This window comes from Hemiscyllium ocellatum, chromosome 31 (genome assembly GCF_020745735.1).
Source record: "Hemiscyllium ocellatum isolate sHemOce1 chromosome 31, sHemOce1.pat.X.cur, whole genome shotgun sequence".
NCBI classification, from domain to species: Eukaryota; Metazoa; Chordata; class Chondrichthyes; order Orectolobiformes; family Hemiscylliidae; genus Hemiscyllium; species Hemiscyllium ocellatum.
In genome coordinates this window covers 47,340,082-47,484,260 of record NC_083431.1, presented here as the reverse complement: position 1 = coordinate 47,484,260, position 144,179 = coordinate 47,340,082, and the positions used below count along the sequence as shown (strand labels likewise).

The 144,179-nt window shown below is 44.1% G+C and overlaps 1 protein-coding gene across 1 annotated transcript; it reads right to left on the bottom strand.

Moving 5' to 3' along the window:
* Positions 1 to 41,368: 41,368 nt before the first annotated feature.
* On the bottom strand, positions 41,369 to 120,786 carry LOC132830603 (14-3-3 protein gamma-B). The gene is made up of 2 exons (XM_060848465.1): positions 120,453 to 120,786; positions 41,369 to 43,483 (listed from the first exon to the last, which is right to left on the bottom strand). The coding sequence occupies exons 1-2, from the start codon at positions 120,537 to 120,539 to the stop codon at positions 42,827 to 42,829; spliced, it is 744 nt and encodes a 247-aa protein (XP_060704448.1). The 5' UTR covers positions 120,540 to 120,786; the 3' UTR covers positions 41,369 to 42,826.
* Between the last annotated feature and the right edge of the window lie 23,393 nt (positions 120,787 to 144,179).

The window sequence follows — 144,179 nt, the reverse complement described above, 5'->3', positions numbered from 1 at the left end:
TACATTTACTATATTTTACATTAGGATTGAGTCTCAGCACAACATCATGGGCCAAAGGGCCTGTTCTGTGCTGCACTTTTCTATGTTCTATGTTCTATGATATTCCACGTGTTTATTGATCTGTAACTTCACTCCATCCTTGGCCATTCTGCTGATCTAATGGACAAAGTGTCAGAGAGTGATAGGGCTGTACAGCACAGAAACAGAAACAGACTCTTTGGTCCAACTCATCCATGCCAACCAGATATCCACACTGACAACACTTGAACACGCACATGCAACACTCACATCCACTATCGCACTTACACTTACACTCGTACCCATTCACACTTACACCCACATTCTCACTCACTCACACCCATACACACACTTACACTCATATCCATTCACAATTACTCCCACACTCAAACACACACACACACACACACACACACACACACACACACACACACACACACACACACACACACCCAACCACCCACCGTGGGGTGGCATGGTGGTTAGCACTGCTGTCTCACAGCGCCAGAGACCTGGGTTCAATTCCCGCCTCAGGCGACTGACTGTGTGGAGTTTGCACATTCTGCGTGGGTTTCCTCTGGTTTCCTCCCACAGTCCAAAAATGTGCAGCTTCGGTGAATTGGCCATGCTAAATTGCCCGTAGTGTTAGGTGTAGGGGAATGGGTCTGGGTGGGTCGCGCTTCGGTGGGTCAGTGTGAACTTGTTGGGCCGAAGGGTCTGTTCCCACACTGCAAGTAATCTAATCACTTACACTTGGACCCATCCACACTCACACCCATACCCATGCACACTTACACCCACACTCAAACCCAGACACACCTGAACTCACACTTACGTGTACTTTTACACTCATGTCCACACCCACACACTCATACCCATGATCACACACACACACACACTTACTGAAACTCCCATCACAAGCATTCAAACACTTAGCCTCACACACAATCATACTCAAACGTACACATAAACCCACATACACACATTCATACATAGACTCACATCAACACTCACACCCACTCCCACACACACTCACACCAGTATTCATCCCCAAACTGACATCATACACACACTCACACAGAGCTGAGCACACATTTGACCCCACACTCATGCACAACCTCACACGCCAACGCTCACACACCTGAGCACACACTTGAACCCACACTCGCACACCTCCGCACTCAAGCGCACACACAAGTCTGAACATACACTTGAACCCAGATTCACACACACCTGCACTCACAAACACAAATACTCACATCCATACTCACACACTTATATGCACACTCATAATCACACCCACACTCATAATCACACCCACACTCATACCCACATTCACTCCCACATTCATTCTTGCACCGACACACAATCATACTCACACCTACATGCAAACCAACCTTTATGTCACTCATTCCCACACTAATTCTCACACCTATTCACACACAATCCCCTATACAGCTGCACTCACACTCAGATTCACTCTTATACTCATGCTCACACCCACACACATTCACACACAGGCTCACGGCAAAATTCACCTCATCAGCACTCACACACACCGACACTCACACACACCGACACTCACACACACCGACACTCACACTTGCACCCATACTGACACCCACACACACCCATACTTACACTCACATCAACACTTTTACCCAAACCACACACAGGTGCACACCCACATGTGTCAACACTCATTTCAAACTCACTCACATAACCAGACCCACACAGTCACCACCACACAAACCCACACTGACACTTAAACTCACACTCACACCCACACTCACTTCATAGCCACACTTACACTCACACTCACACACATCTATAGCCACTTTTACATCCTTACCCACACTCTCACAGAGACACAACCCACACTTAAACCAGCACTTAGATTACACTCACATTCACACCCAAACTCACACCCACCATCAAATACACACTCACACCACACACACCTGACTTACAATCACAGCTATATTCACACCCAGACTCAGGCACACTCACACTCACATCAAACCTCACACCCACACTTACATCGCACTCACTCGTACACTCACACTCCAATGGATACTCAACACTCACACACACTCATATTCACACTTAAACAAACACTCAGATCACACTGACATCCAAACCCAAACTAACATTCACACACACACACACTCATACTCACAATCAGACTCACATTTACAAACACACTTACACTTGCACTCACACCCTCACTTACACTAATGCTCACATCCAAACCCACACATACCAACACTCACGCTCAAACACACACATGCACATAGGCCTGCACACACACTCACACCTACACTCACATCCACACTCACACCATGTTCACACTCATACCAAACCCAACATCATACTCACTCACACACACACACACACTCACACTCAAACAATTCCTCACACCCAAACTTGCCTACACTTACACTCAAATGCACAATCACAGTTACACAGACCTGCACACACTCTCACACTCACGTGCATTTGCACTAATACACACACTTTATTGGGGAGGTGATAACCTAGTGGTATTATCACTGGACTATTAGCCCAGAGACCCAAGTAATGTCCTGGGCACCTGGCAGATGGTGGAATTTTAATTCAATAAAAAGCAAAGTCTGTAATGACCATGAATCAATGTTGGAAAAAACCACCTGGCTCACTGATACCCTTCAGGGAAGGAAACTACCATCCTTACCTGGTCCGGCCTACATGTGACTCCAGACACACAGCAATGGGGTTGACTCGTAACTACCCTCTGGGCAATTAGGGATGGGCAATAAATGCTGGCTAGGCAGCGACCCCCTCATCCTGTTTGTGTTCAAAAGAACTGACACACTCACTCTTATAACCACACTCAGATCCATATTCCCAATAACACACACAACATTTAACAAATATTTGGATTGGTCCATGGATAGGAAAGGTTTGGAGAGAAATGAGCAAAATGATGACAAATGGGACTAAGTTTAGTCTGGGAAACTTGGTCCATATGGACGAGTTGGACCAAAGGGTCTGTTTCTGGGCTATATGAATCTGTGACTCAAACCTACACAAACACCAGTACTCACTCTCAGACTCACACTCACACCTACACTCAAACTGATACTCATGCACACAATCAAGCTTACACCAAACACACACCAACACTCATGTCACATCCACACTTGCACTATACTCACATGCATGCACAAATACACACTTACACCCATACATACACCCAGACTCACTCACACTCAAACACAAATGCGCACACTCACTACAGTCACATGCTCAAGCACACAATTCACTACCACACTCACTCACACACATAACCATACTCACATCCACACTCAAAATTGCACTCCCACCTACACACAACTGCACTCACACCTCAAACTAACACCCGTACACATACCAACATTCACACCCACAATCACACTCACGTCCATACTCACACTCACATCACACCTACTCACACATCTGTTCTCAGATTCACACCCACATTCAAATACAATCATCCCGGCTCAAACCCTCAATTTCACTCACGCACACTTACACCCACCCACACTCACACAACCACCCACACTCAGACCTAAACGCAACTCACACTACCATGCACACCCCAACTGACACCCACACATACACACCCATGCTCACATCACGCTCTCACTCACACACACATACACACCCACACATATATACCCATACTCATACTCACACCCACACTTGCATTCACACCCACATTCACACTCCCACATCCACACTCACACACACACACATACACACATCCAAATTCACACCGACACACACATTCATGCCCACATCTAATGGCTCAGTTTGTGGCACTGTCCCTGGGTCCAGAATTTCAACTGGAAGGAGGTTTTATTGTCAGATACAGATGCAGGTAACACAGGCTGTTCCTTTAGTTCCAGTCTGTGAGGGACTGCCGCATTATTGGTGGTGCTGCCTTTAGGTTAAGTCACTGAGCAATGAGCCGCCTGGCCCTGATGGCTGCTGTGGAAGCTGCGTTTCTGGAGACCGGCGAGGCCTCTATCCCCCAGGTATAAACCTCTTTGGAGTTTTGATTTGGCTGCTGTGAATTCGCCGGTTTACAATTCTGTAGTGGCCACCTTGGAAAATAATTAATAGCGAAACCCTTCAAGACAGTCTGAGACCATGAAAGGCGGAATCTAATCGGTCTGGATGTGCACCCACTGCACTGGGGTTGTCTGAAAACAAACCTACTAATCCTATCATTTCAAGACAAGCCCTGCACCATGATTGAGCTGTCAACTTGGGGGGGGAATAAAAAGGTTGCAATCTTTAATTGTCTTTGACAGCCCGGCGCTTTAGGAGAATTTAACAATAAATATTTCTGGGAATGATCAATTTCCTAAAATATGAAGGCTGTTATCTCTCCTTTCCATTCACTGTTGTGCACAAATTCATCTCCTTAGAGACTGTGGTTGAATGTTCCTTCCTGTGGTTCAAGGTGATGATACATTTGTCTGTAACAAAGGGAGCTGTATCTTTCTCCGCTGCCTCGGAAACAGGCAAACGATTGGTTCCCTGTGATCCAATACTCTGTTATCATTGGCTGGCTGTTGCTACGTGACAAACAAGCTTTATATTTCTGACGGGAAGAAAAGGAAGACAGAGCATTTTTCGATTTTTTTTGCAGTAGTTGGTGCATTATTGGGTACTCAGCTCTTCGAAAACTACGACAGCAAAGTTTGATTAGTACATTAAAATGGTTCGTGACCGTTTTCAGAACGCCACTCTCCAGTTTGGACCCGAGACACTCTGGGAGCTGTGCTAGTTGCTAAATTGGCCACACTAAAGATTGTTGCAGCTCAGAAATTGCAAACGTATTGACCAGAGATTGGTACAAATCAGTTAGAAGTGAACATAGGTCCCTAGAGTTAAAAACAAACGTAGGAGTTTATAATCAAGAACAGAACAGCAGACCAATTAAAGACTACTTTAATTCTGTCTGCAATGAGTTCAGATAACATCCCAAACATATGGGGGAATATGAGGCCTAGTGGGAAGGAGGAACCAAAAGGTTAGTATTGGGAAAACTAATGGGACGAAAGGCTGATAAATCCCCAGAGACTGATTACCTTTGTCCCAGAGTGCTTAAGGAAGTGGCTGTAGAAATAGCGGATATGCTAGTGCTCATCTTTCACATTCCTAAATGCTCTGGAACAGTTCCTATAGATTGGAGGGTGGCTAATGGAACCCCACTGTTTAAGAAGGGAGCCAGAGAGAATTGTAGACTGGTTAGCTTGACATTGCTAGTGATTATAATGCTAGTATCCATGATAAAGGATGTCATAGCAGGCCACTTGCAAAATCGTATAAATTAGTTACAGTCTGCATGGATTTCTAATGAGAAGTCATGCTAGACGGTCAACAGAGAGCCAGTCAATGTGTTTTAAGAAGGTGCTATGAGAAGATCCCATAACTGAGATTAGCATTTAAAGTTAAAGCATATGGGATTGGGGCGGTGCACTGACATGGAGAGAGAACTGGTTGACAGACAGGAAACAAAAAGCAGGAACGAACAGGTCATTTTCGGAGTGGCAGGCAGTGACAAGTGGGGTACCGCAGGAATCGGTGCTAGGGCCCCAGCAATTCACAAAATATATTAATGATTTAGGTGGGGGAACTAACTGTAATATCTCCAGGTTTGCAGATGACACAATGTCGGGTGGGAGGGTGAACCATGAGGAGGATGTAGGGATGTTTCAGTATGATGTGGGCGGGTTGAGTGAGTGGGCCAACATTGACAGATGCAGTCTAATGTGGGTACACATGAGGTCATCGGCTTTGGTAGCAAAACCAGTCAGGCAGATCATCTGGCTGGTGGTGGATTAGTAAACGCCACCACAGTCTTGCTGTCCCATTAGAGAAAGAGCTGACCAGTGATGAGTTTAACTTGAGAATCATCACATCTCAGGCAAAGGTTGAGAGGGTGAATCTGTTATGGTAAGCTCAGCCAATATGGGAATTGGACCATCGCTGTGGTTTCACGCAGCATTGCAGAGCGACCATAGAGCCAACTGAGCTAACCAACCTCCTCAGGGATAGGTGGAACGAGATCTCGGTGTCTTTGTACACCGATCAATGAAAGTAACTGTGCAGGCACAGCAGGTAGTCAAGAATATAAATGGAATGTTGGTCTTCATAGTGAGAGGATTCAAGTGCAGGATGTCCTCCTGCCTTGGTTAGACCGAACCTGGAATGTTACATACAGTTTTAGTCTCTCTGTCTGAGGAAGGGTGGGCCATAGAGTCATACAGTCATACGTCATGGAAACCAATGTTTCAGTCTAACTAATCCATGCCAAACATAATCCCAAACTAAACTAGTCCCACCTGCCTGACCCTGGCCCCATTCCCGTACTTACCGAAGTGTCTTTTAAATGTTGTAACTGTGCCCATAGCCCACCACTTCCTCAGGGAGTTCATTCCACATGCAAACTACCCTCTGTGTACAAACATTAACGCCACCTCTTTTTTGAATCTCTCTCCCCTCACCTTAAAATTTGCCCTCTAGTTTTGAAATCCCCCATGCTAGGGAAAAGACAACTACCATTAACCCTATCTATACCCCTCATGATTTTATAAACCTCTACAAGTTCACCTCCCATGTTCTAGTGAAAGCCTGTCCAACCTTCCTTTTTAACTCAAAGCTTCCATACCCAACAACATCCTGGTAAATGTCTTCTAAATCCTCCCCAGCTTGATAATATCCTTCCTATAACAAGACAATCAGAACTGCACAGTACACCAGATGAGGCCTTACCATCAGATTCATCAGATTCCTGATGAAGGGCTTTTGCTCGAAACGTCGATTTTCCTGCTCCTTGGATGCTGCCTGACCTGCTGTGCTTTTCCAGCACCACTCTAATCGAGGCCTTACCAATGTCATGTACAACCACAACATGACTTCCCAACACCTATACTCAAAGGACTGAGCAATGAAAGTAAGTATGCTAAATGTCTTTTTGACCACCCTGTCTATATGTGATGCCATCTTTATAGAATTATGTATCTGAACCCTTATACCCCTCTGTTCATACAATAGGAGGAGTGCAACAAAGGTTTACCCGACTGATTCCTGACACTGCAGGACTGATGGTTGGATCAGTTAGGATTATATCTGCTGGAAGTCTGAAGAATAAATGGGTGAGGGGAAGGGATAGGGAGGGTGTAATGAAGGGGCTGGAGTAATCTCACAGAAACCTATAAGATTCTACCAGGGTAAATACAGGGAAAGAAGATGTCAATAACCATGGAGTCCAGAACCAGGAATCACTATCTAAGGATACAATGTAGGCCAATTGGGACTGAGCAGAGGAGAAAGTTTTCACCCAGAGAGTGGTGAGCCTGAGGAATTCACTACCACAGGAAGCTGTTGAGGCCAAAACATTGAAGATGTTCCAGAGAGAATTAGATATAGTTCTTAAGATTAAAGGAACTGTAGGGTACTGGAAGAATGTGGGAATAGCCATGATTATATTGGATGGTGGAGCAGGGTTGAAGGTCTGAATGCTGATCTTCCATGTTTCTATGCATGATGCCTTTGCAGGGTTTTGTCAATGAGCTGGTCCCTTACTACAGACTTGGTGTGGTATTTCAGTCAGTGTCCACCACCTAATCAACCAAGACTCATCAGACAGGAGTAAATATCAACAAAGCCAGCAGGATGGTGTCCAGGTCTGGAGGTGATGGTGGTGTAGCGACTGTGGAACAGGCTTTAAATCCCCTGATGAGACAGCTGGTAGATTTTAACTCAGTTACTAACTTGGGAATACAAAGCTAGGCTTTGGGCCCTGGGTGTGCGTCATGATATGTCTGAGCAGGATAAGACCACAAGGCATTGGAGGTGAAATAGGCCATTCAGCCCATGCTGCTATTCAATAAGAATGGGGCTGATCTGGTAGTCCTCAATTCCACTCTCCTGCCTTTTCCCCATCATCCTCAATTTTCTCACTGATTAAAAATCTGTGTACTCCGTCTTGACCCAACCTCGACAGCCCTCAGCGGTAAAGAATTCCACAGTTTCTCTACCACCTAGAGTCATAGAGTCAGAGGGTCATAGAGATGTGCAGCACAGACACAGACTCTTCGGTCCAACACGTCCATGCCGACCAGATATCCCAACCCAATTTAGTCCCACCTGCCAGCACCCGGCCCATATCCCTCCAAACCCTTCCTATTCATATACCCATCCAAATGCCTTTTAAATGTTGCAACTGTACCAGCCTCCACCACTTCCTCTGGCAGCTCATTCCAAACACACACCACTCTCTGCATGAAAAAATTGCCCTTAGGTCTCTTTTATATCTTTCCCCTCTCACCCTCAATCTATGCCCTCTAGTTCTGGACTCCCTGACCGCAGGGAAAAGATTTTGTCTATTTATCCTATCCATGCCCCTCATAATTTTGTAAACCTCCACAAGGTCACACCCCCCCAGCCTCCGATGCTCCAGGGAAAACAGCCCCAGCCTGTTCAGCCTCTCCCTATAGCTCAAATCCTCCAACCCTGGCAACATCCTTGTAATGAGAGAGGAAATTCTTCCTCATCTCTGTCTTAAATGGGTGACCCCTTATTCTGAGATTATGCCCTGTGGACTTAGACTCTCCCACAATGAGAAACAATCTTTCCACATCTACTTTATCAGGAGCTTGATATTCTTAAGTCAATTTGAAAATATTTTGTAAGGAGAGTGACAACGGCCATAAATCATTGTAAAAACATATCTAATTCAGCACTGCTCTTTTAGTGAGGAAATCTGCTGTCCTTGTCCACTGTAGCTTATACAGCAATGGGGTTGCCTCTTAAATCCCCTCTGTCAGCTCCAGCAAGCCAGTCAGCTCAAGGGAACCCAAGGATAGGCAACACACACAGGCCTTCCCTTTGCCATTCTTATTTCAAGAACAAATAAAGAAAATCAACAATAATTGGCATTTATTTACAGATTTTAACACAATGAAGCATCCAAAGGCATTTCACAGATGTGTTACCACAAAAAGGAGACACCTAGGAACATAGGAATTAGGAGTGAGAGTAGCCAATTCAGCCCTTTGATCCTGCTCCATCAGTTAACATGGTTAAAATAACTTCATAGAGATTGATATCCCATCACCAAGTCACCCTTTATTTCCATGTGGAGAGTCCTTGACACTAATCCAGCTCCCTCACAACCAGCTCTCAGAGAGAACAGGATATTTGACACTTCGGTTTATTTTTTTTTCTGTTCCTTTTTTTCACTTTTTCTTTATTTTTTTCTTTTTTTTCTTTTGTTTTCCCACACACTACCACCTAACTGTGGTACGCTCCTGTTTATATATTTTTTTCAGGAGTTCTGACACAGTGCTTATTTTTTCCCCAGCACCCATGGTGTGTGTGTGCAGGTGTGAGACGCAGTGAGAGACACAAATCTTTATTCAATTTCCACCACCAGGAAGATAGGAAAACACCCGAGTGGCCAGTGACAAGCAGTGCCCTTCACATCAAAGGGCAATGCTGTGTGATCAAACAGTGAAGGGGAGGGCAGGGATTAAATCAAAATAGAGTTGGAGGGGGAAATGATGCACTCCACTCCCTGCGGTGCCCACCTCTCCCTGAACAACTCCAGGGTGTTGGTGGACACCGCATGCTCCTTCTTCAAGGACACCCGGGCCCTAATGTAACGGTCCTGTTTATTTTATTTTTTTTACATTTTTTTTACATTTTTTTATTTTTTAAACGGTCCTGTTTATATCTGTCAGCCAGGGCTCCCTGATTGGACCATGTTAACAGCCCCAATCAGGGAACTCATATTCTCTGAGATCCACCCGGCTGATCTCACTACAATCAGTACTATGATCATGGCTGATCTTACCTTGGTCTCAACTTCACTTTCCTGCTTGCTCCCCATAGCCCTTTAGCCTGCTTTTCATCAGAAACATGCCTGCTTCTTTCTTGAATCTGTTGATTGATTCTGCCTCCACTGGTTGTTGATGAGGTTCGTTCCACAGAATCACAACACCCTGAGAGAAGCAGTTTGTCATCATTTCAGTTTTGAAAAATCCTCTCTCACTATATCTTTGACCTCTTACCCTAGACTGTCCCACAAGGGGGAGCATCTGTTCAACATCTGCCTTATCAATCCCCTTTAGCATTCTCTATCCCTCAATCAGATACCCACTCATTTTACTGGACTCCAGTGAGTACAAGCCCAAGCTATTTAACTGCTTCTTGTACACAGCTCTTTTATCCTTGGAATCAATCCGATGAACTTCCTCTGAACTGCCCCCAGTGTCATCATATCCTTCCCCAACTAAAGAGGCCAGAACTGGACACAGTACAGCAAATGTGGTCTCATCAATGCCTTGTATTACACTGAAGAAGGGCTCATGCCCGAAACGTTGATTCTCCTGCTCCTTGGATGCTGCCTGACCTGCTGCGCTTTTCCAGCAACACATTTTCAGCTCATATTACACTGACCAAGTAAGGAGAGATTACGATCGGTGCTTGATGCACTAAATCATTTAACAAAAGCAAGAATTGCTGGAAAATCTCAGCAGGTCTGGCAGTATCAGTGGAGAGAAATCAGAGTTAATGTTTCAGAACGGCACCCAAAACGTTAACTCTGATTTCTCTCCACAGACCCTACCAGGTGTGCTGAGATTTTCCAGCAATTTCTGTTTGTGTTTCTAATTTCCAGCATCCTCCGTTCTTTCAGTATTTTTCACATCAAATCTTTTGCTTTGTTCACAGATGCTTCCTGCCCGGTAGTTTTCTGTTCAGTGAGAGATCAGCTGTCAAATTTTACTTTTATGAAAATGAATGGTCAGAAGATTTTTCAGACAGTTTTAAGGAATATTTAGAGGGAGAAGTAGAGAGGCAAAGTGGGGAGGGGGTTTGGGGAATTTCTGAGCTTGGGGATCAGTGACTGAAATCACAGTCAACAGCAACGGGGAGTATACAGGAGGCACACATTGGAGGAGCACAGCTGTCTAAGGACATTGTAAGAGATTTGGGTTTTGAAGGACAAAAGGAGATTGCAAATGAGAAATAGACTTTCAGTCAGGGCAAAATGACAGAGAATCTCAGCAGGTCTGGCAGCGTTGGAGAGAGAGAGAGAAGGAGCTAATGTTCTGAATCGGGTGTGGTCTCGTATTTTAAAATAGAATTTTAAAATCCTAGCATAGACCAAGAGCCAACTATCATCAGAGAACACTGGACAAGATGCAGATTGCATGATTCAACCGAGTGACGGCAGACTTTTGGATAATACAGAAGGCCGAAAGTAGGAAGCAAGGCCAGGAGAACAGTGCAATAGTTGAGTCATGTCTGAGAAATTCTCCAGCAAAATGCACTTGGATATCGCATAGCAACAATAATATGATGCAATTCAGTGTTGTGTTTGCACAGACACACAAAACAGAATCTGAGACGTTAGATTTATGTCAGGCTGAATGAAACAGAGGTTGCTCACAGTAAAGCAGGTTAAAATGATGGGAGGTCAGTGCATGGTGTTCAGATAAGGTTTTAACGTGATGCAGAATTGTCTGAAGACGCAAGAGCTCGAACAAACAAAAAGCCAAGAATGGCAAGTGACAACACAGAGCTGAAGAAGAAAGAATGAGAGAAAAAAGGAAAGATTCACTCATGACAGATGTTAGGGACATGAACAAACAGCAAAGAGGGAAAAGGATGGATAGTAAGGACACATATAACGTAGGAGGGTCATCAGCATCAAGATAAAACTGTATGGAATTATGTCCGGATAAAAGTAATGAGCAGGAGTGTGGACTGCTTGAAGACTGGTCAAGAGGATATGGTGTATGAAAATCAGGAAATGGATCGTTAATGGAGATTTATGATCAAGGATGAGGATAGATCATCAGCCATATCTCAGGAGAAATAATATTGAAATAAGGACGGTGATTAACTGCAATAATGTGGCCAAATTAACAGTACTGAAGAAAATAATCTCACTGAAGAGTACGAATCCTCAGGATCAGATAGTTTCCATCTCAGTTTTTCAAAAGAAGTAGAAATTTGAAACACCCAATCCTGGATTTAAGGAGAATGAATTGTTCACCATGGGAAACTATTATTTAGGGATAAAGGAGAGAAATAAGAGATGGGACTGCGTGCTGAATATTCCTGAGATTTTGTGTTCAGGAAAGGAAGGGAAAGAAGGTGGGAAAGTGACAATAGATGTGACAGTGCAGATGAGACAGTATGCCCTGGAATGGTCAAGGACAGAATCTCAGCAGGTCTGGCAGCATCTGTGGAGAGGGAAACAGAGTTAACACTTCATATTAACTCTGCTTCTCATTCCCCAGGTGCTGACAGACCTGCTGAGTTTCTCCTGTATTCCCTCTGGGTTTATTTCAGATTTACAGCCTCTGCAGTATTGTGGTTTTATTATCGGTACAGAGTTAAGAGATGGAACAAGTACGATTATATTCCTGGGTGTGTTTTGCAAGGTAATGAGGGGGAAATTCACAGGGATTAAAAGAAATCTACAGAGGAGCGACGACAGGGACTTTAATTATCCTTGTACAAATTATATATAGTATAAAAGGTAGAGAGGGATACAATTTTTCTGAAATGTGTTGAAGTTTTTAAATGTGGTACTGGGGGCTATCAGCAGCAGCTAAATTATATTCAACTCTAATCTGTAACATTGAAACATAAAAACTAGGAATGGGAGTAGGCCATTTGGCCCTTTGAGCCTCCTCTGCTATTCAATCTGCCCACAGCTGATCCTCTACCTCGATGCAATTTTCCTGCATTGTCCCCTTGATGCTTTTAAAATTGAACTGTCTGTCTCGTTCTTGAATATATTCAGTGACTTGGACTCTACAGCTTTCTGGAATGGAGAATTCCACAAGCTCACTCTCCTTTGCATCATGAAATCTTTCCCCATCCCAAACCTAAACTGTCAATCTGTATCCTGAGGCCGTGTCCCCTGGATCTAGAGCCTCCAACCAGGAAAAGAAAACCATGCCAGCTGCATCTAGAGTGTTAGAATGTTATACATCTCAATCAGACTCTCCGTCTTCCTTCTAAGCTCCAGTGAATATAGGCCCATTTGAATCAATCTCTCCTCACAAGACACTCTTGCCATCCCTGATATTAGCTGAGTAAACCTTTGTTGCACTCTCTCTGTGATAAGGGATATATCCTTTCTTAGGCAGGGAGACCAGAATTGTATACAGTACTCCAGGTGTGGTCTCACCAAGGCCCTGTTTAACTGCAGCAAGACATCTCTCCTTCTGAACTCACATCCCCTTTCCATAAAAGCCAATATATACTTGCCTCCCTAATTATTTGCAGCACCTTCCATTGACCTGTGGATGAGGACATTCCGATCCCATGGATCACCGCTTGAGCAATACTCTTTGTTTTCACACTGAAGTGAATAAATTCATAATTCAAACACTTTGTGCTGCATCTGCCATGGTTAGCCCAATCACTCGACTTGTCTAAATCACTTTGAAGCCTCTTTGTCTCGCCCTCCCAATCCCACCCAGTTTGGTGTCATCAGCAAACTTGTAAAATGCTGCATTTGTTTGCCTCATTGAGGTCACCAACAGACATTATGAAGAGCTCAGGCCATTGGACCGGTCCTAGCAGGAGCCCACTAGTCACTGGCTGCCTCTTGGAAAAATACCCAATGAATCCCATTCTGTTTCCTGTCCATCAAATCCCCTGCCAAGCCACACTCCATCCAGACAATGGGTCAGAAGCTTGCTCACAGCAACGGACTGTTTCTACCCCACAGCAACAGATTAGGAAAGTAGATCGCCATCATCTCTACCAGGACGCTTAGGGACTGACAATAAATAGACTCCATCAATACTTCCCACTGCCTCAGGAAAGCTGCCAACACAATCAGCAGCACCTCCCATTCTGGTAATACTCTCTTTCACTCTCTTCTGTTGGGCAGAAGATATAAAGGTTTGTATGTATATATGAACAGATTCATGAACAGCTTCTTCCCTGCTGTTATTTGACTGCTGACTAGACCTCTTTAACAGTGTTAATGTTGATCTCTCTCTAAACCATCTCAGCAGCTGGAACAGTATTAGATTAGATTACTTACAGTGTGGAAACAGACCCTTCGGCCCAACAAGTCCACACCGACCCGCCGAAGCGCAACCCTCCCATTCCCCTACATTTATCCCTTCACCTAACACTATGGGCAATTTAGCATGGCCAATTCACCTAACCTGCACATCTTTGGACTGTGGGAGGAAACCGGAGCACCCAGAGGAAACCCACGCAGACACAGGGAAAATGTGCAAACTCTGTGTATATCTGTGTTCTGTTGCCCTGGTACATTTGTATAATATAATCTGCATGTAAAGCATGTCAGACTACACTTTTCACTGTACCTTGCTACATGTAACAGCAGGAGAAAGTGAGGATGCAGATGCTGGAGATCAGAGCTGAAAATGTGTTGCTGGAAAAGCGCAGCAGGTCAAGCAGCATCTAAGGAACAGGAGATTCTACTTTTTGGGCATAAGCCCTTCTTCAGGAATTCCTGAAGAAGGGCTTATGCCCGAAACGTCGAATCTCCTGTTCCTTGGATGCTGCCTGACCTGCTGCGCTTTTCCAGCAACACATTTTTAGCGACATGTAACAGTAATAAATCAAATAAAATTAAAAACTGCGTGTCTATTGACGCCCACATAGGTTAATAACATCATAAAATAGCTACTCTTGATGAATTCTTTTCCAGCCTATGGGAAAGGAGCCATTGCTGGATCTGGTTCTGACAAATGAGGTGGTTGGAGCAGACAAAGCTCACTAGAGAATACAAAGGGAGCAGAGATGGTGTTATCATAGAGTACAGATTAGCAATGGAAAAAGGGAAGGAGCAATCCAGAGTAAAACAACTGATTTGGATGAGGACCAATTTTAGTTTTCTCGGAGACAGTAAATTGGACTGAAAGGTTGGAAAGTGAAATGGCATTGCAGGGAATGAGCTCCTGTAAAAGAAAAGATGGTTCAGGGACAATGTAGGTACATTCGTACAAGAAGGGAAGGTAGGACAACAAGGTCACTGCTCTGTCGATGACAAAACAGTGTAACATGAGGCAGGAAAATGGTAGGAATGACAGCTGTCAGGGTGATAACGCAAGTGGGAACCAAATTAGCTGCAGAGAGCTCAGAGGGCAAGTGAAAAAGGAGATGTAAAGCAAAGAGATATTATGAGAAAATCCTGGCAGCTAAGAGATAGAGGAACCCAAATGCCTTGCATTGACACACACATGGTTAAAGGTCTGCAGAGGGAGGAGAGGGACAATGAAGAATCAAAAGAGGGGATCAAGGATGGAAGTGGGGGCATAGCTGAATTGTATTAAATGTACTTTGCATCTATCTATACCACAAGAAGGCTACGTTATGGTTTATGTTAGGGTTTTCAGATAACTAAGTAGTTTAATTGAGCCAATATGTGTTAACACAATCACTTTTCTGCACCGATTGAGGGTTAGGCGCTAAGAAATACTCCCACCACGTCTAACATTTACCCAATAAATCCAAACGTCAGTGAAATCCAACTGCTCTCCTGACACCAAATTCGTCCCAAGTTCAAACTTCTCCCTTGAAGCAACATCCAAACTTTTCCTCAGCAACTCCTGTCCATTAATTGTCATCAGACAGCCATGTTAATCACAGCCTTCCACAACTCCCTTCTTCTGACCCCAACATTGGGAATCTATCCACACCTTCATCACCTCTGGATCACATTCTCCTTCAACCCCCATAAGAAGAACCTCATCGAGTACCATCTGGACTGATTCCCACAACCCCATCCCACAGCATTTTTACCATCTCAGCCACCCTGAAATCTGTCCCATTCCACAATGATCCCAGTCCAAGTCTGTCACTCTCTGTGACCGCTCTCTATCCCCTTGCCTCCAAACACTTTGGGCCTGGTGAAGCAGTCTTCCCAACTCACCAAAGGGACCCAGTGACTAAAGTCTTCAGGGCATTCGCAGAAACAAAACCTTGCTGCTTTCCGAAACCCCTGACTATAACTACCCAGAACTACCCACACACATCACCTGCTGCCCTATGTACAGAACTCAGATCCCTGTACCCACGGTGCAGAGTGTGTGTGTGTGTGTGTGTGTGTGTGTGTGTGTTTGTGTCAGGTAGCCTGTATGTGAGACAAGCCCAGAGAAAACCAGAGAAACTTGGCAGGTCTGACAGCGTCTGCGCAGAGAGAAACAGAATCTTTGGCAGAACCTGCTATGGGTTGATTCCAATTTCCAGCACCCATAGCATCTTGCTTTTATTATTTCTCTGTGTGAGAATCAGAATGTGTGAGGCTTAGTGAGTGAGGGTCAGTCTGTGTGAGGATCAGTCTGTGTGAGGGTCAGTCTGTGTGAAGGTCAGTCTGTGTGAGGGTCAGTCTGTGTGAAAGGCCAGACTGAGTGAGGGTCAGTCTGTGTGAGGGTCTGACTGTGTGACGGTCAGTCTGTGTGAGGGTCAGTCTGGGTGAGGGTCAGCGAGTGAGGGTCAGTCTGTGTGAAGATCAGACTGTGTGAGGGTCAGTGAGTGTGAGGAAATCTGTGTGGGGGTCAGTCTGTGTGAGGGTCAGTGAGTGAGGGTCAGTCTGTATGAGCGTCAGTCTGTGTGAGGGTCAGTGAGTGAGGATCAGGCTTTGTGAGGGTCAGTCTATGTGAGGGTCAGTCTGTGTGAGGGTCAGTGAGTGTGAGAATCAGTCTGTGTGAGTCTCATTGAGTATGAGGGTTAGACTTTGTGAGTGTCAGTGTGTAAGTATCAGTCTGTGTGAGGCTCAGTGAGTGTGAGGGTCAGTGTGTGAGGGTCAGTCTGTGTGAGGGTCAGTCTGTGTGAGGCTCATTGAGTGTGAGGGTCAGTGTGTGAGGCTCAGTCTATGTGAGGGTCAGACTGTGTGAGGGTCAGTCTGTGTGAGGCTCATTGAGTGTGAGGGTCAGTGTGTGAGGGTCAGTCTGTGTGAGGGTCAGTGAGTGAGGGTCAGACTGTGTGAGGATCAGTCTGTGTGAGGGTCAGTCTGTGTGAGGCTCATTGAGTGTGAGGGTCAGTGTGTGAGGGTCAGTCTGTGTGAGGCTCATTGAGTGTGAGGGTCAGTGTGTGAGGGTCAGTCAGTGTAAGAATCAGTCTGTATGAGGGTCGGTGAGTGTGAGGGTCAGTCTGTGTGAGGATCAGGCTATGTGAATGTCAGTCCGTGTGAGGGTCGGTGTGTGTGAGGCTCATTGAGGGTGAGGGTCAGTGAGTGAGGGTGAGTGAGTGTGAGGGTCAGTCTGTGTGAGGCTCAGGAATGAGTAATGATAGGCTTCTGCCCGAAATGTCAATTCTCTTGCTCCTCAGGCGTGGCCTGACCTGCTGTGCTTTTCCAGCACCACTCTCTTGACCTTTTTTTATTTCAAAAATATACTTTATTCGTAAAATGTTTTGATGATCTGTACAATTGGTCATGCCATACATACATAAACATCCCATTTCTTTACAAACAGAGACAGAGTAATCATTCATATATACAGGTCTGTACGATTACTATCCATATATTTAGCTGGGGGGTCAGTGGAGCCCCCCTTACTGCATTAGCCCCCTGTGCTTAGACAGGCAGATGTTACACGGTGGTCTTTCCCCACTGCGCCTTGGCGGCAGCTGCCCCAAGCTTCAGCGCGTCCCCCAACACGTAGTCCTGGAGCTTGGAATGTGCCAGTCTGCAACACTCAGTCGGGGTCAACTCCTTCAGCTGGAAGACCAACACTCTTGACTCTGTTTGTATTCAGTGTAGATTATTCACTACATGTCTGGAAGCAGAAACAATGTTTTCCTGACCACATTTACAGTTTCAGCTTCTCAAATGTGGTAACCTGCCCAAGTCTATTAAGAAAATTATATAATGATTGATTTCTATTCACTATAAAGAAATGATTGCAAATAATCAATCCCCTTCGGTATAAAAAGAGCATACCTCCTTACACTCTTGTAACTCAAGTAAATACACTAACACCAATCACAACCATTCCCATTGCTTTCCTGTCTCAATGAGCAAACCTACATCCAGTGCCTCCTCCTTTGGAGATTCCCAACTTTGTGGTATTTTTAGGTTCCTGTTTTACATTTAACCTGAGGAGGTTTGAACAGTAATCTCCAACTCCTGGGGAGATCCATTGTCACTCTTTGGATGCACTTAGCTGCATGGGAATTGTGGAATGCCTCTTGAGGATTCCAGTGCCAATTCCTACCTGTCAAAACATTTCTGTTCCCAGAATTGGTGGGTAGCACAGTGGTTAGCACTGCTGCCTCACAGTGCCAGGGACCCAGGTTCAATTCCTGCCTCAGGTGACTGACTGTGTGGAGTTTGCACGTTCTCCCTGTGTCTGCGTGGGTTTCCTCCTACAGTCCAAAGATGTGCAGGTCAGGTGAATTGGCCATGCTAACTTGCCCATAGTGTTAGGTAAGGGGTGTGGACTTGTTGGGCCAAAAGGCCTGTTTCCACACAGCAAGTAATCTAATCTAATTACCCCACTTTAGCAGTCACAGAGTCATACCACAAAGAAACAGAGCCTTTGGTCTTTTAAATGTTCCTAATGTATCTGACTTTATTACCACTACTCCATCACCACTCTCTGTGTAAAGAATCTCCTCTAAACTTTCCACCAATCACCTTAAAATTATATTCCCTCGTGTTAGTCATTTCCGTCCTGGGAAAAAGTCTGTGGCTATCCACTCTATCTATGCCTCTTAATATCTTGCAAACCTCTATCCAGTCACCTCTCATCTTTCTTCACTCCAATGAGAAAAGCCCTAACCTCCCCAACCATTCATCATAAGACATGTCCTCCAGTCCAGGTAGCATCCTGGTAAATCTACTCTACACCTTCCCTAAAGCTTCCACATACTTCCTATAATAAGGCAATCAGAAGTGGACACCATATTCCATGCATGGTCTAACCAAGGCTTTATAGAGCTGCAGCATAACCTCATGGCTCTTTTTCAACTCAATCCCCCTGCTAATGAAAGCCAACACACCATATACCTTCTTACCAAGCCTGTCACCTTGAGTGGCAGCTTTGAGGGATCTGTGGACAATGACCCCAAGATTTATGGGCGGCATGGTGGCACAGTGGTTAGCACTGCTGCCTCACAGTGCCTGAGACCCGGGTTCAATTCCCGACTCAGGCGACTGACTGTGTGGAGTTTGCATATTCTCCCCGTGTCTGCTTGGGTTTCCTCCGGGTGCTCTGGTTTCCTCCCACAGTCCAAAGATGTGCGGGTCAGGTGAATTGGCCATGCTAAATTGCCCGTAGTGTTAGGTAAGGGGTAAATGTAAGGGTATGGGTGGGTTGTGCTTCGGCGGGTCGGTGTGGACTTGTTGGGCCGAAGGGCCTGTTTCCACACTGTAAGTCTGATCTAATCTAATCCCTCTGTTCCTCCACACTGCCAAGAATCCTGCCTTTAACCCTGTTTTCTGCATTCAAATTCGAACTTCCAAAATGAATCACTTCACCCTTTTCCAGGTTGAACTCCATCTACCACATCTCAATCCACACTGACCATGTTCCCAAGCTGAATTAGACCCATCTGCCTGCTCTTGGCCCATATGCCGTCAAAGATTTCTTATTCATGACCTTATCCAAATGTCTTTTAAATATTGTAACTGTACCTGCATTCCATCACTTCTTCAGGAAAGGTCATTGCACACATGAACCATCTTCTGTGTAAAAATATTGCCCCTCATGTCTTTTTAAAATCTTTTACCTTTCACCTGAAAAATATCCCCCCTAGTCTTAAAATCCCTCACTCTAGGGAAAAGACACCTATCATTAACTCTATCTATATCCCTCATGATTTTATAAACCTCTATAAGGTCACCTCCAACAATAGAGACTGTGGGGTAATGGCAATGTCACTGAACTAATAATTGCGAGCCTTGAGTTTATGTTGTGGGTGATATGAGTTCAAATCCCACCAAGGAAACTGGTGGCATTTAATTTCACTTCATGAATCTGGAATTGAAACCGTGCCTTAGTCATTAAAGCCCTCATCAGCTTCACTGATGCCCTTTTAGAGAACTGAATCTGCCATCCTTACCAACTCTGCCATCCATGTGACTCCAGACCCAACACGTTCACTCTTAAATAGTCACAGCAAGTTGAGGAGGAACTAGGAACGGGCTCTGCCAGTGAAGCCCACATGCCATGGACAAATAAATAAAAGCAAACTGGCACTGGGTGAGGGTCACTGTCGCTGGGTGGAAAAGCAAGTTCAATGGCTGAGATGCAGACCCTTTCAGAGTCCCAACAGTCTGCTCAGAACAACTCCGTCAGTGACCACTGGGTGTAGTGACAGGCTGTGATTAAAAACTGCTTTGTAAAAGGCGTGAATCAATCTTTTTGTTTATCAACCCGTTAAGGATGTGGACATCGTTCAGCAAGTTGGCATTTGTTGCCCTCCCCCCCCCCACCACTTGAGAAGATGGGGGGCGTTTACCTTGAACAGTTGCCATCTGTCTGATGCAGGAATGCCCACATCATTGCTTGGTACTGAATTCCAGCATTTTGACAATAAAAGAACAGTGATACATTTCCAAATCAGCATGATGTGTGACTTTGAGCAGAATCGTTCAGGGAGGCAGAGAATGGATCTACCTCTTGGAACCTGAGGGCTTGATGAATGAAAATAAGCTGTGGGCCCATGATCAGCTGATCAGCCTTTCACCGCTGTCAAACTGTGAAAGAATTGAAACAGTTTCCACCCTGAAGACCTGATGATCAATTCCAACTCACCCTGCTTTTACTAATCCTATTTACTTTTACTAAGCCACCCAGTGGCTCAACACTTTAACTCTCCCTCCCACTCCACCAAGGACATGCAGGTCCTTGGACTCCTCCATCGCCAGACCATAACAACACGACGGTTGGAGGAAGAGCGCCTCATCTTCCGCCTAGGAACCCTCCAACCACAAGGGATGAACTCAGATTTCTCCAGTTTCCTCATTTCCCCTCCCCCCACCTTGTCTCAGTCAAATCCCTCAAACTCAGCACCGCCCTCCTAACCTGCAATCTTCTTCCTGATCTCTCCGCCCCCACCCCACTCTGGCCTATCACCCTCACCTTGACCTCCTTCCACCTAGCACATCTCCATCGCCCCTCCTCCAAGTCCCTCCTCCCTACCTTTTATCTTAGCCTGCTTGGCACACTCTCCTCATTCCTGAAGAAGGGCTTATGCCCGAAACGTCGATTCTCCTGCTCCTTGGATGCTGCTTGACCTGCTGCACTTTTCCAGCAACACATTTTCAGCTCTGATCTCCAGCATCTGCAGACCTCACTTTCTCCTCCTTTGCTAATCCTATCTAAGGATGTCAATTATCTAAGGGAAGGTATTGGAGGCAGTCCAGAGAAGGTTTACCTGACTGATTCCAGACCTGGAGAGACTGAGGAGAGGTCAAGTAGATTAGGCCTGTAGTCATCGGTGGTTTGAAAAATGAGGTGGAGGTGCCGGTGTTGGACCAGTGTGGGCAAAGGCAGGAGTCACATGACACCAGGTTATAGTCCAACAGGTCTATTTGAAACCACAGTTTCAGAGCTCTGCTCCTTCCTCAGGTAAGGTGTGGACTTCACCTGACCAAAGAGCAGCTCTCGGAAGAAAACCTGTTGGACTATAACCTGGTGTCATGTGACTCCTGCCTTTGCAGAACGAAAGGCACCTTTATTGAAAGATTCTTAGGGGATTTAATAGCATAGATGTGGAAGGATTATTTCCCCTTATGGACAGCCTAGGCTAGAGGACATAACCTCAGAGTAAGGGGAATGAGGAGGATTTCCTCAGAAATGAGGAAGAATTTCTGTCAGAAGGTAGTGAAACTGTAGAATTCTTCACCACAGAGGGCTGTGAGGGCTGAGTCATTAAGTTTTTGATTTGATTTATTATTGTCACATGTTTTGCATGATACCCAGAGAAATCATACCTTACATAAGTACATCAGGTAATAGAACAGAATGCACAATATAGTGTGACAACAATAGAGAAAGTTAAAAAAAATCACACAACACCAGGTTATAGTCCAACAGGTTTAATTGGAAGCACTAGCTTTCGGAACGACGCTCCTTCATCAGGTGGCTGTGGAGATTAAGAACATGTACACAGAACTTATAGCCAAAGGAATCCAGTGTCATGGTGATGTGATACAGGAAACAATCTGAGGTTAGAACTTTCATCTTTTATAATGGGATATGCTGGTTTCTGTTCTTTGATAGGGAAATCCCAGAATTTCTTTTAAATTACATTCTCAAGATAATTCAGCTTTTTAAACAATAGGTGGGAAGTCTGTCTGTGTCCCAATGCTATGTCAGACTGACAAACCCTCTGGATAGTCCTACGGAGTTTTGTGCAGTATTTGAGCAAACTAAAATGTAAATCTGTAAAAACAAATTCACCCCATAGGCTTATACGTTTATGTATGCAGGAGTGACAGATTGAGTGTGTGTGTGTGTGTGTGTGTGTGTGTGTGTGTGTGTGTGTGTGTGTGTGTGTGTGTGTGTGTGTGTACCATTAACCCAAGGTCCCAGCTGAGGTCATTCCCACAGGTACTGAACTTTGCTTCTGCTCAATTAAACTTTTAATCTAAGATTGTTTAGTGTATCATGTCTCCATGGCACTGGACTCCTTTGGCTATAAGTTCTGTGAGCACGATCTTAATCTCCACAGCCACCTGATGAAGGAGCAGCGCTCCAAAAGCTACTGCTTCCAAATAAACCTGTTGGACTATTACCTGGTGTTAGGTGATTTTTAACTTTCTCCACCCCAGTCCAATATCAGTACCTCCAAATCAGAACAATAGAAAAGGTGCAAAGAAAGATCAACTCTTATATATGAGAGGTACGTTAATAAATCCGATAACAGTGGGTCAGTCATCTCAGCTCCAGGATATCTCTGCAGGAGTTCCTCAGGATAGTGTCCTAGGCCCAACTGTCTTCAGCTGCCTCATTAATGAACTTGACTCAACATGAGGTCAGAAGTGGGGATGTTTGCTGATGATTGCACAGTGTTCAGCACCATCCATGACTCCTCAGGTACTGAAGCAGTCCATATTCAAATGCAATAAGATCTGGACAACATCCAGACTTGGGCTGACAAGAGGCAAGTAACATTCATGCCACATTAATGCCAGGCAATGACTATTTCTGATAAGAGCCAATCTAACCATCAACCTTTGCCATCCAATGATGTTACCATCACCCAATACCTCACTATTAGCATTCTTGGGATTATTATTAACCAGAAACTCAACTGGACTCAGCACATAACCAAGGCGGCTACAAGAGTGGGTCAGAGGTTAGGAATACTGCAGCAAGTAACTCACCTCCTGACCCCATTCAAGTGGGAGTTGACACGGGGCATGCTGAAACAGGGCACACAGACACAAGATGGCCACTGAGCCATAAATTGGTCATTTAGTACACAAGATGGCCAGCGAGCCATTACATAGCCCAGCAAGGGGGAGTATGGAAGGGGGACAAGTGTATAACCCATGTCATTGACGATTCTTACAATATTACACAGGTGATCAAAAAACATTTGGGACCAGCTTGATGGATTCAAACAAGGAGTCACAGGAGGAGTTAGCTGGCTAGAATGGCTGATAGGCAAATCCTGGGGACGCCATTTGGCACAAGGGATTGTTCTCCTTATTTCACTCTGCCTAGGCCTTGGGTGTTTAAAGCTTTGCTGAAAGGTGCTACTGACGCAGGCTATGTCAGGAGCGAGTGTCACCACAGAAGAGCCCCCAACGAAACTCACACTCCTTGACACCCTTCAGGATGGGGAGACCTTAGAAAAGGCCTACCTCTATTTGTGAGTTGGATGGTCTGTGGGAGATCTCCGAAGTCGCTTCCTTGATCACAAAGAGAGGAGTGAAGTAGGAGTTGACACAGGGCGCACAGACACAAGATGGCTGCTGAGCCATGACATGGAAAAATACAGCAAAACATACACAGATACAGCCTGAGGATACCAGCACAATAGACACAGAGCATAAATGATTAGTTTAAGGCGGATGGGGAGAGAATACACATCAATAATGTCTACTGCCTGCTGAATTGTCTTGAGTCCAGCCATCACCTTCAACAGAAATGTTAACTACCTGAAACTGCTTGTATAGAAGTGTTAATACTTCAGATCTGCAAGAATGGAAAACCATCTTCCTTCTCACAACCACTGAAACTGACAATGATTTTGTAATATTTCCTGTAAACAAACCATACTGTACAAACAAAGACTTGATATTGAACTATTGTATCACAAAATGTATAAAATAGCATGACACATGCGAGGGAGACTTGAAGCTGACAGCTGTGCTGATGAATCTCTCTCTCTCTCTCTCTCTCTCTCTCTCTCCCTGGAGCTCTGGTCTCTTTGTACAATAACCTCTGTCATTGGATCCAGATTCTGAATCCGAGACTAGTGATTTTCCCCACAACATCATAAGGCCTGCCCACCATCTACAAGGCACTAATCAAGAATGTGATGGAATTGCCTGGATGGGTGCATCTCCAACAATACTCAAGAAACTGGACACTATTCAGGACAAAGCAACCCACTTGATTGGCACCATATCCACAAACATCCGCTCCATCCACCACCAACGCTCAGTTGCAACAGTGTGTACTCTCTACAAGATGCACCGCAGAAATTCACCAACAATCCTTAGACAGCACTTTCCAACTCACGACCACTTTTGTCTTGAAGGGCAAGGGCAGTAGACGCATGGGAACACCACCACATTCACTTTCTCCTCCAAGTCACTCACCATCTGATTTGGAAATGTGTCGCCATCCCTTTAGTGTCACTGGGTCAAAATCCTGGAATTCACCCCCCTAAGGGCATTGTGGGTCAACCCACGCACATGGACTGTATCAGTTCAAGAAGACAGCTCCTACCACTTTCTCAAGAACAACTAGGGGTACGTAACAAATGTTGACCCAGTGATGCCAACATCCCACAAATGAATAAAAAACATTCTCACTTCCACTGCGATTTGTAAAATCTGAGGTGATTGAGCCAGCTAGCACGATCTTTGTCCAGCACAAATATCACCCTCCCATCCTCCACCATCACCCCCTGATCAATCCCATCCCCTTTCTCTTGAACTTTCGATAAAAACTTTGTCTTTCTAACACTGGGTCCCAAACTGAACCCTAAACCTATCTCTTGCCTTTCCAGTTTCGAATCATTCTACTAGAAGCATTTGCAGAACTTTTCAATTTTATATATGACTGCATGCATGCTTGGCTCCTCTTCAATGCAGTCAGATCAAACTGTAGCCAAAACACATCGCTGAAGATGTTCAAACTCCTCCAGCGAGCCTGTGGTTTGGCAGTGAATCATTGGGATGAATTTGGGTGAATTACTTTGGTAAACATTTCTATTTAAAGGAATAGCGATGGTGGTGGTTTTTGGGCAAACGTGAGAAGATAAATGAGCAGCTGAATGTTCCAATATTTCTTGAATATTTTGGGGCCTACCCTTTGACATGAAGCCTGCCCAAGCAATGATTTGCCCATTCAACATGTGATTTTAGCCAAGTGAATGTGGAGGGCCTACTTCATTTAATGATAATCACATATGATTATCATTGCATTTTCCTGTTGTCCTGGCAAACTAATAAAGTCTGCTTTGTTAAATAAAATATTCAATCCTTCCACTGTGTATTTTGAATGGCTATCTACTCTGGTACAATACTTATCGCCTTCAACAGGCAAATGCAGATACTGACTTCTGAGGACGATGATGTAAATTGTATTATTTCCAGCAGTGTGAAGAAGGTGCAGAATGCCTCGATAACTATGGGCGGCACGGTGGCACAGTGGTTAGCATTGCTGCCTCACAGCGCCTGAGACCCAGGTTCAATTCCCGACTCAGGCGACTGATTGTGTGGAGTTTGCACGTTCTCCCCGTGTCTGCGTGGGTTTCCTCCGGGTGCTCCGGTTTCCTCCCACAGTCCAAAGATGTGCTGGTCAGGTGAATTGGCCATGCTAAATTGCCCGGAGTGTTAGGTAAGGGGTAAATGTAGTGGTATGGGTGGGTTGCGCTTCAGCGGGTCGGTGTGGACTTGTTGGGCCGAAGGGCCTGTTTCCACACTGTAAGCAATCTAAGTGAAGAAATAGAGGATGTATGGAAGCACAGTACTGGAAAGGAAATATCAAGTCAGAGATTTGAACATTTCACCTGATGAAGGAGCAGCGGTCCGAAAGCTTGTGATTTCAAATGAACCTGTTAGACTATAATCTGGTGTCGTGTGACTTCTAACATCGTCTACACCAGGACTTTCACATCATTATTTGTATGTCTTGAAATTCCCTTCTTAATAATATCCGAGGCCTGTGACAGCATTGGATGAGATATCCTACTGGACACTATCCCGGTCAGCAAGTCATAGCTGAGGGGCCACATTCCATATTCCCTTTTCACCATTCCTGGTTGGCAGTCCTGTCCCATCAGACAGGACACCAAGTTGCTACGAAAGTCCTCAATGTTGACTTGGGACACTACTCAAAACATGACCAAGGAAAGAGCTTGATGATGGCCAACCAGTGATGCCCCTCAGCTGGTGAAAGCACTCATCTACATTGAACACGGATTCGAAGAAACAATGAGGGTGGTGAGGATCTGGATAGGAGTCTGGGTTTGAAAGATATCTGGGCATGGAGCAACTGGTGGGGGGAAAACAAATCGCCTTGAACTCATGCTCACAGATCCAGCTGCGACAATATCTGTCTGTGATATTGATTCAGGCTCACTGCCTTTATTCCTGATGAAGGGCTTCTGCCCGAAACGTCGATTTCGCTGGTCCTTGGATGCTGCCTGAACTGCTGTGCTCTTCCAGCACCACTGATCCAGAATCTGGTTTCCAGCATCTGCAGTCATTGTTTTTACCTTGTTGAAGGGAATGGCTATCACACAATCCTCAAGGGGGCAAAATCCTGAGTTTACTCTGAGAGTATCCCAAAGAACAACATGATCTTGATCAACGGAGCCATTGGGCTGAGGAGCGGCAGATAGAGTTTAACTTAGGTAAATGCAAGAGTTGCATTTTGGTAAGGCACACCAAGGCAGAACTTATACAGTTAATGGTAGTCCCTGTGGAGTACGTCAAACAGAGACAAAGGGGTGAAGATCCAGTACATAGTTCAATGAAAGCAGAGTCTCAGGTAGACAGGGTGGTGAAGAAGTCATCTGGCACGAGTACCTTTATCAGTCAGAGAACTGAGTATTGGAGTTCGGACATCATGTTGCAGCTATAGCATTGGTAAGGCTGTTTTTGGAGTACTGCATACCATTCTGATCACCCTGCTATGGGAAGGATGTTATTAAATTGGAAAGGGTGGGGAAAGGACTTACCAAAATGTTACCGAGACCGGAAGGTTTGAGTCATAAGAGGAGGCTGAATGTGCTGGGACGCTTTTCCCTGGAGCATCAGAGGCTGAGAGCTGACATATAATCATGAGGGGCATCATTGAGGTGAATAGCCAATGACTTTTCCCCAGCGTAGGGGAGTCCAAAACTAGAGCTCATAAGTTTAAAGGGAGAGGGGAAAGATTTAAATGGGACCTGGGGAGAAACTTCTTCATGAAGAGAGTGGTGCGTGTATGGAATGAGCTGCTACAGGAAGTAGAGCTGCTAGAGGCTGTTACAATTACAATATTTAAAAGAAGTTTGGACAGATACATGGTTAGGAAGGGTTTAGAGGGATAAGGGCCAAATGCAGGTAAATGGGACTAGCTCTGTTTAAGAAACCTGGTCGGCATGGATGAGTTGGGCTGAAGGGTCTGTTTCTGTGCTGTATGACTCAATGATATTCTTCATTGAGCTGTGGGGTACTATCACCTCAGTAAAGGGGCTGGATTCACGACCAGATCAAGCAGCTCAAAACTGGACATCGATGAGGCAGCATTGGAACAGCATTCAACCATAACATGTAACCTTCTCAGTCCAGAATATTCCACCATTTATCACCAAGGCAGGTTCAATGGGTGCAGGAGAGCATGTCAGGAACATTGCCAGGCATTCCTAACACTGTGGTGTCAACCTGATAGAACCACAGTCCAGGACTGAAGTAGAAACATTCTGTGACAGATGAAGCCAAGCCAACCCACAAGCAACAGATTAGCTCGAAGCTCTGCAGTGCAGTTGTGAATCGTGGTGGAAAAATTGAGATAAACAACCAAAGGAAAAGAGGTTACAAAACTCCCCAAACTTAATGAGGAGCCCAGAACCTTGGAGCAAAACACAAGGGTGAAGCATTCGCAATAATCTGACAGGATGATCCAACCCAGCCTTTTCCTGCGATCCCAGCATCAGGGATACCAGTCTCTAGCCAATTTGATTCACTCCCACATGAAATGGCTGGAGGCACTGGATAGTGTAGAGGCTATCGGCTGTGACAATATTCCAGCAATGGTACTGTAGGGTTGTGATCCGGAATTAGTTGTGCTCCTAGCCAAGCGGATGACTATACAGTTACAGCATTGGCTCCTATTTGACATTTTGAAACAATTGTGTAGGTGTGACCTATATACAAAAAGCCAGCCTGGCCAATTACCACCCATCAATCTATTCTTGATCATCAGCAAAGTGATTGAATGTGTCATTGACTGTGAAGTGGCACTTGCTCAGCAATAACCCATTCACCAATGCTCAGTTGGCATTTCACCAGGGCCACTCAGCTCCTGACTTCATTACAGGCTCAGTTAAAACAGGAACAAAGAGCTAAACTCCAGAACTGAGATGGCAGTGACTGCCCTGAAATCAATGGGTATCAGGGAGCAAGTTTTCTGTTGATTAGAGTCAGGCTAGACACATAAGAAGATGGTTGTGGTTGTTGGAGGGTCAGTCATCTCAGCTCGCAGACATCTCTGCAGGAGTTCCTCAGAGTAGTGCTCTGGGCCTAAACATCTTCAGCTGCTTCATCAGTGACTTTCTTTCTGTCATAAGGTCAGAATTGGGGATGTTTGCAAACATCAGATACTGAAGCAGTCTATGTTCAAACACAACAAGATCTGGGCAATATCCAGACTTGTGGCAAGTAATATTCAAAACAGACAAAGGCCATCATAGGCAGGAGAGAATCTAACTGTTGCTTCTTTGTATTCAATCATAGAATCGCTACAGCGGGGAAGCAGGCCATTCAGCCCATCAAATCAACACCGACCCTCTAAGGAGCATCCCACCCAGGCCATCTCCCCATTTCCAATGGCTAATCCACCTTACCTGTCTATCTTTGGACTGTAGAATGAAACCCACACAGACACAGGGAGAAGGTACAAACTCCACACAGACAGTCACCCAAGGGTAGGATTTAACCCGGGTACCCAGCGCTGTGAGGCAGCAGTGCCAACTACTGAAGCACTATGTCACCCCAGCAGCATTGCAATCATTGAATCTCCCACTATCAATGTCCTGGTAGGTTGCAAATGATCAGAAACTTAATTGGACCAGCATATAAATATTTTTGGCAACAAGGGCGGATGAACAGCTGGGATTTTCAGTGTTTAACTCACCTCCTGACTCCCAAAACATGGTCACTCTTTCCAATGAACATGTCTGCAGGATGATGGGCCTAGATGGGTGCAGCTCCAAGAATGAGGGCGGCACGGTGGCACAGTGGTTAGCACTGCTGCCTCACAGCGCCAGGGACCTGGGTTCAATTCCCACCTCAGGCGACTGACTGTGTGGAGTTTGCACGTTCTCCCCGTGTCTGCGTGGGTTTCCTCCGGGTGCTCCGGTTTCCTCCCACAGTCCAAAGATGTGCGGGTCAGGTGAATTGGCCATGCTAAATTGCCCATAGTGTTAGGTAAGGGGTATATGTAGGGGTAGGGGTATGGGGGGGTTGCGCTGCGGCGGGTCGGTGTGGACTTGTTGGGCCGAAGGGCCTGTTTCCACACTGTAAGTAATCTAATCTAATCTAAACACTCAACAAGCTTGATACTATCCAAGATGATCAAGTTTAATGAACATGTCACCTCAAACATGTCACCTCAAACACCCCAGGGTCATATACCACCAACAAGATGCACTGCACCATTGTCACCTGCAACCTTCCCTCTCAGTCATTCACTGGAGTCGAAACTATATCTCTGTTCCTTCACTGTCGTTGCATTAAGATTCTGGGACTCCCTCTATAACAGCACTGAGTATTTGTGCACCGTCAGGACTGCAGCAATTCAAGAAGACAGTCCAGCACCAATTACCAACTACTACGGTGGCTCAGTGGTTAGCACTGCTGCCTCACAGTGCCAGGGACCTGGGTTATTTCCCCAGCCTCGGGTTACTGTTTGTGTGGAGTTTGCACATTCTCCCCATTTTTGCTGGTTTCAACTCACAATCCAAAGATGTGCAGGTTAGATGAAAGGACCATATTAAATTGGAGGTGTATTTAAGTGGAGGTGTAAGGTTGGGATAAATGTATGGGTGGGATACCTTTTTGGAGGGTTGGTACAGACTTGTTGGGCCAAATGCTCTGTTTCCACACTGTCCGGATTCTATGATACCCCTTCAAGGGGCAATTGGGAATGGGCAACAAATGCTGGCCTTGCCAAGATTGCTCACGCAGTTAGACAGAATAAAAATGCATAAAATAAAAAAGCTGAATAAATGAAAACAATGTCGAGCAATATCTCTGTTTTGAGAATATAATTGATAGTTTAATTCCCTCTTTCAGCACTGACTCACTGACTGTCAGGGAGATCTGCGGGTATCACAGATATAAATTCCTAAAAAGACAAAATAGTTTGTGCTAGGGAATCCCAGTCAGGTATCTCTCTCTCCAGTACACACTCTACTCTCCCAGATAGACTGTGACATTCTTTTGATACTGAAGAAACAGAAACCAGACAGGTATGAACCAGTTCCCACTGAAGCCTCCACTGTTCCATGTGTGATATTAAGCACTTCCCAGGGCTGAACCTCCTCGAGATAACAAGTATGTTCAGCCACTTGGCCAACACTCTGATATCAAATAGCCACTTCCCAACACTCCAGCGAAGAATGTTGAATTGCATGGAAATCCTGAGATGGCTGGAAATAGATCAGCTTTCTTGTTTGCACACCATAAGACTTAGTTTAATACTGCCACTGAGAAAGACTATATACTTGAAACTTTCACTTCATTTCCTGCACTTTTTCTGTGGCTTTGTGATGTTGTTGGGAAGAAACAGCTTCCAGTCGAATTCTCAGAGAAGAATATCTGTATGTGTTGTTCAACTTGGATTTTTTAATCTCCTCTCGACTCCTTCTGCTGGTATATGTCTATAGACTCCCTCTGCTGGTATATGTCTATAGTAATTTTAAGTGGACAAAATGCACAACGCAATTTTTGATACACTACAGACAATAATATCTGAGCTCACAATCTGGGCTGGCATTCCAGAAAATTATTTTAAGATTGATAGAGATCATGTTTGGAATTCTTTCAATGCTTACGTTTGTGATTTTTTCTCTCAAGCTCAGACGGTACCTTGGCGGTACCTTGGTTCAGTTGATAAGAATCTTTAATGAATCAGTGGGGTCATGGGTTCCAATGCTATACCAGAACTTCAACCTGTGACTTAGAGTGACATTTGAATGCAGTATTAAGTGACTGCTGCATCATGGGAGGTTACACCTTATGAATGAGGCACTCAATTGTATAGTTCTGCTTCAAGTCGATGTAGAAGATCCCATTGCCTGAGCCTGGAGGTACAGAACTGAACTCCACTCCTAACACTTCAACTCTTCAGCTGAAGAGCAAGGTTCGCCCACTTGGATTTTTATAATAATCTGACTTTTGTGATTAGTTCTTCATGTGTTCATAACCAGATTTCATTGAATTCACTTTACACTTTATTGCAGTGGGGTGAGAGTAAAGTGGAGTTATCAATAAGTTTCTCAGTTCATAAATTATCACAAACTTCCACATCGGGGAAAACTGCTTCTGATACAACCCTGGCTTCTTCCAGTACAAAATCACAGTCAAGAATCAATGTTTCCACTTCTGCCTCTTTTATCCTCTCCATCCCCCCATCCCTCATCTCATCCTCCCCTCATTCAGCCTCCATCTCCCCATTTCTTACCTTGCCGCCGCCTCCTCCATTGCATCTCCCCTCTTGCACACTTTTAACTTCCCCTCATTTACCCTTGTCCTATTTCCAAATTCTTTACCTCCTCTTATCCTCTGCCACTTCCTCTAATCTATTCACCTTATCCTTCACAGGAGTTGAGAGTTTTACTAACCTCATCCAGTTATCAGGCACAAACTGGCCTCCTAAATAACACCTCTCAGTTGGAAACGCACACTCACAAAGAGGTGCAAGTGCCAGGGCAGCCATATTGGTAATGCCAGAAGGTCCATGTGCCTTGCTCATGCAGTTAGCAGCTTAAGATTGGTTTCCTCTGAACTGCCTGATGGAAATCCAGCTTAAAAGGGGGTTCACAGGTAGTCCTGAAAGGATCTTTGCAGGCCACAAGTTGAATGTTGAAAATGTATTTACCTGAAAATGGAGCCACAAGGGGGCAGGATTCTCCCACCATATTCGATGAAGCAGCCAGCCCCGCCCTCACTGCTCCTTGACAGCACTGTTTCCCACTCCTTTGTTCGAACTAACCTCAGGGCTGCTGCTGGCTCCAGGCCATTCTTGCCTTCTCACACCTGCATCGTCAGCTGGTGGCTGCCTCGTGAGGTTCAAAGGCCAGGACTGAACACCCCTCAGGTCATCCCATTCGAACGCCGGAATGTACTCTGCATCCTGGTGCCAACAGTAACCAATTTCCCCAGTGCCGTCATTTCCCAAAGGACCTGTGCTGTGGAAGGCCATGCTTCTGGTCATTTCCCACCAGCTCAATCTTGCCATCGGGACCTGATGTGTAAGTTTGTGAGTCTTTTGACAATTTATGAACTGATAACCTGATTGAGGATTACACTTCAATCTCACCCCACTACAATAAAATTTAAAGTGAATTCAATGAAATCTGGTTATGAACGCATGAAGAAAATTGACTTGATGGTAGGAAGCAGAGGGTAATAGTGGAAGGATGCTTGTCGGATGGAGGCTAGTGACTAATGGTGTACTTCAGGGTCAGTGCTGGGCCCATTACTGACTGTTATCAATATCAATGATTTGGATGAGAATGCACAAGGCATGGTTAGTAAATTTGCTGATGACACTAAAATAGGAGGTATTGTGGACAGTGAAGAAAGTTATCAGAAATTGTAGCAGGACCTTGATTAGTTGGGGAAGTGGGCCAAGAAATGGCAAATGGAGTTTAATATAGATCAGTGTGAGGTCTTGCATTTTGGAAAGTCAAATCAAGGTGGGAGTTTCATGGTGAATGGTAGGATCTTAAGGAGTGTAGTGGAACAGAGGGACTTTGGAGTTCAGGTGCTCAGTTCTCTGAAAGTAGAGTCACAAGGAGACAGGGCAGTGAAGACGGCTTTTGGCACACTGGCTTTCACCTTGTTATGGTCATCTCTGGTCGTCAAGGGTGACAGCTACCTGATGAAGGAGCAGCGCTCCAAAAGCTAGTGCTTCCAGATCGACCTGTTGGACTACAATCTGGTGTTGTGTGATTTTTAACTTTGTCCACCCCAGTCCAACACACATCATCAGTCAGGGCATTGAGTATAGAAGTTGGGGAGTGATGTTACAGGTATACAGGATGCTGGTGAAGGCCACACTTGGAGTATTGTATTCGGTTTTGGTCACCTTGTTATAGTCACCCCTGTTGGCCCAGCAGTTGGTCCATGAAGCAGACACCAAACATTTCGGGCATAGTTCCCGCCCAGGCTGAAATCAACGTGTACATTCCCGGACTTGCCTGAGGCACAGTGACCCTCAGGTTAAACGTTTTGTCCCTCACTAACTGCGAGAGCAGGCTATGGCGACTTGCATTTTCTTGGTGCATCCAGGCTACCCATTGAACTTCGACTCCTTAAATTCAATGCTATCCAAATGTTTTCTCCCACCTTCAGGCTTGGAAACTTTGTGATCCCTCAGTGAGCATTAGGGGAGGGGGAGAGAAGGGGCCTGACTACCTTAGAGCCAATGTCCATTATGTCAGGTCCCCAAGTGCCCAACTCTGGGGAGCACGTGTCAGAAATCCTAGTGCAAGTCTTGATTATCTCAATCTTTCTTTTGAACAAACCATCCGTTTCACTACTTTAAAGGAACAAGTGAAAAGCAGAGCCCATTAAAGGGCAGGGCAATAATGGTAGCTCAGTGATTAACACTGCTGCCTCATAGCACCAGCATCCAGTTTCAATTCCAGCCCCAGTATGTGTGGAGTTTGCACATTTTCCCTGTGTCTGTGGCGGTTTCCTCCAGGTGCTCCGGTTTCCTCCCACAATATAAAGACAGGCAGGTTAGGTGGACTGACCATGGTAAATCACCCAGGGATGTGCAGGCTGGGTGGACCATTGATGGAGGTTAAAGGATTAGAGGGGTGGGGTTGGCTCTGGGTGGGGTGCTCTTCAGAGGGTCGATATGGCCTGCTTCCACACAGTAGGGTTTCTCTGAACATTAACAAAAGGGGTAAGGATGGAAAGAGAGAGGGGGCCGAAATAAAAATGGAATTGCAAAGGGAATAATGCAGCTGCTGGGTCTGTGGGCTCACAGCAGTATTTTCATTGCAACAATGTGCATAAATTGGAACATTTTATAGGGTGGTTCTATGCAAATTGTTGTGTGTGAATTGTCTATATACACCTGCAGCAGAGAGCAATCCCATCCCATTCACTGACAGACCTACCAAGCAAGTGAACACTACGCCAAGTCCCTCACTCTTTATGGGATACCGAAGATGCCAATGCTTTGTGCAATGAAATGGGCTGAACAGGAAGAGTGAACACATCTTGGGACGATGACGTCAGTGTGTACCAGGGGGCATAACTACAAATTGAGGGGTGACAGATTTAAGACAGATGTCAGAGGCAGGTTCTTTACTCCGAGAGTGGTAAGGGCGTGGAATGCCCCACCTGCCAATGTAGTCAACTCAGCCACATTAGGGAGATTTAAACAATCCTTGGATAAGCACATGGACGATGATGGGATAGTGCAGGGTGACGAGCTGAGAATGGGTCGGCACAACATTGAGGGCCAAAGGGCCTGTTCTGCGCTGTATTCTTCCATGTTCTAAACCACAAGACATTATTAATATCTCAGCAGGTCCGACAGCATCTGTGGAGAGGAATCAGAGTTAACCATTTTCAGGAAGGGTCATGGAACCTGAATTAACTCTGATTTCTCCGCACAGATGCTGCCAGACCTGCTGAGCTTTTCCAGCATTTTCTGTTTTTGTTTCTTTAGTGACTGCCCTGAAGCAAACTTGTAATTTAATCTCACATTTTTGTCACTGGCCATGGTATTTATTGGGACTGTTGCTGTAGAGGATGGTGCTCTGAACTCTCTTCAGAAACAGAAGTCCATTAACAGGCTCTGCTAACCTCAGAAAACTAAACACTCGCTCTCACACAATACAGTAGGCCATAAACTACAGCTCAGCTGCAAAAACATAGACGTTTGTAAATTGGTATAACTCATTTAATTCTACCACTTATTCAAACACACCCCATACAGGCATCTATTGCTGTCTCTCATAGAGGCCCAGTCCAGAAACACAACTGCTGACTGAATATAGACAGCAAGGGGTTGGGGCTTGTGCATCTTAGACTCCAGCTCAGAAACTCCAAGCCAAAGGTTCAAGGTATTGCAGAGCATAATGACAGGTGGGAAGGGAGGGGGGGGTGCAGTTACCTGGACATTTTCAGGAAGCAGGTACACTCCCTGCGGTCACACAGGGCTTGAGAATTGGTCAATGGTCAGGGACAGGAGAATATGATCCCGAGTCGGACAGGTTTGGGGTTATCCAGCAGGTAGAAATGGAGGGAGCTTCCAGCTTGGGCTTCCAAAAACAGTTATGAGGTGTTTGCTACCGACATGGAGGAGTGACAGGTGGCTCAGTGGTTAGCACTGCTGCCTCAGCACCAGGGACCCAGGTTCGATTCCAGCCTCGAGCGACTGTCTGTGTGGAATTTGCACCTTCTCCCCATGTCTGTGTGGGTTTCCTCTGGGTGCTGTGGTTTCCCCCCACAGTCCAAGAATGTGCAGGCCAGGTTAGATTGACCATGCCAAATTGCCCAATATACAGCAAGCATCATAGCAACTCACCAAGGCTTCTTTGACAACATCTTCCAAACTGAAGACCTCTACAACCGAGGTGGTCATGGATAAGAGAGCCATGGGAACACCACCATCTACAAATGCCCTCCAAACCACATACAAATCCTTCACATATCACTGGATCCAAGGTGCTGCCCAACAGTACTGCAGGTGTCCCTATACAAGGTAGACAAGCAGGAGGCTGGAAGAACACAGCAAGCCAGGCAGCACCAGAAGGTGGAGAAGTCAATGTTTTGGGTGTAAACCTTTCTCAGGCCTGGGGGTGGGTTTACGGGAAGCTGCTGATAAAGGGAGGGGGGTAGCAGTTGGGGAAATGGGGATAGGTAAACACAGGTAGAGGGTACCTGGTTGGTCGATGGGAGGAATGAATCAGATTGGTAGCTGTAAGGGTCAATCAGAGGAATGTGAGGAAGGGGGAGGGGCTGTGAAGGGAGTCAGGAGATAGGGAGGGAGGTTATTTGAAATTGGAGAATTCAATGTTGAGTCCTCCAGGCTGTAGGCTGCCCAGGCGAAAGATGAGGGGTTGTTCCTTCAGTTTGCGGTCTGATTCGCTGTGGCAATGGAGGGGGCCAAGGATGGTCATGTTGGAGAGGGAATGGGAAGGGGAATTACAATGGGCAACTGGGACTCAGATCAGCTCCACAGGCCTGGCTGAGATGCTCAGTCAAACATGCCCTGAGTTTAGGGTTCCCCTACAAAAGACAGACTGCATCATCACCTTCTCCAGGGCAATTAAGGATTAGCATCAAGTGCCTGCTGAGCTTATGGCTCCCACATCCCGATAAAATCTAAACATTTTCAAAGTAGGATCCATTTATCACTACAATGAGAAGTTTTTTTAGAGCTCTACCACTAACATCAAGCACAGGTTGGGCGGCATGGTGACTCAGTGGTTAGCACTGCTGTCTCACAGCGACAGATACATGGGTTTGATTCCAGCCTCAGGCGACTGTCTTTGTGGTGTTTGCACATTTTCCCCGTGTCTGCATGAGTTTCCTCAGGGTGCTCTGGTTTCCTCCCACAGTCTAAAGATGTGCAGATTAGGTGAATTGGCCATGCTAAATTGTCCATAATGTCCAGGTTAGGTGCATTAGTCAGGGGAAATGTAGGATAGGGGGAAGGGTTTGGGTGGATTACTCTTCAGATGGTTGTTGGGAACTTGTTGGGCCGAAGGGCCTGTTTCCACACTACAGATTCTAAGTGATTGGGTCCATGTGAAGATATTGATAGGATTTCTGGCACTAGAACTGCTGGGGGTAACGGGGATAGAGACGGAGTATGGAGTGGAGATGAACAACAGCTGCAATCATATTGAATGGCTTGATAGGCTCCAGGTCCTACTCCCACCTGTATTTTCTGATGTTTCTATCTTTATAACTGACGGCTTCCCAAAATCTCTCCCATTGCTCTGTGAAATGCCCAAACACTGGGCACCATGTAGGCACAATCGATGCTGGCCGTGGGGATGTTCACCCACCAACATTCTGGCAGCTATCCATTGCCAGTAGCAGAATGGATGACGCTCAAACTTCCACCCAGCTGTGAGGAATTTTTTTTTTTAAAAACTCATTAATGAGATGTGGTGTCACTGTCTAGGTCATCACTTACTGTCCGTTCCTAATGGGTCAGACGGCAGTTAAAAGTCAACCATATTGCTGTGGGGCTGTAGTCACATGGGAGCCGGAGCAGATCAGGATGGCAGTTTCTTTCCTTAAAGGACATTAGTCAACCAAATAAGGTTTTCCTACAATCAACATCATTAGATTCTTTATTCCAAATTTTCTTTTTATTGAATTAAAATTCCATTTGCTGTGGTGGTATTTGAACCTGGGTCCCAAGAGCACTGAAGAAGGGCTTATGCCCGAAACGTCGAATCTCCTGTTCCTTGGATGCTGCCTGACCTGCTGCGCTTTTCCAGCAACACATTTTTCAGCTCTGATCTCCAGCATCTGCAGTCCTCACTTTCTCCTCCCAAGAGCACTACTTGGATCTCTGGATTAACACCCCAGTAATGATACCACTAGGCTATCATCTCCCCGTTTCTAAATTCTATACAAGTAATACCACTGCTTTTTGACATTTACATAAACAATTTGAATGTGTACATAAGAGGTATAGTTAGTAAGTTTGCGGATGTCACCAAAATTGGAGGTGTAATGGACAGCGAAGATGATTACCTCAGATTGCAATGGGATCTTGATCAGATGGGCTGGGGAGTGGCAGATAGAGTTTAATTTAGATAAACATAAGCTGCTGCATTTTTCAAAGGCAAATCAGAGCAGGACCACTTAGTGGGAAGGTCCTGAGCGGTGCTGCTGAACAAAGCGACCTTGGAGTACAGGTTCATAGTTCATTGAAAGTGGAGTCGCAGGTTAAGATAGTGAGGATGCTTTCCGTTATTGGTCAGAGCATTGAGTACAGGATTTGGGAGGTTATGTTGCGGCTGCACAGGACATTGGTTAGGCCACTTTCGGAATATTGTATGCAATTCCGGTCTCCCTCCTACCGGAAGGATGTTGTGAAGCTTGAAAGGGCTCAGAAAAAATTTACAAGATGTTGGAGGGTTTGAGCTGTATGGAGAGGCTGAATAGGCTGGGGCTGTTTTCCCTGGAGCGTCAGAGGCTGAGGAGTGACCTTATCTAGTTTGATAAAATCATGAGGGGCATGGATAAGGTAAATACACAAGGTCTATTCTCTGGGTTTGGGGGAGGGGGGGTTCAGAACTAGAAGGCATAGGTTTAAGGTGAGAGGGGAAATATTTAAAAAGGGATCTAACGGGCAAATTTTTCACATTAAGGGTGTGGAATGAGCTGCCAGAGGAAGTGGTGGAGGCTAGTACAATCACAACATTTAAAAGGCATCTGGATGGGTATGTGAATAGGAAGGGTTTGGAGGGATATGGGCCAAATGCTGGCAGGGTGGGACGAGATTAATTTAGGATATCTGATCTGAATGAACGAGTTGGACCAAAGGATCTGCTTCTGTGCTGTATATCACTAATGACTCTATAACGTACCTTAGAAAAGGTGTCTTAGACAGAAAAACCAGCAGAATCCGTCTGGCTGAGCAAAATGGTCACCACTGCTGGGAGTCCTAGCTCTCTGTACAACAGTGCTTACATTGAAGACCGCAGTGTGAAATGAGGCTCCAGGCTGGTGGGTTTGTACATCTCTCAATGTACTGAGCTGGACTAACCTCCCATCAGGATGGAAGGCTTTTCTCCCTATTGAAGGGAGTGCAACCACATAATTCAACAAAGCAACTTCCTGCCTACTATCAGCCAAGTGTTGGCGGGACGGGATAGCCTAGATGGTATCTTCCTGTTCTGTTCAGGGAGCCTCAGCAGCTGTGAGCAGCCAATACTGGGATTGTAGTGGGGGTGGGGAGTGACAGCAGGATCTAAAACAGTCTCTCTGCTACTGCTGGAGGTAGGGAATAGTTCATGGTGCAGGAAAGAGAGCGTTCAGACTCTCTGGGCCATCGAAATAAAGAGATGAGCTCAGTGTCAGAGAAATAACCAGAATGTCAAATCACTATCATTACTTTGAGAGGGAGTTGGGGGTGTGTTTTACAAACAGTTTCAGGTTATAACTCTGTCCCACTTCGCTCATTAGGACATCATTTTCCCATGATGCAACAGCTGTGTAGCAGCATAGTGGCTCAGGGGTTAGCACTGCTGCCTCCCAGCACTAGGGACCCAGGTTCAATTCCAGCCTTGGGTGACTGTGTGGGGTTTGCACATTCCCTTAGAGTTCCAGTTTCATCCCACAGTCCAAAAACGTTCAGGCAGAAATGTTAGTTATCACAAACACTCACTCAGGCACCAATTTCCAGGGATAAACTCCACAATATCAGTCGCAGTGAGGGAGTGGGACAGAGCTGAGAGGGGGAGGGGGGGCATGAAGAGTTTGTGTGCAGCAAAATTGCTATGTTAAGCCTATGGTACTGTGACATTTAGAATAAAGGAATTGAGGCATCTATTTCCATAGGTGGAATCAAATTGTAATGCAGAGGCTTTAAGTTGGAGCAGGGGTCAACGATATCAGAAATCTGTTTCTCACTAGGTTGGCAGCAAAATAAATATCTGGCATTTCGATAGCAGCTTCCCATCCTCAGGATATTCAGAAGCACCTTTAAAGTAATCTATTAGTTGTAGTGTTGTTTTGGAAGCAAACAAGTCAACTCGCCGAGAGAAGGATTCCACAAATACCACAAAAGCAGGCAGAGAACCTGGTCTTGTTGTTGGAGGGGACCCTTTAGCCCTGGCTAATGCTCAACAGATGCAGAGTTCAACACTTCATTCTAAAGAAGGCACCTCTCAATGCTGAAGCCCTCCGCAAACGAGTGGAAATAAAAATTCAGTTGATTTGGCCAATTCCTGGAGTGGGCTCACCCCATGATCACGTGTTAGAAATGTTGTCCATTCGTGAATCCTCCATGAAAAAAAATTATTCACAGGATGTGGGCATCTCTGTCTAGGCCAGCATTTATTATCCATCCTTAATTGCCCAGAGGGCAGGGGTCAACCACATTGTGGTGGGTCTGGAGTCACATGTAGACCAGAGCAGATAAGGATTGGCAGCTTCCTTCCCTGAAGGGTATTAGGTGAACCAGATGGGTTTTTTTTCCTGACAACAAATTCCTGATCATCATTAATTCCAGATTCTTTATTGAAATTCTAATTCCACCATCTGCTGTGGCAGGATTTGAACCCAGACATTACCTGGATCTCTGGATTAACAGTCCAGTGATGATACCACTAGACCATCACTTTGGGGAACTGCTCATGGGATCATGGGGAAAACGTTTCTTCTGATGTACTGCTGTACACACCATATAGCCCAGCTGCCCACCTTTAGGGAGGCGGTGCAAATCTTGCATTGGAAACTCAAGAGTCCCATTTTGCATATTTGAAACAAACTGTGTTGGATGAATCACGTCTTTGTCCAAAGGCGGTACCCACACAGACAAGCAGCACCCAACCATCCAGCTGGGCTTGGCAAAATGGGCACCGTTTGCCTTCCCCGTGCCCCACCTACACAAGGACCTTCCGGTCAAAGATCATCCAATTGCTCAATTTGTGGCTCACCCAAGAAAAAAAAAGAATCAAGAGGCATTAGCAGTAGAACTGATTTGCAATTTTATTAGCCTGTGTGCGACTACATAATGACTCACATTCAAGATATTCCATTACCGATAAAACTGTTAAGGAATGCTCCATTGTGTGAAAGAGGTTCCCCACAGATACACTGAACCAGAGAGAGTTAAAATAATCAAGTCACTTGTGCAAACTGAGAGTTCACCGCGTAACATGACAAAAAGCACAAACAGAAGCCTCATACTAACAAGTTCTGGTAAAAGCTCCTACACTGTAATAATTTCACTATTAACAAAACACCAGACATTAAGATTAAGCTAAAACATTGGTGCTTTCAACAGATCAATTACATAATCGCATGTCACGATAGTAACGTCCATAACAGACCAATTAACTGTTACGACCATTTGGGTAGAGCGTACTTCAGCAAATCAGTTACATTTGAAGACTAGTATTTTCGCCAGAAGAATACATCACGCCTATAAGTTAATAAATCTCAGCTACTGTTTAAATACGTCACCAGCATGCACAATATTGGAGCATAATAATCATATTACACTTGATAAGACGGCATAATAGGCAAGTGCGTTTTTTTTTAAAAAACACAAATAAGCTGCTTGAAGATCAATTCCCATTATTTGTCTTCGAAGAAATCTGCCTTTGATTCAGCCTGACCCAAAAAAGTTATCCCGTATTTCCAGTAACAGAGGGGGCGAAAGGGTAGTGGAACTAGTCCGTGGTGTAAAATGGCAGGTCCTTAGTAACCAATCGTCTGGGGTTTCTAAATTCTGATGAAAAGGTGCTTCAAAAATTTAAAAAAAAATACATTTGTCAACGGGTTTAAACAAAGACCTTGTCTGATAAATCTGCAAATTTCTTTAGCGGGTTGTTTCCTGTTGAAACAGATTGGAACCTCAAATTGTGAAGATGTTCTTTCAGGACTGTAGCCACAGTTATTTTAACTGGGGGCTGGGGGAGTTCAGGGACACATTTATAGATTATAAATTACTATTTTTTTGTTTTTCTTAAATAGGCAAACAAATAAAAAAATATTTTAATACTGCATTTCATTAACACTTGATTTTTTTTTAAGTTCCTTTTTAAACAATGAAAAGGTTACTGAAACCACAAGAGTAATTTTTTTGTTGTTTAAAATGTGCAGACCTCATCATTCAAGTTTTGCTTCAGTCTAGCTTTACGTTAAATGAAACAGCTCCACTTATTTAACTACAGGACAGTCCAGATGCCAGTGTGTGTGTGGCTCCCATTCTGTACCAGCACAGCCAAGTCTGACCTTCCGCTAGTGGTGTTTTGGCAAAATGTCGAAGAGGCGTCAACAAAGGGCGGAGAGTGAGGGGAGGGAGGGGGGTAACCAGGGGAGGCTCCCTCCCTCCCCACCCCGAGTGGAAATAAAAAGACTGCGGTCACAGCTGGAGCAGCCAGTTTCCCCCTTTAACCCCCACCCCCCCACCCAGCCCGGGACTTAATTGTTGCCCTCGCCACCTTCGTCGTCCTGCTGATCGCTCGTCCACAGCGTCAGGTTATCGCGGAGGAGTTGCATGATGAGGGTGGAGTCCTTGTAGGAGTCCTCATTGAGGGTGTCCAGCTCGGCAATGGCGTCGTCGAAGGCGGTCTTCGCCAGGTGACAGGCCTGTTCGGGGGCGTTCTGGATCTCATAGTAGAAGACCGAATAGTTGAGGGCCAGGCCCAGCCGAATGGGGTGCGTGGGCTGCATGTGCTCCTTGCTGATCTCGTGGGCCTCCCCGTAGGCCTTCTCCGAGGACTCTACCACCGTGGCACGTTTCTCCCCGGACGCCACCTCGGCGAGGTAGCGGTAATAGTCCCCCTTCATCTTCAGGTAGAAGACCTTGCTCTCGTGCTGCGTGTCGCTGCAGTTTTTGATCAGGTAATTGTCCAGGAGGTTGAGCACGTCTTGGCACACGGACTCCAGCTCCTTCTCTATCTTCTCTCTGTAGGCCCGCACCATCTCGATCTTCTTCTCGTTGCCGTCGGCCGAGGTCTTCTGCTCGATGCTGCTGATGACCCGCCAAGAGGAGCGCCGCGCCCCCACCACGTTTTTGTAGGCGACAGAGAGAAGGTTCCGTTCCTCGTTGGAGAGGGCTTCATTCAGTTCCGTTACCTGTCGGGCAAGATACAGGGAACGCCACGGTAAGTCAAAAGGAATGAGCAAAAACACACAATACCAGTGTTCTTACAACCAGGAAAAGCAGAAACAGATTCAAGGTAACTGGAGAAAGCAACAACCATTAAAAAAAAGGGACAGCAGACAAGATTAAGTAGTAACCTTATTGAGGTGTTCACAATTATGAACAATTTTGACTGGGTAATGGAGAAGATTCTGTTACTACATTGCTATGTCAGCACTTCGGGGTCAAAATTTCAGTGTCAACAAGAGAGCAAGGAGTGTAATGAAGAGAAATCTCTTCACTCGAGAGTTGTTAGGATTTGTAATGAGTTGTCTGGAGTCAGATTCCATGCGAGGTTTCAAAAGCGAGTTGGATATGTATGTGAAAGCGATGAAGTTAGAGGGTTACGGAGATAGAGCTGGAGTGTGGAACAAACTGGGTAGCTCTCTTAGGAGCCAGTACAGACAATGGGGCAAATGGCCTCATTCTATACTGTAAAATTCAAATGAATTTTATCCAAAGGAGGAGATCTGGAATGCACTGCCTGGAAAAATTGGAGAAGCAGGCCTAATCTTAATTGCCTGCAAAAGTGCAGAATAGTGGGGTTTGAATGGCAAACACTAGCACCAACTCTTGGACTGTATGCCATTCTCAACAACTCTTCTTACCCACTGAGTAAGCTGCTCAAATACACAATGCTGGAGAAACAAACAGTTAACATTTCCAATCTGTTAGGACTCCTCAGAACCAGGAAGAGAGAGTCATACCAAACTCTCAACGTGAACAGATTCTCTCTCCACGGCTGCTGCCAGACCTGCTGGGTTTCTCGGGCATTGTGTTTTGGATTTCCAGCATTTACCGAACGTTTCCTACGTTGCACTGCAGGAAAATGTACAACGGAAGTAGAAAACAATTAGAGGAACCGCTCAGCTCTTAGGGACACCCCTTTCTACTCAAACGGTATGACATGAACTCCTGCTAACTTCCATTAGTCACATCAAGCTAGAAACAAGAAGATAACTTTAATTCACAAAAGAAAAATGACAGGTAAACAATTAGGGGATAAAACAAAAATCCAATCTCTTGCTCAGAGGTCCTCACGTTGAGGTTCCAATACACGCACAGACTATTTGATCCCAGTGAATGGACCAAAGTAGCAGCTCTAATCCCACATGGCCCACATTTGTTTATCCCCTTTTCTTTAACACCCCCACACCCTTTAACCTATCCTCTGCTACGACAGTCAACCCTCACGGTAGATTCCATTGCCCCAAATCAGGACGGCGAGTAGCTTGGCGAAAAACTTGCAGGGAAAGGTATTCATATGTATCTGCTAGTGGTTAGTGGTCATGGGCTTGGAAGGTACTCCATGGATCCTTGGTGGATTTCTGCCGTGCATCTTGTAGATAGCACACACTGCTGTGAACATTGGTGATGGAGGGAGTGGATGATGAAGAGATTAACAGGCAGGAAGGAGGAAGCATTGAATCAATGGTAATTTACCACTTCGAGCACTCTTAATGACAGGCAACTAACTACAGGCAAACTGCTAAATGGTTATTTTGCCATTAAACAAAAACATTGCCATTCCACAGTGTACTCCCACTGACTTGCAGAATTGTTATTGGATATAATCTTTCACCTTTCCAATTACAGCGTGTACCCTTATGCGTGCAGACTAACAGTAAAGTTGTGTTTAGATTGTAATGAGCTAAAAAGACATTTTACAAAATCAGCACCGAAACAGTTCTGTAGTACATCAACAAAGCCGCAAGCCAGTCTGTCATCAGGTCTAGGACTTATTTCAACCGTTTGTTTTTTACACGCAGCCAACCACCGAGGAGGACATTACAACAAGGATGTAAAATGAGATGGATCTTGTACAGGACTGAAATCGGAAAGCTGGGGTTGAAAGCAACAACTGAAGAAACAGGCACTAGGGAAGATCGTGAGGAAGGAAGCCTCAAGTGGGAGGAGTGAGGTACACGTTCCAGACAACAACTAAAGCTGGACTCCGTTATTCGGCAATAAAACAGGTTGTGATGCCACAGCATTAATGAGGTGGGGGGGTGAGGGAAGAACAAGTGTGGGAATCTAAAAGGTGGAGAAGATAAAAAGGAACATGATCACGGATTTAATATCAATCGGAAAAACAGTTGAGTGAGGATATGACCACGGATTACACCCACCGTGCTGACATACACAGGCATAAAGTCAGATCCATCCAGCACGGAAACAGACCCTTTAGTCAAACCAGTCCATGCCGAACATAATCCCAAACTAAACTAGGCCCGCTTGCCTGCTCCTGGCCTATATCCTTCCAAACTTTTCCTACATGTCCTTATCCAAATGTCTACTAAAGAATTGCACCCACATCCACCACTTCCTCAGGAAGTTTATTCCACACGTGATTCACCCTGTGTAAAGTAAGTTGCCCGGGGATGGGGAAGTCCAGAACTAGAGGGCGTAGGTTCAGAGCGAGAGAGGAAAGAGTTAAAAAAGGGACCTAAGGGGCTTCTTTTTCACACAGAGGGTGGTACGTGTATGGAATGAGCTGCCAGAGGAAGTGGTGGATACTGGTACAATTACAGCATTTAAAAGGCATTTGGATGGGTATATCAATAGGAACGGTTTACAGAGATATGGGCCAAGTGCTGGCAGACGGGACTAGATTAGGTTGTCTACTTGGCATGGACAAGTGGGACTGAATAAGCAAATCTGTCTCAGCCTTGGATATATAGCATAGCCCTCTGCAGTAGGAATTCCTCAGATTCGCTACCTGCTGAGGGAGTGAATGGTCTATTTCCATGCTGTATATCTCTATGCCTATGTCTTTTTTAAATCTCTCTCTCCTCTCACCTTAAAAATGTGCCTCCTATTTTTTGAAACTCCCCCATCTTAGGGAAAGACACCTACCATAACTTTTTTAAAAAAATCAAGTAGGGGATTTGACAGGGTACACTTGCAAAGCTTGTTTTCCCTTCTGGCAGAGTCTCAGAACCGATGGGTATAATCTCAGAAAAATGGATTGCCCATTTAAGATAGAGATAATTTTCCCTCAGCAGGTAGCGAATCTGTGGAATTCCTACTGCAGAGGGCTATGCTATATATCCAAGGCTGAGACAGATTCGCTTAATCAGCAAGGAATCAAGAGTTACAAGGAAAAAGGCAGGAAAGGAGTGAGGGATTCTCAGATCACCCACAATCTCATTGGCTGGCGGACTAGACTCATTCAGTTGAATGGTCTACTTATGCTCCAATGCCAGAGATAGAACCTTCGCGTTAGAATTTCCCAATGACAGGAAACCCATGTCAGGAGAATCAAGCAGAGTTGAAGAGTTTGACATTGGTCATGAGATGGTTGGAGGATTTGAGCTTACAGCCGAGGAATGCAACAATCTGCAAGCCCTCTTCTGATTCGACGAGGGAAGAACATTGATTTGAACCACAGGAGTCAGTGAAAGCTGAAAAATTTAGCGGCAGTTTTTCGAATATTAAACTGGGGCAAGGTCCATTCTGAAATGATGCTTGAATTCTTCAGAGAGGTCTTGCTTTAGCAGCCCGCCTTACAAAACGCGCCTGTTTCAATTTCAAATGGATCACTAAATATCAATGAAACTCAAATTCTTGCTTTGCTTTACAGTGTTTAAAGTCCTATGTTAGACATGTAACGTAGCCTTACAGCAACACGCAAGCCTGATCAAATTCCAGTTGTCAGATGCCTGATGGGTCAACCAGTGTTTACGCAGATGGTAACATACCACTTTCAGAACCCTGGTGTGCGAGCTCATTACCAATCCTGCAGCTGACGTCAACGCTACTCAGAGACACGAGAACAGCAGAACAGTTTAACCACATCCTCAACTCAGCCTTCATTCATGAGTGAGGGAGCAAATCAGACGTGACCATTGGAGCTTCTTTAAGAGTTAGAGCTGACAAATACACTCCTGAGTCACAACCATACAAGTCTTCATGTTGCAGATTTAAGAAATGTTAAGAATATTTCCACTTTAAAAATCAGCAACATGTAAAACAAACTTCTCACTTCTCTAAAAAAAAATGCTCTTTCAAAGTGAAAGCAGCAACAGACCTGTCACATTGGAATACTTCAAAGCTTAGTGTTAATTCTCTGCATCTTCCATAGCTGTAAAGTATTCTGCACTCCATTCTATTACCCGAATGTACTTATGTAAGGTATGATTTATTTGGTTAGCACACAAAACAATACATTTCACCATCTCGGTACATGTGCCAATAAGACAAGTCAAACAAAATCTCAATCTTCATGAGACACGTTTAGAACTTGATTAACCCTTCAATAACAATTTTAAGAAGGTGCGAGAATTGAAAGCGTCTGGGCAAATGGGAGACAGGAACGGACCTCAAATTAAGTAACTTGTCGGAGGGAAGAATGGTTCACTTGAAATTAACCGGCAGCCATTTCACTTTGGTTACAATGAAGCCAGGCTGCGAAAGCTGGCCCTCCAAGAACAACAAGACATTATAGAGGAGTCTTGGCTAATGGGAAACAGGAAGCAGAGAAACTGTTCTGGTGGAAGTCTCTAGTAATCATCAAGTATCAGTAACTGCAGATTTAGTTACATTTTGGTACAACAGACAGGAATAGGCTTGTATAATGGTATTTGCAGATACATTCTATTTTGCTCAAAAAGCACACAATCTTTAAGGTGTCGGTTTGCTCGCTGAGCTGTAGGTTTGATATCCAGACCTTTCATTACCTGGCTAGGTAACATCATCAGTGGCGACCTCCAAATGAAGGGAAGCTGTTGTCTCCTGCTTTCTATTTATATCTTTCTCCTGGATGGGGTTCCTGGGGTTTGTGGTGATGTCATTTCCTGTTCATTTTCTGAGGGGTTGATAGATTGTATCTAGATCTATGTGTTTGTTTATGGCGTTGTGGTTGGAGTGCCAGGCCTCTAGGAATTCTCCGGCATGTCTTTGCTTAGCCTGCCCAATGATAGATGTATTGTCCCAGTCGAAATGGTGGGTTTTTTTCAACCGTGTGTAGGGCTATGAGGGAGAGAGGGTCGTGTCTTTTTGTGGCTAGCTGGTGTTCGTGTATCCTGGTGGCTAACTTTCTTCCTGTTTGTCCTACGTAGTGTTTGTGGCAGTCCTTGCATGGAATTTTGTCGATGATGTTGGTTTTTGTCCATGGGTTGTACTGGGTCTTTTAAGTTTGTTAGTTTTTGTTTGAGAGTGTTGGTGGGGTTTGTGCTACTAGGATTCCGAGGGGTCTCAGTAGTCTGGCTGTCATTTCTGAAACTTCTTTGATGTATGGTAAGGTGGTTAGGGTTTCTGGCTGTGTTTGGTCTGCTTGTCGTGGTTTGTTCTTGAGGAATCTGTGCACTGTATTTTTTGAGTATCCGTTCGTCTTGAATAAGTTGTATAGGTGGTTCTCCTCTGTTTTCCGAAGTCTGTCTGTGCTGCAGAGCCACCTCACACTACAGCACAGACGGACTTCAGAAAACAGAGGAGAAGCACCTATACAACTTATTCAAGAAGAACGGATACTCAAAAAAATAGAGTCCGCAGATTCCTCAAGAACAAACCACCACAAGCAGACCAAACACAGCCAGAAACCCTAACCGCCTTACCATACATCAAAGAAGTTTCAGAAATGACAGCCAGACTACTGAGACCCCTTGGAATCCTAGTAACACACAAACCCACCAACACTCTCAAACAAAAACTAACAAACTTAAAAGACCCAGTACAACCCATGGACAAAACCAACGTCATCTACAAAATTTCATGCAAGGACTGCCACAAACACTATGTAGGATAGGCCCTCTCCCCCACGTAGCCCTAAACACGGATGAAAAAAACCATCAGTTCGACTGGGACAACACATCTATCCTGGGACAGGCTAAGCAAAGACATGTCAGAGAATTCCTAGAGGCCTGGCACTCCAACCACAACGCCATAAACAAGCACATAGATCAAGATGCCATCTATCAACCTCTCAGAAAACTAACAGGAAATGACATCACCACAAACTCCAGGAACCCCATCCAGGACAAACATATAAATAGAAAGCAGGAGACAACAACTTCACTTCACTTGGAGGTCACCACTGATGATGTTACCTAGCCAGGTAATGAAACTTCTGGATATCAAACCTACAGCTCAGCGAGCAAACCTACACCCTACACCTCAACCTGAGCCACAAACCTTCACAAATCTTGCAAAAGCACACAATCTGCAGACAGTCAATCCGTGTAACATTTTATAAATTCCTACTTTGGAAATAGAACCAGTCTGTCTCAAGATTGGGATAAAGACAGACTCTAACCTCCCACCTTTAACGTATTGTCTGAGCGGAGATGTCACCTTTTCATAAAACCTTAAGTTATCTTGAGCATGTGACTTAGTAATTGTTCTTGGATTTACATATTAATGAACCAGAACCTGCAACCCATTCTAAAAGATGGGAGACTTACCAGCCATCTAGGTTTGTTCATTATATTGTTTCAGTTGCATGACACTAATCTTTTGCTATAACTTCTGCGTCTTATGATCCTGTCCACCCTCCCCCAAGTTACCCAATGAAGGAGCAGTGCTCTGAAAAGTAGTGCTTCCAAATAAACCTGTTGGATTATAACCTGGTGTTGTGTGATTTTTAACTTTCACCCCAGTCCAACACTGACACCTCCACATCATATACAATTAATGGTAGGGTCTTGGATAGTGTTGTAGAACAGAGGGAGTGAAGGGTTCAGGTACATAATTTTGAAGTTTGTATCACATATACACAGGGTGGTTAAAAAGGTGATTTGCATGTTTGCCTTCATTGCTGAGTCCTTTGAGTGTGTCACGTTGACTATGTTGGGATATCATGTAAGGCCTCTTGCAGAGTACTGTATTCAGTTCTGGTCACCCTGTTAGAGGAAGGATATTATTAAGCTACGGAAGGTTCAGAGATTTACCAGGATGTTGTGAGTATAGAAGGTTTGATTTATAACAAAAGGCTGAGACTTTGTTTTGCCCACTGAACCGAAAGAGATTGAGGTGACCTTACAGATTTCCAAAATCATGAGGGGTTATAGATAGGGTTAATGACAGCTGCCTTGTCCCTAGGATGGAGGATTTCAAGGCTTGGGGGCACATTTTTAAAGTGAGAGTAATTTTAAAAAGACATGCGGAGCAATTTCTTTTTAAAAAGCAGAGGGTGGTTCACGCGTGGAATGAACTTCCTCAGGAAGTGGTGTACGCGGGGTGCAGTTACAACGTTTAAAAAGACACTTAGATAAATATGAATAGGAAAGGTTTGGAGGGCTACAGGTCAGAGTCAGGAAGGTGGGAGTAGTTTAGTTTGGGGTTATGTTCAGCATGGACTAGTTGGACCGAAGGGTCTGTTTCCATGCTGTATGACTCCATGAGTCACAAAAAAAACTCCTTTTTTCTTTATCAAATCCAAAAGACTAGCTGTGCCCATCTGTACAGGCAAACAGGTAGTTTGACTACAAAAGCAATTGCAGATGTTGAATCAGACTTTTAAAAGTGTCAACCATCTCACTCTAGAAAGGGAAACTCAAAAGTAGTAACAGGCCTGCAACAGTCTTGGAAACTAATCTTAATTGAAAAAGATAAAAATAACAGGGTAAAAATGGTCACTGACTGAAATAGCTACAGTAATGTTGCAACAAACATGTGGCAGGCTTCGTTTAAAATTAAAGCTCCACGATTTTAAGTTTAAGCCCTCAAAAATGTAAAAAGGGAGCTGTATATTAGCGTATACAAATTCTGAGTTCATTCTGAGAGGAGAAATAAGCCAGAGTTCAGCTCAGTCTATGAGAGAGCAAGGAATTCCTTGCAAGAATAAAGGATGCATCCACTATCCATCTGCACAGGAGAAAAAAAAACTTCCCATTTGATCAGAGGAATCTCATCCATGTCCAACAACTGTGAGATCTGAACCAGAGTCTGAAGTGCTCAGTGTAACATCTCAACCAAGACTGGCTGCCAAAAAGTGGAGTCTGAATGAAAAAAGGAGAGAATGTGGAGTTTAACGCTACATTTGTGGATCTAACCAGGTGACAGTCGATTCCAGCACATTTCGCAGGCATCTCAAGACCAGCACAGCCACTGACCCATTCCCAGTCACCAATGAACTGAGCATAGTGCCACACTCTTCAGTCTTTTGTCCTGCTTGCTTTCCATTGGATGCTATCTGCTGCCCAATCTGAGCCGACTCCAGGCGAGGACCCAAGATTCCCAGAGATGTTCGTCGTTGATTTCCTTCCGTTCTTAGCAGGAGTCATACTGGACTCAAAACGTCAATGGTTTCTCTCTCCACAGACGCTACCAGACCTGCTGAGTTTCTCCAGCATTGTGTTCCCAGCAGTATTTTGCCTTTAGTCTTCATGGTTTATGGAATCAGGTGAACCTCTGACTTTAAAAGTCATCGTTTGGAGGTGTTAACCTGGGCTAAATTGGGAAAGCCCTCTTTATATTGGTCAGCCAGGGGAGACAGAATCTCCTCAGTCCAAGGGACTGACTCTGAGCTGGCTGGCCAGAGCTGATGTACTGTGCACGAGTAAATAAAGGGCGACTTGGTGTTGGGACTGTGCAGTTATTGCAGTTTCCTGTGCGTCAAAGACAGTGTATGGGCTGCCAGTTCAGAGGCAGATGTGTAACATGAACATGTTTTGTAATGTGTGGGGACAATCTCAGCACGAAGAGGTGAAGCAATCAAACTGCTCGCTCTAGGGAAGCCCATGCAGAGTCGAACATTTGAGTCCCTGACCGGAACCAGTCAGTCACAGAACAGAACAATACAGCGCAGAACAGGCCCTTCGGCCCGCGATGTTGCGCCAACCTGTGAACTATTCTCAGCTCGCCCCCCTACACTATTCCATCGTCATTATTGTGCTTATCCAAGGACTGTTTAAATCTCCCTAATGTGGCCGAGTTGACTACATTAGCAGGTAGGGCATTCCACGCCCTTAACACTGAGTAAAGAACCTGCCTCTGACATCTGTTTTAAATCTATCACCCCTCAATTGTAGTTATGTCCCCTTGTACAAGCTGACATTATCATCCTAGGAAAAAGACTTTCACAGTCTATCCTACCTAAACCTCTGATCATCTTGTATGTCTCTATCAAATCCCCTCTTAGCCTTCTTCCTTCCAATGAGAACAGACGAAAGTCTCTCAGCCTGTCTTCAGAAGACCCTCCCTCCAGACCAGGCAACATCCTGGTAAGTCTCCTCTGCACCTTTTCCAATGCTTCCACATCCATCCCAAAATATGGCGACCAGAACTGTACACAATATTCCAAGTGAGGCCACACCAGCATTTTGTATAGTTGCAGCATGACATCACGGCTCCAGAACTCAATCCCTCTCCTAATGAAACCTAGCACACTGTATGCCTTCTTAACAGCACTATCAACCTGGGTGGCAACTTTCAGGGATGTACATAGTCTCCAAGATCCCTCTGCACATCCACACTGCCAAGAATCTTTCCATTGACCCAGTACTCTGCCTTCCCATTATTCTTCCCAAAGTGAATCACCTCACATTTAGCTGCATTTAACTCCATTTGCCACCTTTCAGCCCAATTCTGCAGTTTATCTAAGTCCCCCCGCAACCGGTAACATTCTTCCAAACTGTCCACTACTCCACCGACTTTAGTGTCATCTGCAAATTTACTAATCCATCGACCTATGCCTGTGTCTAAGTCACTTATAAAAATGACAAACAGCAGTGGTCCCAAATAGATCATTGTGGCACACCACTAGTAACTGGACTCCAGGCTGAATTTTCCCATCAACCACCACTTTCAGAAAGCCAGTTTCTAATCCAAACTGCTAAATCACCCTCAATCCCATGCCTCTGCATTTTCTCCAACAGCCTACCATATGGAACCTTATCAAAGGCTTTTCTGAAGTCCATGTATACCACATCAACTGCCCTACCCTCATCTACATGCATGTCACTATCTCAAAAACTCAGTTGAGGTTTGAGAGACACGACCTGCCCTTGACGAATCCATGTTGACTATCTCCGATCAAATTGTTGCTTGCTAAATGATTACAAATCCTATCTCTTTTAATCCTTTCCAAAATTTTTCCTACAACAGATGTAAAACTCACTGGTTTATAATTACCTGGGTCATCTCTATTACCCTTCTTGAACAAGGGCACAACATTTGCAATCCTCCAGTCCTCTGGTACTAAACCTACAGACAATGACTCAAATATCAAAGCCAAAGGCTCTGCTATCTCCTCCCTAGCTTCCCAGAGAATCCTCGGATAAATCTCATCCGGCCCAGGGGACTTGTCTACCTTCCCTCTTTCTAGAATTGATAACACCTGTGCGTAACTAACCTCGATCCTTTCCTGTCCAATATCTTGTACTTCATTCTTCTCCTCTACAATTTTCTCCTTTTCCTGAGTGAAAATCGATGATTAATGTTCGTTTAGCACCTCTCCGATCTCTACAGGGTCCACACAACTTCCCACTTCTGTCTTTGACTGGCCCTATTTCTATCCTAGTCATCCTTTTAATTCCTCACTTACCTATAGAAAGTTCTCCTTTATTCTATGTGCTAAAGACTGCTCGTGCCATCTCTTTGCTCTTAACTCTCTCCTTAAATCCTTCTTGGCTGATCTGTAACTCTCCATCGCCTCATCTGAACCATCTTGCCTCACCAACACATAAGCCTCTTTCTTTGGCTTAATAAGAGACACAGCTTCTGTAGTAAACCACAGATCCTTTACTTTATCACTTTCTCCCTGCCTGACAGGGACATACCTATCAAGAACAAGCAATATCTGTTCCTTAAACCAACTCCACATTGACTGTCCCCATGGCCTGTATTTTGCTAACCCATTCTATGCATCCTAGTTCTTGCCTAATCGCATTAGAATTGCCCTTGCCCCATCGATAACTCAACCTGTGGCATGTATCTATCCCTTTTTATCACTAAACTAAATGTAACTGAATTATGGCCACTCTCTCCAAAGTGCTCACCTGCCACTAAATCAAACACCTGGCCTGGTTCATTACCAAGCACCAGATCTAGTGTGGCCTCCCCTCTTGTTGGCCCTTCGACATACTGTGTCAGGAAACCCTCCTGTACACATTGGACAAAAACTGATCCATCCAACATACTAGAGTTATAGCATTTCCAATCAATGTTGGGGAAGTTAAAGTCCCCCATAATGACCACCCCATTATAGCTGTTCCTTTCACACCTATTCAGAATACTTTTGCCAATCCTCCCTTCCACCTTCCTGGAACTCTGTGGAGACCTAAAGAAATCTCCAAGCAGTGTGACCTCTCCTCTCCTGTATCTAACCTCAGCCCACACTACCTCACTAGACGAGTCCTCGTCAAAAGTTCTATAAGGCCACTGTTATACTATCCTTGACTAGCAAGGCCACACCTCCCCCTCTTTAACCCCCTTGCTTGTTCTTAATGAAAGATCCAAACCTTGGAAACTGCAACATCCATTCTTCACCCTGCTCTATCCATGTCTCCAAAATGACCTCAATATCGAAGTCCCAGGTACCTATCCATGCTGCAAGCTAGATTAGATTACTTACAGTGTGGAAACTGGCCCTTCGGCCCAACAAGTCCACACCGACCCGCCGAAGCGCAACCCACCCATACCCCTACATTTACCTCTTACCTAACACTATGGGCAATTCAGCATGGCCAATTCACCTGACCCGCACATTTTTGGACTGTGGGAGGAAACCCACGCAGACACAGGAAGAATGTGCAAACTCCACACAGTCGCCTGAGGAGGGAACTGAACCCTGGTCTCTGGCGCTGTGAGGCAGCAGTGCTAACCACTGTGCCACCGTGCCGCCCACAAAGCTCATCTACCTTATTTCAGAAACTCCTGCTATTGAAGTAGACACACTTCAAACCAGGTTGCTGTCTGCCAGCACATTCTTGTGACCCTGAAATCCTGTCCCTGTCCTCACTACTCTCATCCTCCTGTGCACTGCAACTACACCTCAGGTTCCCATCCCCCTGCTGAGCTAGTTTAAACCCACCCGAATAGCACCAGCAAATTTCCCATCCAGGGTACTAGTACCCCTCTGGTTCAAGTGAAGACCAGCCTGTTTGTATAGGCCCCGCCTTCCCCAGAATGAGCCTCAATTATCCAAGTACCTGAAACCCTCCCTCCTGCACCATTCTTGCAGCCACGTGTTCAGCTGGTATCTCTTTTTATCCCTAATGTCAGAAGTTCACCTCCTTCAGCAGTACATTCACTCCCTCAAACTCTTTATACACAAGATGCCAAAGAACTGCCAAAACCCACCTGGATCCTTTAGGGAAGGAAATTTGCCATCCTTACCGGGTCTGACCTACATGGAACTCCAGACCCACAGCAACTGGTTGCCTCAATTGCCCCCCTGGGAATGGGCAATAAGTGATGGCCTAGCCTTATCCAGTGAATGAATAAAAGACTATGGTCTTCAGACAGAACAAAGACGAATAAATCTGCCAAACTCAAATAAAAACAGAAATTGCCTGAAAACCTCAGCAGGTCTGAAAGCATCTGTGGAGAGAAATCAGTTAACACTTTTGGAATCAGTGACACTTTCCGAGAACTGATAGTTGTTAGGAAAACATTGGTTTTTATGCAGAAGATGGGGGGGGGGGGGGGTGCGGGACTGGGGGCAAAGATGGAGGGAGTAAACAATAGGTGGAGATAGAGCCCAGTAAGAGATGAGAACAGTTGGACAGACAGAAAGGAATGGTAATGGTCAAATGGCAAGAATGACTACCTAGATTAGAGTGGTGCTGGAAAAGCACAGCAGTTCAGGCAGCATCCGGGGAGCAGTAAAATCGACGTTTCAGGCAAAAGCCCTCTGATGAAGGGCTCTGGTTTCCTCTAGACTCTGGTTTCCAGCATCTGCAGTTTTTACCTAAGAATGACTACCTACTAATGGGGACTATTAACAGCTAACAATGGGGTGTGTGTCATAGCAGACCATGTGAATAACAAGACTTGGTGTGGGGCTAGGGGTAAGGACATGGGAGAAGGTACCTCAAGCCCGACAATGGTTGAACTCAATATTAAGTCCAAAAATGGAAAATGACAAGCTCAGTTGACATGGCTATAGTCTCTCACTCTGAGCCAGACTTGAAGATACTTGGATTATCCTCATCATCCCAGAAAGTTCTACCCGCTTCCACTGCCTTTGGAAGTTTCAGAAGATCAGGGAAAAATACCAGATGCTGAGGTGCCTGCCTGAGCTGGCCATAGAGTCTTAGAGGTTTACAGTATGGAAACAGGCCCTTCAGCCCAACTTGTCCATGCTATCCATCAGCCACACTGAGACACAATCACAAAAGGATTTGGACTGGCCATGGTAACAGTTGCTTACCAAAGTGAACCTTTAATTTCGAATCAACATAATATAAGAGATCCGTATTCCCTCATGTTTGCTGGGGGAGGTGGGGGGAACTCTGTGAGAGAAAAGTACTAAGACACTTCAGGATTTCAGTAAGAGCTTGATACTGATGGAGCAAAAGCTTGCCAGGATGATGGCATCTGGCAGAAGCAAAGAAGGAAAACTGCTTGACCATCTTTAAATGGAAATGTAGATTGAAAGCGGAGCAAAAACAAAAAAAGGGAGGGTGGGAGAGGTTTCTGAGCCAGCAACATTCAAATCAAAATCGCCAGTTCTCTCCTGTATTATTTACCTCAGAATCTTCTGGATGTACAATTAGACTTTGTGCACCTGGTATGATATCAGTGTCACTGCCTTCCTCACCTCAAAATACTTCAGGGATAACCCTTCCAGGTATCAAAGTGACGGCAATTGTTTTGATTATTTCAATCTAACAGTAACAGAAATAAATATAATCCGGATGGGTCTTATTGACAGTGGGTGCAGAGGCAAGGTTCCCTTATGTGGGAGATTCGAGAACCAAAGAGGTTGCCCATTTCAGTCAGAGGGCTGTGTGTTTGTGCTGCCTTTTGAGGAAGAGAATTTCAGAATTGAATCGTTTAGAAAAAACAAGACAAGAGGTGGATCAGTAAGGAAAGGGGTGGAAGTGACGGGCTGGGCAGGAACATGGACTCATCAGATCAGCCCCAGTCCTACTGAGGAATGCAGCAGGTTCCAAAAGCAAGTGGTCCCATTCGCAAACAAGGTGCCTGCCTGTTAACCGCACTTTCCCATCATCGAATACAAGAGCGATTACACTTGTAGGCCTGGGAAGGGAGAGGTCATGGAGGCATCTCAAAACAAAAATGAAGGCTTTGAAATGAGACCATTGCTGAGCACAGGCTGGCGAGGATAGGGAGGTAATAAGTGAACAGGATCCAGCGCACATGAGAATAGGGCCAGTCCCAAGCACCCTGCAGCAGCCTAGTTTGCCTCATGGTACAGCTCTGACCCCCATTCTGTAGGCCCTGGACTGCTGACATTTCATTTACTCATGGGATCTGGGTGCCCCTGGCAAGGCTCGCCCCTAATTGCCCTGGAGAAGGCAGCAAGCTGTCATCATGAACCGGCACAAACCTAAAAAAGTGCATGGAATCCTATGGATTTTGACGCAGCAATAGTGAAGGAGGGGCAATACAGCGCCAACTGTAACGTGGGGGTGTGCTCCCAAGCACCCGCAGTCCTTGTTTTCTGATAAGAGGCTACAAAAATTCTGTCAAAAGGGAGCACTGTTGAACAGAGACAGACCTAAGGGTGCAGGGGCATTGTTCCTTGAAAGGGGGGGTCATAGGTAGACAAGGTGGTGAAGGCGGGGTTTGGCACACTTGGCTTCATTGGTTAGAGCACTGACGACAGGAGTTGAGGTCATGCTACAGCTGCACACTACATTGGTAAAGTTACATTTGGAAGACTGCCCTACTATAGGATGGAAGTTATTAAACAGGAAAGAGTGCAAAAAAAAACACTTACAAGGATGTTAGAGACTGGAGACTGTACAAAGGCAGCGAGGATTTTGTTCCTGAGTTTCGGAGGCTGAGGGATGACCGTACAGAAGTTTATAAAATCATGAGGGGCATTGATAAGGTGAATTCCCATGGCCTTTTCCCCAGAGTGGGGGAGTCCAAAACAAAAGCGGCACAGGTGAGAGGTGAACAAATTAAAAGGGGCAGCAGTGTGGCTCAGTGGCTAGTCCTGTTGCCTCACAATGCTGTGGTCCCAGGTTCGATTCCCGCCTCAGGCAAATGTGTGGAGTTTACACATTCTCCTTGTGGATGTGCTCCAGTTTCCTCCCACGATCCAAAGATGTGCAGGTCAGGTGAATTGGCCATGCTAGATTCCCCCATAGTGTTCAGGGATGTGTAGTTAGGTGCATTAGTGGGAGGTAAATGTACAGTAGTTGGGGAATGGGTCTGGGTGGGTTACTCTGAGGGTCGGTGTGGACCTATTGGGCTGAAGGCACTGTTTCCACACCATAGGGGTTCTATGGACCTGAGGGATAACTTTTTCTATGAAGGGTGGTGCTTTTATGGAATGAGCTGCCTGTGGAAATGGTAGAGACGGGTACAATTACAACATTTAAAAGGCATTTGGACAGGAACATGGATAGGAAAGGGTTTTTAGGCCAAACACAGGCAAGGGGGGGTCTAGTTCAGTTTCAGAAACCTGGTGGACATAGAGGAGTTGGGCCAAAGGGCCTGTTTTTGTGCTGTATGACTCTATGATGCTGAGTGTTTACAAATTACTGCAGTGCATTGTGATGCACTGAGAGAAAATGCTCAGTCAGCAAGTAAAGCATCACCGAGCAGCACTCCCTGAAACTCGGCACCTTCTCTTCTTTTAGAACTAAGGCCAAGATACTGCAGATGCTGCAAATCTGCCCACAATACTGGAGAAACTCAGCAGGTCAGGCAGCACCTGTGGACAGAAACCGTTGATGTTGAGAGTCCAGGAAGACTTCCCCAGAACCATCTGAAGGTCACACTGGACTGGAAACGTTAAGAGTTTAGATCAGAGTGGTGCTGGAAAAGCACAGGTCAGGCAACATCTGAGCAGCAGGAAAAATCAACGTTTCGGTCAAAAGCCCTTCGCTAACTCAGTTTCTTTCTCCACAGATGCTGCCAGACCTGAGTTTCTCCAGTATTTGGGTTTTGTATCTCAGTTACTGACCAAGCAAGGGAAAAAAAAACACTACCATTCTGATCTTTAATACAATGAACAGTTTACACATCTGGGAATCCAACAGCTCAGAGGCCGGAGGGTGTGGGGAGTGAATACTGCAGCTTCAAAGTAAGGAGGTCACAGGAGATATTTTAACATTTACTGTATATTAGCAGAACTGCTGTGCGGTTCAAACCACATTGAACTTGTACCAGGAACGTGACAGTCACTTCTGTTTTTTTTGTCCTACACAGCAGTTTTGGTTTGTGCTGTACTATAGGCAGTGAAAAATTAAAGATTTGCCATCAGAATGCTGCAGCGAAAGTAAAGCTAGCACTTAGAGCAGTGTGATGCCGACTAGTTAACCTGGCGTTTTGTATGTCAAAACAGGAAATTTTCAGTTCGTGAACCGCACCTCTGACAGTGCGGCACTCCTGCAGTATTGCACTGCAGTGCGGCACTCCTGCACCACAGAATCGGGACTATATTTTCCTGTTCAAGCCTGGAGTGAGGATTGAACCCAGCACCTTCCAATGCAGAGGCATTTTCTGAACGAGTGCTAAATGGGAAGCAATGCCAAAGAACAAGTCAACAACTCAAAACCACACAGGCACCTCAGGCAAACCCAGCTGAGACTTCACTATAAAAAATACTGCAACATCCTGGTCAATCCTGTTGCACGTGGAACACCACTAGCAAAATGTTAACACCAAGGTGGTCACAGGGAGAGAGAATTGGACCAGGCATAATTCAGTTCCATTTTATAAAAAGAACAGAAGTCAGCAAGGAGAAAAATAAAACAGCACAGGGGTGGCCGAATGCTGGCTCTCTGGAACAACTCAGCTGCATTTCCTCAGCTTTATATACCTCTGCATGCCTGTCCATTTCCCTCAACTGGCCACGCTGCATCTTTTTGATGTAATTTCATGGTCTTAGCTTCCATTAACCTCACAGACAGAGGTTCAGATTACGTAAAAATGTTCCTCTTCGTATTCTCCCTTAAAATGCGTTCCCTAGTCCTAATGCCATCAATAAATGGGAACGGTTTTAGTTTCTACCTCAGAGGCTCTCAATCGTGTACATCCCCATCAAAATCTCCCCTCCATTTGCTTTGCTCCAAGAAAAGCAATCCCAGCTTCAGGAACTGAACCTCAACTCCATTCCTGAATCCATGGGACTGCTCAGGTGAATCTCCTCAGCATCTTCCCTCAAGGGAAGGTGGCTCAGTGGCTAGCACTGCTGCCCCTCAATGCCAGGGACCTGGGTTCGATTCCAGCCTTAGGAAACTGGCTGGAGCTTCCCCATTCTCCCAGTGTCTGCGTGGGTTTCCTCCAGGTGTTCCACATGGTTTCGTTGAGTCATTCCTAGCTTTCATGTTCTTTACCATTCAGTGGGCTGGTGTGAGTGAATGTGCCACCTAGTATTCTCCCTAAGTTTGGCTTTCCAGCGTTTTGGAATGTCCCGTGCACTGCAATAAACAATGTACCAGCCTCAATCAGGGAGGGAGTGTGATGCTCTCTATTACATCCCATAGGTTCAAGCAGCACGTGTTGTATATTTCAAATACTGGGTCCTGTAAAAATTTGAATAAAGATTGTCCTTTTAAATGACCCGCAAGACTGCTTTCTGGAATAAATGTACTCGCTGCACAATGATTCCACAGGTCTGTTGGTGTCATACTGGAGACATCACAGTTGAATTTACTTTGGTTCTGGAATCGATGTAAACCAGGGTATCAGCTGTTTAAGCCCTTTGTCCCCACCCTGTCTGGAACGTGCCGGGCGATGGGACATGCCATGCCTGTTTCTGCAGGAGGAAAAGGTTTTCCATCCCCATCAAGATGTGCAGGTTAGGTGGACGACCCATGCTAAATTGTCCAGAGTGAGTGTCCTGGGATGTGCATGCTAGTTCGGTTAGCCATGGGATATGTAGGATTATTATACATATTATGGGATAGCGGGTGGGTCTGGGTGGGATGCTCCGAGGATTGGCGTGGAATCCAATGGACTGAATAGCCTGTTTCCATACTGTAGGGATTCTATGACTCTAAAGCCTTTAGGGACCAGGACTGGATGGAATGCTCTAGTCACGGATCAAACTGCAAACTATAATTCGCATCATTAACTTTGCCCCTTTCGTATTCAATATCAAGATTTGTGGAGCTCCAACTCCCTGATGTTTCCCAGTGGAACCAGACTAGGGATTACAGTCGAGTGACCATCACTTTCTTCAGGGCAGTTAGGGGACAGGCAACAAATATTGGTCCAACCAGTAACACTCAGGCCATGATTAAACAGAATTGAGTAAAAAAGTTTACAATGGGACAATAAATCTCCAATTTCATTGGGTATAGCAGTAAAATTAAAACAAACATTAATTTTAAGAGGGTCGTCACAACTGCTCTCGTTAAATACAAGCGTCAAGGTGATTGCATAAAGCAACCCTGGCAAAAAACCAAAATAAAGACATTCTGTCAAAAACAAGACAAATTATCCTGCAACAGTCACCCTGAACCTGGGAAAAAGATCACAGCATGCAGCCAAGTTAAAAAGGTTATGGAGTTGATTCGCAGAGTTAGCTGCTGTGTAAACGAACTGGGTAAATCCTGTTCGATCTGGGGTAGATGCAGAATAACTGCAGTACATGCTACTGCCAGCAGAAGACATCCCAGACACTACACATTTTACTATCAATGTGGGCAGTTTGGCTGAAAGAGTCTTCCCTTAATAAGACAACTGGTAACTGCTGAGAGTGGAGACAAAAAAAAGAGAAAAATCACAAGGTGGCTCTAATTCTAGCTCCATCAATCCACAATTTGCTGGTGCTGATGGGACAGATTTTACAATTGACCTCAGGATCCCAGGATCTAAATAAGGGAACGGTGGCACCATAACAAAATTGTGTCAAGGTGCCCACTCTTGGTGGGGAAGCCAATGCCAGGCAAAGACAGGCCTGGACTCAGCAGTGAGGCCCGAGAGGAGGAGAGTAACCCTTTACTCCTGCAGAAACAGGCATGGCATGTCCCATCGCCCGGCACATTCCAGACAGGGTGGGGACAAAGGGCTTAAACAGCTGATACCCTGGTTTACATCGATTCCAGAACCAAATTAAATTCAACGGTGATGTCTCCAGTATGACACCGACTGAAGAACACCAACAGACCTGTGGAATCATGGTGCAGCAAGTACATTTATTCCAGAAAGCAGTCTTGCGGGTCATTTAAAAGGGCAATCCTCATTCAAATTTTTACAGGACTCAGTATTTGAAATATACAACACGTGCTGCTTGAACCTATGGGATGTAATAGAGAGCATCACACTCCCTCCCTGATTGAGGCTGGTACATTGTTTATTGCAGTGCACGGGACATTCCAAAACGCTGGAAAGCCAAACTTGTGCAGAGCTTAGGGAGAATACCAGGTGGCACATTCACTCACACCAGTCCACTGAATGGTAAAGAACATGAAAGTTAGGAATGACTCAAAGAAATCATGTTTGGTGTCAGTGATCAGCAACACTGAAAAATATTCAAGGTTTGGAAAGCACAGGGGTGAGGGTTAATGAGGAAATTAAGGAAACAAAATGGATAAGAACCATTTACAACAAAACTAAAAAGACTTTATAAATCAACAGTAGGTGCTAGAGACCAATATGTAACATTCACACCACACAAATGTTGGCCATGACCATCTAACCACCATCCTTCAACATTCCAAGGCATTCCCATCACGGATTCTCCCCATTAAATTGATATCTTGGGGGCTATCATTGATCAGAAACAGATACACATGCACACAGGCAGAATGGCTACAATAGCAGGTCAGAGGCCAGGAATCTTTCAGAGATCAACTCCCCAAATCCCACCCACCTGAAGACAGAATTCAGCAGTGTGATGGAATCCTTCCCATTTGCCTGGATGAGCCCAGCTCTAACAACACTCCCGGAAGCTCGACCCCATCCAGGGCAAAGCAACCCTCTTAAGTGTCACTACATCCACAAGCATCCATTCCCTTTAACAACACCACTCAACAGCAGTGTGTATTATCTACAAGATGCACCGCAGAAATTCAAAGTTCCTCAGACAACGCCTTTTAAACTCATTACCATTTCCATCTCGAAGCAAGAGGGAAGATCTCCTCCTACAAGTTCCCCAAACCACACACCACCCTGACCTGGAAATATATCACCGCTCCTTCACTGCCGCTGGGTCACATTCCTGGAATTCCCTCCCTAAGGGTATTGTGGGTCAACCCATAGCACAGGGACTGCAGCATTCAAGGCGGCTGCTCAACACCACCTTTGTAAGGGCAACTAGGGACGGGCAATTAATGCTGGCCCGACCAGCGATGGGAATGTCCCACCAGGGAATTGAAAAGAAGGGAACCAGCATGGAAAGAATAAGGCTCCTGGTGTATTCTTTCACCTACCTTCACAAAAGACTAGTATGATGTAGACACTGCAGTCAAGGAGGAGAATTATGAAATACTAGACAGGATGAATACAGTGAGAGAGGAAATATGAACCAGTTCCCTCAACTTTGACATCCAGCAACTCATCAGGCTGAGAGGAAATGTTTCCGAGGCTAAGAGAGCAAGGGAGGAAATAGCAGAGGTTGTGACATCATTTTCCAATCCTCCCAGGCTACAGGCATGGTGCCAGTGAACATCTAACATGTCTATCTCTTCTTCCCTTTGTCAAAGCTGCACCACATTATTATATCCTCGCACGCGTATCGAACATGGTGGCATTGTAGTAATGTCACTGAATTAGTAATCTCGAGATCCAGGCAGTGGCTTCAACCTCATAGCAGCTAAAAAAATTCAAATTCAATTAATAAAATCTCAAATTGAAAACCAGTCTGTGAAACGGTGACCACAAAACCAGCAACTATCAGAACAATATGTCTGGCTCACTAAATGTCCTTTAGGGAAAGGAATCTACCATTATTTGGTCTGGCCTACACATGACTCCAACCCACAATGTGCTTGACTTTGAAATGGACCAGCACTCAGGTCAAAGGGCTAGCAGGATGGGCAGCAAATGGAATGGCTAGATTCCAAGAAACAAAAAATCCTAGGGATGGGGGTGGGGGGAGAAGAAGGAAAAAAATAAATTCCGTTCCTGATTTTCAAGCAGTGACTATCACAAGGGTCATGAACAGGAGAGTTGTGATACAGATACTGTTAATAAAAGCTAACCTCTCTTCAAATAGATACAAGGACCCTTTAAGATGATTGCTGCTAAAGTTACTTGGCTTTTTACAATTGGATGTCTTCAAGTTTCAAGAGGCTAACAGCAAGCAGTGATGATGTTTGAATTTTAATGTGAAGTACAAACAGAAATTCATTGACAATGGCCTCTGTGGAGGGAGAGACCTCATTTACCTACCTCACCAAATGTTTAGTATGAAACCACAATTACCAAACGTTAACACAGCAGCCACCTCATGTCTGGGTTTGCACAGGGTTAACAGTAGGTGTCTTTTAGGTAAAAAGACTCTCCACCCTGAAGGCACTCTGCCTCTATTCCTGATGAAAGGCTTTTGCCCGAAACATCGATTTTCCTGCTCCTCGGATGCTGCTGAACTGCTGTGCGTTTCCAGCACCACTCTAATCTAGAAGTAGGTGTCTTTTCTCTAGGGTGGGGGATTTCAAGATTAGAGGGCATGGTGAGAGGAGAGAGAGTTTTTAAGGGGCAATACCTTTTTGAAACAGATGGTGGTTCACGTGTGGAATGAACTTGCTGGGGAACTGGTAGATGTGAGCGCAATTACAGTGTTTAAAAAACATTTGGATAAGGACATGAATAGGAAAGGTTTGGAGGGATATGGACCAGGAGCAGGCAGGTGGGACTAATTCAGTTTGGGATTATGTTCAGTACGGACTGGTTTGACTAAAGAGTCTGTTTCTGTGCTGTATGACTGAGACAATGAGACACAATTTTAAACAGAATGGCAAGAACATCTGTATTCAGAGGAGAAAATATATTGTAGCTGCAGATTTCAGTTGGGATGGTGAGGCTCTAGAACATGTTAAGATTAATAAGGAGAAACTATTAGATGTTTTATTGGGCATACAAGTATATAACTCCACTGGGCCTGATGAAAATATACCTCAGGCTGCTATAACTGCCTGAGATGTGAAGGCAAATACTCTCACAACATTGAAGAGACATCCGGATGCTCTGCAGACCAAGGTGCAGTAGTTGGTCAGCATAGACACGCTGGGCCGAAGGGCCTGTTTCCATGCTGCATGACTATGACTCTAAAAAAAAATCTGAGGAGATATAATTACAGACAGCATTCTCAATGGGGAGAAGTGATGAACACAAAAGAGCTAAGGACTGCTGTACTGAAGCAGGCTGTGAAGGACCCAGATCTAGTGCTGTAAGAATGAAATCAAAGAACTTTCATTCACTCCCAGAACCACGTTCTGCTCAATTCACCTGTGGGAGAATCAACTACAGAAACCATCACAGCTGATAGGTTCTGACTCAAGTTTATAAAGCCCTCACTTTGAAAGAGAAGCTTTTGGTAAATAACTGACTTAAAATAACAGCTTTGTGATGTTTAACATTGATCCACCTTTAACCTAGAACATAGAACATAGAAGGATACAGCGCAGTACAGGCCCTTCGGCCATCGATGTTGCGCCGACCGAATCCTACCTAACCTATACTAGCCCAATAACTTCCAAATGCCTATCCAATGCCCGCTTAAATGACCATAAAGAAGGAGAGTTCACCACTGATACGGGCAGGGCATTCCATGAACTCACAACCCGCTGTGTGAAGAATCTACCCCTAACATCTGTCCTATACCTACCACCCCTTAATTTAAAGCTATGTCCCCTAGTAACACCTGACTCCATTAGCGGTAAAAGGTTCTTAGTATCTACCCTATCTAAACCCCTAATCATCTTATACACTTCTATCAGATCTCCCCTAAACCTTCTCTTCTCCAATGAGAACAGCCCCAAGTGCCTTAGCCTTTCCTCATAAGATTTTCCTACCATTCGAGGCAACATCCTGGTAAACCTCCTCTGCACTCGTTCTAAAGCTTCCACATCCTTCCTATAGTATGGCGCCCAAAACTGCACACAATACTCCAGATGAGGCCTCACCAGAGTCGTATACAACTGCAACATGACCTCAGGACTCCGGAACTCAATTCCTCTGCCAATAAAGCCCAGTACACCATACGCCTTCCTCACAGCACTATTTACCTGGGTGGCAACTTTCAGAGATCTGTGTACATGGACACCAAGATCCCTCTGCTCATCCACACTACCAAGTAGCCTACCATTAGCCCAGTAATCCATCATCTTGTTATTCCTACCAAAGTGAACGACTTCGCACTTAGCTACATTGAATTCCATTTGCCACATTTCCGCCCAGCTCTGCAACTTATCTATATCCCGCTGTAACCTACCACTTGCTTCCTCACTATCCACAACTCCACCGACTTTTGTGTCATCCGCAAACTTGCTTACCCAGCTTTCAAGTCCTTCCTCTAGATCATTTATAAAGATAACAAAAAGCAATGGTCCCAAAACAGATCCTTGTGGTACACCGCTAGTAACTGCGCTCCAAGATGAACATAATCCATCAACTACTACCCTCTGTCTCCTTCCAGCCAGCCAATTCCTAATCCAAACCTCTAATGTATCCTCAATGCCATACCTCCGTAGTTTTAGCATTAGCCTATCATGGGGAACCTTATCGAACGCCTTACTAAAATCCATATACACAACATCTACTGCTTTACCCTCGTCCACTTCCTTAGTCACCTTCTCAAAGAACTCAATAAGGTTTGTGAGGCACGACCTGCCCTTCACAAAACCATGCTGGCTATCCCTGATCACGTTATTCCTACCCAGATGTTCATAAATCTTATCCCTTACCATTCTCTCTAAGACTTTGCCCACCACTGAAGTCAGACTCACTGGCCTATAGTTACTAGGGCTATCCCTACTCCCTTTCTTGAACAATGGGACCACATTCGCTATCCTCCAGTCCTCTGGTACTATTCCCGTTGACAATGACGACATAAAAATCCAGGCCAATGGCTCTGCTATCTCCTCCCTAGCTTCCCATAGGATCCTGGGGTAAATGCCATCAGGCCCAGGAGACTTATCTATATTCATCCTTTCCAATATTCCCAAAACCTCTTCCCTGCATATTTCCAGGGCATCCATTCTAATTATTATAAAACCTGTTTTATTTTATTTTATAATGATCATATTTTTACTTTGTATTTGCTAGAACTGGTCTAGTAACCAGTCAATTTTGATCTTGTTTCAAACAAAAGCATTTCTTTCTTTTTAAAGTGGAAATCTGCTCTAAATTCTACAAGGGGGCTAAAATCGACCGTAGGGAGTCACAGTTCAGGGCCACAATGAGGACTCCCATGGTGCAAGTTAGGAGCATCATGGAACCCTCTCCACTTGCCTGGTTGAGCCCGGCTCCAATAGTCAAGCACAATTCCACCCTGGACAAGATGGCCCACTTGAAGTGCCTCATCTACAGCCTTAAGCCTCCAAACCCTCCCCAATAACGACATCCATTGGCAGCTGTGCATACTGTTTACAAGCTACTCCCAAATCCAAAATATATACCATCCAGAAGGACAAGGACAACAGATGCAGGTGGCCACTAATTCCAAACCACATGCACTGTCTAGAACTACATCACCATCTCTTCAAGGTCACTGGAACAAAAGTCTAGAACTCCCTCTCCAACAGCGCTGTCATGTACCTACACTTCAGGCAGCAATTCAAGGAGGTAGCTCATCATCAGCTTCTCATGAGACGTTAAGACATGGACAATGAATGTTGGCTCAGCCAGTAATGCTCCTATCTCAAACAAATAGGAAAATCTGAAAGATGTTCCACAGAGATCGGTTCTGGATTCTCTCGTTTGCCATTTACGTAATAGATTTGTATGAGAATACAGAAGACACGGTTAGTAAGTTTGCATATGACATCAAAATTGGTGGCATAGCAAACAGTGAAGGTTTTCTAAGATTATAAAGGGATCTTGATCAAATGGGTCAATGGGGTGAAAAGTGACAAGTAGAGTTCAATCTGGATAAATGCGAGGTTTGGCATTTTGGTACAAGAAACAACAAGAGTAGGGTTTATAGAATTAATGGTAGGGCCTTGGGCCTGCATTGTCGAACAGAGTTTCTGGTACTTTGAAGTTTGTATCACAAGCAGGGTGGTTAGAAAGCCATTTAGAATGTTTGCCTTCATTGCTCAGTCCTTTCAGTGTAGGAGTTGAGAAGACATGTTGAGGTTGCACAGGACATTGGTAAGACCTCTTCTGGAATACTGTGTCCAGCTCTGGTTGCCCTTTTACAGGAAAGATATCAAGCTGGAGAGGGTTCAGAAGAGATTTACCAGAATTTTGCTGAGTATGGAACGTTTGAGTCAAAGCAAGGCTGGGACTTTTTTCACTGCAGCGTAGGAGGTTGAGAGGCAACTGTAGAGAGGTTTACAAAATAATGAGAGATATAGATAGAGTTAATGGTAGTTGTATTTTCCCTAGAATGGGGGATTTCAAGACTGGGGCACATAGTTAACCTGAGAGGTAGGAGGTTTAAAAAGGACAGCATCCAAGGGGCAGCATCTATTTGGTTGGAAGATAAATAATGGAGATGTCATTGCATTAATGGGTGCATTGTGCAGGATACTATCCAGTGAGAAGGACGTCGAGAAACATTTAAAGGAAAACACAGAACAGCACAAAAATGATAAAGAATTATAAAGGAGGACTTCAATTATTCTAAATTAGGTATGCATTGTCAGAGTAAAGGGGTAGAAAAGGCAACAATTTCTAAAGTGAGTTAAGAAGAACTTTCTAGAATCAGTGTCCGTTTCCTGTTTGATGGGGGTTGCTGCTGAATTTGTTCTGAGGAATGAGGTGGGTCAAATGGATCAAACAGGGAACAGTAACCTTAACATCATAAAACTTAGGTTAGATACAGAAATGAAAATGTGTTGCTGGAAAAGCGCAGCAAGTCAGGCAGCAACCAAGGAACAGGAAATTCAACATTTCGGGTAAGCCCTTCTTCAGCCCGAAATGTCGAATCTCCTGCTCCTTGGATGGTGCCTGACCTGCTGCGCTTTTCCAGCAACACACTTTCAGCTCTGATTTCCAGCATCTGCAGACCTCACTTTCTCCTAAGTACAGAAATGGACAAGAAACATTCTGAAATAAAAATACTTCATTGGGGGAGGGCCAATTCTAGTGCTGAGAACACAGATGGAATCCAGTGGTGTTGGCCAAAACTGTAATTAAAAAATGGATTTTGTTCAAAGAGGAAATGGTTTGGGTATATTCACTGTACACGTCACACCATAATAAGGTCTAACGACCAAAGGTAGTGGCATGTTGAAATCCAGTAATATGAAGCTGAAAATGTGGTGTGTATGACATTAGCTTAGGTTTCAATTGCACCTCTATTCTAAGCTCAGAGAAAAGATAAGTGAGTGCTAATTTGCAACAGTGTTCCCTCTAAAAAACGGTGTAAGAGAAACTGGAATCCAAAAGCCTTCCATGAGCAGATAAATAGTAGAAAGACAGTAAAAGGAGGGCAGGGACCAATTACGGATCAAAGAGAGGATATGGAGGCAGAAAACATGGCTGAGCTACTAAAGTATTTTGCATCTCTCTTTCCCAATGAAGAAGCTGTTGTCAAACTAGGTGAAAGGGAAGGCTGTTACAGCATGGGCGAGAAAAAAAGAAAACTGATGAAAGAACAGAATTAGTCAGAATGATTTGCTAAAACTGATTAGTCACCAGGACTAGAAGCAAGGCTGGAAATTGCTAAGACCCTGACCACAATCTTCCAGTTATCCTTGGATACAGAGTGGTGCAAGAAGACCAGGCAATTGTTAGTGTTACACCCTGTTTCAAAAAAGGGTGAGAGGAGAAATCAAGTAACTCCATGCCTGTCATTCCAAATCTCTGATGGGCAAGTTTTTAGAAAGACGACTAAATTACTTCGGCAAACGTGCACTAAGGAAAGCCAAACCATGTTGTTAAAAATCAAACCATGTATAAACTAACTTGACAGAGTCTTTTGACATGGTAGCAGAGGACTGAGGAGTGTATTACTGTTGATGTTTGATATTTGATAAGTTTGTTCCACGGGACTTTATCAGCAAATTCGAAGCTCACTGACTGAAACGGACACTGGAAGCAGAGACGTGGACTGGAGAGGCAGGACTTCTACTGAATAACAGCTATATCTGAACCGGAGAAAGATATATTCCCCAGGAGTTGGTACTCAGACCACTGTTTTTAGCCTATATTATGCCTTGCACATATCCAGGTCTCTGGCATTAATTTCAGATTTTGTCGACGACCCAAAACATCAATGTATTGAGAACTTCAAAGAGGTGGAATGGGTAGACATATGGCAGATGGCATTTCATGCAGAATATATTTTGACAAGATTCATTTTGGCACACAAAATTTGGAGGCGCAACATAAAATAAGGAAAATAATTCCAAAGCGGGATGCAGATCGAATTGCTGGGGAGGAGTGTAAAAAAATATGAATTAGAATAGATTACTTACAGTGTGGAAACAGGCCCTTCGGCCCAAGTCCACACTGACCCGCACCCACCCAGACCCATTCCCCTACATTTACCCCTGCACCTAACATTATGGGCAATTTTACCATGGCCAATTCACCTAACATGCACACCTTTGGACTGTGGGAGGAAACCGGTGCTCTGGTCTCCTCCCACAGTCCAAAGATATGCAGGTCAGGTGAATTGGCCATGCTAAATTGCCCACAGTGTTAGGTGCATTAGTCAGAGGGAAATGGGGCTGGGTGAGTTGCTCTTCAGAGGGTCGGTGTGGACTTGGTGGGCCGAAGGGCCTGTTCCCACACTAGAGGGAATCTAATCTAAAAATTCTGAAGGAGGAGAAGAACCCATTTTCAGGATGAGGGAGATTTTAAACAATAGAATGAGGATTAAGAGGATCGCTGAGAATTGTTTCACAGGACAGTGAGAGTCTGACCTTATTGTCTGGGAAAAAAAAGAGAAGGGGAGGGCAGGAGACGGCGCCACATTAAAATTGGAAGTTTTAAATCAATCCTTCCAAATAAAAGGAAAGTGGAGTCTGGACTTTAAAAGTTAATCATCAGGATGGGTGTGGGTGGCACAGTGGCTCAGTGGTTAGCATTGCTTGCCTCACAGCACCAGGGACCCGGGTTCGATTCCAGCCTTGGGTGACTGACTGTGTGGAATTTGCACATTCTCCCCGTGTCTGCGTGCGTTTGCTCCCACAATCCAAAGATGTGCAGGTCAAGTGAATCGGCCATGTTAAATTGCCCACAGTGTTAGGTGCATTAGTCAGAGGGAAATGGGTCAGGGTGCGTTACTCTTCAGACTAGACTGGTTGGGCCGAAGGGCCTGTTTCCACACTGCAGGGAATCAAAATCTAATCATCATTCATCCATAGGGGTCAGCTTTATCACACTGGTAAACTCCTGCATATCTTTGTACATAGTTCTACAGGCACATAAAACTGCTGGAATGGAAAATTGACTGACAATGAATGAGAGTCAGATAGAGCAGGGGTAGGTGGGTGAGGGACGGATCATCTTATACACAGAACATGTGCAAACATGACGTGCAGGACAGAAAGTGGGCTGCTTCGTACTGCTGGTAAGCCACAATCTCTGGTATTTGAACGTGAACTTGAACTGCTGCAAATCAAGAGCTGGAGAATAGGATGAGACGAGAACACTGCTGTGTTAGACCAGCACAAAGTAGGTCAAATGGTTACAGTCCAGGGCACTTGTGTTTGTGCAAGAATCACTTCACTCGAACTGAAACTAGTATCACTTGAGCGGTTTAAACTCAGACTTTAATATTAAAAGGGAAGTGGGCACAAGTTAAAAAGATCTGTTGTTGATGATGAACCAGAGGCAGGGTGGGTGAAGACGCTGAATGAAAAGCTCCCTGCAGGTAGACGGGCCACCACTCACCTACCACCCTCCATCTCCGTTCGGAGCTTCCTGCTTAACCAGTTCTGCTTTGGATGGAGGGAGGGATGTGAAATGGGTGAAGTTAAAAAACAAATTAGCACCAGACCAAAAGTCAATTCGCTATCAGGCAAAAAACAGAAGTTCAGAGTCGACAAACATGAACATAAATAAAAATTAGACAAACTCTTATTACATTTACAAACACTGTGCAAATTGCAGCTAAATTCACCTATTTTCAGGCTTCAAGATAGCACAAGTTAATTAGAATCCTGAAGTGCCTTTGTTTCTGAGGTTTCACATGGTGTATCTGGCAAACAAATCACTCAGTCTTACTCCAGTGCACTACTGTGCAGTCAGGTGCTTGGGGCTGCTAGAAGTCTAAATACCACAATAATGCAGTCACAAATACACACAGACAAACTAGTGTGAAGCAAACAAAATGCTAGAAAAACTCAGCAAGTCTGACAGCATCTGTAGAGAGAGGTACAGATTTAATGTTGAGTCCAAAAGGACTTTTCATTAAGACCAGAGTCACATGTTGCAGAATCAGACCCTTCAATCCAATCAGTCCATACCAATCATAAGTCCAAACTAAACTACTCCCACTTATCTAGATTTAGCCCATATCTTTTCAAATAAATCTTATTCATGTACTTATCTAAAAGTCTGTTAAACATTGTAACTGTACCCACATTCACCATTTCTTCTGGAAGTTCATTCCACACATGAACCACATTCCGTGTAAAAAGGTCACCACTTATGTCCTTAAAATCCTCGCCTCTCACCTTAAGTCTTGAACTTCCCAATCCCAAGGAAAAAGACACCTACCATTCACCTCATCTATATCCTTCAGGATTTTACAATCCTCTAAGGTCACCACTCAACCTCCCTACATTCCAGTGAATGAAGTCCCAGCCTATCCATCTCCTCTCCATAACTCAAACCCTCCATTCCTGCCAGCCTCAAAAACCTTAACTCTGCTTTCTCCCTCCAGATGCTACCTGACCTGCTGGGCTTCTCCACCATTTAGCAGTTTAATATTTCCAACATGTGCAGTATTTTGTGTACACACGCACACACACATGCACGCCGCACAGAGATTCAGTAGCAGCACTCAATATCATCCATCACTAATGTGATACTTAGGGCTGCACTGTCAAAGGTGCAATTTTTCCATCAGAGACTAGATGGAGACTCTGGCTGCCTTTGAATTGGATAGAAAGCCACTATCCAATTTGTACTATTTGAAACATAGGAGCACTCTGCCTCGTGTCCTGGCCAGCATTAATTTTCAACCCACGCAATTACACATAATATCTAGTTATTGTTCATCATTGTCAGGTTGATTGCTATACTCCCTACACAACAACAGCAACCACACATCAAAAAGTAGTTAAATTGGTTGTCTCGTGGTTTGGAATGTCTGAGCTTGTGAGGAATGCTAGAGAAACAAGTTCTCACTTTAAAGGTCTTTGCTACTGGAAAGGATTCCGTAGAGATTTAACTCAATTAAAGTGGTTCATCTGCATGCTTTCAGTTTTCCAAAGTGAAGCAGGAATTGTACATCAATTAGCACAGTGGCTTTCAACCCTCTTTAGTTGCAGGACCCCTTTTCAAATGGGTTACTAATTACTGACCTCTATGACAAATCAGAGTTCTATACTGTAGGCAATTTGGAAGTGCTACATGCAAGCATTGTTTAATAATGCTTTTTTGAAAAAATGGACAATTGCTTACAGCAGCAATTTGAGGACAATTTCACTCATGGAAACAGTGATGAGACACAGCAGACAGATTGAACCAACACTCTAGCCCATGCCAAATGAACTCCTTTCAATTATACTAAAGATTGCCTGTTCATGTTGTGCATTCTCATATCAGTCCATAGATTCCATCCAATACAGAATAGTCCTTCGTCAAAATTGATTTTAATTATGTTTACACTATTTTGGGCAGCTCACTTTACATGAAAATGTAACTTCCCGAAAGCAAACCAGATCCACTCAGTCTCTAATAAAACACTCCTTGGCAAATAAGTTTGCTACTCACAAGAGTTTACAGGCTTGGGCAAAAACAGCTCAAGTCTTTCTGGTGTTTCTTGATTAGAAATTAAGTTATTGCAAAATTGTGGCAGATTTACATTAAACCAGCAGCATTTCCACGATTACAAGAAATCAATCCAACAAGGGATTAACTGAAAATGCTGGAATTTTTCAGCAGGCCAGGCAACGTCTGAGGGAAATGGAAAGGTGATCCTACCTGAAATGCTAATTCAATTTGTCTCTCTCCAAATTCAAACTGACCTGAATATTTCCTGCATGCGTTTCTCCAACCCATCTGATCTCCAGTACTCTGCTCCATCTACAACAGGTTCTAACTGAATGTGTTCACAATATCATGATAGGAATTGCCCACTCTGGTTCTCCTCTCCCCACCCCCCTCCCCTTCCGCCCCATTCAACAGAAAGTACATGTTGGACATGCCACTGAAAACCATACCAATGTGCACCATTGGGAACCTGAGGTAGACAGCTTGTCTTGGATATTGCCAACTACCAATACAGATGAAAGAAAGATAAAATACCGCCAATGCTGGAAACAGGAAACAGAATACTGCAGCAACTCAGTGTCTGTGGAGAGAGAAATTTTGAGCTCAGAAATGACAAGTTGGATGTGGAAGGGTCATACTAGACTCTATAAAGCTTATTGCTGTTACGCTCGGAGTTTCTGCCAGGCTATTATTAAGCAGGGAGAGGGGTCAGAAAATATTTCCCAGGGTGTTGCTGGGAACGGAGTGTTTGAGTTAGGAGGCCCTGACACTTTTCTTCCACTGGAGCGCAGGCAGTTGAAGGATGACCTTAGAGGGGTTTATAAAATCATGAGGGGTACAGAGGAGGTGAAATGGCAGATGTCTTTTCCCTAGGGAGGGGTGTTCTAATGCAGGAGGCATTTTTAAGGTAAGAGGAGGAGAAAGATTTAAAAAAGGACATGAGGGGCAACTTTTTGTGAAAAATGAACTTTCAGAGTAAGTAGTGGATGTGGTACAGTTACAACATTCAAAAGGCATTTATAAATTCATGAAGAAATATTTGGAGGGAGATGTGCTAAGCGCAGGCAAGTGGGACTATGGTCAGCACAGACTGGTTGGACCGAAGGGTCTGTTTCTTCGCTGTATGACTCTGACCTGAGTTTCTCCAGTGTGTTCGTTATTAATTTAGATGAATTAGGTTTATTTTGTTTCCCAAAAGAAACCGTTTTGAATTCTTCAAGTTTATCCCCCCTCTTGTTCATACTGACTGGAGAGATAATTTCCCAGATTATTTTCCAGAAAAGCTCCAAGATCCATAGATTCAGTTTATCTATTAGTCAGGGTACAGCATTACTACAGAGTTGAATCATTATCACTGCAGTACTGGGCTAGATAAAAATTACTTCTATTGTATCTATTGAAAGTATGAGGGGTTATTTACAAAAGTTCACGCCTCTAAGTGTTAGTTTATTTGGTGAAATATCAGACAGACCCCAATGAAGGAGCAAATATATCTTCAAGAAGCTAAGACAGTTCCTCCACAAAATTTTGTTGGAGGGGTGTTCAAATTGTACTTGACCGTTTATATCTCCTATTCCTACTGACGGAAGGGTCAGAAACCAGGCGAAACGGAATTAAGAATGACAGACAATTCTCTCAAAAAATGTATTAGTGACTGAACTAATCTGGAATGCACTACCCAAGCTCAAGTGGAAGCAACCACATTGAGTTGCTTAGTCACAACAGTCGTGTGGGCGGCACGATGGCACAGTGGTTAGCACTGCTGCCTCACAGCGCCAGAGACCCCAGTTCAATTCCAGCCTCAGGCGCCTGACTGTGTGGTGTTTGCACATTCTTCTAGTGTCTGCGTGGATTTCCTCCGGATGCTCCGGTTTCCTCCCACAGTCCAAAGATGTGCAGGTCAGGTGAATTAGCTATGCTAAATTGCCCGTAGTGTTAGGTAAGGGGCAAATGTAGGAGTATGGGTGAGTTGCGGGTCAGTGTGGACTTGTTGGGCCGAAGGGCCTGTTTCCACACTGTAAGTAATCTAATGTGAGAGTGACACCTTTTCTGCTCCAGCTTCAAGCAAAAAGTCACCTTACAGAGAAGACAAGATGAAAAGCTGCCACTAGTCTACATTTACCTCCGAAAGTAAATTTGCAAATATTTTCTCTGAACTGGCATTTGCCAACATTTACTTGGGTAATTATACACAATTGAAGAATTCTCTAGGGTGACAATAGATTGAACTGGCTGACCCACTAAACAAATCATTCAACTCCTGCAAATAATGAAGTCCAAAATTACAACAGCACAACAGTTGGAGTGGAAGTGAAGATGGTGTGGTGCCAAGGAGAGAGAGGGTAGAACACGGCACATCCCAGAGGACAGTTTGTACCTGGGTTCCTTCTCTCACCGCAGCTTCCTCATCCCAAAGAGACTCACTTAAATCACAATTTCCTTCACTTCACTGCCCAAGGTGAGGATTGACGATTGAAGGCGAGTTGGTCGGTTGATACTGCGCAAGGTGGAGGAAAGGAATTTGGACATGGACTTGCAGTCCTGGTGCTGTTTGGTAACAGTCAGACAGGGAACAGCAGCAACAGTCCACTTTGAAATGTCTGTTTTCCAACATCAGCACTTGACCATCTCTGCTTGAAGCATGCATGTTGCAATTTTTAAAAAATGGCACTAGATCCCGAGCATCCTGATGCCTTGGAAATGCGAGCGATGAAGTGAGTCGGGCCCTGAAAGCTTTCACTTGAGCTGACCAATCCAGTCAGAGGAGTTGTGCTGGAGTGTGCCAATGGCCTATTGAACTGGCAGCAGCCTCTGGCTTTGGAACATGTACAGGTCAGGGTGCTCTGATTTATGCTGGTGCTTGTTGGTGAGGCAAAGACCCAAAATGAAACAAAGAGCAGTTCTTTTCCAAACCTCCAGACCCATTAAATTTAAACAGCCAGAGGGAGGAAAGAAAAAGAAATTAAACATGAATAAAACTACATTTGGATGGTGCTTCATTACTTTAGGATATCAAAGCACTTTCTAACTGAGGAACTACATTTTAAATACAGACGCTGTTGTAACATAGGGAAACAGCAGCCAATTGAACAGGTGAGTTGAGCTACAAAATTTGGACAGTATGCCAAGGAGCATATATTAGTCAAACTGCTCTGTTACGGGCACAAGTATATCGAAAGGCCAAAGGCCAAAGAAAAAGGGCCGTTATTCTCCTCCCCCAGTATACCCACCCCCAAACACACCTCCATTCTTCCAGGTTTGAAGAAGCACTACAATGAAAGTGTGTAAGAGACTGTCCCGTAGGTCCCATTTCAATACTTTGAGCTTTGCTTGGAATGAGCCCCAAGATGGGTGCAAACAATTCCCATGACCTACAGTCCCTCAGAGTGGCTACACACTTAACAGCAAAGGCCTCTGGACCACCTTCTACCCTCAATTCAGAAAAGCCACCCGTGGGAAAGGCAATGGCCTAGTGTTATTATCACAGGACTGTTAATTCAGAGGCCTATGTAACTTTCTGGAATTGAAAGTCTAATGGCAATTATGTCGGGTAATAAACCTTTCTGGTTCACTCATGTCCTTTAGGGAAAGAACCTGCCATCCTTATCTGGTCTGGTCTGGCCTGGCCTGGCCTACATGTGCGTCCAAACCCACGGCAATGTGGTTGACTCTTGACAGCACTCTGGGCATTTACAGATGGGCAATAAATGCTGGGTCAGCCCCTGATGCTCTCATCCTGTGACTGAATAAAAAAGCCTCACGTGTCATACATCCAGCTCCATTTGTTGTGCCCTTTGTCCACCCCCCCACCCCACAATGCAGGACAGAAGACAAAGCTGAGCACTTTGCCATGCTGCAGGGCCACTTTTGCATTTCCAAGATATGCTAGTTGGCATTACACAGGAGCTGGGGACATCCAATCCCCAGTCTCTGCACTTGCCAAAATAAAGTGAAATGAAGCTTGAGAGAGAAAAAAAAAAGTCTGAAGAACTTAAAAGGGGATCGAGATCTAAGAGTCGGAATCCAGTTGTCTTTAATTATGGAGCTGTTGTATACAAGTGTATCATTTATTGTTTATATTTAGTCTGGCCAGTCAATGGTGTGGGTGTAACAAAAGGACCACAGGCTCCAGCCAAAACAGGAGCTTTGGCTCAAGTCACTGCCACGTAATTGGCTGGGGGTCAACAAGGTAAACAAAAACAAGTCTTCCGTATACGCGTAATACTTCATCACTTCAAGAGATCCTAATTTACATCGAAAGTTATTGCTATAGCTAGAGACTGGAACCAGAAGAAGAAATCAAGCGGAGAATCAGGTGCTGAACTGGTGGGAGAGGGAGACTTGTCGATGTCTGACCACTGAAATAGACAGCAACTAAAGGGGAGACAGAACTGGCGGTTGGGACTCACCCAAACCAAACAAAAGCTTCAGACTTCTCGACAGGAGACAAAAGGTAGTCCCAATTATCAGTGAAGGCTCAGATTGTGGAGTTAGAATAGAAGCTTCCATAGTTGGGGTCCTAGAGCTGCAACAGACTTAAGAAAGAACATCAAGGTGTACTTGACAGTGACTGAACAAACAGCAGAAATAAGTCACCAAGAGGTAGCTCAGCTACTGTAAGCATTAGCCAGGGAAAGGGAGACACTTCAGTTCAAATTGGGTCAAGCCAATGTTGCATATTCAGCCATGATTAATCTGTATAAATATAAATAAATCTGAAAGTCTTATCAGCAAGCCATGAATAAATTCCTTCCCAGTAACATTGCAAGGTGAAACTTCTTCAGCTAGAGTGGTGAATCTACAAAATTCATTGCCCCACAGAAGGCTGTGCAGGCCAGGTTATTGAGTATATTTGGGACTGAGATAGGTTTTTGAGCATCAAGGGGATAAAGGATTACAGGGAGTAAGGGGGAGAATGGGGTTGAGACAGTGATCAACCATGATTGAATGGTAGAGCAGACTCGATGGGCTGAATGGCCTAATTTTCCTCCTAGGTCTTATGGCTCAAACCAGAGTTCCAAGCTGTGGAGGATTTGAGAAGCTTAAAGCCAAGCATCAAATAGAGCTTGAACATTTCAAATTAACTGAGAGTTGGAGAAGTCTAACTACCTACAAGAGCTCTCAGCTACAAGCCAGATCTAAGTGATCACAGCATACTTAAGCTTCAGACTGAAAAGGAACAGATTCTCATGGAAATTCAACACTGCTGGCAGCTCCTGGCTAAGACAGTGAAAAAATCCCAGAGACCTTCACGTCCTGCACTCCAGAGGTGAATAATTGGCAGAGGGACAAATACATGGTAAAGTTATGGAATATATCTCCACATATTTACTGGTCCACATGGAAGTCATTAGAGAAGTCAAGCAGGAACTTGCAAGTGAAAACAACACAATGAATGACTCGGATGAGGAATGTGAACATACTATCGCCAAGTTTACCAATGCCAAAAATAGGTAGGAAGGTTAATGGGGAATTCAACAGGGTCTACAAAAGGATGTAGGCAGGTAAAGAACAGTCCAAAAAAAACATGGTAGATAGAATATAATGTGAGCTATGCCCTTTGGCAGGAATAGAGGAGCTAATATTATTAAAGTGGACAAAGACTGTGCAGACCTGCATCACAGACTTTTGGGTCATCCTCATAAATCACAAGAAGCTAGCCAATCTCAGCAGGTAATAGGGATGGCAAATGGAAGGTAAATGGAATGGGAGACTTGTAGATATCTGATCACTGAAACAGACAGCAGCTGAAGGGGAGATAGAAATGGCGGTTGGGACTAACCCAAACCTTAAACAAAGCTTCAGACTTCGACAGGTGACAAAAGGTAGTCCCAATATCAGCGAAGTCTCAGATTGTGGAGTTAGAATAGAAGCTTCCATATTTGGGGTCAAAGAGCTGCAACAGACTTCAGTGAGAAAGAACATCAAGGTGTACTTGACAGTTACTGGATAAACAGCATAAATAAGTCACCAAAAGGAGTATAAAAGTAGGAAGGCCTTGCTTACAACAATTCAAGGTACTAGTCAGAGCACAGTTAGAATAATGTGGACAGTTTGGTCTCCCTAACATATAGTACAACCTCAGTTATCCGAACATCGATTATCCAAACATTTGATTATCCGAACAAAATACTCCTCACCCGTGTCATTCAGATAATTGAAGTTGCCCTGTATTGGTGAGAGGCAGGCCAGGAAAGGTTCACTTGGCTGATAGCAGGTATAGTGGGACTGGTTATTAGGACACGTGGAGTAGACTGTGCTAATTGGAATTTAGAAAAATGAGACGTGACCTTATTAAAGCATACAAGATCCTTCAGGGACTTGACAGGATGGAGATGGAAAGAGGAAGAGTCTAGGACCAGAGGGCATAATCTCAAAATAAAAGGGTCACCCATTTAAGACAGATGAGGGCTATGAATCTATGGAACCTTTTACCATAGAGGGCTGTCGAGTCTGAGTCAGTCAGTCTATTCAAGGCTGGGATAGAGAGATTTTTAAATCAGAAGAGACCTTGTAGAATTGCCTAAATTTAAAACATTATTGATTGATTTGAAAGGTTCTAGTAAAAGAATCTTGGGGAGAAAACGTGGAGCGAAGAGGTCAATAAACTTTTACTGTAAGGAAAGAAACTGAACACGTGCAGAACACACCAGAACAGATTTAATATATTGTCACTAGGTACAGCAAAAAGTGGATAATGTCGTCATATTCTGGCGCCATTCCTGCAAGAGGTCATCATGAGGCAGTCCCAGGACAACCAGAACCAAACAAAATAAAAACTGAGCTGGAAAGACAATGAAGAACCAGTGTGGATGCACCAGAATAAGCCATGAATGGCCCAGCCCTGCACTCAGGAGCCAAATACTGCTGACCATGCTGCCACCATCTTGGAAGTCTGACATGAGTGTGTCGGATCTCAGACAGGCACCTTCTTACCATCCTCTCAAGGATGATGGGAGGATGATACTTGCATTGATTAAGATGTGTGTATGTTCATCCCCCTGACCTTAAGCTGTTTGCTGGATAAAACTCAGGTCAGCAAAATAACCTCAGATCTTCAACACGGTTTTAAAGCAACTTTTGAAACTAGACTGTCATTAGGAATAGTGTATTCATAAATCACACTGTTATAGTATACTGGATTCATTATTTTAAAAGAAAAAAGTATCCTTTTAAAAATAAAACTAATCATCCCGACCAACCGATGGTAATATCCAAACTAAAATGGACCTTGGTCATTTTCTGTCTAGTAATCCCAATGCAATACCCCAATCATTACAGAACTTGGCACGGTCAAACAAACATCTCAGTGGTCTCTGTACAACATAGCTTATGCATTCCTGAGCTCACTCACTGCAGGGTGCAATAGGGCAGGAGTTGGGGAAAGAATGATATTGCACCATTTCACTAAATTGCACAGAATGTGCTCAATTTCCAACCAGCTTTGTTTTTAAATGCTGGGGGCCTTCAAATCGCTCAACTAATATATTGTAACGCAGCAGAGGGAAAATGGACAAAATCTATACAGTCAATGAAAATTTCAACTGGACAGAATGCCAAGGGGGAATATCAGGCAGAAATCCAGATTGTTCTTGCATATCAGAGGTCAACTCAAGTGAAATTAACCAAGATTTGGTTGCTCCAAGCTGGGAACATGGCAGGCCCAGGAGAACAGATATCTAGCAAAGTAACTGTAAACTGAAACATTTCCTGCTTTAACTTATGGAGGTGGTCACTCGTTTAAAAAAAAACAATGAAGTCTCACCTATAGGCTTCAAAATCATACAATGGTCTCCACTTTCCCAGGAAACAGTCAAGCAATCAAAATACAGGAGCAGGCAATGCCTAGGGACTCTGGATGTTTGATTGAGATCAATGGAAGTGGTGCACAAGATGATGGCAGGAACTGAGATAGCATTGATACACCACAGAGTGATACCAAAAAGATTACTCTAATGTGTGTCAGGACATCAGGACAGCCCAGAATGCTTCACAGCTACTGGATATCCTTTTGGTGTCTAGTTGTTGTAATGCAGGCAACAACTCGTACACAGCAAGCTCTGACAAACAGCGTTTTAGTAATACAGATTAAAGCATAAACATTTCAAATGTAGCAGAGGAGTTGTTCAATTGCTCCATGAGATCGTTAACATCCAACTAGAGGCAGAGATGGAACCTTGGCTTAACACCTCAAAAGGAAAACATTGCACTGCCAGAACAACTGATACTAGAATACCAGTCTTGATCACATTTCTGGGGAAGGCTTAAACCTACCACCTCTGACTGGTAAGGAAGCTAACTCACTCAGCCACACAGTAGGTAGATAGCAACAGTCCTCATCACAACTTTCTTATCTCAAAATATTTGGGCAGTGTTGCATTTCAACAGTGTGGAGCTCTTAACCAGTAAACCTACTGACTGCATTGGCCATCTCCCAGTCAGATCACACTTTGAATGGAAGTTGGCAGCCAATTCTCTACCTCGCTATAGGTATCTTTCTACAAGAAAAGCCAACAAAAGCACTCCACCAACATGTTAATTTTCATGGCTGTGGAGGAATGCAACAAAAGGTATATCAGACTGATTCCTGGGCTGCTGGGACCGATGTACAGAGAGGAACTGGATCAGACAGGATTAGAAGGAAGAATGAGGGTGATCTCAAATTCCAACAGGACGAGACAAGGTCAACAAAGGATGGATGTTCCTGATGACCAGGACATTCAGAACCAGGATTCAGTCTAAGAATATGAGGAAGGCCATTTAGGACTGAAGAGGAGAAATGTCTTCACCCAGGGAGTGGGGATGAGAATGTGTGTAGGGAATAAGCAGTTTTTTGAAACAAGAGATTCAGCTGAGCAGAACTCAGATCAGATGAGAATTTGCAGTTAACAATGGGGTGCTGGAGGGAAGGGTAATAGGTTAACAAGGTGTAAAAGCATTCATTATATAGAGCCATTTAACAATATTGGAAGTATGTATGGTCAGTTTAACAAGGTGAAAAGTATTAATTATGTGAGGCCAGTTATTCATTGTGTAACAGATAGCTTCATCTTTACTGTTGATACTTATTCCTGATGAAGGGCTTATGCTCGAAACGTCGAATTCTCTATTCCTGAGATGCTGCCTAACCTGCTGTGCTTTGACCAGCAACACATTTGCAGCTGTGATCTCCAGCATCTGCAGACCTCATTTTTTACTTGTTGATACTTTCTGACTGTAATGGTCACCCAATCAATATGTATGTTGCCTTATCTGGATGCTCCTTCCCTGTAAAATGACGATATCGCTCATTGAGAAACTGCTGTTCCAGAGAAGACCGAGAACTCATGTCCCTGCGCACATGGGCAATCGTTCTGGGTGGGGGTGGGGGAGGAGGAGGTGGACGACAGCGACAGGGAGCTTGCTACAGAAAGCAGCAGAGGTCAAAATATTGAACGCATTCAAGGAGTTGGATATAGTTCAGCATTAAAGGAATCAAAATCAATGGAGAAATCATGAACAGGGTAATGAGTTGGGTGATCAGCCTTGATCACATTGAATAGTGGAACAAACTCCAAAGGGCAAAATGGCTACTGATGTACCTAATTTCTAGGTCGAGAACAACCATCTACATTTGGAGCAATTCTCATGGTTTGGATCGCTCTATGCCATTCAGCTGTTTATCCCAAAGCTTTTAGCACACTGGGTTTAAATGTCCTAACGCTGTTCATTGGTCCTAGTCTCCTTTTCCATAATATTATGTAAGCTAGTCTTGAAGCTGTTGATTTGGTTAAAAAGGTCAGTGGGGCTTTTGCTTAAAAATAATTTTATACTTTGTTTAGATCCTCCCCTTTCAAAATACATTCACTTCTGCCTCAATTTCTATTTTATAAAGACTTCACGTTCAAATAGAAATTTTCAATTTTTAATTTTGCAAGCACCAATCCAATGTTTTTGGTCAACTGTTACACCTCCCTTTCGGAAAGATGTGAAACTTGAAAGGGTTCAGGAAAGGTTTACAAGGATGTTGCCAGGGTTGGAGGATCTGAGCTATAGGGAGAGGTTGAATAGGCTGGGGCTGTTTTCCCTGGAGGGTCAGAGGCTGAGGGGTGACCTTATAGAAGTTTATAAAATCATGAGGATAGGATAAATAGACAAAATCTTTTCCCTGGGGTGGGGAGTCCAGAACTAGAGGGCATAGTTTAGGGTGAGAGGGGAAAGATATAAAAGAGACCTAAGGGGTAACTTTTTTACACAGAGGGTGGTATGTGTATGGAATGAGCTGCCAGAGGAAGTGGTGGAGGCTAGTATGATGGGAACATTTAAGAACATAAGACATAGGAGTGGAAGTAAGGCCATTCGGCCCATCGAGTCCACTCCGCTATTCAATCATTTAAAAGGCATCTGGATGGGTATATGAATAGGAAGGGTTTCAAGGGCCAGGTATTAGCAAGTGAGACTAAATTGGGTTGGAATATCTGGACGGCATGGACAAATTGGACCGAAAGGTCTGTTTCCGTGCTGTACATCTCTATGACTCTGTTAACCACTGGAAGCAACCACCATTTCTACTCAAAATCTTTAGAACTTTGTAATTTTTTCACATTTAAAAGAGGCCCCAAATTTTAAAATCTTACCTCACGCTGTAACTATTTATTTCTACAGCTGATCATTAAATCTCCCTTTTCTGTGGCTGTAATAGCTCTCCTCCGAGGTTCCCAGTACCACATGTCATTTTCCACCCACCAGCTCCATGTAGAAATGTAACAGTGCTTCCATGCTCATCTTCATCACCTTTACCATGCCCCGTTCTGTCACTACACAATTGGCTTCTTTGTATTTCTACTTATAGTCATCCATTTTTGTTTGCAAAATGGGTGATAGCACAGGAGAAGGTCCAGGTTGTTGTGTTCTTGTCAGCTTGCCCTACTCCCCTGCCTTTTTTCCCAGTTGCTTTTCTTCAGTTTTTCTTCAGATTGAGTCTGTGCCCATCACCCTGGGGTACGTAATCTAGTCCAGATCCCAGCCATTCATTACGTGGCAACATTTTCCCTCCTATCTGAGGAAACAAGTGGAAGAATCCTCAGTGTGGAAACAGGCTATTTGGCCCAACAACTCCACACCAACCCTCCAGGGGATTCCACCCAGAACCATTCTCCTACCCTCTTACTCTACATTTACGCCTGATTAATACATCTAGCCTACACATCCCTAAACACTATAGGCAATTTAGCATGGCCGATTCACCTGACCTGCACATCTTTGGATTGTGGGAGGAAACCAGAGCATCCAGAGGAAACCCACACAGACATGGGGAGAATGTGCAAACTCCACGCAGAGAGTCGCCGAGGTGGGAATTAAACTCAGGTCACTGATGCTGTAAGACAGCAGTGCTAACCACTGAGCCACCATGCCACCCTAAAACTGATGCCCTCTGGTGCTCAAGCCAACTTTTCTTGATTTATTATTGAGACCTTTCATGGTTTTGAATACTATCAAGTTTCCTTTCCCAAGGAGAACTCGCCCAGTTTCTCCAGTCTATTCATGTTACCGAAGCTCCTCCATCCCTGGAATCATTGAGAACTTTTCCTGCACCTCTAATGCCTTCACATCCTTGATCATTCAGTACCCAGAGTTGGGCACTGTGTCCCAGGTGAGGCTGAACTCATGTCTCTTCATAACTTCCCTGCCTTTGTAATCCATACTGGGATATAAAAAGCTTTCCCTCCACAATCTATTTTGCTAAAGGCTGCATTGTGCTGTTTCACTGGTCAGCCCAGTGCTGACACTTCAACTGGGCTAAAGGTCGTTTCAGCTTCTTTGCTTTCCCTCAACTTTAGAGGACTGAAAGGGAGAACGTTTCAGCTCACGGTTGTACACTTGGTTCACTCAGAAGGTTTTGTGTTCATGTCCCACTCCAGAGACGTGGGCACAGAATCTAGTTTGGTACTTCACTGCAGTGGAGTATTAGTTTCGCTGAGTCAGAGGTGTACAACATTGCAACAGACCCTTCAGTCCAACGCATCCATCCCAACCAGATATCCTAAACTAATCTAGTCCCATTTGCCAATATATGGCCCATATCCCTCTAAAACCTTCCTATTCATATATCCATCCAGCTGCCTTTTAAAATATTATACCAGAATCCACCACTTCCTCTGACAACTCATTCCATACAAGCACCCCACTCTGAAAATGTTGCCTCTCAGTCCAATTCCCCTCTCACCTTAAACTTATACCCTTTCGTTTTGGACTTTCCTACCCTGGGTAAAAAGACCTTGGCTACTCACCATTTCCATGCCCCTCGTGATTTTATCAACCTCTAAAGATCATCCCTCAGCATCTGACACTCCAGGGGGGAAAGGTGCCAGTCTATTCAGCCTCTCCCTACAACGCAACCTCCTATTCCAACATAATTCTCAAACCTTTTCTGAACCCTTTCAAGTTTAACATCTTTCCTGTAGCGGGGAGACCAGAATTGAATGCGGTATTTCAAAAGTGGCCTAACCAATGTCCACAACATGACCTCCTAACTCCTATACTCATTGCACTGATCAATAAAGGCAAGCATACCAAACACCTCCTTCACTACTCAGTCTACCTGTGACTCCACCTTCAAGGAACTATGAACCTGTACCTCGAGGTCCCTCTGTTAGGCAACACTCCCCAGGACCTTACCATGAAATGTATAAGCGCTACCTGGTTTGCCCTACCAAAATGCAGCACCTCATCTCCCCCTCCAGTGAAGTTATGGTACAAGCATCCACATAACTCATTTGTATTTTAACCTATTCCATGAGTTAACAATTGAGCATTTCAGAATGTTATCCCTTGCACCGATAGTCTTCGATTTTCATAGCAGTAACTGGAGACCATTTTACTCAATGCATCTGGCCCAAACAGTATTACTGAGCTACAAATCTTCTCAAAAACTTGCTCGTGTTACTGGAGTGACCACCACAAGGTGCTGATTGAAATAAGAGTCGTTTCTTCATAGAGATACCCTCCATCACTGTGACATTACTACCCATGACAAATGTGATTCTGAAAACACCCAGCAACTTAAAACAGGGCGTGCAACACCATGAGCACTCAGCAGAATTGTGTTCAACCATTAAATATTGAGTCATGGCCTATATACCCCTCCCTCTAATATTACCATCATGGTGAGGGATTAATGAGGCTTAGTGAGTGCAACACAAGGTGCAACTAAAGAATAGGTGCGAGTCTGATGAAGCTACATAGGAATACCCACATACATATAAACAGAAGGATCAGCATGCAACAAGCTGAACAACCAATACAAAAATTGTGGTCCTGTCAGATCCAATCATGACCAGTGATGGAACTACTAAGGCAGGAACCAGGCAGAGTCGAAGAGGACGGAAACAGACCCTACGGTCCAACCAGTCCACAACAACCATAATCCCAAACTAAACAAGTCCCACCTGCCTGCTCCTGGCCCATATCCCTCCAAACGTCTCCTATTCATGGACCATGATAATTGTACACACATTCACCACTTTATTAGGAAGTTCATTCCACACTCACTGAAGAAACTTTGCTTCATGTCTTTTAAAAACTCTCTTCTCACCTTAAAAGTGCCTCCTAGTTTTGAAATCTCCCATTCTAGGGAAAAGATAGCTACCATTAACCCTATCTGTACTCCTCATGACTTTAAAACTTTAAGGTTGTCTCTCGACCTCCTACACTCCAGCCTTCCACACCCGGCAACATCGTGGTCAAGGTCTTCTGAACCCTCTCCAGCTTCATATCCTTCTTCTAACTGGGCGACCAGAACTGGACACAGTACTCCAGAACAGACCTCACTAACATCCTTTACAACCTCACCGTGACTTCCCAACTCCTCAAAAGGAGTGAGCAATTCTTCCAAGTCAGGGGAGCCCAGCAAGAACACAGAGAGAGAGAGAGAGAGCGAGAGAGAGAGAGACTGGTTTAACACCTCCCAGCCATCTTCAAAAAAAAAGAGGTCACTAGGCAGTCTATATAATTAACTGATGCAGAATCATTTCAGAGCATTAGGTGGACACAATATAGCTCTTTAAGCCAAGCTGCCATTTTTAGATCATAGTGTCTGCTTTGTTCTTTGAATCCATTTCATCCCAATCTCCAGCTCTATAGCCTGACAAATGTGTCCTTGTCATGTACAGTTCCAATTTCTTTCTGAAACATTACTACTGAATTCAGTCATGCCCCATCCGCACCAAGTGTCTTAAAACTTACAATGTCAGGTTACTGACCTTCCCATCACTGGAAGGAAGTTCCCCTAGTTTGCAGGGATGGGAAGTTATCATAATGCAGGCAATGGACCATTACTCCCTGCGTTGTACTATTCCATTGTTCAGGGGACAGCCATTGACTCGGACACCCTTTAAGTCACCCAACCAGTCAACAGTGTCAACCCATAACAGTCAACAGACTGCCTCTCAGAATGACTGATGGCAGAAAGTAAATGGATATTCTTACCCATGGAGGACAAAACAAACAGCGTTAACTGAATGTTGTCTGGACAGTGACAGGAACACATGTGGGAAACATCTGGCCAGAAGCATGCAACTGATGGGCATGACTCAGTTCAACCACCCGTCATGATCAAGAGATGTTAAAAAAAATGGTGAACAAAAGGAAAGACGAACATGAAAAAGAAAGGAATGTGCACTGAGTGAATAAACTGGTGGATTCATGTCATTATAATAAAAGACCAAGTAACAGCTACCAAGAGGCAGGCAGGTAGCAACAGAAACAGGTAACAATTGACATGATCTCAAATCGTGAGTAGGTAGGTACAGAATTGCTTAAGTAAAGCCTTGGGGACTTGCAGAGAACACCACGAGAAAGAGGAAAGCAGAATTAAATCACCAATGTTTGCTATTTACCAGTCAGACTATAACAGTAGATGGCAGAACGTAATGCAAATCTAGCTTCACTTCCACCCTCCAAGTCTTCTGACACTGCTGACCATATATTGAAATTTGTTTGTGGATGTGGGTGTTGCTGGTTAGGTCATTAGTTAGTCCTCATCCCTAATTGCCCTAGAGATAGTTGTGGTGAATCACCTTCTCAAACCACTGCAGTTATGGTGTATGTACATCCCATAGTGCTGCTAGCGAGGGAATTCCAGCTATTTGACTCATTGTTCCCTCAGCTTCCTGTTTAAAATGTCACCAAGCACTCAGGATCAGGGAGCCCCGTTATTTTAGGGCAGACTAGAAGTTTTTAAAAACTGTGCCAACACAACAAATCAGTGCATTATCCTGGAAAAACTTTTCCCAAAGCTGCGTGCTGGGCACGGTTTGAAACAGGAAGCTGGAAACGCAACATTTCATCAGTCACAGATGATGAGAAGGCCAGAGTCGAATTAGAAAGCATTCCTCGGCAAGTACTATCATGGAGGCGCCTTGTAATTATTTAAAATTTCAATATATAAAAAAGGACTCAGTCAATTACATGAGTTTAATTATAACTGATGCCATGTTTAGTTGCTGTCTCATCTGAACACACCTTCAATAAGGAGGAATGAAAAGAGAACATGACAATATTCAGTTCAGATCATAAGATGGCCTTGCATGAAGTTATTATATATCTAGGTACAGGCAATGCAGACAACCAAAGGACTGGAATGTCTTTGGGTGGGAACAGTAACTTATTCACCAAAATATCGAAAGCATGGCCCAGGCTTGTCACAAGCAATGTTAACACACATAGAGTTTGAACATTTGGTGGTAATGAGAGACAGAAATAGCTGTAAACCCATATGCCTCAGAGACCCATCTGTGCATGGCATCCCAAAGCCCCCATGAAGAGCCTGTGTTCCTGCATTCCGTGTGGGGAGAAATCTACTCTGCATAGTTTGAAGAGAACAGGAGTCATGTACAATGTACATTCGATACACAAAGCCAGCTGTACTCAGCCAACAGCTAGCTGGATGATGCACTGGGGCGTTTGCGATATCAGCTGCCTGACGAGAGCAGTTCTTTAGAAAAAAAATGAAAGGGATTTCAAAAGGGAAACGCAGCAAGAGATATTGAGAACTATGCGACACAGATGACGGTTTATCGCTCGACATTCCAGACAACAGCGTGTGTTTGCAGAGCAGTCAAACCAAAGACAGAGGAATGCTCATCTGAAGGGGGACACATTCCAACTCTGCAAGTGTCGAAAACCACCCGTGTATCCTGTCCACTGTCCCCGAGTCCTCAACTCACCCTCGTGTTCCCTTCTTTAAACATTTTTCATTGGACGTAGGCATTCATTGCACATCTCCAATAACTCTGGATAGGAGTGGCATGTTGGGCTATTTGAGTGGGCAGTCAGCCACACTGTGGGTCACATGTTGGCCACATCAGGCAAGGATGGCAGATTTGGATGGCACAGTGGTTAGCACTGCTGCCTCAGCGCCAGGGACCTGGGTTCGACTTCAGCCCCGGGCGACTGTCCGCGTGGAGTTTCCACATTCTCCCCATGTCCACGTGGGTTCCATCTAGGTTCTCCAGTTTCCATCCAAAAATTCCAAAGATGTGCAGGTCAGGTGGATTAGCTATGCTAAATTGCCCACTGTGTCCAGGGATGTGCAGGCTAGGTGGGGCAACCATGGGGAAAGCCAGGGTGACAGGGATGGGGTAGGTCTTGGTAGGATGCTCTCCAGTGGATTGGTGTGGGCTCAATGAGCTGAATGGCCTGCTTTCACACTGTAGGGATTCTATGAATTTCCTTCCATAAGAGGACATTAGTGAACCAGATGAGTTTTTAAAACGGGGTTCCATGTGACCATTAGACTAGCTTTTAATACCTTTGTTCCCCTCCTAAGAAAAATTGAATTCAAAATTTTACCATCTGCCATGGGGCGATTTGGATTTGAACTCATAGACAATACCACCTCCTCTGCATGCAACTCATCCTTTATGACCATGTGCAGTTACTGTTATTTTTGGTCGTGGTCACTTCTGTTCTAGCTCAAGATGAAATGCTCAACTAGAGCTTGATCCACCCAAAATATTTAAAGTTGGATGGGTTAAAACACTCCATTTTATTTCGATATTTCATTTTCCCCAAGCCCACAATTAACAGCACCAATGCAGAACCAAACCTGCGACATGACTCTGAATCTATGGTCATGCTTAATAGTACAATGCTTGTACTCATGGATTTGTTTACAGCTGGTCACGACACCTGATTATGTACTGACTAATCCCAAAGGAGCTGGTCATGAAAACTGCTGGAAAGCTATTAACAACGTCAATGGCTTCAGTCACTACCTGACATTTCTTGACAGGACGTGGTGCCACATTCTGTTGTCCACTGAAGCACCTTGGGATGCTCTGATGTTAATATTTGCGAGATCCACTCAAGTCATCAATATCCCTCAGGAAAGTACAGTCGGTCAGCCCCAACACCAGCACTTTGAGATGTACTCACTGGTGTAGCTTAACCAGATGTGCCAACAATCCATCAAATAGCACAAGGCAACAACTAGATGTGGGGTTTTTCTTTTGGAAAAGTGCAGAGATGGTGAAAGGTGAAATGTTAACCAGGCCACCCAGCACAACACCATGATTCTGTCTGGCAGTGTTGTACGACTTTCTCCATCCGCCAAACAAGCAGATAGGTTCAATGTCATATCCAGAAGTGCTTTTGTTTGTGTTCAGTGAAAGCCTGTAACTGAATGAAGCACGCAAGCAAAAAATTACCAAAATACTTGAAAGACATTTTCCACTCCCATCTGAAGTCAAAGAGTTGTTAGTCCACCTCCTGAAAAATTTAAACCCTATAAACGGATGGTTTCAAAATGTGATTTGTACTGTTCGAACTCACGAGTCCTTTCCCTTATCAAACGTGCTTATCCTTACTGGAACAAAAACCCTCTAACTGCAGCAGCAACTATAAGCAACTCACGAGTTATGTAACACCGTTCACAGCTTAAAACTTTGTAGAAATATAGAGGAGGAGGAGTAGGCCATTCAGCCCTTCCAGCCTGCTCTGCCATTCAATCTGAGTTGATGACCCATGTCACTTTCTCCACATATCGTTTGATATGGCGAGCCCAGAATGAAAACTCTTCGTTGAAAACCAACAAAAGTGCAAGAATCTCCTCCTATTAGCGTTGAATCAAGTGTAACACAAGTCCAGCCTGGAAGTTGATAAATCAGCTTTACTGCATTGCCAACTTGCTAATCACTGATCTTAACAGTTGTGAAAAAACCCTCACTCAGACTAGAACCAACAGCAACCTGACTACCACCTCCTGCTGGTGGATGTGGCTCACTGAGGGAATGATTCATTGTGGCTTTGCAAACCAAGTGATGGCAACCTCATTATATCCGTAAAAGCCAAATTGTAATATACTGCATAGGAAGCGATGAAGGTCAGGAGATCAATAGTACAGACTTGTTTTCTTTACAAAGAGAAGCTTGCATTGACGTGTTTCTGTAGGGGAGACTGGATCAAGTTAAGGCCCAGACAATCCCAGTCACGCACGGCTTCTTAATACCCATGAGAAATTGGCATGTTGCAGGAACAGGATGAATTCCCGCTCCACATCTGTACAGCAAGGACAGCCACTGCAGGACGGAGTCAATTCCAGATAACTGTCACACTGGCTACTTCCTCATCAAGGTGTGGGCTGCTGACGCTGCTCTTTCTTCAAGTGAGACACATGGACTCTCAATGGCCTAACTGGCTACCAAAAATCTAACAAATTAAACCCTACCCTGCACCCCTGCCTCATCTCATTCCTGGCTGAGAGATCTCTATGGCAACAAGTCAGCTCCTGCAGGTGGTCCTCAGAAAAAACAGCACAGGGTGAACGCAACATTGCGCACACTTTTTAACCAGCCCACATTATCTCAGTCAAACTCAGGGTTCTGCCAAGGGAAGACTTGTAGTAAACTTAAATGGATTAAAACACAAGGTGCAAGCATAGATCAGAAAAAGACCACTTCTTCTACCAACCTTAGCTGGTATGGGGTAACCGGAGAAAAGCCTGAAGAATGGCAGCGAGGTGGGTAAATTAAACCTCATGAATCACAGAAACCCTACAGTGTGGAAACAGGCCTTTCAGCCCAACAAGGCCATACAGACCCTTCGAAGAGTATCCCACCCAACCTATTTCTTACATTTACCCCTCACTAATGCACCTAACCTACACACGGCCAATTCACCTCACCTGCACATCTTTGGACTGTGGGAGGAAACTGGAGCACCCGGAGGAAACCCACGCAGACATGGGGAGAATGTGCAAACTCCACACACAGTTGCCAGAGGCTGGAGTCAAACCCGGGTCCCTAGTGCTGAGAGGCAGCAGTGCTAACCACTCAGCCACCGTGCTGCCCTCAAGATGATAATTATTGCTGCTGTAAGATGCCAATTTTGATACTGAACCTCAGGTTCATTGCTTGCATGTTCCATGCAGAGTGGCTTAACGAGAGGTTAGCAATGCTCTTTGACAGGGGAAAGCAGGGTGGCTCAGTGGTTCGCACTGTTGTCGCATAGAATCAGGAACCCAGATTCAATTTTATTCTTAAGCGACTGTCTGTGTGGTATTTGCACATTTGTCTCTTATCTGCGTAGGTTTCCTCCCAAAGATGTGCAGATTAGGTGGATTGGCTGTGTTAAATTATTCAGTGTTCAGTGATGTGCAGGTTAGGTGTGTTAGCCATGGGGAAATGCAGGGTTACAGAGATGGGGTGGGGGTGGGATACTCTTCAGAGCGTTGTCAGGGGAATTGATAGGCTGAGTGGTGTCTATCTGCACTTCAGGGATTCTATGGTTCTCCCAGAGCTTCTGGGATAGAGCATTAAACTCCAGGACATGCTCAACAGCAACATGGGAGGAAAATCAGGAGGGAGTCAACAACATAGAACGGGACTACCATTTTCTGTGAGCATCCTCTCCATGTTGGAAATTTGGAGATGGGGGAAAGGAGGAGAGGAAAATAGTTTGAGAGGGACACATCACCCCATCAGTTATTGCAGAGGCCACTGCTTTTCTAAGCAATCTTGGAAGGCAGGATGCTACAAAGATGGCCACAGGCAGCTAGTGGCAAGGGTGTTGGGGCTGGACAGCTAGTCATAAGGCAGAGCAATACAGCCTAGCCCTGAAACAATGCTCACCTGAAACAACTAAGCTTCATCTCTACTCAGATGTTCATTGGCTCTGGTCAATCATCTATCTTTTACTTTCCCACTTAACTGCGGTTGCCCATTTGAGAGATTGTGAGGTAAAATCAAACCTCTGAGGGTCACCAAATCCTTTGGACTCTTCCTCAAAAAGGCAGTTACAATATTCAAAGACAGACATGGTGGATGGCTTCTTGATCAGCAAACAGTTGAAAAGGTTCTCGGGGTAGCAGGAATGTAGGGTAATCATATCAGCCTCAATCTGATCAAAGTGGAGGAACAGACTCAAGATTACCCCTGCTCTTTCTCTGTAGATTTATGTACTTTCAATACTGCACACCAATTGCATCTTTGGTGCCAATTTCAGATACTAGCAGAGATAAGAAGTTTATCCCAATCAGGAATAAATAAGGTTGTCCATGGAGACCATTGTCTCCTCACCTTGGCCCACATTTCGAGTGGTGCCCCTCAAACGACACAATTACCTCTAATGGAGGGAAGTGCCTATTGTCCTTTGGCTTGTTATACATACCACTGCTGTCTCTGTTTCTGAGCACGGACAGGACAACGAACAGGAGGTTTTTTTTCTCATTATTTTGATAGTTACCTTCACACAGCTGAAAATAACACCTTATTAACAGAATGAAGAGCGAGGAAGTGACACAAGGTAGCAAATTGTGGAGTGACTATCACAACATGTGTAAATCTATTCTCAGAAACAAATTAAAGTAACTGTGCCTGCCATCTCAAGGACGGTCCACGGCTATAGAACAATGTACTTGTCCCCATGTGTAATATGTGCTTGACCAGTTGATTCAGGAGAGCTATAATGGCCCCTACTGACATCCATGCTCCTTGCATGTTGACCTTTGCTGGTTATACTGCCCGATATAGCAGCCAAAACAAGGCACATAATTCATTTACCTTAGTACTCAAGACAAACACTGGCTGAACTGAATTTTGATTGGGTATCAAGAAACTTCCATCCAGATTCCAGCCATATTATAAAAAACAAATAAGCATTTCTAATAGATTCTGAAAAGGAACTGAATAACCGAGATCTGCTTTTGGCTGGAAGCTTAATGACTGCAGTTGCTGTTGGAATCATAGCACAGAGGGAAACATTCGGCCCATTGCATATCTGATGGCCCTTGGAAAGATTGACCCAATTAATCCCACGTTCTAGCTCTTATATGTTAACCCTGCAATTTGTTTTCAATTTTATATTTGCCAATTTCCTTTTCAAAAGTGACCAGAGTCCACTTTCCCTCCCTCCAGTAGCATATTTCAGATAACAACAGCTCAGAAAAACAAAGATGCTGTTCCCTGCTCTGGTTCATCTGCCAGTTATGTCGGCTCTATGGCAGCACCAAAGCACCCTTACTGAAGGCAAGGGATCAGAAATATTTTAGATAATATATGGTAAACACATTTTCCTATGGGATAGATGGATATTATCTGACATTAGTCTGTTAGATACATAATCACCTTAAAATGCTCGGTGTTTGAAATCAGAATCTAGAATTGGAAATAGATTCCCAATCTGCAACAGTTCCTGATTCAACAGAAGTCAAACATTGAATGAATTGAGTCAATTGCTTAACAGTTTTCTTCATTATTCTTAAAGTATCATGATTCCAAACTAGCCGAATACCTGCAAAACTGCTGCCTTGATGAATCAGTTCCATCCCTTCAATAGTAATGTGACAGCACAGCCACAACTAGTCAGTGCAGGCCTAGTGATAAAACAATTGCCATGATTTCCAATAGCTCAGTTGACACAATCAGATCAATTTTAATCCTGAGGGTGTTTCAGGGGTTTGAAGACTGGGGCTAATGATAGAAACCTAATTGATGGCCCACGTTTCAGGTCCATGGTAAAACCTGGGTAGAGCCTGTGTGCGCCAGTGCTAAGGGATCACTCACTAAAACAATGTGGAATGTGTTTAATGAGAAATGACAGCATAGTGATACAATGTCAATGGACTAGTAATATGAATTCAATGAGTAAATCTGGAATTACAAAAGCTACTCAAGGATAGTGATCATAAAGAAATCAAATGTTCTAAAAACCCAGCTAGGGCACTATGGCCTCTTTTTCAGGAAGGAACTCTGCCATCCTGGTCTGGTCAACACGTAACAGCAATGTGGTTAACTCTTAACTGCCCTCGAATAGAAACATAGAAGATAGAAGGAGGAGGTAGTCATCCAGCCCTTCGAGCCTGTTCTAACGTTCATCACAATCATGGCTGTGGGTGGCACAGTGGATAGCACTGCTGCCTCACAGCGTCAGAGACCCAGGTTCAATTCCCGTCTCAGGCGACTGTGTGGAATTTGCACATTCTCCCCATGTCTGCCTCCAGGTTTCCTCTGGGTGCTCCGGTTTCTTCCCACAGTCCAAACATGTGCAGGTTAGGTGAATTGGCCATGCTAAATTGCCCATAGTGTTAGGTGAAGGGGTAAGTGTAGGATAATAGGTCTGGGTGGGTTGCACTTCGGCAGGTCGGTGTGGACTTGTTGGGCCGAGGGGCTTGCTTCCACACTAAGTAATCTAATCTAATCAAAAAAAAAGTAATCTTATCCAACTCAGTAGCCTAATCCTCCTTTCCCCCCATAACCTTTGATCCCATTCACCCCAAGAGCTATATCTCGCCAACTCTTGAATACATTCAATGTTTTGGCATCAACTACTTCCTGTGGTAATGAATTCCACAGGCTCACCACTCTTTGGGTGAAGAAATATCTCATCTCCATCCTAAATGGCCCACCCCGAATCCTCAGACTGTGACCCCTGGATCTGGACACACCCACCATCGGGAACATCCACTCTGCATCTACCATATCTAGTCCTGTTACAATTGTATAAGTCTCTATGATTCCACCCTCCCCCACTTGTTTGAACTCCAGAGAAAACGATCCTAACCTAGTCAGTCTTTCCTCATACGTCAGTTCCGCCAACCCTGGGATCATCCTGGTAAACCTTCATTGCCCCACCCATTGACAGCAAGAACATCCTTCCTCAGAAAAGGAGACCAAAACTGCATACAGTATTCTGGATGTGACCTCACCTCCCCCCCAACCCTGCCCGGTTTAGACAAATATCCCATCCACCCCGAAGGGTCCTTCATGTTCAGGATCTAGGTGGGCATGGTTTGTAGCTGCCCGTCCACATGGCCTGCCCAGTGCACAGTACCCACCCTTACAGGACATGTAGAAGAGCAAGGAGATCCAAACTGTATAACTGCAACAACACATCCCTGCTCCCGTACTCGAAACCTCTCACAGCGTAGGCCAACATCCCAGTTGCCTTCTTTACTGCCTGCTGCATGATTGAGACAGATTGTTTGAGTCTCCTAGCCAGGGGATGAAACGTTTGCAACAAAAACTTCCAGCTCGGCGAACAGAACCACAACAGATTGTTTGAGTGGATAAATCGAAGGTAGATGCCGTACAATTTGCATAAATGTGAGGTTATTCACTTTGGAAACAAAAACAATGGCTGAGCAAGCTTCACAGTTCAAAGGGCAATTGGAGATGGGCAACAAATGCTGGCCTTGCCAATACATAAACATTCAAAGAAAATCAAAAACCACTGGAGAAAGGAAGGAGACCAGGCCATGACAGAATACAAATGTGCTTTATGGAGTTGGAGACATCACACTTGCTCCTCCTGGCCCACCAGACAGCTTCCTTTATCTTCAAGGACCAAGTTATAATTGAGTTGATCAGGATAGCAGTTTGCTTTCCCTCCCCCAACCCTGCCTGATTTAGACAAACATCCCATCCACCCTGAAGGACACTTCATGTTCAGGATCTAGGTGGGCACGGTTTGTAGCTGCCCATCCTCCTTGGTTTGCCCAAGTGCACAGTACCCACCCTTACAGGTCACATAGAAAAGCAAGGAGACCCAAACTGCACAAAGACAGAGAAACAGATGCCCTCTATTAAAGATAGAACCATGTATGCAAGTGTATAGGAACCACTGATGGGTTAGCAAGATGCTCCTCAAACAAAAGCACAGAACATGACTCATAAGAAAGGAGCTTGCTTCAGCCACATGTTTGCGTCCCTTGCATAGGTTCCCATTGGAATTGGAGGTCAACCTTCTGATCTGGTTTGTCCCAACCTCCAGCACTCATTTGTCACCAGCTGCTCCTTGGGACCAGGAGAAATAGGGACCCACCATTGCATCCCTGGACAATAAACAACACAGACACAAATTAAATTTGGGGCAGCACGGTGGCACAGTGGTTAGCACTGCTGCCTCACAGCGCCAGGGACCTGGGTTCAATTCCCGCCTCAGGCGACTGACTGTGTGGAGTTTGCACGTTCTCCCCGTGTCTGCGTGGGTTTCCTCCGGGTGCTCCGGTTTCCTCCCACAGACCAAAGATGTGCGGGTCAGGTGAATTGGCCATGTTAAATTGCCCGTAGTGTTAGGTAAGGGGTAAATGTAGGGGTATGGGTGGGTTGCGCTTCGGCGGGTCGGTGTGGACTTGTTGGGCCGAAGGGCCTGTTTCCACACTGTAAGTCTAATCTAATCTAAATCTGTTCGGAATTGGGAGAGCCATTGCTTTGCTGAAACTACAGAGAAGCCCTTAACCAGTTGTAAATGTAATGCTTACTCAATCATGCTGTTCTCCTCTAATCTTGGGAACGGCAAGCAAAATCTCCTCTCCAGGGACTGGTCCACTCAATCTTGTTTTAAAAATATGCAAAACCTACTTAATACTAAGCATTCAAATCAAGCTACAGGTTCTACCCAATGTCAATCCTTCTACAGTCAGAGCAGTCTTGCAAAAACCATTACTGGAGCAACTTGGTGTTTATTATAATTGGCATATTTCCATCTGCAAGCAAGATTGAGATCATTTGAGCACATTCGACTAGAACATGAGATTGGGTGACTGATTACTCAGTGGGATACATAGTCAGGACACAGTGAAAGGACAATACGCAACCAAGCAACTACACTGTCTGTCAACAAATATAATCAACTTTCATTTATCTGAAAGCCAAACACTCTTTTGAACTGTATGCAGCCCATGCTAAATCATTTGTTTGTAGAACAACACCTTAATTACCTGAAGGGATTATGTAAAAAGAAAACTTGTACAGCTAGAGGCTAAGCTGCATTAACTTGACAAACTTGAATGATGACCAATTTTAAAAGATTCAATTAGAATCCAAAAATCAGATTTCAGCCTGGGTCTTTTCTCAGGTATAACATTTGGTGTGCCTCTGCCTCCAACCCATTTATCAAAACCTTTCAGCTTCACCAAGCTGAGGGCTGCATTTAAATCAGAGGTTGAAACGATACAGGAGGAGAACAATGATAGTGGTATTAAAATGCATTAAAATCACAAAAGAGTTGTTGCTTTTTCCTTTGACTTTGCTCGATCTGTTCCAGAGCAAGGCAGAAAACAACAATGACCCATCACATCAGGTTAAAACAAGACTTCCAATGTTTCAGCTTGAAGATTGATGGGAACAAAGGGTTCATTTGGCTTGAATTCCTCGACTATTGAATTGGAGATGCCGGTGTTGGAATGGGGTGGACAAAGTTAAAAATCACAACACCAGGTTATAGTCCAACAGGTTTAATAGAAGCAGTAGCCTTTGGAGCGCTGATCCTTCATCAGGTGGTTGTGATGAAGGAGCGTCGCTCCGAAAGCTAGTGCCTCTATTAAACCTGTTGGACTATAACCTGGTGTTGAAAATGTGTTGCTGGAAAAACGCAGCAGGTCAGGCAGCACCCAGGGAACAGGAAATTCGACGTTTCGGGCATAAGCCCTTCATCAGGAATGACTTATGCCCGAAACGTCGAATTTCCTGTTCCTTGGATGCTGCCTGACCTGCAGCGCTTTTCCAGCAACACATTTTCAGCTCTGATCTCCAGCATCTGCAGACCTCACTTTTTCCTATAACCTGGTGTTGTGTGAATTTTAACTTTGAATATTGAAGATTGAGGGGTGGCCAGACCAGAATGTTAGAATGATTTGCTAATGCAGAAGATAACTTAACGACTGTGGGACATTGGAATTACGAGAGATTTCAAGCCCAATAGATTTTCACAGGCTGAGAGATAATAGACAATAAACTGCTGAGGCATCACCTTGACCCAAAAGAATGGAGAAGCAGATTAGACGGGCTGAGTGCCCTACTTCTCCTCCTATGTAGAAGATGGAAAGTTGAGAGATAACGAGTGTCTATCTTGTTTTTTTTTTGGGAATAATTAGTGGGCTATACCGAGTGTAGTTTTTCCGACCTAGTTCGTTTGGGAGTGGGTTTAGCTCAGTTGGCTGGACGGTTGGTTTGCAAAGCAGTGTGATGCCAACACTGTGTTCAATGCCTGAGGTTACCATGAAGGGTTCTTCTTCACTTACCTGGTGACCTCAGATTAATCATGACCAATAATCTGTCCTTCTAATGACAGAGCAGCCCTATGAACTGCTAAGATTATGGTGAACAGATTTGTTTGGACCAGGTGCCGCTTTCATCCTGTATAGTCTCATCCTTCAGCGGTTTTCAGTTTTAACTAGTAATGCGGTCTCTAGTTTCTCTGCAAAACTAATTGATGGGGATGGTGTTCTGAGCAGAGCACTGCAGTAACTGAAAAGGTCAGATCTATTGATTGGTCAAACCTTGGTGTTTGAAACCAAAATGTCACCATGGCTTTTACATCACCATCGTGTCTGCCTCTGTGACATTTTCCATGAAAAATGCAAGGAACTTGGGCTTTCAAGTGAAGGGAAAATACAGAATGTTGCAGAGGTTGAAAAGGAGGGGAAAAAAAAACCTGAGACAAGGTTGACCAGATGCTGAAACGTTCTGATATTGGTTTATCCTAATAAAACTTACATTGGATGTTTTCCAAAAAATGTGAACTCATTGAATTGGAGGGAGGGGCAAGAGAATAAGAAACATATGAGAAAACCACTGGAACAGTACAAATAAGAAGGGTGTGGGATCCTAAAATATTATTTGTACAAAAGGAAAAAAATCGATGGAACTGGAGATGCAAATTAAATTGGAGGATTTGATGTGGTTTCCAGAACAAAATAAACCAGACAATATGGCCTCCTTGTGGTGCAGTGGTATCCCTACCTCTAGGGTCAGAGACTCAGGTTCAAGTCCATAGGGGTGCAACAATATCTCGGAACAGGCATTTTGAAAAAGAAACAGGTTAACAAGAAAATACCTATTTAAGATGGAGGTAAGGAGCATTTTAGTCCCTCTTGTGGTAGTGGTAGCATCCATACCCTGGCCAGGGATGCCCAGGTTCAAGTTCCATCTGCTGCAGAGGTGTGTAACAACAGGTTATATTGAAAATCGGGCAATGGAAACAAACTTTCCCAGAAAAAGTAGAGAAAATGGTCAAATTCGAAGGAATAGCCTTCGCAATTGTGGAAATTTTAATGAGAGAACACAAAGCAACTAGTAATGAGGCAGTATTGATCGTATATTAATTGGGTTTAGACGTATGCAGGTGGCAATTGTCAACATATATGGCACAACGATGGTGTCCCGAGCTCCGGTTTCAGCTCCCACCTGCATCAAAAGGGTATTTCACAACATGTGCACAGCTGGTGAGCACTGGCCTCGTGCTATTATCACTGAACTCTTAACCGAGAGACCCAGATAAAGTTCTGGGACCTGGGTTTGAAGGCCACGACAGCGGGTGGTGCAATTTGAGTTCAATAATGGAAAAAAATCTAGTAGTTAGGAGTCTAATGATGACCCTAACTAAGTTGTCGGAAAAGCACATCAGATTCACCAATGTCCCTGAGGGAAGGAAATCTGCCATCCTTACCTGGTCTGGCCATGTGACTCCATACCCATAGCAAAGTGGTTGAGTCTCATTTGCTCTCTGGATAATTTTTTAAAAAGTGGGCAGTAACACCGGCCCAGTCAGGTCATATAAGCCCTATATCTTATCAACAAACCAAAGAAAAGCATTAACTGAGCATTCACAGTCCCATAGGCAGACAGGGGCTTAGTGTTCAGCATGTTTGCCTTCAATGCTCAGACCTTTGAGTATAGGTGTTGGGATGTCATTGTGTGGTTGTATAAGATATTGAGAGGCCTCTTCTGGAGTATTGTGTCCAGTTCTGGTCACCCTGTTACAGGAAGGATGTTATTAAGCTGGAGAGGGTTCAGAAAAGATTTACCAGGACATTGCTGGAAATGGAAGGTTTGAGCTATAAGGAGAGGCTGGAGATATTTTCACTGGAGCATGGGAGGTGCAAGGGTGATCTTGTAGAAGCTTATAAAATCATGAGGGGCACAGATAAGGAAGAGACCTTTTGCTAATCACCCTAGGGTGGGAGAGTTCAAAACCAGGGGGTATACTTTTAAAGTGAGAGGAGAAAGGTTTTTAAAGAAATGAGGGGCATTTTTAAAAAAAATACACAGTGGCTAGTGTGTGGAATGAACCGCCAGAGCAAGTGGTGGATGCAGGTACAGTCACTCTGTTTAAAAGACATTTGGATAAGTACATGAGTAGGGAACGGCTTGGAGGGATATGGGCTAAACACAGGTGGGTGGGACAAGTTTACTTTGGGAACATGGTTGGTGTGGACTGGTTGGACCAAAGGGTCTGTTTCTGTGCTGTATGACTATATAAACAAACACAGGGACCAACAGGTAAATGAAAAATCGGACAAACTGAGGGGCATCATCAATTCTGGAAAGGTTACTTAAAGCTTTAGGGTTACTGGTGTTCCTTGACAATGGGCCTGCACTTGCTCATCACAGAAGAAAAGGAGGCCATTCGGCCTAGCATATTGGCATTGATTAATTTTCCACCTGAACTTGTTTTTTGGATACAAAATACAGATCAAGTTCTATACAGAAGCGTCTCGATCAAATCAGTTTTAGTGCTAACAGGAGGGTAATTTCACAGAACAAAGATTCCACAGGCTGCTCAGTGATTCATTATAATGCAGTAATGGCGATTAACCACAGCAGGGACTGAGGTTACAAACCAGTTAGGTTATTTGGAAGAGTAATTCCTTCCATATCTGTCAAGTTAACACCTGATATATTCCAGTGTTCACTGCCACAAGTCAGCTAGATTACAGACAGAGTGTAACTGAGCCACACCCTCAGCTTACAGAGCTGACCTTTACCCGCCAGTGTTGCAGAATTGGATAGTGCTTGGATTACTTGTTCACCCTTTGGTCAGAGTTTGAGTGGATTTAATTTTTTTTTAAAAAAAAACAAGATCTGCAGACTTTATGGTCTGTTCTTGTCTAATAAGGTGCAGCATTTGGAGCTAAACCCAAACTGCGGGACTAAACAAAGTTCCCACCTGGGAGGTGAATAACAGTTGAATCATACCTCTTGACTTAAAAAGGTGATTGTAATGTAGTGATTGTAACAAGGTCAGCCAGGTGGACCTCAATGGGTTCCCTGATTGGGGCTATTAACCTGGTCCAATCAGGAAGCCCTGGCTGACATATAAATTGGAGTGTCAGTAGGTCTGCTCAGAGTTAGTTTGGTGTTGAAGGCTCTGCATATAAGAAGTAGCTTAGTGATAAGATAGTGGCAGTGAGAGTAATGCATATTCCTGAAGAAAGTTGCATCTTTGATTTGGGGTAAGCATTTCTAGTGTTGTTATTTGATTCTGTTGTTGAAGACTGGGACCAGAATGTGGAAAGAATGTATTTATTTATTTATTTTTTTCAGACAAATGACATTGGGGCAGATGAAAAGCAATAGGTAACTGTTAGCTTGTGGACCTGTAGCTTTTTCACTAAAGTTTTTTTGAATCACCAGAGTAATTCAAAAGTTGGTGAATTTAGTTGAATATTTGTGGGAATATAATAACCCCAAGCTGCTTCTAATTCAGAGTAAAACAAATCCTAATTCCAAAACTAGGATGGGGGAATCTGTGTATTGGAATTTTTGACTGTTAAGATGGCTGGCAAAGGCATGTGACTTCTCATTAAGCCTTACTGAGATACTGAGACCTGTAGTACTTGAATAAATGTAGCCAGGTAAATGTAACTGAAATCCAAGTGGACTTAAAAGGTACTATAGTTGGCTTTAGCCATAGAAAATATGGCAAATGGAGCATTGGAGTTGCAGGGTATGCCAATGGAAGTGGACACCCTTGCCAGGCTCAGAGCTTGGGGTACACTAGAGTGAAGGCAATTGCATGTCCTCATGCAGGATATATCCTGAGCAAGGGATCTCTGGTTTGCTGTGGGCTAACCAAAAAGGCTAACTTTAGCCAAACAGTTAAACTTTGAGGATGTGGGCTGATGGGCCATTGGAGTCACAGCAAAGAGCTTCACTACACCTAAATTGAGTAGGAGAACTTGTAGGTGGCAGTGGTTAGCACTGCTGCCTCTCAGTGCCAGAGACTGGGTTCAATTCCTGACTTCAGGTGACTGTGGAGTTTGCATGTTCTCCCCATGTCTGTGGGTTTCCTCCCACAGTCCAAAGATGTGCAGGCTAGGTGAATTGGTCATGCTAAATTGCCTGTAGTGTTGGGTAAATGTAGGGGAATGGGTGGGTTTTGCTTCAGTGTGGACTTGTTGGGCTGAAGGGCCTGTTTCCACACCATAAGTAATCTAATCAATGCAAGAGTGTTCACCACCTTGGAAGGCCATCTGTTTGGATCAGCTAAATTGCTTGAGATCCACATTGGTTCCAATCAACTTAAACATCTGGTTAAGTGGGCATTTTGTAATGGAGGTCAATAGCTGTATCTTTAAGTATTAGCATTTAGAGTAAACTGAATCTTGTGGAAGACTTCTACATGACAACCTGTACTGGAGGAACTTTACAGGTTAAGGGTATAAGTTTATTCCAGTTGTTTGAAGCAGCTGGTTCAGTTAAGGTTTTGGGCTAAGCCTATTGGAATGAATGTTCTCAGTGAATTTCACCTGGATTGGCTCAATATTTTAATTAGAAAATGGCTGCCTGAGTGACTCAGACTACCTGGAAGTCCTCACCAGGAAGGTCTTGGCACTATCAAGAGCAAAGACCACCTTGCATGTTGACACAGAATCTATTCCATGATTCTGTATGGCCTATCCTGTGCATCTGTTGTGGGCAGAGATTGGGAGGCTGGAGTGAAGGAATTAAGCCAGTCCAGGTTATAGAATATTGGCAATATTAGTTGTACCAATTTGAGGCCTGACAGGTGTTTGCCTGTGGGAATTTTAAACAGTAAAGCTTTCATAGCTGAATTCCCAATTTTGCTTTATGCAAAGCTGGTGGGGGTGTGCTGACCTTAATGAAGTTACACATGAGCTATGTGTACTTGCAGCTCAAAGATTCCCAGAAGTATACTACCCTTAATACTGCTCTTCGGATGCTGCCTGACTTGCTGTGTTTTCTAGCACCATTCTAATCTAGACTCTCTACCCTTGATATAGCCATTAGACCAAGCCCTAATGTAAGAGACCCCCATTTGGGTATCAGCTTGGGCAATTCTTTGTCTTGTGTGGGGAAGGTCATGTCTCTTTGAGTTTTGAGTGGAAAGTTTTTTTACATGGATATTGATAAAGCCCTTCATGATTGGTCCAAAAGTCATTGTTTTAGGGTGAGCTGGCAAAATGAATACAGAACTGGCTTAATGAGGGGCTCTGAAAGCTTGTGGTTTCAAAAGCCTGCTTGACTAATCTGCTATCATGTGTTTGACTGGGGTAATCACAAGCATCTCCACATCTAGGAATGGCTTCTTTAGAATGGAGGGTTGACTAGTGGTGGTCCACAGGGATTAGTGCTAGGACCTCTAATCTGATTTTAAATGATTTGAGGAAAACAGCTGGTCTAACTGGTAAGTTTGCAGACACTACTGGAGTAGCAAAGGACTCAGGACTCAGGATAGAGCAGTTGGAGGTGTAGGCAGGCAAATGGTGTTTTTTATCTGGGTAAATGAGTTATCCATTTTGGAAGGTAAAGTACAAGTGGAAGTTAATCAGAGTGATCCAACCCTTGAGTATTGATGTGCAGGTCTGCAGTCTATGGATGGTGGTAGCACAAGTAGATAAAACAAAGGCCTGTGGGATACTTGCCTCTATTGGAAGGGGCATTTTCTACAAGGATAGACAAAGCCTACTGCAGCTCTGTAGACCTTTGGTTAAGCCTCACTGAATATTGTGAACCAGACTCAGAAGGAAGTGGAGGATAAGGAAAAGGCTTACCAGGATGTTGCCTGGTATAGGGGATTTCAACTGAAAAGTTGGATAGACTGGGTTTTGAATGCTTTTCCATACTACACCAATGTGGTGGTACAGGCTTGGGACACAAACAGCCTATTGTGCTGTATGTGGCATCAGGAATGCTAATGTTAGATTGGGTCTCCACTAAGAAACCATTTATTTCAGGTGACCAGGCTTGGTGTAGTAAGCATAGGAATGGCCCTGCATGGGTGGCTGGCATGGTCAAAACATAAGATCCAATGACTTATGTGCCACAATCCTGAACAAACAAGTGGACCATATTAAGGTGTGGGATCAAAATGAGCCTGGCTCGTTGGAAATGGTGTAAGGGTTCTCCCCTCCAAGCATTGAGGTGCCTCTATTAGAGATGGAAATGGTGGATGTTGTCACCTTTGCTGCCTGAAGAGAATGGATTTTTCTTTCTGGGTGTAAGAAACAAGCCACTGTTACATGCTACCCATATCAAAAGGAGTTGGAAGCTTACCCAGTGCTAACATGCCCCAAAAAGTGATATTAAGGAAAAACAACTGGCCTATATTCTGACTTGGGAAGGATGTAGTGTTGGTCGTGTATCAGGTTCTGCTCACTCTGGTCCAACTTCCTCAGCTGGACTAGTGTTAAGCAATCTCCATATGTAGAGGTTCTTGGTGATGGGATATTAGTCTCTATGGAGTTATTTCACCTGCCATGTGTGTACACTTCTGAATCAGTGGCTGATCTTACTTTAAAAGGTTACTTATCTAGATAAGTTTTTAAACTGGCTACAATTCTATCCTTTACCAACTGGCTTTCTGGAATAGGATAGGCAGTGGAGACTTCATAAATTGAGGCAAATGTTTAATTCATTCACTGGCTGGCCAGCATTTATTGCCTGTGCCTAGGCAATTCTGGGGGTAGTTCAGAGGCAGCCACATTGCTGTGGGTCTAAAGTCAGAAGCCAGACTGGGTAAGGATGGGAAACTTCCTTCCTTGAAGGACAGGGAGTTGAGTTTTTGGCAATTGATCATTAGATTCTCTAATTCCAGATTAAATGTTGTCATAGTGGGATTTGAATCCAGGTCCCCAGAACATTAGTGGAGTTTCTGGATTGTCAGTCAACAGTACCATAAGATCATCCAGAAATGGAAAAGATTAAAGACTGAAATGAGTTCTATGCAGACCTCCTGGTATCTGATCTGAAATAGTTGTATAAATGCAGAAAGTAAAAATCAGACTAGATTTGAACTGTCTGATAGACAGATCAGCCCTTTAGACTAGTGAATTTGGTTACTTCAGGTATTTTTTTTGCAGCATAGTCTTTAGTTAGAGCCATTCCACACTAAATCTGGCTCAAACAAATCTCCTGAGCATCTAGGGAAAGGAATCCTATTGCTGACTTCACCTAACCTACTACTTTGGAGGGAAAGAAAGTGTACAACATTAACCTTATTTAAACAGTCTCTATAACTTGGCAAATTTTTTTTCGTGGGTGACCAAAGATTTGTTAATTGAGGAGCAAATTCAGGAAAGTCTATACCAAGAACAGCAATGGCTTTGAATTGTCAATTGTGATATCAATTTTAAAATTGATCAGCTTTTTTGTCAGCTTATATTAGCTGAATAAGTTTCATTTTTAAAAAAAAAACTACCAGAAGCTCTGCAGGTCTGGCATGTGAAGAAAAAGCAAAATCAATGTTTTGGGTCCAGTGACCCTCTTTCAGAACCAGAACTTGCCCTGGATGTGGGTCAGAACAGGTTAGTTTTTTAAGGTTATGGAGATAAATCAGATTAGCCATACCTCTTTGAACAGATCTGTCATGGTTCTATATTCCCTGACCTGAAGTGATTAGACATTAACATCCACTTTAAGAATCCTTAACATGACCCAAGCAAGCAAATGCAATACAATCACTTAAACTTGTGTGGAAAGAGGCCATTCAGCCCTTTGGTATGCACTGCCACTCCAAAGGGCTTCACCACCACCCCCTCCCACAGACCTGCACTTCCCATGGCTGAGCAACCTAACCTACATGTCCCTGGACACTGGCCAATCCCCCTACACTCCACATCTTTGGACTGTGGGAGAAAACCCACAGAACATGCAAACTCTAGACAGTTACCTGAGGCAGCAGCACTAACTAGTGAGCCACTGAGTCTTTCCAACACATCTTACTATTTTCCTGGTGAGGAAGGAAGAAGACTTTCCAGAACACACTTCACTCATGCCAGCTGTTCACTTGATCCAAACAGCAGCAGTGTGGCCTTGTGCAGTGAAATATTTCATTATTATAGAACTAAGCTGGAGACTGACACTAATTTTAATGTCAAATGATTTGCATCAACTTTTGCTTTTATTCAGAAAATTGATTAGCAGCTACTAAAATGACAACCACTCCAATTAAATGTTGGTGAGCTACTGATGTAGTTGTAAAAGACAAACTTCATTTTCTGAAATGAAGGGAAAAGCTACAGAAATGTCCCACCCTAATCATTAATGCGTTTGTTGACTTGCCAGTCACTTCCAGGACTGAAGCTGATTGTAATTAAAGTTTAGTTTCCTAGTTATTTGCACAAACAGTGCAGGCTCTCTTTAAATAGTGAGGCCACAAGATCCAATTGGATACAGTTTAAAATTTGAGATGACATGGTTTCTCATTGAGAATTTCCACCTTGTGGAGAGAGCCTCCATCTTAATCCACAAACAGGTTGTTTTCAGCCTGTTCCTGCTCCACAAGTCTTTTTCAGACTTCTCTCCACTGTTGCCAGACCAGCTGAGTTTCTCTAGCTGTTGAAGTTGCCAGCATCTGCAAGTCTGTTTTACTGAACATCTTTTGCTAATTTGGAATAGGTAGAACTTCCACCTTGTATTCAGTATTTCATCCAGGTAGTCACTTCCTAATTGGCTTGCTACATAATCACCAGCTGTTCCCAATTTCCTTCTCCTGAGAGGGAAGCCAGACAGCCCAATAGTGCACAAATTTAAAATTATAGTTGCTTACTGCTGTTAGTGTTTTGTACAAATGTATACAAATCTACAAGGTTATCTGGGCCACACCATACAGGAATGTCCTGTAACATTCTGATAACAGGGGACACAGGAACACCTAGACAGTACACCCAGAAAAGATCCTAGAAAACCATTACTACAAACTAGTTGGACCAAAAGATCTTTCTGTACTGTGACTAACTACTCCTCACTGATCAGTTCCATTAGCAAGCAATGGGAACTTGTTAAATATGTAAACAGACAAGACTGGTTGCAATTGACACCAATCCAGTCAATTTCCCTTTAAATTTGGACTCTAAACATTAACTAGCATCTCCAGAGATGCTGCTAGACTGGAGTTTCTCCAGCATTTTGCTGGGTGAGGAATGTCCCCTTCCCAGAAGGGGGAGGGGAGAAAGCTCACTCCAAGGATGAGCATGGTCAGACAGAACAGCAAGAAACCTTCCTGTTCATCAAAGGCCACACCATTGAGTGGGAAGAACAACATCCACATTGATTTTTGGTTCATCCAAAGCACTCAACGTTCCAAAGTGACAGTATCAACACAGCGTCTGTTCAGTGGTTCCACCATGAATGCTGCTGGGTTATTTGGCTCCAGCCCAACTGTGACTAGGAAAGTTGGCTTTGCCAAATCTTTAGAAGTAATTCAAATTTAGAACTCTTTCTGCTACTTTGATCAAAATGCCAGCATGAAACACCAGTTGAAGGGTAGAAGGAACCTAGCAGCTTGCTCTATTTCACTACATTCACTAATCCTTTTTACTGAAAAACAGAAGTTTTGAATGGAATCCTGGGGAAAAAACATGGTGTCATTTAATGTCTGCTATCTAGCCACTTAAAGCACTGAAGGAATCAGCCCTAAACACCAAGTATTGGTTGCTCCCTCTTAGAGCACATGGACAAGGTGGCCATTCGGCCTGCTCTAACATTTGACAGTCGTCGATTTTGTATATTGAAAGATAGTCCGATCAGCCATGACTACCCAAAAGCCTTCTACCCCTGTTCTTCCCATCAATCCAACTTAATATTTGGATATTAGCTCTAAGCTCAGACACCAGCAGACTTTTCTGACAATGGTCAGATTATCAATTGCCCAGAAAGCAGAAATGGGGCTTTCCTGGCTTTAGTGCCACACATCTCCAGATGGTAAAATCCAGTGAATAGTCACCAACTTCATTCAATCCCATAAGACTGGCTCATTAGGACAAAGTCCTCAACAGCTCCATTCAGTATTTTCTCCCATCTCAGTAATGTTAACTGATACTTTACTTCTACCCTCTTTCCCCAACATGAGGTGAGATACAAGGCATTAATTAGATGGCCTTGTTGGGCTGAATGTCTACAGTATGGAAACACTTCCACACTGGTGCTTGAAGTAACCTACCCCCACCCTATATCTAATGCACCAAACACTTGTGTTAATTTAACACAGCCAGTTCACCAGACCTGCCAATTTTTGGATTGTGGGAAGAAACCAAAACACAAAAGGAAACCCACACTGACAGTTGTCAGAGGGTGGAATTGAACCTAGGTCCCTGGTGCTGAGGCAGCAGTGCTAGCCACTGAGCCACCACACTGCCCTTAGATGTAACTTTTCTCTCCAGTCTACATCTAGTTATGGACATTCATTTAATCAGGTGAGCACAACACACCAACACCACATTTCTGCACTACAAATCATTCTTTCCGTACTACTGCCTTTTTGCTATTTCGTAGTAAGCTGCATTGCCTTTACTACATGCTTTCCACTAATTGGTCTGGGTTACTGAGGGTTAGTGTGGACTTGTTGGGCCAAATGGTCTGTACCCACAAAAATCTAATCTCTAGCCTTTCCCCTCCCCACCTTAACCTGTGCTCTCTAATTTTGAAATCTTACCTTGAGGAAAAGTCTTGTCTATTTACCTTATCCATGTCCCTCACCTTTTTTATAAATCTCCTCCATAAGGATCCCCTCAGCCTCTGGCACTCCAGGGAAAGAGGCATCCCAGCCTCCCTATAGCTCAAGCCCTTCAAACCCTGACAACATCCTTGTAAATATTGTCTGAACCTCCTTTGAGATGGAAGGAGTGATTGGTAGTTAATCAGATTTTGTACTTTTCCTCCTCATCCTGGCTCAGTCAACAGGCCAGACAGAAACACTGACCGGTTTTCTCCACAGACACTGCCAGATCAGAAAGGTTTTCCAGTATATTCTCATTTTAGATTTTTCCACAATGCACAACATTGCTACACAAGCCTATTGGTAAGAAACTCTGTCCAGCCCAGCTACAAGAGACCATATATTTGTCCCTCAAGGGCAAAAATAACTACAGCTCATTGCCAGATGTGCTGTAATATACTGGTTTTGTTTAAAATGCCCTAAGATTGTTCTTCCTCCCACTTCCTCTGGATGATTCACACTGGGGTGTGGTAACAGTGACTCATTGAAATGATCATTGTGCCTGCAGGAACCCATTCTGCATTTTGCCTTATGGCTTTACCACACTTGCAAGCTAGCCTCAATCAAATATTGGCTAGAACAAGGGGTAGAATTCTGAACGATACTTCCTAAGATGTCACTAGCAGGTTGAAGATTATGAAGACAAATGTATTCTGGGAGCTGACCCAACCAGGTAATTAAACACTTTCTCACTTAGTCTACAAGAAACAGCTGATTACACTCCAGTTATACTCAGGAAATGTTAGTCCACAAAAGAATTTTTTATAAAATCACAAATTAAAGAATGAGACTCTAATCAAAGACCTGACTGATTAATGCTGGCAGATTTCTTTCATTAAAAATGGTATGTGTGAACCAAACAGGATTTTGACAATACTTAAGCTAGCTTTAAATTTTCTAGACTTGTAAAATGCCCTATGGTGTAATTTTAAGTAGGGTAGTGAGAATTTGCTGATCCACAATTGCCCTCAAGGTGGTGCTGAGTAGATGACTAGTTCAGATATTTTGGTTGTCTGATCTTAAACTGTTGTCATGCCCTACTTTAGTGACAGTAATCTAGAAGCATTTAAGAGCTTCCAGTCAGATGTGCAGCATAGAAACAGACCCTTCAGTCCAACCTGTCCATGCTGACTAGATATCCCAACCCAATCTATTCCACCTGCCAGCACCTTGTTCACATCCCTCCAAACCCTTCCTAATCATGTACCCATCAAAATGCCTCCAATATTGCAATTGTACCAGCCTCCAGCAGCTCATTCCATACACAAACCACCCTCTGCACAAAAAAGTTACCCCTTAGGTCTTGTCTTCACCCCCCCCCCCCCCCACCCACCCCACCCAAAACCTATGCCCTCTAGTCCTGGACTCCCTGACACTAGGGAAAAGATTTACCTATTTATCCTATCCATGCCTCTCCATTTTGTAAACCTCTATGGTCACCCCTCAGCCTCTGACACTCCAGGGAAAACAGCCTGTTCAGCCTCTCCCTATAGCTCAAATCCTCCAACCCTGGCAACATCCCTAAATCTTTTCTGACCAGTCAGCTGGACTTTTATTCCTGATGAAGGGCTCATGCTCGAAACGTCGAATTCTCTATTCCTGAGATGCTGCCTAACCTGCTGTGCTTTGACCAGCAACACATTTGCAGCTGTGATCTCCAGCATCTGCAGACCTCATTTTTTACTTTTCATAAACATCTACATAGTACAGGGTTAATACTAGGCTACCAATATAGTCTGTTAAATAGGCAACTTGCATCAAAGGCACAGGAACAAAATTTGCACTTCCAAAATGCCTGTTACCTGTTCTTGCTCCAGTGGCTTCTCATCCTGTTCAGCTAACTGTTGTCACACTTGGGAAATGCAAATGTGGCTCATTGCATCTTTAGTAAATAAAGTAATAGATCTGTTTGGTGTGATGCCAATACTCAATGAGTGACCTAATCACTTTCCATAAAATGGAAGGACAACCAGGAGAATGGACTTTTTTCTTATCTCAAATCCTTTACTTAAGGAATGGTGGGATAGAGAATCATCCATTGAGTCCAGACTTCAACCCTTCTGTCGATCTTTGGGGCAGCATGGTGGCTGTGGTTAGTGCTACTGCCTCTCGGCACCAGGGACCTGGGTTAGATTCCAGCCTCTGGTGACTGGAGTTTACATGTTCTCCCTGTATCTGATTCTTCCAGGTGCTCAGATTTCTTACCACAGGTTAGGTGGACCAGCCATGGGAAATGCAAGGATAGGCTGGCGGGGGCTTGGATCTGGGTGGGATGCTCTTTGAATCGACACTGAATCCAAAGGGCCAAATGGCCTGCCGTCATACTGCAGGGATTCCAACTAGTCCATGCTGACCATAATCCTAAACTAGTCCCACCTGCCTGCACATGATCTATCTCAAAATATTGTATTCAAGTACTTGCCTAATGCCTTTCAAACATTGTGTAACTGTACCTACATCCACCACCTAATTGAAGTTGATTCCTGATAAACCACTAAATAAAATCACCTCTCCTGACCTTAAGTATGACTGCTAATCTTCTCCTCTTCCCCACCCCAAATCTAGGGAAAAGCTATCTGACATTCACACTATAAAATGTTGTGCAAGGTTCACTAATGTAAATTCCTAAAACCTGGTCCACGTAGTCACTGATCAGTGAGTTTTAACAGGTCAAATCACTGCATTGCATTTCCTTATTGTGCACAAGTTCTAAGACCAGAGCTTCAGAGCTTGCAGAGATATTCAAATCATTGGCAAATGGATTTTACTGTTCTAATCCCATTTTCCAGAACTTGAAACTTAGAGGTACTACTTTATGAAGCTGATGTACAAAACAAGATATCTTAATTATTTCTCTAGACTGTGTTCCGAAAAAGTGGATTAATTTTGTTTGAGCTTAATTTGTGATTCCTCCTAATGTGTTTTTTTTTCTGAAACCAGAAAATTGACCACATTGCACTCAAACCTTCAAAGATAAGGGTGATAAATCCCTGGACATGACTGTCTGCATCGTAAGGGCTTAAAGGTTAGTGGCAATAGACAGTGGATGCATTGTTCTAATCTAAGATCTCAATTTCTAAAGGTCCAAGTGGATTAAATTGCAAATGCTAAATCTTCCCTGAATAAAAGGGAGCAGGAAGGAATAGCAGAATATTTAGTAAAGCTTCATGCAATCAAGACAGTTTTGTAAAAATTGTTAAATTTTTGCTGGAGTTGATTGAGAACCAGTAGATGCCGCACACTTCAATTTCCAGAAAGTGGCCATAATCCTAAACTAGTCCCACCTGCCTGCACATGATCTATCTCTCCAAATATTGTATTCAAGTACTTGCCTAATGCCTTTCAAACATTGTAACTGTACCTACATCCTCCACCTAATTGAAGTTGATTCCAGATGAACCACTAAACAAAATCACCTCTCCTGACCTTCAGTATGGCCACTAATCTTCTCTTCTCTACCCCCACCTGCCAGAAAGTGGCGAACGACCCCAACACAAAATAGGGGCTCATGGCACTGGGGGTAATCCATTATATTAGCATGGATCAAGGTGTGGTTAACAAATCAGAAATGCTACTTTCAGTGGAAAGATGCAACTAATGAATGTCAAATTGATCAGTCTCTATTTACAATAAGGGCAGGGACAAGTGTAATCTAGCCACCTAAGAAATCACAAAATAGGTAGATAGCACATTGCATTATGCATTTTAAGATAATGCAATCTGGCTGAGTAGGCAAAAACATGGCAGGTGGAGTTTAAAGTAGGTGAGTGAGGACATCCCACTTCTACAGGAAGAACCAAGAGGCAGGCCATTTAAATGAAGAGATCTTCCAAAAATATTCAGAAGGATTGGGGTGTTCTTATATGAAACACCAGGTGCAAATAAGAGGAAAATGTCATTAGTGGTCTTTACTGGGGAACTGAAGTTTGAGAGAACTGTACAGTATTGGCAAGACCTCACCTGGAACACTACAGTTTTAGCCCTTGCCTTTAACAAAGGATATACTGGCATTGAAGGTAGTTCAAGAATTCTATCTAACCCCTTTTGGACAAAGGGGTTTTAAATTCCCTCCTGGGATGAGGGCTTGACTGACTAGGCCAGTATCTGGTGCCCATCCCAAATTGCCCTAAGGGCAGTAAGAGTCAACCATATTGCTCTGCTCTGGGTCTGGAGTCATATGCAGGCAAAACCAGGTATTGACTTACAAAGAACAGCTAAACACCTTAGGCCTATTAGCCTTTAGTAGAAAGGGTAATCCTCAAACATACAAGTCTATGTTGAGAAGATCATTCTCTAGTGGAGGACATGGCCTTGTTCTGAAACTCCTCTACAAACTGAAATGGACAGGAATTTCTATGCTCATGATTGTGAATGGCTGGAATTCTTTATCCCATAGTGCTGTAGAAGCTGAAATACTAAAATTGAGATTTTTGAAAGAGTAATTGGCAAAGAGGTATTGAGTCCTGGATCAGCCATGATCTTATCAAATGGTGAGGCAGTGTTGAGGGGCTGAATGGCCTACTTCTGTTCCTGTTAAATTTTAAAAAAAAACTACTTCTTAGATTAAGTGTTCCAGAGGATGTCAAAATGACAATAGCTTAATGTCTATCACTGGCAAATGTTAGTCTATTATAAAAGGCTGTAATACAGAGCACTTAAATACCCAAGAAAATACTGCAGTGCTAATATAGCCTCATTTTGGGGAAATCATGCCTGAAATTTTAATACAGCTTTGGGTGAGAATAAACTTCCAATGTTTGGATCTCAAAAGGCAGTTAAATAAGGTACTGCATATAAAGCTTGTGTAAAAGTATGTGCTTGGGTATTGTCAGTTGACACTGAAGACTGGCTAGCTAAATGCCATTTCAAATGGCATCCTCTAACTTGTGGTGTGCCACAGGGATCAAAGAGCTCCTTTTTAAACAGCACCTTTCAAACCCATTAACATGCTCATCTAGAGAGCTGCAAATACATGGGAACATCACTACCTGCAAATTTCCATTCAAGCCACTCACCATCTTGCATGGAAATATAATTGCCACTGGGTCACAATCCTATAAATGCCCTCCCTAAGGGCATTGTAGGTCAAGCTACAGCATATGGACTGCAGCAGTCAAGAAGGCAGCTTACCACCACCCACCTTCAAGGTCCACTAGGATGGACAAAAACTGGTACAAGTCAGTCTGTTATGGCCTACATGAGATGAAATTAAGGCCTTGGACTTGTGAATTAGCAGGCTAGGCTTGAGCTACATGACCACTCCTGCTACATTCTCCAACTATGTACATCAAATAACTAAAGGTTTTCTCAAACTGAGTTTTTAAACAACTGTCTTAAATTACGAGCAAAAACCACAGAATTCCAGGGAAAGGACCTTAGCAGCTGTAAGCTAAAGCATTGATTCCTTTTGATCAAAAGACCAAAAACCACAGCACAGGTCTTTAACAGTTGCAGGAGATTACAGAAAAAAGGTAATCATGGAGGGATTGGAAAAGGAGCAATTGTAAAAATGTTTCCTCAAGGGTAGCATAGTGGCTCAGTGATTAGCACTCCTGCCTCAACACCTAGAGTCCAGGTTCAAGCCTAGCCTGTATGGCTGACATGCAGTTTGCAAATTCTCTCCTGGTCTGTGAATTTCCTCCTACAGTCCAAACATGTCCAGGTTAGGTGGATTAGCCATGCTAAATGCAAATTTGGGGAGGAAGCTGGAATTGGGTGGGATGCATGTCAGGGTCTGTGCAGACTCAATGGCCTCTCTGCACTGTAGGTATTCATCTCCATACAAAGAATTTTGGACAGCTGAACTCTTTAGTAGGATGCAGTGTGGAAAGGGAGCAAGGAATTCACTGGAATGGTCAACTCAAGTTGACAAGACAAATGAATGGTTCAAGATAAGTGAAGCAGCAATGTCAGTGAGAATTTCTTTGTGAAAGCTTGGATCAGTGGTCAGAATTTTGAGATCTAATACAACCAAGGTTGAAACAAGAACCACTTTTTTGATTGTAGCAAGCACTGACTACTTTGGTCCTCCTGATGACTGATTGATTAAACCCTGCTCACCCATTAACAAATGATCAGATCAGCAGTTGGATAACTTAGCAACAGTGGAGGAGTTGAGAGCCAATGGTGAGGTGGTGGTCATGTGGGGAAAAATAAACAGTCAAGTTGTTATCTGGGGCAAACAGATTAAAGGAGAGTTTGGGAGCAAGAGAAGCCATTTTAGGTAATACTGGCTATCTTAGATTTAGGTAGTGGTATTGGACTGGGATGAGCAAAGTTAACACCAGGTTACAGTCCAACAGGTTTATTTGGAAGCACTAGCTTTCAGAGCACTGCTCCTTTGTTCAGTATGATCAGACTATGATCCTGCCTTAATAGCTACCTGACAAAAGAACAGTGTTCAAAGCTAGTTATTTTAAATAAACATTGATTATAACCTTAGGAATGGCAGCAGGGAAGTGCTGTTCCAGTCACTTCTCCAATGGAGAGGTGATGGGGGAGGAAGGATGCTGTGGTCAATAATCTGAAGTCAAGGTAACTCCATTGGTTAATCATATAGGACATCAGTGACTTTGACAATAGCCATGTTATATCAGTGGGGCAGAATCACAACTGACAGAAACCCAGGCCTGAGAAAGGTGGGTACAGCTGTTGGGAGAGGTCTGTAATGGGACCATAGCCAACAAGGATGTTGGGTTTCTATTTGGATAGAGGGGGCAGATGTGGGGAGAGGGACAAAGCTAAAGGTCAGACCCCATAGGAACCAGCACTTCGAAGAAAGGAGTGAGGCAGCAGAAATAGGGCAATATCCAGTTGGTAACTGCACAGGGAATGTCAAGGTAATGGACGGACTCATTAGAAATCTAACTCTACTGGTGAAGATGCAGAGCAGAGGCCTTTCATGTGCATAATGACTCAAAAGGGCCTGCTATCTAACACCATTTTTGTTAATTTTAAAGTCGAAGGTAGCATTCCGCATCCTTCCTGTAATAAGAATAACTACCTCCTGCATTTGCTTCTGCCCCGACTGGTCAATCTCGCGTGTGCCAGGAGGGCCGAATCGAATAAGGCGTGTCCTGAGTCGGACCCCACTAACGCTAACCACCCCCCGCCCCGTTCGCCAGCAGAAAGATCAGGAAACAAAGCGGCATTTTTGCAAAACGGTGAATAAATCTGGCACCTAATTTGGTGCTGGAGGGGAGGAACAGGGCGTGGACTGACACGGGTGCCAATGTTGCACTAAGCAGGTCAGTGAAGCCCAGCAACCTTACAGGGGGAAAAAAACCCCTAAGCAGCTTTGTCACAGTATTACCCACTTCAATCACATCTTTACCAGATCGGAAATATCCTCCGCCCACTGCCACCGCTGAAATTTAAATCAATAACATCCTGCATTATGGCGAACAAAAGAAAAATATTTGTAGTGAGGACAGAAGGCAGTGTGAAAGGCGGCGGGTGGGGCGCTGAACGCGTGTATCTCTCAGGATATAGACACCAGGATACAAATACTGCAATAAAGCCTCCATCACTCCCACTAATACCCACGGCCGTTTCGGTTTTATGGGGAGGTAGAGGGTTGGTGGTGGAAGAGATTTTCTTTTTGGAATCTGTGCGTAATACTGGCAGAATCTTCTGGAAATGCTCCTCGCTTTGTTCGCTGGTCCTGTGCAGCCACACAGCACGCTGCATTTCAGGGCTTTCGGGGCGCGAAGATAAAGTGCCCCTCCTTCCCCATTGCGGTTCAGACACACCACCTTTTTTTTATTGAAGAAGGATCCCAGAGGGACATGGAGAGGCTGGAACGGACATCTTCCCCACCCCTCCCTCCCTCCCTCCCTCCCCCATTTCCATCTGGCTGAAGCCATACAGAGGGTCTGCTCAAAGTGTGCCCATGGGGAGGGGTTTACGGTAAGGAAAACTGTTTAGAGCAATTTCACTCCTTTTGAAAGATAACATTTCAGCTGGTACTGGGGCGGGGGTGGGACGAGTCGACCTGATTTTGGGTGGGGGAGACGAGGGGTTCAGAAACTATTCACCAGGCACCGCCCCAGCGCCCAACCCAGGAATATCCGCATTCAATTATTTTTCTTATGGCCGAGCCGACAAAAAAAAAGGCACAGATACCACCTGTCCAATCACAAAACGCGAGGAAAGGAACTGACCCAGACATCCACTTTACACAAACCGCCTTCCTCACACAGGACCCAGGCAACACACATTAATCCACCGAGTTAGAGAATTAGAGGTGAACACCTTTTGCAATCTCGATTTTTTTTTTCCCCCCATATGTCGCCTATCCTAGTATCAAAATTTGCAAGTCAGCCATCTCCCAGGGCGAGGCCTGGGGGAGAATTAAACGCCACACAACGCGCTACACCCCCCCCCCCCCCCCAAATCCATTCATTTGCAAACAGCTTTCGGGGCATCGCCCATTGAGTTACCCCCCCACACACAGGCGGAGTGACCAGGAGAAAGAATGGGGATGATTTTAAGAGGGGGGAAAAGGCGAGAGGGAGGGGAATAATAGAGAAATGAGTGTGTGGGGTGGGGGAAAGAAGAGGGGGGGGCTGGGGAAAATAAAAAGCCACAAAGACATACCGATTTCATTGCTGCTGCCATATCATCGTATCGTTCGGCTTGCTCAGCCAGGCGGGCTTTCTGCACTAACTGCTCGCGATCTACCATGTTGTCTGGCTGGATTCACTAACCGCCACCCAATGCTATGGGATCTAAAGGTTGCTTTATTGCTCCTCCTGCAGCAGCAGCCGCTGTCGCCCAGTTGCCGCAGCCAGTGCCCTGCCTCTCTGTGTGTGTGGGTGTGTGTGTGTGTCTGTCTCCCTGTCTGTCTCTGTCTCTGTCTCCGTCTCCGTCTCACTCTCTCTCTGTCTCTCTCTTTCTCGCCGGCAGGACAACCCCTCACCCTTGTCCCAACATTCCGCGCTGACGTCATTGCCCATATATAGGCACCGCCCGGCGCTGACGTCATGGGCCGGCCCCCCGGAATTCCTCTTTTGGATACAGTGTCGCGGCGCCGCGCTCTGCCCATTGGCTGGGCCCGCGGTTGCAATTTCCTGCCTTCGCTTGACCCGCCGAAAACTACACTTCCCGAGCACTCCTCCCAGCGCCAGCCCCGCTCCGACTTTCTGCCCTTTTGCCCGGGTCCCGATCCAAGGCTGGACCGTCTGTGGAATTGGGAGCAGTCTCCACCCAGTCTCAGGGTGTGGGTCCAAGTGTTAAACTTATCGCTGTGAGTCAGAGGCGGCTCTGGGCTGGCGAATCCGAGAATCGGAGCGGAATGCGCTGAGATCGGGAGAAAAAAAAAGGACGTGTCTTTTCATGTAATGATCAGTGCCCGAGCTCAACGCTTTCTCCAACTCCTTGAAGTGCTTGTTCAAATGAAGTTGCTACTTGTAATTTTTGGCTTAGCAAGGTTCCACATCAGAAATAACTGACCGGGTAATCTTGCAATCGTTGAACAAATAGCTTTGCTTTGAAATAGAGGCACACGACCGTTTTAGATCCACTTGGGAGAGCGATCTAGGCCTTGGTTTCGTGTCCCACACTTAAAGATAGGACCTTGTGACAACGTAGCCTTCCGTCAGCGCAGCCTTGACTATGACTATTCGTTTCTCCAATGTTTTATTTTCTGTTTGATTTCTACGCTGTAAGCAGCTGGATGTCTAGATCCCCCAACCTCCTAAGTCAGAAACAAGGTTTTTAACCATTGGCTCACGACCGCCATTTTCCTGAGAAGTTGAAAACCACATCACACCAAGTTATAGTCCAACAGGTTTATTTGGAAGTACTAGCTTTCGGAGCGTTGTTAAGAGTCATAGAGCCCGTGTTTCAGCATGGAAACAGACCCATCGTTCCAACTCGTCCATGTTGACCAGATATCCTAAATTAATCTAGTCCCATTTGCCAGCATTTGACCCATATCCCTCTAAAACTCTTCCTATTCATATACCCATCTTTTTAAATGCTATATTGTACTAGCTGCCACCATTTCTCTGGCAGCTCATTCAACACACGCACCACCCTCTGCAAAACTTGTCCTTTTTGAGTCTGTTTTAAATCTTTCCCTTCTCCTCCTAAACCTAGGCCATCCTGGTTTTGGACTCCCCCACACCAGGGAAAAGACCTTTGACTATTTACCACATCCAAGCCCCTCATGATTTTATAAACCTCTATAATGTCACCTCTCAACCTCAGACAGTCCAGGGAAAACAGCCTCAGCTGATTCAGCCTCTGCCTATAGCTCAAATATAGGTTTGCAGAAAATTGAAGAGATATTGGGCCATGATTTGGATAAAAATATTGTATAAGGCTATAGGGAAAACAGGGGATTGGCATGAGGTAATGATGCTAATTGGAAGAGCTGGGGTAGGCAAGAAGTGAATGGCCTGCTCCATAACAAATTCTGTGAGTCATTTACAAGGGCAATGATCTGCATCATCCATTGAACGTGAAGGTCACTTAGAAATAATTACATCAGATTTGAGTATTGCTGGAAAAGGAACATGTTTTGTTGAAGAATTTCATCTTGTGCCCATCAGGGCATTTCACAAGAATACCAATTCAAAGAGGGAACCAACATTTATACCCCAGTCAGTGTACATGTTCTTTTTGTCTGCAAAGCCCAGGATCATTTGTATTAATGTATGGATTATCCAGCAAATGTTGTCCAATTGCAGAATCACATTTGATAAATACTCCACTGTGTTGAGTTTTGAATGAAATTACATTAACAGGCAATTTAGGATTGTCAGTCCAGGCTTAGAGTGCTGCACTTGGGTCTGTTAGAAGCTGTGTATTAATCCATAGCACCCTGCTGTTTATGTACTGTCCACAAAGAACAGATGTTGGCCATTCAGCCCGTTGAGTCTATTCCACCATTCAATGAGATCCTACTTATCTGATAATCCACAATTCCACTTTAATGCCTTTTTTCCCCCATAATCATTGATTCCCTTACTGATTAAAAATCTATCTCATCTTTGAACATAATCCAGCATCTACAGCTCTCTATCCTAAAGAATTCCACAGATTCACTACCCTCCGAGAGATGAAATTTCTCCTCATCTCTTATCTTGATGGCCCCTTCTTCTGAAATTATGCCCTCTGATCTTAGACTCTCCTACAAAGAGAAACAATCTTTCCACATCTACCCTGTCATGTCTTCTAAAGATCTTTTATGTTTCAATAAGGGTTGTTTCCCCCCCCCCCCCCCCCCCCCCCCCCCCCCCCATTCCTCTATATTCCAATCTATACAGACCCAATCTACTCTACCTTTCATAAGACAGTCTCTCCATACCTGAGGTCAGACTAGTGAACTTTCTCTCATCTGCCTCCAATGCCAATACATCCTTCCTTAAATAAAGCACCAGAACTGTTCACTGTACTCCAGCTGTGGTCTGCCAAGTAACTTGTGTAGTTTTTTGCAAAACCTCCCTACTTTTATATTCCATTCCCTTTTGAATAAAGGGCCAATAATTCATTTACATTTCCTATTATCTGCTGAACTTGAATGCTAGCTTTTTGTGATTCATGCATGAGTTCTCTCAAATCCTCTGTTCTGCAGCATTCACCAGCCCTTCTGCATTTAGTCTTCTTGCCAAAGTGCAGAATGTCACATTTTCCCCACATTACATTCTATCCGCCAAGTTTTTGCCCACTCGCCTGTCTCCATCCCTCTGCAGTTTCTCCATGTCATCCTTATCACTTGCTTTCCCACTTGCTTTTGTATCATCTGCAAATTTGGCTATATTCTATTTCACGTTCCTCAGCCAAGTGGTGTGTGTGTATATGTATATGTGTGTTATATGATTATGGCCCAAGCACTGATACTTGTGGCACTGCATTAAAGATTGCCATACTGAAATAGTCTTCCTCAATCCCAACTGTCTTCTATTAGTTAGCCAACTCTCTGTCCATACGACTTCCCAATAAGGTAGTCTCACCTTTTTTTTTTATTATTCAGGAGCCAAACGTGTGGTCCTTAATTGGTTTTCATAAAATGCTCAATGTATTAAACTTCCTGCTTCCCCTTTATCTATCCTGTTTGTAACCTCAAATAATCCCAGTAAACCTGGCTAATTTCAAATAACCTTCCCATCCATCCATCCCTGACTCCCTCTCCAGACCCTCCCCATCCATCTGATCAACCCTTCCTTCCAGCTACCAACCGGATTCATTCCTCCCATCGACCAACCAGGTCATACCTTTTTTTTTTTAAACCTGTGTTTTTCCATCACTACCTCATCACTCTGCCACCTGCCCCCCACCCATAATCCTTCCCAACCCCACTCTTTTATTAGCAGCTCCCCTAACCCACACCTCCATTCTTGAAAGGTTATACCTGAAACATCAACTTCTCCACTTTCTGATGCTGCCTGGCTGGCTGTGTTCTTCCAGCCTCCTGCCTGTCTACAGTAAACCTGTTAGGCACGATTTCCCCCTCATGAAGCCATGTTGACTCTGTTTGCTCATAGCAGAGCATTTGGAAATATATACTATTACATTCTTTATAACAAACTCTTAACATTTTGCAATAAATGTAACTACATTGCATTTGTTTCAACTCAACAAAATAAATTACAGCCATTTGCCATTTCATTTCTCAGGGGAATGCCTTGATCAGTCAGAGTTTAAAAATCACACAAACCGGTTGGACTATAAACCTAGTGTTATTTGGAAGTCTAAGTTTTTGGAGCGCTGCTCCATTGTCAGGCAGCTAGTGGGGCAGGATCATAGGACACAGAATCTATAGTAAAAGCTCAAACTGTCATACAACTGATGCAAATGTATTGAACAAACCTAGATTGCTGTTAAATCCTTAATCACTTAGAATGGGGATCCAGCTTTTGAGTCATTAATATATAAATCCCAGAACTTTTTTCAAGTCACATTCCTGAGATAACTTAAGCCATTTTTTTTTAAAATGGCATCTCAGCTCAGATGATGCATTAAAGGTGTGAGGTTAGAGTCTCTGTATCTGTTCTGGGATTTACATATTAATCACTTGTAATCTGCATCCCCTTTCTAAGTGATTTAAAAACTTAACAGTATTTTAAGGTTTTTTTTAAATACTTCATATCAGTTTTATGACACTTTGATCTTTTACTATAAATGCTGTGTCCTATGATTCTACCCCACGGGCACCCTGAGAACTTGTACTCCTAAATAAATCTGTTGGACTATAACCTGGTGCTGTGTGATTTTTAATTTTGTCCACCCCAGTCCAACACCGGCTCATCCACATCATTGATCAGCCAGAGTTGACCTGCCTGATTTAAAATGTAAACAAAGCTGTCCGTTGACTGTCAATCAGCATTAATGGGTGAATTCTCCATGGCAGCGTTGGTTTTCCCCTTGGGATTCTTGTGCAATATCCTGATGAGTGCAAGAAGACCGTCAACGAAATGTCGTCTTTTGGTGGTACAGAACTTGAGTATTGCCCAAACAACAACTTCAGTCAGATTTCTTGAAGGGTACAAGATGAAGTACTAAATATACTAACTTAAAAGTCTGATTGCAATTGGAATCAAAGGGAAGGTTTAAAGGATCCAGTGCAAACACTTTGCCATGAAGATGGTTAAATTTATCTGATGGACTCCTCAGATTTTGTTAACCATTCACTGTAGATGATAGTGTCTCACTTTAGAATGTAACTGTTGCTTTAAAACTCTACACTTTCAATGTGGTTACTGTGACTGGAGTATCCCATCAATTTAATTTCTAGTGTGTATTTGTTTTCGATGGGATTTCATTTGCTCTTAACTGATGGATTATGGGCAAGTCACCTCTTCATCTTTTTTAACATGCTTTCGCTACCAGACAAGTTTAATTCTTGAACCATAAAATTACAACATAGTTTTGTTTGCCAGCTTTTTTTTTAACATCCACACCGTATAAATGAGGTCAGCTACTTATGAACTAATTGGACATAGCACAATAGACACTGACTCAACTGACAGCAGGAATGAGGGAATTGTGTGGAAGATCAAGGTGAGATTTTCCAGAGATGTTCAAAATTCAGAGGGTTTTAAAGGAGGAAATAAGGAGAAACAGGAAAGATAGTAACCACAGGTTTGAGAATTGGCAAAAGAACCAGAGGGGAGTTGAAGAGGGAAATAGTCACAGAATGTTTGCAATGTAAAATGTTCCACCCTGAAGGTTCAGGAGAAACATCCTGAAACTTATTTGATTAAATGCTTGAACCAAAATTTAAAAAAAATTTGAGGTCTTTGGGAAAGACCAAGGGAGTTGGCTGAATTGGATATTTATTTCAAAGAGTCAGCACAGCAACTTGGGAAGAGGTTTCGAATCCATCTTTCGGAATCCAACCTCTGTCCCAAAGCACCAAAAGGAAACTGTCAATCCAGCTGTGGAGTGAGCACCGATGGCTAAAATGATGGAGGAAAAAGATCCCAACTTTACAATTAACCGCCTATAGATCATTATAGGGTACGGGCGAATATTTCCCAATGGGTTTATAGGACAATGTGAGAAATTATGGAAAGTGCACCTTTAGATGGGAGACTGACAATCATTTCATTAGTTCTTCTGTGCAGCCATTTCCCTGTGAGATGTGGGATAGTTTAATATTTGGCATTAATGAAAAATGCCTGTCTGAGGAAGCTAGTTATCAAACTTCCTGGCTGAATGGCCTCAAAGCACTTATAGGAACTGAATCAGAAACCTTCACAAAAGGACAATACTGACAATATTTCAGCAGGGTTAACCAAAGGCAAATATTTGTCATGAAGGTGTTTGACATTTGGCTTGACTACAAAGGCACGGTTATTAACAGGTGTCAGAGCAAATGTGAAAATAAATCTTCTTAACTGCTGGAAAAGGGAAATCAGTGTTCATAACCTCTTGTGTGTCATACCCATCCATTATTCAATGGGGCCAAAAGGCCTTTCTCTCTGCTGTAGATCTCTACTACATTATAGGAACCACATTAAATTGCCATATCCAGCTCTTCTGCACACAGCCAGCATGACCTGTATACTCCAGCAGGAGGCTTAATGCCACCAGTGGTCACTTCACTTGCAAACAGCGTACATCTCTTTAAAGGGAGGTATAATGGGAACAGAAGAATTGACAGGAATATTTTCCTAATTCAGTCTCCCCTATGATATTTTACATTATGAATGAACATACAGGAATATGCTCACCAAAGTTTCTCAACCAAGTACTTGGTGGAAGGACAGAAACATCCTGCATCAGCCAACAGCCAGAAATGCTTTGAGATGTATTTCCTGGTCATTTTTTGAGAACAGGTAGCAGCAGGAGTCAAAGCTTGGAATTACCCCAAATCCACCTATCCAGTGGAAGAACAGTCTCCCAGGAGTTGGCAGGATCAATCTTAAATGGAAAATCCGGCCAATTCTTCATTTTTTAAATTCATTCCTATGATCTGTAATGACAGGCTTCTTATTTCTTTATTTTTCTAACTTTTTTTTTCCCCTAAGAATCTCTCTTTATCTCTCTTTCCTTGACATCTAAAGATGGCGCTGTAAGTGGTGACTTGTCAACTTATCACTGTATTCATGTGAGTACATGTGACAATAAAGCTAATTCTAACCTCCCACTGTTTAATTCACCATATGTCCACCACCAAACTTGTCCACAATCTACATCCATCTGTATTCCACCCTTCAATCTATTTAGCTTGCTTTACCACTGTCTATTCAGCATCACTGTCTTATAAATAGCAACATAGAAATTAGGAGTAGGCCTCAAGCCTGCTTCACCATTCAGTTTGATCATCTAGCTCAGTACTTGTTCCTGATTTTCTTTTGAGCTCCAACAACTATATCTAACTGCTCCTTGAAAACATTCAATGTTTTGGCCTCAGCTGCCTTCTGTGGCAGAGAATTCCATAGTCTCCTCACTCTCCACGGGAAGAAATTGCCCGCAGCTCTCAAAGCTAATCAACAATGACAGTACATCACTCAGCATTGTGCCTAATACCCACTGCTATACATCCCTGTTTCTTACATATTACAGGAGGTGGTAGGAATGACTGGAAGAGTGCAACCCCCTGTTGTAACATCCATGGAGGGGAGAATGCTAGCCATCATCATGGTAAAAGGCATCCTTGAAACTACTGCTGGCCAGTGAGGCTTAGATGCATTCTGGGTATGTGCCACTACTCCCCTGTTTCACATATCACTTCTCCCATATCATGCAATCTCCAATTGAGATGCTGCAGTGGTGTTGTGTGCATTTTATATACTTCCCCTCTTGCCACCAATCGAAAACAATCCTTGTCAGTTTTTCATTTCCCCATGGACTGGCTCTTTCTCAGACAGAAGTAGAGGAAGAAGACAGTAATGAGGAACAGACACAATCTCTCAACCTTCTCTGAGCTACCAACTCTCAGATAGCAGCAATATTTTAAAAGTTCAAGTAGGAGGGACATCAATGTGGTGAGACACTGGAGGGATAAACACCTACACACACCAATTAATTGGGAGTGTGAGCTGAGCAACAAAGGATTCATCTGAAGACTGTGTGGGAAGGGTTGGATCTCTTGTGGCACAGTGATATTGTACCTAACCCTTGGCCAAGAGGCCCACATTTAAGTTCCACTTGCTTTAGAGATGTGTCATAACATCTCAACAAATTGATCACAAAAATAGGTAACATGCATAAAAATGCATTATGGGAAGGTAGGTCTCTTGTGGTGCAGTGATAGTGTCCCTACGTCTAACTAGGAAAGCTAGGTTCAAGTCTGACCTACTCCAAAGATGTGTAACCACCTCTCTGAGCAGGCTGGTTAAAAACAATATGTATGGAAATAGTGCAGATGCTTGTTGTGCAATGGTCATGTCCCTACCTCTAAGCCAGAAGAACCTGGTTCAAGTCCCACTTCCTCTTCCAGAGGTGTGTCATAACATCCCTGAATTGATTGATTGATTGATTGATTGATTGATTCAGAAGTATTTGCGTGGGTCAGACTGTAGGGGGCGTCAGTGGCCTATTGGTGATGTTACTGGGCTACTCATTCAGAACTCGAAGGTAATGTTCTCAGGACATGGGTTTGAATCCCATCATGGTAGATATTGAAATTTTAGAACGTGGAATGTTAACCTCAGTAACAAACTGGAAAAACGTTAGCCTTGTGGCAACCAAGTAACCAATATCAATGTTGTAAAAAACCTAATGTTGGAGCAAATTACTGCAGAGGCTGGAATCTGAAAACAAAAGTGCTGGAGGTGACAGCGGGTCGGGCAGCGTCCATGGAGAGAGAGCAAGCTAAAGGTTCGAGTCTGGATGACTTCTTCAGAGCTGAAATGAAGTAGGGGGAGTGGGGTTGGGTCAGCAGTTATGCAATGGTGGGAGTGGAGTTTTGGGGGAGAAAGTTATTGGGTTCAACACCCATTCCTTTTTTTTTAGCTTTTCTTATTCTCTGTCAGCGTGTCCTCTCTGTCCTTCTCCCCACCCTAGTGGGACTGCCTTTTTTTTTTCCGGCTGGCAGTTAGGCACACCATAGACCCAGTATTCTCCATTCCAATCACTTTAATCTAAACTATTAACCCCCTTTCTCCTCCAGTGCTCCCATTCCCACCCCCACTTCTTAGGTGTGTCTCACCAACAATTCTCACCCTTTCAGATGTCTTGTACACCTCCAAGATCACCATCTGATAGTACAGAACTTGAGTACTGTATTACTGAAGACCACACGTTTCCATTGAGGGTTTTCATCTTGCACTTATCAGGAGAATTCACAAGAATACTATTTAAGGGCAAAACTATCCGATAAGACTATATTCCCCAAGCTAATGTCTACCAATCTGAGTGCACTTGCTAATCAATTAGCACTCTTCTCTCATTGTATAACAATTTTTTGTCCTTAAATTGATATTCTTGCAAATTGGCCTGATGAGCAGAAGATGGGGGGGGGGGGGAGGAAAAAGCCTGTTTTCAGCAATGGAGTACACCAAATATCCTTGTTACAGAGCACTCTTTATTCCCCATTAGTGTCCTTGTGATAGTTCAGGATGCAATGTGGCTATTAAGAGTACTGTCCTCCTTCAACCCTAGATTCTTATCCATCCCTTCCACTTCCTTTGACCCACTCTCTTCCTGAATCTGAACTCTGCAATCCCCAATCTCTGCTTCTCTCTCCTAAGATGCTCCTTGAAACCACCTGTCCTGGTGCCTTCCTCTTTGGCTTGGAGCCAATGTTTGTCAAGTTCTGCTACTGGGAGTGATATCTTTTATTGTGACAAAACCACTGACTCCAATCATCATTCTGAGTTGCTTATGTCTCCATTGATGATGTAACATGTCTGCTCATTAGTGAGTTCAGACCTGACTGTGGAAAGAACACGAATGTTATTTTCCTGCTTATTCATCTGTCTATTTATTGCTAACTCTTTCTTTCTTGAAAAAATAACTCCTTACCCTTGGATTTTCATTGTTTCAGCCAAACATAAGAACAGAATTGGAGAAAATGTCCAAATTGGGGCTGATTTTTGGAGTGTTTACTTGGCACATTGGCTCATTGGCAGCTCTCCCATTCTGAGTTAGACAGACACCACTCCAGAATGAGAACATCTCCTCTTGGCCAGTGTTTCTCTTTGTGTGCAGGAACTCTTTTACAATGAATTAGTGACCACGGAGCTATCATTTAAATGATATCTTAAAATGTTCCGCCCAATGAGGGGCTGCATATAATGAATGTTCTGTGACCCTTTCAAGACAGCAGATATTTGCAGATATCAGTTACGTGGGTGCACCTCCTTCTCACTGCATTGTCTGTACAGTCTTGGCAAGAATACCTTAGAGAGAGGCAGAGCATAGACAGACAAGAAACCGGGGGAGATCAGGAAGCCAGGGGCAGGAGCATGGCTGAGCTGAGTTATTCACTTCCCCTTAGATTTATTTAATATATTGTCATTTGTACCCAGGTATAGCGAAAAGTGGATAGTGTTGCCAGGTACAATGCTTTCTTAGATTACAGAATAAGTTACTGAATAAAATGTATATGGTAAAATACTGAATAAATTGATATTACTAAAATTGAAACTGCTTCCAAAGTTCTCCTTTCCCTCTCCATAGATTTCACCCTGTCTACTCCTATAGTCACCATCCATCATCGTCCCCGGGGTCCTAGCAATGTGCTCCTTTTTCAGTCTCCATCAGCACCGGTATTTCTGCACCAGCCCTGCTGCTGAGCTTGGAGACAGTCACACTGTATGGGTCCTGCAGCTCCTCTGGAGCTGGACATTGATCAACGGGTTCCTTGCTCAGAGTCGTTCGATGGGGTCCTGACTCTGGGTCGCCTGATGGAGTCCCGGCTCCGTGTCATCTGGCAAGTTCTTGGCTCCGTGTTGTCCAATGGGGTCCTGGCTCTGAGCTGACTGACAAGGTCTTCCAAAGCTGCCAGCCGAGATGGAGTGAGGATGGAGATATTCGGTCCCCGGACTCCCACAGGAGGAGGAGAACCTATGGCAATCAACACATAAAGAAATGTAACTGAGCTGGAAAAACAACAAAGCCATATAGATTTGTCTGCTACGTGACCCATGAGCAGCCAAGCCTTGGGCTCAGCAGCCAAACACCACCACCATCTTGGACAAAAATCCTGGCACCTTGGGTGGTCACCTCCGCTGCAAGGCCAGCCAAGCTCTCCCACTAGGATCGGTCTTTGAGAACACCAAGGGTCGCCCGAGAGCAGTTTAAGAGCCGCTGATCTTGGTTGATGTACCAAAGGATACTTCATTCTCTTTCTTTTGGGAGATGTCAGACCCTGACCCTGCCTTCCCTCTCAGGTGGGTCTAAGTGATCCTAAGGAACTGTTCACGCTTTTTGAAAAGGAAAGTGGTTTTTCCTCCCCTTGGACCTGCCTCCATCAGGCAACTTGTCATGAAGAGATGATCCAGTCTTGGTGGATTCTCAGTAACCTATAAAACTTTAAGAGGGACAGGATGTGGAAAGGCAAGGACTGATTAGGGATAGTTAGCATGGCTTTGTGCGTGGGAAATCATGTCTCTCAAACTTGACTGAGTTTTTTTCAAGTAGTAACAAAGAGGATTGATAAGGGCAGAGGGGTTGATGTGATCTATATGGACTTCAGTAAGGTGTTTGACAAGGTTCCCCATGGGAGACCTGGTGAGCAAGATTAGATCTCATGGAATACAGGGAGAACTAGCCATTTGGATATAGAACTGGCTCAAAGGTAGACAGAGGGTGATTGGTTCTGTTTTTCAGACTGGAGGACTGTGACCAGTGGAGTGCCACAAGGATCAGTACTGGGTCCACTGCTTTTCATCATTTTGGATGTGAACATTAGAGGTATAGTTAGTAAGTTTGCAGATGATATCAAAATTGGAGGTGTAGTGGACAGCGAAGAGGGTTACCTGAGTACAATGGGATTTTGATCAGATTGGCTAATGGGCTGAGAAGTAGCAGATGGAGTTTAATTTTGATAAATAAGGTGCTGCATTTTGGTAAAGCAAATCAGAGCAGGACTTATACACTTAATGGTAAGGTCTTAGGGAGTGTTGCTGAACAAAGACCTTGGATTGCAGGTTCATAGTTCCTTGAAAGTGGAGTTGCAGGTAGATTGAATAGTGAAGTAAGTGTTTGGTATGCTTTCCTTTTTATCAGAGCATTGAGTACAGGAGTTGGGAGGTCATGTTGCGGCTATTGGTTAGGCCACTATTGGAATATTGCGTGCAATTCTGGTCTCCTTCCTATTGGAAAGATGTGAAACCTGAAAGGGTTCAGAAAGGATTTACAAGGATGCTGCCTGATTGGAGGATTTGAGCTATAGGGAGAGGGTGAATAGACTGGGGCTATTTTCCCTGGAGTGTCAGAGGCTGAGCGGTGACCTTTATAGAGGTTTATAAAATCATGAGGGACATGGATAGGATAAATACACAAGTCTTTCCCCTGGGGTGGAGGAGTCCAGATCTAGAGGGCATAGGTTTAGGGTGAGAGGGGAAAGATATAAAAGAGACCCAAGGGGCAACTTTTTCATGCAGAGGGTGGTATGTGTATGGAATGAGCTGCCAGAGGAAATGGTGGAGGCTGGTACAATTGTAACATTTAAAAGGCATCTGGATGGGTATATGAATCGAAAAGGTTTAGAGGGATATGGGCCAAGTGCTGGCAAATGGGAGTAGATTAGATCGGGATATTGGCTCAGCATTGAGTTGGACCAAAGGGTGTTTCTCGGTGCTGTACATCTCTGACTGGATACAGGAAGGATGTTTTTGATAAATAGAGAGTCCAGAACCAGGGATCAAAGGATAGTGCATAGGCCCTTTTAAGACCGAGATGAGGAGAAATATCTTCACCTCTCTGCCACAGAAAGTGTTTGAGGTTGAAACATTGAATGTTTCCGAGAAGGAGTTAAATATAATTCTTGGGAATAAAGGGGCCAAAGTATAAAGGGAGAAAGAGGGAACAGGCAACTGGATGATCAGCCATGATCACAGTGGAGGGCTGAATGGCCTATCCTGCTTCTATTTTCTATCTTTCTAAGAGAACATGAGGCATTAAAAAGAGCTTAACTGTAAGAACAAAGATCTGGCAAATAGTGTATAGTGTGGGAAAACATGAAATTGTCCATGTTGACAGGAAGAATAGACAGACAGAATATTATTTAAATGGAGAGTGATACAGAATGCTGCAGAAAAGTGGAACCTAGGTGTCCTTGTACATGAACCACAATTCAGCATTCAGCAAGTAATTGAAGTAGGGAACAAAGGAAATGGTGGTTTTTATTATGAATGTGACAGAGTATAAAAGTGAGGAAATCTCATGGCAAACGTGTAGGCCTTTGATGGGATATCATCTGGAGTACTGTGTGCAGTTCTGGTCTCCTTACCTAAGGAGAGAGATACCTGCACTGGAACTAAATCAGAGACTGGTCACAGGGCCGATTTAATGCGATGAAAGGTTTTTCTGATGTGGAAAGATCGAGCATTGGAGTTTGAAGATTGAAAGGTGATCTTACTGAATCTAAGATTCTGAGGAGTCTTGGCAGCCTAGACACTGACAGAATGTTTCTTTTCATTTGTCAGGAATGTCGAACTAAGTGCCGTTGTTTCAAAATAAGGGGTCTCCCATTTAAGATGGAGATATGGAGGAATTTCATTTCTGAGGGGTGTTAGTGTTTGGAATGCATGTCCAGAGAGAAGTGAATGAAGGCCAGGTTGCTGAATATGTTCAAAGTGAGTGGATTTTGATTGGCAAAGGAATAAAAGATTCTGGTGGACAGGGTGGACAATCCGAGCAGTCATTGCCTTGTCGAATGGTGAAGCAGTTTTGATAGGATGGGCATATTGGCCTGTTTCTACACCTTTTTGACTTTACGTACTGATCTTCTGAGTTTGTACCAAAGTATCTGCATCTGTAGCAGCATTCAGTGGTGGATCTGAGGAATTGCATTTTCAGGAAGATGAAGGGCTGGTCATTAAACATCGCTTTGTTTTCCTGCTCCTTGGAAGCTGCCTGACCTGGTGTGCTTTTCCAGCAACACTCCAACCTTTACTCTAATCTCCAGCATCTGCAGGACCCACTTTCTCCTATTTTCAGGAAGAAGTCATAGAGACCTCCAGCACGGAACCATCCATCTCATCATGCTGACCAGGCTTCCTAAACTGAACTAGTTCCATTTGCCAGCATTTGGGCCATATCCCCCTGTACCTTCCCTATTCATGTACACGTCCATGTGTCCTTTAAACGGTGTATTTACACCAGCCAGTGAACTGATGAAGGATCCTGCCTGATATGTTAACTATCCTGCTCCTCAGATGCTGCCTGACCTGCTGTGCTTTTTCTAGCTCCACACTGTTATCCACTCTGTCTCTCCAACATCAACAGTCCTCACTATCTCCTTTTAAACTAGCGCACACACACACACACACACACCACCCTTTACATGAAAAAGTTGCCCCTCAGGTCCCTTTTAAATCTTTCCCTCTAAACTTAAATCTAGTCCTTTTAGTTTTGGACTCCCCTACCCAGGGGGAAAGACCTTGGCTATTCAACTTATCTAGGCTCCTCCATGGTTTTTTTTTATATAAACATCTGTAAGGTCACCCCTCAGTCTCCAGAGAAAGTCCCAGCCCGTTGAGTGTCTTCTTTATAACTCAAACCTTTCCATCCTAGTAACATCGTTGTAAAAGAGTGTAGTCTTTCCAGTTGAACAATATCCTTCCTCTACCAGGATGAGCAGAATTCTACACAGTACTCCAGATGTGGCCTTACCAGTGTCCTGTCCAGCTATCTTGAGGAACATTTTGACTTGAGCTTTCACAGCAGGCCAGCTGTCACAGAAATAAGAGTTAAAGGGAAATGTAAGCCTGTTTGTCTGCTTACATTCCATCTCCTCTCATTTAGAGTCCCTGGAAGAGTGGAGAGGTGCATACTGAGGGCACTTGCAGAGAACTTTAGTATTCGGTCTCCTTCTATCAAGAGAAGGGGCAGTGAGAATAAACTGAGTACAGGAGTCTACATTGACACTCGGGTGTTACTGAGGGAGCTGTGAACTGTCGGAGATGTCATTGTTTTAATGAAATGTTGAACTGAGGCTACTCAGTTGAATGTAAAAGATCCCAAGCCAACACATTGAAGAGGCATAAGGCAGTTATTCCTGAGCCGACATTTATCCCTCAATCATTTTTGGATTATTTGATTGTAAGAACTTGCTGCTTAATGTCCTGCACAGTGATTATACCTCAAAAGTATATCCATGGTTGTCAAGTGTTCTGGGATGCTCTGGGGTTATGTGAAAGATGAAGGAAACTGGAGCGTCTCTTTTATCTGGTTTCATTCATGAGTCAGCACGATGAGCTCATGAGGGCTATTGAAGCTAATTGGTACAAACTGTTCTGCAACGACTTGACTCATGCAGATGGACAATGATTACCTCCCAGACACAAGTCTCTCTTAATTTGAAATGACGTAAGTGATTTGTGCCAAACTCGGGGACCTGATGGTTTTTAAGATTGAAATCGCCCTGCTGCTTTTCTCTCTCCCTTTAGGTCATGGATGAAACCTCTTCAATAGTGTCAGTTTCCCCAGCTATTAGAATGATGGGACTAACCCATTATCCTACACCTCCTCCCAGGTATGCCTTTAAAGTGATACAGCATAACCAGTAACTGTTCTCCCAGGATTTAACCAGTGACGTGCTTAATGTTTAGCCATGAGCATTTTCCTGACTCTTTTCCCCCTGCCCGAAGCACACCAGTTGCTTTGATTCCGTGGTACATTTGGGAAGAATGGGCTATCAATGGTCGCTTGATGGTGGTAAGAAGGTTGAATCTTCAGAAAACTGGGTGGTCAAGCCAACACAATCCCTGGGACAGAAGCTGATGATGATGACAGTGAAGAAGGCTCACTTTCTCACTTCCCCATAGTTAAGGATCAATCCCGTCCTATCTTTTGTCCACATGTTCTCCTCAACGACAGTATCCAACCATATGGTGCAGGTTTTATAAGTGTGCCCTTAACCTCCAACTCCACCTCACTGTCACATCCCTCAGCTCCTCCATTGTCTCTGTTATCAGATTGCTGGTTGAGCAGAAGTTTCCTCTAATTAAAGACTGGAACAGTCGAAGCCAATTTTTGTTGGGCCACAGAACAAACTCCATTTCCCTATTCACTGACTGCTTTCATCTCCTTGGCAACTGTCTGAGCTTCAACCAGACTGCCATATAGAGTCAGTTAGACAGCACAGAAACCGACCCTTTGGCCCAACCCATCTGTGCCAACCAGATGTCCTAAATTGATTTAGCTCTATTTGGCCCATATCTCTTCCTTTTTATGTACCCATCCAGGCGCTTTTTGCATGTTGTAATTGTACCAGCCTCCAACACCTCCTCTGGCAGCTCGTTATTTGACCCCTATGATGCATTTTACCTCCATATCCTCTCCATCATGAGCATTATCTCAATAACACTCCCCAACTCTGCAACAGCCCACCATCTCATCTGAAACCCTCTCTCATGCATTTTGTTGCCCCAGGACCTGACTGTGTAAATTGCACGTCTGCCTAATCTCCTAAGTTTTCCTCTCCAAGAACTTCACGGAATATAAACTCTGCCGGGCCTGATTTTAATTGCACCAAGTCTCATTCACCAATTCAACCCTGTGCCCATCAAAATACATTAACACCCAGTTAAGCAGCACTTTAATTTTAAAATCTGCATCATTGTCTTTATAGCAGTGCCCCTCCCCATTTCTACCATCTCCACCAACACCACAACCTTCTAAGACATCTACACGTCTCCTAGTCTGGACAGCCAACTCTATTTCCTCCACTCTTGGTGGTCATGTGTTCAGCAATCCTTACCCCAATCTCTGGACAAACAGGAAGGAATTCCAAGGTTTATAAGCTAGACGTTTGTATGTAGATTTTCGGTTGGAGAAAGCCTGTTATAGAACAACCTGCTTAGCTCACGTCTCCTGTTTCTGAAAGACCTCTACTATGAGATCAAAGTAAATCCTTACTATTCTTCTGGAAGAGTATCTGAAGTAACTTCTCAATGTTACGATCTCTGAGCAAGCTGTGTCTGCCAAGATTCCAGAGACCATCCTAGATGATTGGTAATTTGACCACATTGGTTACATTTGGAACATTCTGCACTATATCCTAGTTTTCAGCTTTTGTGAATAACCATTATTAGCCAGAAAGTGTTACTCTTTTGGCTGTGTTTATTGCCATCATAATGGTAAGGACTACACTTATTCATACAGTAGCAGTACCTGTGAAGCCACTTTCAGTGATATAGCAATAAAAAGAACATTTGCAACATTCTTAATTGAATGCAATTCAGGGATCATTATTTACGGCACCAAATCCAAATGTTTGTTCTCGACGTTCCTGATCCTTTGCTGTCTCCCTACCTCTTACTGTTACGCTGCCTCACTGGGACTGGGACAGTGAGTGGGACGGGGCTGTGGGAGGGGAGGAGGCAGAGACTGAATGGGGTGAGGGTGCTGAGCAAGGCTTCTTTGGGCATAAGTTGGTGACAGTTTTGGGATCTTGGGCACTTTGATAGCCTCAATGGCACTGATTTTTCACTGCCAGGAGAGTGACAACTGATACTCCATATTTTGTGTGTGTGTGTGTGTGTATTTTGGATTAAAATTGTGCATGTTAATCAATTCTGCGGCTTCATTAAATGGGTTTTGTTTGATAATAAATGAATATTTTTGTATATTTTAAAGAAACCTAATTGTTTCCCTATGAAATGAAAATATCCAATCTAGAACTTTCTGTATCGGGTATAATAAAATATTGCAACCCATGGAGCAGTGGAGATTGAAGAGGCAGGGTATTCCTTCAGACTCTGTCATAATAAAGCCACTATCTTTCATCCCAGATTAGTCTCTTGTGTTGCAAGTTGCTGTTTGATCTATGTATTAATGTGCTTGATGAAATTATGCAAATTTATCCCATCATAGCAGCAATCAATGAGTCATTTGACCTTTGTTAATGAGTATAATTTGTAGCACCTCGTTGGTAAAAGGAAGGAATTAATATCTCCCCAAAATTGTGGAAAAAGCATCCCGTGTACCATGCTAAAAAGACTTCAATTTATTGGTTCATTAGAAGTGACAATACTGTCATCACCCAATAAAAACTGAATTAAGAGAACACAAAAAATTCGTAAGAAGTAACTGAATAAGCTAAAAAATGCAGTTTGCATAAAAGATAGACCCATTAGAAAGTTGAGAAGGTAAAACTTAGACTTATTCAGTACATTTCCAATGCATGCTACTGGTCAGGAGACATCCTCAGATGTGAAGTGTAGCAGCCTTGTAGGAAGGATGTGATTGCACTACAGAGTGCAGAGGAGATTTACCAGCATGCTACCTGGGTGAAGAGTCTGAGCTAAGAAGGAAGATTGAGCAGACTGCGGTTGTTTTCCTTTTGAGAGACAGAGGGGACCTAATAGCGGTGTGTAAGATAATGAGAGGTTTACATAGGATGGATAAAGTTTAAAAATCACAGAACACCAGTTTATAGTCCAACAGGTTTAATTGGAAGCACACTAGCTTTCGGAGCGTCACTCCTTCATCACTACCATCTGATGAAAAGCAATGCTCCAAAAGCTAGTGTGCTCCCAATTAAACCTGTTGGACTATAACCTGGTGTTGTGTGATTTTTAACTTTGTAAACCCCAGTCCAACACCGGCATCTCCAAATCATCAGGTGGATAAGAAGACACTTTTTTTTCCATTTGTAGAGGGGTCCATAACTAAGAGGCATGGACTTAATGCAAGACACAGAGCACTAAGGGCACAATCGAGGAGAATCTTTTCCATCCAGCAGCGTGCGGAGTCTTGGACTCTCCGTCTGAGAGGATTGTTGACTCAGAAATGCTCATAACATTTCAACAGGATGTAGACTTCCAGTTGTATTGCTATGTCCAAACTGGCCATGGGCCAAGCGCTGTTAAATGGGATTAATGCAGTCAGATCTTTGAGCAGTCTGGACACAGTGAGAAAAATGATCTCCTTTTCTCTTTTAATGTCTGTCAGTTATAACTGTGAGAAATTACAGCTGCCAGTTCCACACCTTAAGGTAGCACAGATAACGTTGAGTTAAACAATCCTGTTTTTGTTGTGACTAGTGAGGAATTAAGATTGTACAGGACTCCAAGAGAACTCTATGGTTCATGGTATTTCTGACATTCACCAAAAGGGAGCAGAAAGGGCTCAACTTAGTAACTTATCCAAAACTCGAAGCCTCCAACAGCTCGTCACTGAAGTGGGTTATATTCCTGGGTCTCAGAATTTGACTGGAGACCATGGCCTTCAGATTCAGACAGTGCTACCACTGATCCAAAGGTGGACAGGGAATGGTCCAAGGAAGAATTGGTATGGATAATAGAAACTTTCCCATCTGATGGACAGTTCCAATCACCTCCCACCCCTGAAGTAGAGGGTGGCATCTTCTGCTCCTGGGATTGGATAGTGTAAATGAGGTGGAGTCCCCAAATCCTGCCTCCTCTAGTTCAGGACACGAGGGTCTGTGGTCAACCTTCTGGCCTCGTTGATAACTGGGGTCTGTAAATGTCTAACTTCGTACCTCTTGCTGAGACTTCTGGCATTGACCCAGTTGCAAGTTGAACATGTGGGATGGGTCCATGTGGGGATAGCTTGTGAGCAAGGTGGGAGAGGGCAGGAGTTTATGAACAGCAGCTAATGTTTGGTCAAAGACTGGGAAATTGATTGGTTGCCCTTGCTATCCACACCAACCCCCCACCCCCAGGCCTCTCAGAGTGCAGACAGAACAATTTTTTTTATTCATTCACAGATGCGTGCATCACTGGCTAGGCCAGCATTTATTGCCCACCCCTAATTGTCCACAGGGCAGTTAAGAGTCAATCATATTGCTATGGGTCTGGTGTCACATGTAAGCTGGATCAATAAGGATAGCAGTTACCTTCCCTAAAGGGCAATAAGGAACCAGATGAGTTTTCATTTTTGGTTCAATGGTCATTATTTGACTTTCTTAATTTCAGACTTTTGTAGAATTCAATACCACCATCTGCTGTGGAGGGATTTCAGCCCTATCCCCAAGACATTACTTGGGTCTCTGGATGAACAGTCCAATGATAATACCACTAGACCATTGCCTCCCCTGCAGTTATAAATAGTCACATTATTGAATAGAATGTTTATATAATAATATTTAATGTCAATCATGTGACATGTAATAGATGGTAGCAAATGGGGAAGGAATAATGTGAGATTGTCCTCTTTAGCAGAAGAATAGAAAAGTAAAATATTATTTAAGTGGAGACAGACCACCAGGAGATCTGGGTATCCTTGAATTAAAAAGATTAGTGTATAGGTCCAGAAAGTAAGTTAGCAGGCAAATGGAAGGTTAGCCTTTATTGAGAGGAGTATGGCACATTACAGGAGGGAAATGCCCCGGAAGCTACAGAGTGCTGATTCTTGACCTGAACGTCTGACTGGTTACCTGGTGGGGAGCACTACTGGCTTCATCTTCACTACATCCCTGCACTCTGCACAGAGACCATGCATACACACTTCATACCTGCTCTAGGACCAACTCATACACCACCTCCATCTTTCACCATTGGAGTTCAGTGACACCTATTACCAGCATCCTCTGTTAGTTCAGAAATACATCCTCCTCTCATTACTCTACACAGGATGTATCTTATAACCCATAGTTTCATATTTTGTTTTAATCTAACTCACTTTGTGCTCACTTAGAGACTCTTAGCCTTTGATTCATACACTCAGTCATACAGTTTGGAACCAGACCCTCCAGTCCAACCAATCCATTCTAATCAAGTTTCCTAGACTGAACTAGTTCCACTTTTCCTGCACTTCACCCATATCTCTCTGAACCCTTCATATTCATGTACCTGTCCAAATATCTTTTAAATGTTGTCATTGTACCTGCCTCTACCACTTCCTCTGGCAGCTTGTTCCACCTACACACCACGCTCTGTGAAAAAGTTGCCCCTCAGGTCCCTTTTAAATCTTTCCCTTCTCGCCTTAAGCCTGTGCCTTTTAGTTTTAGACTCCCCTACCCTGGGGGGAAAGAAGACCTTGGCTATTCATGTCATCTATGCCCCTCATGATTTTATAAATATCTATAAAGCCTCCTATGCCCCAGTGGAAAAGGTCCTAGCCTATCCGGCCTCCTTAAACTCAGTAACATCCTGAAATTTTTGCATTGCTTTTTAGTATTGAGGGAGACTCAGGGATCTCATCATAGCTCCAGGCATGTTGTTGTATGGCATGTCAGTGTCATAGATGGGGGGGGGAAACCATATGCAGTGCCAACAAACAGCCATCTGGAAAAGTGAAAGGGGAGCCATCCTGAGTGAGTTGAAAGAGTTTATGATCAGTCAGGGAGACCACCACCATCGGTCTGATTCCACTCGAATGGTTTGTCCACTTTCAGCCCTGCAGATTGAGATCAGAGGTTTGGAATGACATGGACCAAGTGCAGGCAGCTGGGACTCGTTTAGTTTGGGAACATGGTCAACATGGACTGAAGGGTCTGTTTCCATTTTGTATGACTATGAAACTATGACCAGTCCAGGGATCCCAGGTATCTTAGGCAGGATGCTGGGGAGACATCAGTCTGAGAGAATGGACTGTGTTTCCCTGCAGTGAAACCAAAGGGGGGGAATTGAACGATCACATGGGAGGGAAGAAATTAGTAACATCCTGCTAAATTTTTCTATTGCATTTTAGTATAGAAGGAGACTCCGGGCACTCGTCTCAGCCAAACGGGAACTGGGCATCTTGTATGGCATGTCAGTGTCATACAAAAATGTGACCACATCATACATGGCAAAAATGTAGTAAAATGGGAGTAAGAGGTGAGGTGTCCCGAGTGAATGCGTCAGAATAGCAGAAGGCAGGAAGGATTGTTGGTTTGGGAGAATGGGATGGATGAGTGCTTTCCAATGGATATGCTGCATCCAATCAAGAATTCTAATCCTTGGTGAGAGGTACGTGCAGTGTTAGCGTTAGAATGAGTTATACCCTGTGAGTGTGAGGTAGCAGGGAGAAGATGGTGGAACTGCTCTGTGTACAGTTCACTGAGGACAGTGCACAGCCCTGGGCTACTCACTTGCTCCGGGTTGGTTGGGTCGATTGCCATGGCCTCCTTCACCGGTTAACCGGATACAGCACGGCTCCACCGTCCCCAAACACCAGCAGGTCCCTGGCAATGAACAGAGGAGCTAACCTGCTTTTTGGTCTATTTCCTTGGGGATAACACTGTTAATCCACAATGTGAAGGGCAGTTCCTGGCCTGACCAGCAGAGGCAGGAAGACTGTGGAACTAGAATTGAATACAGCACCAATAGAATGAATGTCAAGTAGTTATGGCAGCAATGGGCACTTCCACCTCTGAGTGAGTGGATGATTCCAAACAGGTCATTTACATAATTAATGAAGAACTGCGGAATACATGAGAGAGGACATTATGGACCATGTGAGACTGGGGCTTGGGATCACGCACAAATAAAACCTCACCTGAGAAAAAGGAAAACTCAGTCCTAGTCTCAGAATAAGGTTCGTCCTGTTGTGACTGAGCTGATGAGAAATTTCTTCTCTGAGATCGATGAATCTTTCAAATTCAATATTTTGCACAACTGAGTCATAGGATGGGGTCTGAAAAGGGGTGAAGTGATGTAGGTTATGGTGAGAATTTAGATTAGATTACTTACAGTGTGTAAGCAGGCCCTTCAGCCCAACAAGTCCATTCTGACCTGCCGAAGCACAACCCACCCAGACCCATTCCACTACATTTACCCCTTCACCTAACACTACGGGCAATTTAGCGTGGCCAATTCACCTAACCTGCACATTTTTTGGATTGTGGGAGGAACCCAGAGCACCTGGAGGAAACCCACACAGACATGGGGAGAATGTGCAAACTCCACACAGTCGCCTGAGGCAGGAATTGAACCTGGGTCTCTGGCGCTGCGAGGCAGCAGTGCTAACCACTGTGCCACCATGGAGCAATTGTGACAGCTTTGCCTGAGACACTCAAAGACCCTTATTTTGACATCAGGAGAAACTGGCTGCATCACCCTACACATCTGCTGAGCTTCCAGCCTGTGAGATCGAAGTGGGCACAGGTTTCAATTCCCCAGCATTGATATCTCCACTTTTCAGAGCACTAAGCTGACCCCAGTTTTACATAAAAGTTAGATACTCCTTTTTAAGTTTTGTCGCTTCAAAGCTGTTTAAAGAAAACAAAATCCAGTTCTCCACACTATAAACTGTGACAATCAAAACTGGCAAAGTGAAAGCTAGTTCGATTCAATGCTTTCAGTGTTCGTGTACAGTATTGCTAAAACGATCCTTGCTGGGGTCTAAAATGGTGGGCAAGAGGCTGGAAGAACACAGAAAGCCAGGCAGCATCAGGGAGTAGAGAAGTTGACGTTTTGGGTGTAACCTTCTTCAGAACTCCAAAAGGTCCGGAAGAAGAGTTACACTCAAAATGTCAACTTCTCCACCTCTTGATGCTGCCTGGTTTGCTGTGTTCTTCCAGCCTCTTGCCTATCAACTTTGGGTTCAAGCATCTACAGTTGTTTTGTCTCTGACCGAGGTCTAAAACGATGCCCTGACAATTTACTGTCACTGGGACCCTGCACCAAGTGGATAGATTTTACCTGGGGAAACTGGTGACATTTCTCTGGGCTACCAAATGTCTCTGAGGACAAATGAGTTAGGCTCATGGCTGTAGCTGGTCTGAACCAAAGACAACATCCCAATTCTTTTCGGTTTGATCAGTTTTATTCTTCGGTATTTGCTTTTGGAATCTGGCTGACAAAAGAC

What these genes read in the sequence shown, in the direction of transcription:
- LOC132830603 (XM_060848465.1), bottom strand. Translation starts at nt 120,539, where the DNA reads ATGGTAGATCGCGAGCAGTTAGTGCAGAAAGCCCGCCTGGCTGAGCAA. An exon ending in TGGCAGCAGCAATGAAATCG is followed by an intron (nt 43,484 to 120,452) that starts GTATGTCTTTGT and finishes CTTGCCCGACAG; the next exon opens with GTAACGGAACTGAATGAAGC.